This window comes from Halichoeres trimaculatus, unplaced genomic scaffold (genome assembly GCF_033239565.1).
Source record: "Halichoeres trimaculatus isolate MK-OKI-2021-1 unplaced genomic scaffold, fHalTri1.1 fHalTri1_scaffold_23, whole genome shotgun sequence".
NCBI lineage: Eukaryota > Metazoa > Chordata > Actinopteri > Labriformes > Labridae > Halichoeres > Halichoeres trimaculatus.
The window spans coordinates 12,303,265-12,428,596 of NW_027437201.1; the positions used below are offsets into that span (position 1 = coordinate 12,303,265).

General features: G+C 41.9%; 2 protein-coding genes across 3 annotated transcripts; one reads left to right on the top strand and one right to left on the bottom strand.

Annotated features, from left to right (window-relative positions):
- Positions 1-13,897: 13,897 nt before the first annotated feature.
- Positions 13,898-105,446, bottom strand: trrap (transformation/transcription domain-associated protein). Of its 2 annotated transcripts, XM_074662669.1 has the most exons (73): positions 105,380-105,446; positions 104,653-104,836; positions 104,216-104,265; positions 103,886-103,996; positions 103,461-103,565; positions 103,010-103,093; positions 102,614-102,670; positions 102,358-102,483; positions 100,575-100,652; positions 100,085-100,173; positions 99,421-99,517; positions 97,857-97,995; positions 97,432-97,510; positions 96,665-96,899; positions 96,245-96,581; positions 96,045-96,142; positions 95,763-95,957; positions 95,479-95,670; positions 95,230-95,395; positions 94,884-95,140; positions 94,544-94,744; positions 93,378-93,529; positions 91,360-91,559; positions 90,953-91,170; positions 90,470-90,667; positions 90,057-90,317; positions 89,676-89,837; positions 89,369-89,465; positions 88,960-89,081; positions 87,506-87,676; positions 86,252-86,320; positions 84,255-84,275; positions 83,624-83,743; positions 83,141-83,260; positions 82,878-83,042; positions 82,586-82,767; positions 82,287-82,485; positions 77,637-77,765; positions 76,538-76,804; positions 75,582-75,788; positions 71,682-71,840; positions 71,295-71,438; positions 70,502-70,612; positions 69,621-69,767; positions 67,288-67,501; positions 66,915-67,043; positions 65,957-66,106; positions 64,121-64,320; positions 62,271-62,392; positions 59,519-59,732; positions 59,161-59,340; positions 58,917-59,063; positions 58,507-58,626; positions 56,685-56,972; positions 56,355-56,492; positions 55,986-56,098; positions 55,279-55,414; positions 53,017-53,208; positions 49,127-49,322; positions 48,312-48,430; positions 47,238-47,384; positions 45,344-45,444; positions 42,342-42,543; positions 39,188-39,349; positions 33,258-33,348; positions 32,757-32,962; positions 31,732-31,993; positions 23,156-23,381; positions 22,815-23,032; positions 21,985-22,169; positions 20,544-20,747; positions 18,790-18,984; positions 13,898-14,422 (listed from the first exon to the last, which is right to left on the bottom strand). In XM_074662669.1, exons 2-73 carry the CDS (start codon positions 104,750-104,752, stop codon positions 14,138-14,140), a joined length of 11,559 nt encoding a protein of 3,852 aa, XP_074518770.1. In that variant the 5' UTR covers positions 104,753-104,836; positions 105,380-105,446; the 3' UTR covers positions 13,898-14,137. The 2 variants fall into 2 exon arrangements, with proteins under 2 accessions (XP_074518770.1, XP_074518771.1); XM_074662670.1 differs by lacking the exon at positions 84,255-84,275.
- Positions 105,447-115,144: 9,698 nt separating this feature from the next.
- On the top strand, positions 115,145-122,295 carry nptx2b (neuronal pentraxin IIb). Its single transcript, XM_074663321.1, has 5 exons — positions 115,145-115,832; positions 116,407-116,626; positions 118,319-118,563; positions 118,738-118,917; positions 120,968-122,295. The coding sequence occupies exons 1-5, from the start codon at positions 115,392-115,394 to the stop codon at positions 121,196-121,198; spliced, it is 1,317 nt and encodes a 438-aa protein (XP_074519422.1). The 5' UTR covers positions 115,145-115,391; the 3' UTR covers positions 121,199-122,295.
- Positions 122,296-125,332: the final 3,037 nt, after the last annotated feature.

The following is a 125,332-nucleotide window of genomic DNA, read 5'->3' on the forward strand; positions in this document are numbered from 1 at the left end:
CTGCAAATGCTGGCGTGAGGCGTATTGTCACCAGCTGTTCTTATTTTCTGCATTTTCTGCCTCACGCCCATCTCTTCCTCTGCCTCTCAGCGCGCTGCTTTGACAGCCAGAATTATACACCAGGTCAGGACTAATGAGTGGGTTTTGGAACATTTTTCTCATATTTACCAGGATGAACCTGCTGATCTTTCGCCTCCTCTCTTATTCGGTTAGCAGGATTCAACATGGCGCTTTATGAAACTCAAACTGCTACGGATTTAAAATTCTCTCTTTTGATTTCCAGGGGAATTAAAGTTTGGGAGGTTAGAAGTTAGATTAGGAAGAATCCTGAGGACTCATTTGACCTGAAAAACTCCATCTCTGAGTCCAGCGTGGGACCTTTGTTGACATTTCTTTGGTCTTAACTTATTTCAGCAACAATCAAGTAAAAGTTTAAACGGATCTGCTGCCTGCTGGTGAATAATAAATAGCATATTTGAGTTTTTCAGCCTGCGTTTGTACACTTTTCTGTCTTTCTGACCCACTTAGGAAGACCTACAAACCCTCTTTTCTCCTCTTCGATGAAAAACAAGATTGTCTCTTCCCTTCCTCTTGTGAAAGAGACTTTCATTGACTCCTCTAAATATGGGATATAACTGACCTAATATGGAAATCCTTTCAGCCGGGTGACAAAATGAAACTTGCGCTACAAGTCAACACCGAGCTAATGGAGGATGCGTCCTTCCACATCTCAGGCAGACGGAGAGATTTTTGCTTCCGCCGACAAATCTTCCCCGACCTTGTTCCAAACCCATTTGGGGTATGTGTGTGTGTGTGTGTGTGTGTGAGTGTAAATTCACCACGCTCCACTCTCAGAAGTCAAATTCACCCCGACTCCCTTGATAATTCCTTCCGATCCATTACCCAGCATGCTGATGTGTTGTGTTGTTTGTAGCTACCGTGCAGCTGCGTCGGCTGCAAAACATACAAACCAGAGACACCCCGAACAGACAAGGAGGAATTTATTCGGTAAACAGGTTTTTTTAAATTTGATTTCCTGTTGTGCGGCGGCGTACAGTTGCGGAAAACCGATATTGTGTTCATTAGTTTATGTGCATTAGCCCAGAGATCTAATGGTTTATGCATACGAGGCCAACAGCGGAGCGCTGGGATGATTTAGGATGATGCTCATTTTATGGAAATCAAAGCTAGAAATAAGAACACTTCTTGTATTGCACAGATGCTTCCCCTCCTCCTGGTATTCTCTTCCACATTTGTCTGTCAAGACCGCGCCGTTCCTTCCCTCCCTCGGCCTCTTTCCCCCTTCGATTTTTCACTTTCACCCTTCTTCCATCCCCTTCTCTTGTTGCTGTCAGAACACATTAGGATGTTGCTAATGAGTGACTTAAATTAGGATCCCCCACAGTCCTCTCCAGGTGTGGGTAATGAGGTGGGAAGACAAGAGATTGGGGCTCCTCCTCCATTCTTTTACTCGCTAAACAAGAAAGCGAGATCATTCAGTTTGCACGCAAAATAGTTCTGGAGTGAGGTTAGCCTTCACGGTGGGAGGATGACACTTTTCTACAGGAAACTAAAAACAACACAAGACTGACATGCTTCAATTCATGGCAAGTCTTATTTGTGATGCAGTGCCGTGGATTGATAAAACCCAGAAGTGAAATGCAGGAACGCAGGCAGGCTTAATGATATGGAAATTGAAGCCGTAAGTTCGTAAAATGCAGTCGTGAGCTCTCCTCTCAAGGCCATCAGTTAGATCTGCGCTCCGCCGGCTGATGGGCTGTGATCTGTTATCGTCCCTGTGGCCTGGCCTCTCACAGGCGGGCTAAATAGGTGGTCTCCCTCCACTGGAGGTGGAAATGAATCTGGCCTCAGATCCCTGCTCCTTTCTGCTCCCCCTAACACCCAGCTTGTCTCCCCCCGTCTACCTATCTAGGCCATCTCACTTTGTTTGACGTGACCAGTGTGAGCAGCAGTTATACCTGTGTGTGTTTCAGTGTGTGTGTGTTGGTAAGTGTGTGTGAGTTGAAGCCTCAACTTTCCTAAAGTACAGAAGGATCAATCGCAGCAAGATTTTATTTAAAAAGAATTACCTTCGATTCTTTCTCCGGCTGAGTTGAAGCTCAGAAGCAGCAGAGTCAGCTAAACACTCAGGGCCTCACACTTTTCCTGCTCTTCATCACTGTCCATCAAGACGCCACAGTTTTTTCAGCATCAGAGGCCTTGACAGAGTGACATAGTCAAAAATAATGGCCATCCACCTTGCATGAAAGTTCTGTAATCTGATTAGCATCCCGTTTCGCTGCCTCAGCATGTTTCTGGTCCAGGGGCTTTCACAGTTTGAGTTACAGAGCAGAGGCAGAGACACGGACCCAGACTTTCCATATATACATGTAATAAGGTTCACTGCTTGTCTTGTCTGTCTGCCGGGTTGTAAAGCTGTCACTGCAGACAGCAACACGGCTTCTGCTCTCAGCCTGTGCTATCTTTTATTAAACCTTTACAGGGGGGGAAGTTGTGTGAGGATAATAATGTTAAGGTAACTTGGTGGGTATCGCTCACAGAAACACAGGTGTGTGGCTGCAGGGAGGAAACAGTGGAGAGGCAAAATTAAAGTGCCATTCGATACAGAAAACAAACAGATTAATCTGTGAAGTTTAGTAAAGAACTTCTATTTCTCATTACTGCCTGCTTTACAAATATTTAAGTTTTTCAACTTTAAGCAGTTCGTATATGGATGACATCACTCAAACATTTGTTTGCATTAGCTAGTTAGCCCAGTAGCTCTTCAAGTAAGGGACACTTGATATTGTTGCCAGGGTCGTAACATGTCTTTCAATAACTAAATCATTTTTCAAAATCATTTAAATCACTTTTAACCTTAATTGGTACTTCCACCGGATGCCCTTCCTGACACAACTCTCCCCCATTCATCCTGGCATAAGACCGCCATGTGTGAAAACCCTGATTTGTGATCCCCTAGTGGGCGGTTTAAGTGTCTTGCTCAAAGATGATCAGTTTTCTGTTTGTCTTTTTTCCATGTGACACGTTAATTGACTGAGTAAGGTCGCCTTCAGGAAGTGCAGGAAGTGTTATAAACTGCAGTTTATCAAGTGTCCACTTGATGCTGGCTGCAAAAGCACCAAAAAACATACACACTCATTCAAAAAAGCCAGTCTTTACCACAAAAGTAAGCATCTGGTTATTTTAAACTCATAATTTAAGTTACTTTTTGATAATAAAAGGGCATTGCGGACTTGACTGACAGGTGAGCACCCTGTAGCTGTTCACGAAGAGGCTAAAGGCCTCAAGTTATTTTTCATTGTGGAATCTGCTGATGATGGGCTTCAAAACTCTGTATCTGAAACAAATGGGTGATGTCACAGAGACTACATTTGTTATTATCCAGTCCATGACTGCAGCAAGAATCAAAGCAACAAGTGCAAAAATGTAGGGTTACACCTAAAATACACCAGATACGTTCAGTCCAACAAGCTGCATGACTGACAGACAGCTAGAGTCATGAGACCAAGGAGTTCCCACGCCTCCTACTCCATTGATAAGTCTCTCTTTATTCATGTTGGGTTGTAAAACCTCAAATCTGTTGACTCCTAGTCTGGCTCCACTCATTATGTCTATTTATCATCATAGTCAAGATAAATATGAACTGATTTTGACACGGTCCGTTTTATTTTGAAAGTCACTGGGTGTTTTTAGGTAGTTTCCAGTCACAACTTCCTGTCCCAGTCGATCTTCCCTATGCTGACTTTATGTGTCACAGCTCCGCATCCGTCAAAAAGGGGTTGGCTGTGTATTACCTACAACATGACAGACCAGCCACGCAGACGTGGATCCAGTGTAAGTTGACTGATTGATTTGACTGAAACCTATTTGATCTTTTTGCTGTAACAGAACGGAGACATACTGCAGTGACAGAAAGTGTCTCAGTGTTTAGAAAGAAACTCACAGATGCAGACATCCTCTGAAACAACAGCTGTTGTTTTCTTGTTGGGCTTTTTGTTTTGTTTTCCTGTATGAGCTTTTAGATCTGATTATCAGTGCTGTACACAGCTGGGTTAGGGTTATGGCAGCAGCGTTCACCAGATATTTGGGGGGTTGCACGCTAAAGAGTTCAGGAAGTAGCCTGCCAACTCTGATTGCTACATTTCTGACTATAATACACATGGGGTAACTTTTGCAAAGCGCTGTGCCATGATGCTGTTATCTGTTCAGGAGGACTGGGAAAACACGAGCATAAAAATGAGCAGCTCTCCTGAGTATATTTTTGTGATCTCCACAATCAAAGCTGAGTTTGAAGATCTGCGCTGACAGAATAAATGTGACAAACTACAACGAGATCCATCACACGCTACAGGACGAGCTGTCTTTCCCAAGTCTCAGAGGAAGCTTATTGGACAGCTTGGACGAGCTCCAGCACGTTGTTGTGGTGCAGATTGGTCCCCAGCAGCACCTGGTGCTTTGTCTCCGTTTTAAACAGCTTCCGCCTCCATCGCTGGCTCCCTTCCTGACACAAAACTCCCCCGTGGAAAAGAAAGAAGTGAATTTGTGTCTGCCTTCCTCTCAGGTACATCCTTCATCCCCCTCCTTTACCTTCTCCTCCTCTACTCCCTCCTCTCCTGACTGCAATCCGCTGCCCACTCAAGCAGCTGTCAAGGTGAGGCGGTTTTACATGGTGAGGCTCCAATGCCCTTGTCCAATTTCACTTTGGAGTGAAGCTGGGCTGAACATGCCAATCCTGATATTACCAAACAAATTAAATCACGCGGTTGGGCGCAGAGGAGAAGGAGAGTGCTGAGGATGCTGGGATGGATGAGGGGAAAGGGAGGAGGAGGAGGAGGAAGAGGGGGGAACACTTGTCAACCCTGCAGAGCAGCTCCCTGCCTGCTCTGATCAGGACATCCGAGGAGGAGAAGCATTAATTGGCTCGGGATGGAGGGCAGCGCTGGTGGGAGACAGCTCTGCTGCTGCCGGCCATGTCGACGACAAAGCCATGATGGCGGGCAATTAAAGGCCTTATTAGAAATGAAGCAGCTGCGGGAGCTGCAGGTGGAGTAACAACCCCACCTGTCACACAGGAGGAAAAACCTCTCCTTGATTTCAGTGATTTAAGTCTGCGTTCCTCAAGGGTATTTATCATTTCATGGTTCTTTCTACCTTTACCTGTAACAAGGTTTATTTTGGAGATTGGTGACGAGATGCTGTTTCAAGATTGATGCTAAATATAAACAACTGACTGTATATAAAGATGGATGACACACCTCCTCAAGTTTAACAAGAGTGAAACTAAAATAACAGTTATGGGATGTCTAATACCACTTATTTTTATGGTTTTTATATTTTCTCTCATTGATTTATATGCCTAATTTTAGCACTGTTTAACCAATAAAAACAATTAAAATGTTATTGCTAATAAAAGTAAACATCCTGACATAAACAATTCAAGCACAGGAAATGATAGAAATTATATGTAAAATTGTTTGAAAAGCACATCTCTCAACATGCAGCACCTTCACTGCAGACATTTAACAGTTAGAGCCCAAATGTGTGGCTTCACTTTTGATGAGCTGTCATGTCGCCCATCTTTGTCGTTCAGTTCATCCTCATTCAGTCGTTGTATAAGTGTCTCTTTCTGAATCAAAGGCCAGCGTTTTCACCCACAGAGCAGCTACTGTGGCTAGATTTAAGTGATTCTATTAAATGAGGTGCTGGGGGAGAAAAACTTTTGTGTCACACTGGAGCAACTTTCTTTCCCTTTTGCCTAAAACTTCACAGTCACACAAGGAGAATTTCATTACCAGGCTGGCAGTTTCTCCACCGACACTGTTTTTGATTGAGGGAGCCGAACTTCCTGACTCAATCCTGCTGCTTTTTGTTTGGCACATCTAATAAGGAATGATTTAGACCTGGGACTCCAGGTGAATGCAGTTGTTGGTAGAGTCAGGATGGGAAAAACAAAATTCAAAGCCATCAGGCTGCATTTTAGATTAACTGGTGCATTTCTTTTTAAACCACAACACTTAATCAAAAGGGAACTACAGGATCAGTAACTAGAGGATCAGTGAGCTGAATTTCCTTCATGTAAAACTGATTCACTCGCTGACTTATTCCTGCTGGCAAATATGACATATTCACTTTAATATGTGTTCATTTCATCCATAAAGCTGTGAAACTTAATTCATCACAGAGGGGAGATAGCCGAATAATTTTGTCTGCTGAATCTGTTTGAAAAGCAATCTCTGAGTGGAGATTATCTTTATTATAACTCTGTTCAGAGCTATAAAAGCCAACATGAAAATATGGCAAGCTAATGTGGTCTTGACTCAGATATGAGATTCAGGAGGAAGACAGACTTCAGGAACTTAACTCTAGAAATGAAATCTGAAGGGGTGAGGGGGCCAAAAGGCAATATACTGCTGCTTTCATTTATCTCTATTATTCCTGGCAGCCATTACAAGTTTTATAATTGTATCACAATTGCATCCTGCATCCTCGCACGATAGTGAAATGAAACTTTCTGATGTTCTTCCATTAAGTTTTGTCCAGATATTCCTGATCCCAAGAGGATGATTCCTCCATTCTGTTTGCAAATCTGTCTTTTTATTTCTACATTCAGTATGAAAGAAAAACAACCAAAACCTGAACTTTGATGAGTTACTGCAACAATTGGCAACAACAGTCATGGTCCCCAGAGGATGAGTCATAACCTCTTTTCCTGAGCCTTTGCTGGATTAAAACAATCTGTTTGGATGCTCTGCAGTCGGTTGTCTCTCAGTTAGAAAAGTCAGGGGTTGGATTCCAGGTCCTGCTGACCACATGATGAACGTACTCTTGGGCAAGACACTAAATCCCTGTTTCCACCAAGCAATTCAGTTCAGTTAAGTTTATCGCTGTACAGAACACTTTTTATGGCGCTTCCACTGACTACTCTCAGGACAAATCCCCAAATAAGTGAGACAAATGGTCCCACTTTTTGGGACCCTTGTGTTGGGGGGCCAGGCATGACAATCCGACCCCAGAAGGGTAGAGCTAGAAGCACTGCAGTGTTGATTGCAGTTGATTGGTTGAAAGAGTTGACACTTATCGTGCTACAGTAGCACATTGCCTCTCTGAAACAAAGCTTGATTGAGCTTTGTGACAAAAAGCCACATGGAAATCACAAAGAAGACAAAATACTGGATGTCTTCCATCATTGCTCTGTGTTTACCATATCACATTTTTCTTCTTCCTTGGATGTATTAGCGGAGTACACTGTGTTGCACTGCTATGATGTCACGCTATTATGCATCTGAAGCGCTATTGGGATCTGGCTTACTCATAGCCTACCAAGAGGTGGCACAGTTGGTTGTGGAAACGCAGCCAGGACCAGACATTACCAATCCAACCCGTACTAAACGGAAACAGGGCTTATGCCCCAAACTGCCCCAAAGATGTCTGAATGGGATGAAGTAATACTTGTTAGTTTTGCAGAAGTGATGAACATGGTAAACAGCTATTAGCATGGTCTTGTTAACATGCTGTGGCATTGTTTAAGAAATCATCATGTTTCCCTGTTTCTATGGTTGTTGATTAAAAGGAAAGTCTTCGCATGCTGTGAAAACACAAGATACTAAATTTGCCTGTGTGAAGCTATTCAGGAAGTGTCAACATGAACTGAATGGCATTTCAAAGCAGCTGAGATGAAGTGGAAGTAACATAAACTGCAATTCCTTGAGTGTCCACATGAGGCTGGCTGCAGCAAAACAAGGAGCCACATACACACCCTTTCAAAAAATGCTTATCTTTGAGCAAAAAGAAACTTCTTTTTTCAACCCATGATATTGCAATATTTACAACAACTTCACTCATTTTTGCCTGTCAGGTCGTCTGAAATTTGGTTAACATTTCCAATATGGTGATCACTACAAATGGCTTCAAAACAGCACTACAGAAACTAATGGGTGATGTCACAGAGACTACCTCCATATATAAACTTGCCTTTTACAGTCTGTGGTACCAGCAGTTTCAGTTAAATATTGTTAATGCAGTAGTAGTAGTTCAAGCAAAACTGTCGAATTGGCTGAGGGAGTTAACAGAATAAACAAAAAGATGGGGGACACAGAGACTGTGACTGACTGCCTTGTCGATTCAAAACCAAACCCCTCTCTATTGGAAACTGACTCACTGGTTGGAGGTCCTCCTTGTTCTCTTCCAGCAGAAACATTGACCACAGGCAGCACATTTCCAGATCTGTAGCTCTGAATCAATGCGTGCAGCAGGAGGGCAGGGGGTTCACATCCAGCTCTACCGCACAGGAATTGATTTTTGGAGCGCTGTGATGTGCTAAATACGGTTTGACATCAGGAATCATGTGAACACCACTCAGCTGGCCACTCGTGTGGTTCAAACAACGGCTGATTAAAGCAGGAAATAAGCCCGAGTCTTAGTCAAGAGTAAAGACTGAAGAAGAAGTGATGTTGAAGTAAAACTTGGAGATACTCTAAAACTGCTATAAAATACATAATACTAGAACTAATGCTTTTCAACCCTTTCTGCAACATTAATATGTTTGCGACATGTTATTTAAGACTTGTTTAGAGTTTTGAGTGAGTCAAGCAATCATACTTTTGGTCATTTTGAGCCAAAGGGCTTAAATATAAGAGGATGTATTCATGAGTATGTGTCCCACGTTCAAAATCTGTCGTGTGAAATACCCCGAACCAGCACTTCATAAACACTTACAGTAATAAGCACTTCAGCACAACAATGCCAAGAGTGCTTCATAATTAATAACGCTTCACTGCTCCGCTCTCCAGTAAAAGCTGATGATGCCAACTGGTTTTTAACAGCTCCACTGAGGAAGAGTTTCACTGTCATCAATTCCCCTTCACTTCAACCATTTGATGACATCATCAGACCAGTATTAATGGAGCTACAAAGAGAGATGAGCTGCTCGTTCTGACTCCTAATCTTTTCTCTTTTTTCCTTTTTCTTACGTAGTTTCTTGCATTAGAAGCTGTCTTGTGTTACTGGCTGATTAGGGGTTTGTGTCAGAGATTATTGTGGCATTGTTGGATATCCAAATCCAAGTCTACAAATGGGCAGACAAAAGTGGCCCATAGTTCATTTGAGCCCCATCCCATGCAAGCTCATCCAAACTAATGCCTCAATCACGTCTGTGGATTTTTTAAAGAAATGTTTATTATATGTGTTTTCTAAAGAAGATTTCCAGGTTGAAGAGTTTGAAAACTCCGTTTCGATCTACTTTGGGAAACAGTTGTAGACTGTGTGCTCAGCTTAAAGTCAGGTCGCCACAAAACTGCTCCCCCTGGTGGCTGGCTGCAGTATAGCTAAAAAAATCTGGCTCCCCAGCCATTCCAGCTGGGCTGTGGTCAAACTTTAAAAAATAAATACAGCTTGTAGAAATGCTTCTCACATTCATATACTGTGGTGATGTGAAGATGTTATTGGGCTGTGTTCAGTTCAAGTCCTCTTTTTTCCAAAAATGTTCTTTTTCATCAGTTATTAGAAGTTAAAAACAGGGTTTTTACATCACTGGATCTTCAGTGAACAAAGCTCCTCTTGATTTTTGTTGCTATATATATTGACAGTACTTTACTCTTTACAGAAGATAGAGCTCCTCCGTGTAACAGGGAAAAGTTTTTCCCAGTTAAAAATAGTTTCCACTGTGAGCTGATTTTAATGACAAGCCACATTCATCATACAAAAGTATCAGTTTATATTTAAACCAGCATGTCAGTGGTTGACATATAGCGGCATCACTCTTGACAAGAAAAAAGTGACTTTGATTGCTCCCCATACTGCAGTGCTACAGCTTGAGCAATTAAAACCATAATGGCAGATTTTTTTTGACAACAAGCTAATGAGCTCAACCCCTCTGAGTAGAAATGTCATTAGAAGTCCTGATGGAACGCCTTCGCTGAGAAACAAAACAAACCCTCAGCTCCTCGATACGAGCTGTGCGGCTCCTCCAGATCCACTCACAATCGTTTTTTGATTAATACTGTTTGTTTACACAGAGATACCAAAAAACGTCTCCCTCTCACTGTGATACATGTCTGATACAATGTGATGTATAATTGGATGCTGGCTGCCAGAAATGGAAATGCGAGTTGACGGCATCCTGGTCTTGAATGATGAATTATGAGAAGAGAAACGAGGAGGATTATGCTGCTCCAGAGATGTTTTTTCTTCATCCATGTTTCTGTGATTCAGCTCAGTTATAAAGATCTGTGTGTGTCTCTTGTTAGTTCTCATTACTCTCTCTTGAGAAGTATGACAGATTTGTTGCCACATAAACCAAACAGACAGTTTCTGCAAAAGTCTTCCTCCTCCTCTCCCACCCTAAGCCTATCTTCCTCCTCCTCCTCCTCCTCCTTGGGGGATGAGGATCATTGGAGGGGGAAGATTTCATCATCGGGCTCTGCCAGGATCTATTCCTGCTTTGGTGTTTCCTCCTGAGATCTGTGCTCTGTGCCAGGGCTGATGATGATCCAGGCTCTACACCTTCCTCTCCCAGCGGAGCACATCAATCTCCTCCACTCTTCTCACACCAGCGGAGCGGGGAGGGAGGTGTCGGGGTGGGGTGGCGAAGACTGTGCCTCAACTTTACTCATAACAGGAAGGAAAGGAGAGAAGTTGTGGGATGGCTGCAGATGATACCTCTAAAGTGACAGAGTGTGCAGCAGTGGTGCTCACCGGGGGGTGGGGTTGCCAAATTGTTGAAAAAGTGCTCAAATGCCCTCTTGGGTGGAAAAAACACATTTAACTGCCCTCTTGGCTGGTTAAACATGATAAACGGACAAATTTTAAAAAATCTTTTTGCCCCTGCCCCTCAAAAAGTCCATTCACGCCACTGTTGCATCGAGACTAACCCAGGGTGGGAAATGGATATCGGTCTCAAAATAGTTTTCTACAAATCCAAAAATGATCATTCAAAAACACACACACAAAAACAGGCTTTTTCCTAGTTTCAGGTCATCTGAGGTATCAGAAGTGTTATAAATTGCTTTTGCAGCCGACTGTCTACAAGGGATCCACTGAGGTTTGATTTAGTGCAGAAAGAATAATCCTTGTTGAGAGCTAAAGAGGCAAAATGCAGCAGCCATAATGAAATCCTACGTCCAATTAGCCATCAAAGGTGAAAACTCTGCTTTAATTAATCTTTTTAACAGATATCTGCTTGTTAGTGCCCTGACAAATTAACCTTTAAACACCATTTGCATGGGATTAATACTACCTAGGGACCTCTAATTTGTGAATTACTCGCTGATGTGAGTGTCTGTTGTTGGGCATTCTGAGGGAAAACACTGACGTGCTGTAGAGATCCACTGTAGCACCTCTGGGAAATATCTCAAAAACTATTTAAGACTTTGAATATGGTCTAGATGTTCATGCTCCCCAGAGGAGTCATCAAACTATTTGGCAAATCAGCAAATCCTGAAGTGACTCTGAACCTGCTCTATAGCCATGCTGATTTGATCTCGTGGTTTTAACTGGTGGACCACTTAGGGCCTGTTTCCACTTACAGCATTTCTTGATCTGGCAGCACCAATGATTAAAATTTGAGATCGCTCTGGCTCTTACTGTTCCCAGCTCCCAGAAGTTGTCCCAGTGCACTGTCACTTCTGTCTGTAGAGACCATTAAGTCTGTTGTCATGGGCTCTGTCATTTTCTTACTTCATTTCGTTTTATTTTACGATATTTAAAAAAAAAAAAAAATTGGATAGAATGGATAGAAATTGTTTTCCTTGGAATGGGCGCTGCCTGACAGAATAGCAGTGGTTAATGGACACAGGCCCTTAAACACATTTTTTAAAACTCCTAACAAATCTTTCATTTAACTGATTTTCATTTTCATTATTGATTTAAATCCCCTAACCTGGAGCTTGTGATGGATTGAGGTCATGGTTGCTTCTTGATTGAACAATGCTGTCAGTGGAGACAGGCCCTTAGTGACTTTTTGGGTCAAATTCGAAGTTAAGTGAGTTTTTTTGTTGTTTCTTTTTGTGAATTCTTGTTGTGTAAAAAGGAACCAGTGTGAACTTAAATAAACTTTACACTTTCGTTCTTCCAAAATTAACGACCTTGATGAAATATCCACTCATTCAACTTCATAACTTTGTATTTTATATAAAAAACACATTTCTCATAAACTTTTGAGCACAAAATACCCATGACTTTTTTTTGTGAAGTTACTGACAAAAAGTTTTCAACCTTTTTTTTTCTGGGCATGGACGTTGTACACTTGACAATGACATAAATACAACGTTAGCATTTTTACTGCACACACACAACATTATCATTACTCACATTGGCTGTTTGCCTAATGAAGACTGATTTTTGAAGCGTTGCATTTTTTTGGTGCAATTAAGTTTTGGGAGTTTTAATCAAGTGTTTGGACTAGCGCCAGCTGATGAATGCTTTTAATGTGGTTTGTTAACATGCAGGAAGTTTAGTTAAGTTCTTTAAAGTTGTTAAAAGTTCAACAACTGTTTCAGATACACACCAATATGACTTCCCCTCCCCATCAACTTAAGTTCAGTGGAGTGCTCTTCCAAGCATTTAATTTAAAAGTGATGGAAAAAACATTTTTCCTTGCACCGTAAAACATCTAAGCATAACACAAACAGGAACTGAAATACACTTTAAAGCAGTAAAAAGATCCTGAGACTACGTGGTTAAAGCTGGAAACTATCAGCTTCTGCGAACCATAAAAGTAACTGATTTTCCTGAGAGGAAGAGAGATGTCAGAGTCTGTGTGTAAACATGTTGGGAGGCAGACTGTGTGAGAATCGCACGGAGAGGCAAACAGAGATATAACCTTTGTTTATGAGTGCAGGCGGGCTGCCTGACAGTGTGTGTAAGTCAAGCGAGGCTGCCCCACTCGCAGATCTACCGGCACGCATTAATCAAGCAGCAGGGAGGGGGAGAAACGCCCAGACACACCTCGCCAGGACTTTCAAACCAGAGGGAGGGAATGATCACAAGGTTATTGTACCGCCATGAGAAACACGGAGATCAGGGCTTTGATTCAACACTGCTGTGCCCTCTCTATAAACGGCGACTAACTGGGAGTGGGGGGGTGGGGGTGTGATGATGCTTTTCAACATTGGAGAACAGTTCACGTGGAGTCATTTCAGTGTGAGTTATTACTGTAATAATATCCAGGAGTGCGTGCTTCAGGGTGGTTATGAGTGTGACAGTGATGCAGGAGGTGTGAGGTGCAGATGGAGTTTGTTATTCTTGCTGTTTTACATCTGGAGGAAAAAAAGAACAAATAATCATGAGCACACCTGGAACTCATTTTTGTGATCCATTGGTGTTAAGAAAGAGTCATAAAAGAGCAAACACAGCTTCCGTATTATAAAAAGAGCATTTTATTAAAACAAAATGCTTATTTACAAAGAGGGAACAATAACATTTGTGCTGGAAAAACACTGTACCTTTACAAAAGGAGGAAGATACGATCCAACCAGTTCAGGAATGACAAATTTGCATCACAGTTTACATTTTATTACAGCATCTATCAGCGTGGTTTCACTTTGTCCCATGAATACAGGCCTGATGGAAGTACAAAGTCATGTAGAGTTAAATGGCTTTTTGAAAAGGCCTGACATGTTACTGCAGCTCAGGTAAAAAAAAAAAAAAATTAAAGGAAAGTTTGTTATTCACAGATCACAGGATTCCTCATTCAGCAGGCAGAGGAGAAAAAAATCAACATTTTTGAAGAGATAAACACCTAACTTAGAGAGGATTAATGGCTAAATAATCAACAGAAAAATTTGCCCTCTCACAAAAAATACATAGTGATTCAGACAGCTTCACAAATATTTTTCTGTACCTTTGTATCCTTGGGTGTCATGTCCCTGTTTAGTTAAAAAAATAAATACAAGTTCAAGGAGAGGTTGTGTTTTTATGAAAAGATCCTATCAGCCTGGATATTCACTACAAAAACATTACTGATAAACAACCACAGTGAGAGTCAGGGCCTTTGTTTCAGCTTCATTCCACTCGTCATACTAATTCAGTGTACTGTGATTCAAAAGAAGAAAAAAAATAAATAAGAGGAAAAAAAATCTCCTCCATCCTTGAATCTCTTCCTTTGCGTCGTCCTCTCCTCTCAGAGCCAGGGGTGCCACGCAGGGTCCATGCGGCACAGGTTGTCCAGGCTGTTAGCGGCAGCCACCAGCGTGTTCACTTTGCTCTCCCCACCCTCAAATTGAGCCAAGTTGTGAAGGCGGGTCATGATGGCTGTGACGGCCTTCTGCACCAGTGAGACCAGCTGCTGGGAGTCCATGTTCTCTGGTTGGCCGGCTGGAGACAGAGGCATCGACGTGTCCTCCTGGGTCTTCTTGTGCCAGGCGATGATCTCGTCACGGAGGACTGCTTTAAGGATGCCATCCACCTATTAGAGGCAGAGGAAAGAACGGTGTAGAGTTGAAAGATTGGAAGTTAAATATCAGAAGCAGATACATACAGGTTCAAACACAGCCCAGCTTGAACATAACTTTAACATAGGATGGGTTTAGGTTCAACTAATTCTAGCTGGTGCACTAACTGATCTCGCAAACCTTCACCTTTAACCTTACACCTAGCTCAGAGTAGGTGCAAAGTTATGTGTCGGCAACACTTACTCTGTGACGGATTAGGCCGATAATAAAAAAGTATGAGTAATGATCTTATCTTACTCAACCGGAGATGGTTAGCTTACATCTGCTCTATTTTTAAATACCATCACATTAGCTACAAAATGTTGTAGTTAATGATTTCACCACTCAGTGTCACCCTTGTAAGTCACACCATGGACCAATCATCACATCTCTTAAATACCTACCTAAGTTGCAGTTTGCTGATGCGTATGATGCAGTAAAAACAATCCATTGGCTTGTTTAAAAAGCAAAAGACGCGTGGAAGTCCTCCCCTCGTTAAGATAAAAGCTTTTCACTGATTGGCCGAATGGAATCAAAACATATTTTTTTTGACACTGACAGGGAAAGATTCACTACTTGTCTGGATGAACCTTGAGTCAGATGAAACTCCAGTGAGTAACTTTAAACTAGCGTTAACTTTGGCGCCCCCTCTGAACAGAGTGGTTAGTCTTTGTTAATCTTGCTCCATCTTGGTAAGAAAAAAAACTTTCTAAATAAAATGTTTTATTTTAACAGTCAATGAGTAGCTAATTGTGAATATTGGCTGTAACATAAATTACATATATATGTCTTTTTTTCACAGTTATGTATCATGAAGAGTCGTCTGTTTTAACATTTACATCTTTTCCTAATGGTTTGGCTTTTTATGCCTTTAATTGGAGGACAGGGCAGGAAACAGGGCGAACTGGGAGTGACACGGCCTGCACATGGGGGTACACAACCAAGACAACTAAACTGAGCCCGAGGAGCTTTAATATCTTTCAACAAACTTTCCTTATTGTTTTTATTTACTCCTTTATTTCTTGATTGCTTCAATCATCAAAATGTTTTGAACAACTTAAAAAGTTGCTGACAAACTGTGTGCAGGGTTTTGGATTCTTTGAAACAATTGTTTCCTTTTCCCACTCTGCAGACAGGAGTCAAACGATCTTTGAAATACAAATAAAAGGATGATATCTCTCTTCAGGTAACCAAATATGCAGGCTGCTTACTGAGCAAATAACTTCCACTGAAGAAGATCAAGAGTTTGTGACTGAAAGTGATTGAAAAAACTTGCAGTGAATCTTTTGATGGTCCGAGCTTTTCAAGCTTTCTTTTTACAGAGAGTTCTGGAGTAAACAAGTGACACAATAACGTCACATTTCACAAAACACTATTCCTTGCTGACTTAGAAGCAATTGTATCTGTTTAAGGTGCTGATTACGTGGTTTCATGCAAATCTTCTGGAGATTCTTTCCTACACTATGTCCTTAAAGTGTCCGTCACAGGAATGAAAGCATCAAAACAAAATCAAACATCTGTTTATATAAAGTCATCACCAATTACAAACATACACGTAAAACGGAGCCAATTAAGGCTGAGTCAGTCATCCTCAGGGAAATCTCTCCATGCTGTTAGCAGCTCATTATGGTGACACAGAGCTGAAATACAAAACCATGTGAACCCTGACGGGACCACAGCACCAGCAATCATCACCTCACTGGATACACACTGCCCCCCTTCTTGCCTTAAAGTGTTTTTATTATTGTTTTGTTTCTTGTGACCACACAGAGCCCCGGCCTCTGGCACTCGTCGGCCCTCTCTGGCTCACACGGTCGAGTGTTTTTGTTTATCCGTATCCGAAGCTCTCCTGCTGCCTCCACATCAGTCAGACTGTAAGTATGAGTCACAGTTATACATAGAGAGCACACGCCCGTCATTACAGGCCCTGCTGCAGATACACTGCGCAGCCCTCAGGCGGCTCCTGCCCTCACTGTTTTGTTTTTGTTTGGTTTTGCGTCTTAGCGGACTTCCTCTGCGGGTTTGTGTGACTTTAAGTGGTAAACAAACCATGAAGAATGTAGTTTTGGCTTAAATGTGACAAAAAAACACTGTTGGGTTTTATATACATGCATGACAGCTGCCTTTAACCCCAGGTTTAGTTCTCTGTCAGCCTGTCCAAGCCCTGTATCAAACATACATACACAGAGATGTATTTTGGAAAAATCTGATGTATGACAGGTTCATTGTGTTGTTCTTGGTCATGTTGTTTATTATTATGGCTTTAAATATTGGATTTTTAGTGGTATAATCTGAGTGGATTGTATATACAGATTTGTATGAGCGGAACCCAGAAAAAAGTAAGAGCTATCTTGCTAGAATCTAATTAGCATCCAAATAAACAAAACAACAACAACAAACAGAATGGTGTCACAAGATGAGTTATTTTAGCTCTGTTTTGGCCTCTACCAACTCCTGAGACACAAGCCTGCTCTCAGTGCAAAAGTTAACTGATTCTGTTTTGAATGGTTTGATGCTGCGCTGAGAGCTGCAAAAGGTTGTATTACAGTTATTTTTTTCTTTTTGCAGGAAGCTTCTTGCTAGGCGCCGCCCTGTTGGCTATGGCTGCCTTTTGCAGCAGCTCTCTCGTCTTTGTCCGTTTCTTGTGTTTTTTTCGTCTCTTTTTTCATAATCTTTGTATTTGGAGTGGATTGTTACTTTGTTTGGCTCATTTGTTGGTCATGGACGCCAAACTTTTTGTGGCTTCAGCGATATTTTGAATACTTTTTCTCCTGTGTTTGTCTGGAGGTCCTACATGTAACCATGGCCACATTGTTTACATGTGAACTCGGCTTTTAGCAGCCAATGGCATGTCAATGCTAACTGGTATAAGGCCTGATGTCTTCCCACAGGGTGAGGAGGAGAAGGTGAGGATGACGTGCTGGTTCTCAGGTGTGAGCTAAGAAGTGACAACATGGACCTGTCCTTCCACCCATCGTTATTGGGAACGTAAGATCTCTCAGCTGGACAAGCTAGCCGTGCTAACCCAGCAACAGAGGGAAGAGTAGAGGGCAGAGTAGCATCATGCTATTCACAGACATGGCTAACAGAGCTAACATCAGACACCAACGCCTCACTGGAAGTACTGTGAGCAGACAGGATCTAGGAGACAGAGATGGAGCATGACTGAAGAAGCTCAGTCCTGGACCCTGTGGAGGTGGAGGCTGGCTGAACTGGACAATGATGGACAAACTGTCACCATCTATTTTCTTATTGACCTTTTTGGACTTTCTATACACTTTCTTACTTTTTTTTTTCTTGATTGCTGCTGTGACTTCAATTTCGTTGTACTTGTTACAATGACAATGAAGTTATATTCTATTCTATTCTATTCTATTCTATTCTATTCTATTCTATTCTATTCTATGCTTCAATCAGGAAACCACAGAAGGTGCAAGAGTAGTGATTTTATTAATATGGATGCCACTTTCAATTCTGCTTATCGATGTGATTCTTTATCAGTTCCCCCAGTGAATTTTCTGTGTACAGAGTAAACTTTACAGGTTTTCTGTTTCAACAGCATTTTACTGGATCTGGCTATTTTAAGATAGTAAATAAATAACAATAAGTAAAAATCTTTGCACATGATGTAAGGTCTGGCTGTTACCTGGTAATCTAAAGAATCGACAAGGGAATCGTTAAGCATAAAGAGTAATGATGACATTTCTAATTGATTCCTAACAGAAACTGATTATCAATACCCATTCCATGCAAGAGTAAGCTTTAACAAAACAGTTTTAGGCCATAAAATAAGAACAAAGCTAAAAGATGTTGAAACATAGTGTACAGATAAAGGTAAACACAAGCTTCTTTCACTTTTATCCACTTCTTTCACGGTTATATGTGGACTCAAAGGTCTTACTGTTATATAAGACCTGGTCTGTTTTTAGGGGTCTCTCGGAGGAAAAAGTCTTTCTGCATGAACTCGGCTCAATGAAAGTTGACTCATTGCCTTGCCTGGAGTGAAGCCACCCACCTGTGCCAGTAACTTTTGTTGTCTTTTCTTACAGACTCAAATAGTACACACTAAAACAGAGGATTATGGTCTGCTCCAATGTGGGGCCTTCAGCCTGGTTCACATTTATTTTTGCGAATTGAGCGAAAAGTACAAAAACCCTTCATCTGAATTTAAAATGACAATAGAGCCTAGTTTGTTTTTAATCTCTTAGAATGATGGTTAAAATCATACACCTTAAATGTTATAAATGTAAGTTTGTGATCATTTTATGTGTTCAATCTCTACATTCTTCAGTAAGTGAATAATAAAGTCATGGTCATGGAAAAAAATCCAATGATAAGTTACCTTAAAGTTGGGCTGAGCAAAGCATCGTGCCACGGCAATCATGGAGGCCGTGAGCGGACCAGAGACACCGATGGTGGTCAGGAACTCTGAGATGTTTGGCGTCAGGCGGAAAGGAACCGGACGATTGGCATCCAGGTCGCCTGTGGCGTCGTTGATGTCAAAGCGGAAGTAGGAGACGTTCAGCTTTCCTGTGTCCTGAAAACAGAGAATGAAAGTAAACAAACATCAATCATTGAAAGTTTTAAACCAGGCATTTTAAAACACTTGCTCATAACTGCAATCAAAGGAAAATGATCTGTGATATTCTGTAATCTGCAATCCTCAGAAGCCCTGAGAGAAAAGTCTTCTTCAGAAAAGCTCAGGGAGCAACAAAACAAGCACACAGCAACAAAATGGCTGCAGTTATTGATCTGCGTGCCCCAGACACTGTAACACTTCAAACTATCAGCAGCAGAACATCTATAATCCTCAATTCACTCCCACTCCCCTCTCCCCGCTCGCTGACTTAAATATATACAGCCAAGTTTTCATCCATAAGCCTGCATTTATGTGCGAGAGGACTGCTACACGAGCAGCCATTCCAGGAAGATAAGCTCCCTTATATGAAAAGGTGAGTGGCTCTGACAGCTTTATAGCCGAGCATTTCATTCCAGCTCCAGTTCCCTCTCCTCCTCCTCTGTCTGCCTCTCTTCCTTCCTCCCGCTCTGTCTCCTTTAATTCCCCCAACTCTCTCTCTTTCCTCTCCCTCCTTCTGTCATTTGCTCCTGCAGGCCCCAGTGGAGGGCCTCGAGGCAGCGGGCTGAAACACCAGCAAACCCCCAGGAGGAGGAGATAAGCTCGCAGAGAGTTGGGCTGCGGGAGGAAAACTCAGAATGCGAAATCAGCGCAGTAATGGTCGGCGACGGCTTCATTTGTGGGGGACTGGTGTGAAGGAGGTGATGCAACGTTGGTGCCACATGTGGAGACTTTAGATTCTGAACCATGGCTGGAAAAGAAGTTATTTCTACAGCTGCCCCTCTACTCAAGCCAATACGGTAATATCAGAATATATATGATGGATGACATAAAGCATCAGAGATTTATTTATAGCAACCAAAGGGGAATCTAAGGTCTCATCCGGGGAGGGTGGGGTTCATAATGTTACAGATGTGATGTCCTGTCCTTGCACCCTCCCTCTCCCCCTGTGTGTGTGTTTGTGTGTGTGTGTGTGTGAGTGTACACTCTCCGTACCGTAATCCTCCTGTGTCTAATGGGATCTGCGGAGTGGAACAGGCAGAGAGGGGGCTTAATACCAGCGCTTAGCTGCCCAGAGGAACGCCTGTCAGCAAAGGCCGATTAGGATCAGAGGGGAGGGGTGGCCGACTGACACAATCATCTTTAATAATGACTTTGAGAAAAGCCTTCTGTGGACCCCGAGTGGCGGTAGCAGCTCTGGTGCGTGTGCACCAGGAGGCGGGGCCGGCACACACACAAACACGTCCTCTTCAAATTGAAACGTCTTTGATAGCTCTTGAGCGGAGCGACTGAATATAACGTTCTGTCAAAACATCCCCGGCTGACTGATAGGAGGAGCGTGAATGTCATGAGGGAGAACGGTAATTTATACGGCCAGACATGGAGAGGGTAATGGTGATCTCTTAATGCATCTATGAGAGTGTATATCTATTGAATTAGCCGCTGTCAAATGGATCCCACTCGCCCTTGACAGCAGTCTGACATGTCTGCGCTTGTGTGTATGTTTATGTGTGTCCCACCTGAGCGATCTGCAGCATCTCAGGGTTCAGCCGGTTGAGGTGGAGCATGAACTCGGCCAATCCAATGAGGGCCAGCTGGATGGTGAACATCTTCCTGAAGGTCCAGTAATCGGTGGCGTTGGGGAAGGTGTGGAGAGCCCACTCTTTCAGCATGCTGCGAGGAACCATGTTGCCCTGCACCTCCTTCAGGATGTCACGAAGGACCTGCAGGAAAAATGAGATAACAGTTGAGGTTTGTGTCTGGACTCAAAGTCAAGATGTAAAAAGATGACAGGAGAGAGGTTAATCCATCAAAAGGATCAACAAACACACAATGGACCCATTTTTTTTCAACACAACTTAGTGCAAAGTCAGTATCTGAGAGCAACCATGGTTGTTTGAAGTTGAACAATGGTGATTTAATTTTTTTCTATTCTCATTCTTGTGTGTTTTGACTGTAGCTGTGTTATTAAAAACGGTGAGGTCCCTAATTGTTCACTCCCCCAATCATTTAGCTTATAATCAGATCTTGTGCAATTTTATATGTGTGCACATAAATAAATAAATAAATAAATGAAGCAGCTCCCATCATATCAAAGTCTGGTACTTAAAGAACGAAAAAAACCTAAAGCCATGTTCACACATCTACAAAACTACTAAAAACCTTACGAGTTTTTTTGGAGCTGGTGGTGTGTCAGCTGAAATGTTCCCCCCAAACTTTGTTTTCCTGCCAGCTCTTTTGTAAAATTTCATTAAAGTTTGGGTTAGCTTGTGTGAGGACACACTTTTTTCAGGGGGGGAAACATCCTGAAATTTTCAGAAGTGCATGTGTGAATGGGGCTTAGAGGATCATTCATTTCTCATGACAACTTGATGAACATGTAACAATTTCTTTCATTAGCAATATCTACAAATCTCAAAACTTGGACCCCTTTTCTTTTGGATATTTTCAACTCAAGAATTGAGAATTTCATACACAATACTTCCTGTATTTCTTTTGCAGTATAAACCACTTTTCAGAAGGCAATAACCTGGGCTAAATATACAGTGGAAAATTTCAGCAACTTTAGTATTCAAAAGACAAAAAATTAAAACAACTTTTTTAAAGGAAGGCAACGAGGAGCACCCACTAACTAAAGGTCCACAACTAAACAAGTCTATATAAAGGTAAAAAAAAGTTAGGACCCCAAAAAAGTTTTTATTTTGAAAGTAAGTGCTCTATTTCCTGTATTGAAGGGGCAGATTTGGTCTCTGTCTTTAGTGCTAATGAAGCTACAGTTTTTGAAAAGCTCTGTGCTGAAGCATGTCTAACTCCAAGCTGTACTCCATTGACCTGACAACACATAACTTCTAGTTTAGTGCTGCTTTACCAGGATGCATAGAAAAGCAGAGCAGCAAAGAAAGTTGCACCATGCCCTGTATTTATCTTGCAGTCCGTCTGTTTCCATCAACGTCTCCGTACCTGGTGGCTGGCCTGTGTGCCTCTGGCCTGCACCGTGGCCAAACGGTCGTAATATCTGGAAATGGGGTTGTCATGTTCGATGCCCTTCTTGGCGCAGCGTTGTTTGTAAATTTCCACCAGCGACAGGGATGAAGGGTTATCCTCCACCAGTCGCATCTGGGGCGACACCGCCACCACTCGGGGCACTGTGGAGGCAGAGGGGAGGAGGAGGAAGAAAGAAGGAGAAGAGAGGGAAGAGGGAGAGAAAAAAAGTGGTAAACAACCAAGTAAAGAAAACACAAACTGTATAAACATCTGGCTGCACTTGCTCACAAACAGACCGCAGTGGGAACCACACATCTAAACCTACAACTAAAACTCTCCAGAGTCGGAAAACAGCTGCACTGAAGGCGTGCCATGTTTAAACACCGAACAGGGTCAGAGGAGGTGAAAGGCTGAGCGAGCAGTCATAACATTTACGTGAACTGGCACCTCAAAATCAAATCAATACCCGCCACTCCAGTTGAGAGGAAATGGGTTTGAAGGGATTGTTGAATTCCCCGTCCATATTTCCCCTTAACCAAACAAATCAAGTGCATAAATGGAGAGTGTGCAAACATCTGGGCGGTGGAAAACCGCAAGGGGACAACAGGGGGGGAAACGGCGCATGAAAGGGGTTTGAAATTGCGTCTGTGTGAAAGAGATTCAGAATAATCAAAAAAAGAAAAAAGCCAGGATTTTCTCCTCTTGAACTGAAACCACTACCGTCACGTTGTTAATGGTAATGGAAATTGTGTGTAAAATTTATTCCCTGGGGAAACTGGCAACAAAATTAGCAGATCCGTCCTCACCAGTGAAGAAGAGGTGTCTCTTTGTCGTCTCTTTCCTCTTCTCCAAGCACGGGTTGAGGAGGCGGAGAAGCTGCAGGACCCTCTCCTCCCTCCGAGACTCCGTCAGACAGGCGTCGTTCATCACCAGGTAAGGGTAGATCTTGCCGTTGTGGCCGCGAATGTAGAGCCGGCGTGCTGCTGTGTTGTGTTTCTGAACAATTTCCACTCTGGGCATAAACCTGGAGAGAAATGTAGAGAAACAAAGCTGAAGTAATGAAAATGTGAAGTAATTTGCCTCATTTTCGTCAATATTAAAACATTCTCTTTATTAGCCCCACAAATACTCAAACTGAATCTTTTACCTTGCAATCTTGATGTAATAGTGCGTTGGTTTGGGCATGAGGAACTCCCCTGGGATCTCCACCTCTGCCGTCTGTGCGGAGAAGTTGCTGAGGAAGCGGCACTTCTCCTCGATGAGGAAGAACTTGGGCAGCTGCTTGGTTTTGGCCTCCAGGATTTTGATCCACTTCTTGAGTTTGGAGATCAGATTGTGAAGCTTCATGGAGCCTGGCACGCTGAAGTCAAAGTCTAGTGCAGGTAATGAGAGTTATTGTTAGACTTGTTATCAATATTTGTTTTGCACAGCTGTGGTAAGTGCTTGGTTCCAGCTAGTCTCTAATTAGTCAGGATTTCATTGAAACAGTCTGAAAAGGGAAAAGTCTGGTTAATATTGCATTGGTGTGCTCATGGTCGGAGAAGCAAGGAAAAGAACGCCATCAACAGACGGCAAAATAAATATCTTTAGAGGAAAAAACCCTCCTCCTGCTCGTTAAATTACTTTTCACAGCCAAACTTTACAAGTAGAGTTATAAGTAGCCATTCAGTGGTTAGTGTGGAATATTGATCTTTTTTATCTTGATATTTTCAAAACCGTACAACATACTTTTTGCTTCCTTTAAAAACAAGAAGTAAAACTAATTTTTAATAACAAGGATCTAATAATCTGATGGATCCAAAAGTAGAGAAATGAGTCAAAAGTGGCCACATGAACTCCTCAGGTCTGCTCATAAAGTCCAAAAGAAAGAGTCTGACTGTGACATTCACCCCAGCAACATCGACTTTCTTTACAATGCCCTCCAGCAAGACACTAAACCCCAGTACTGTTCCAGTGGAGCAGGACTTTAACTAGGGACAGCTCCCAGGAGTGTTAGTGTGTGTGTGTGTGTGTGTGTGTGCGTGTGCCACCTTTAACCTCTCATGCAGCTGTATACTCCCTCACGTGTGCTGTAAATATGTTTCCTCAACACATAAAAAGCTCCAGTAAAGGTGCTTTTCAACCAGAGGTGCTAGAAACTTTTAGTTCCAGGGACTTCTTCTTAAGGAACTTTACTGTTCATGTGAACCACATTAGTCTGTTTCAACTGCAGCTCTAAGTTATGAGGGTTGTGTGATGTGCAGAGACAATAAAAGTAATTGCTTTACACCTCCAGACCAGGAGAAGGCAGTGAGAAAAAGCCGACAGACGTCATCATGTGAGACATCAGTAAGGCTGTTAACATGGAGACAATTTCTTCGGAGCCGTTTTTGATCATGCTTTACAACTATACAAATGAACTGCTGAGAAGAAATCCAGGAGAAAAGCTTAAAAGAAAACAAGTGGTAGTGAAAGAGCGCTTTCAAAACGCCTCTACTTCTTAAATGCTGGACATATTTTAGAAGCCATGGCAGAGATCAACTGGTGTTATGGTTGGAAGAGTTACCCCGTTAACTGACAACTTTGAGCCAGATTCATACCTTGCAAATAACTGTAGATCATTAATAGATATTCATCTTATGAGTATATTTTTATGAAAAACTAAAGTAGTGTGAAGTCTTACTTTTCAAACTGTAACACCGGTGGTAAAATCTTTAAAGCTATCTGGCTTAGACGACTAACTTTATTAAATGAAGTGAAATAAAGTGAGATGGTGGGTGAAATAAAGCACTGCTGGTATTTTACCAGTCAGAAATGTTCATAATGGCAGGCTCCGCCCCCAAAGTTCCTGGATCTTTCAAAAGTACTTCTACCTAAGCAAAGTTATTTCCAGATGGGTCAACCCTTGAATAAAAAATAAGACCCTGATTCAAACTACTCAGAGTTCCTTAAAGGTTTTTAGTTCCTGGGGAACGTTACTGCAGAGGAAAAGCACCTGAAGTTTGAAGCCACAAAGGGATTTAAGTCAAATATGATAAAAGGAAATAGAAGAGGAATAAATAGAATCAAAGAGGATTAACGTTTGAAGGGGTTTCGGTCAGATGACATTTAAATGCAAACTTTGAAAGCCCCCCTCAGCAACCACAGATGGTTCAGATTAATTAAAGTCAGATCCGGGTGTTTACTCTGCCGTTATTTACCCAGTAACATGAACTGAGAGCACCTTGTTCCTCAGAGCCATGGCTCAAAGGGAGAGCTTCGGCTCACATCTGGGAAAAGTCCATTCTAAATATTGTGTTGGCCACTCGGCTCCTGCAGCATGCTGCCTTGCTGGAGGGAACTTCACGGATAAGTTATTCACGGCGGGCCGGCAGCACAAGGAGAGCTGTTTGCTCTATCGACTTAAAACTCCCCGGTGGAGGCTGGGAGCTGATTAAATTAGAGCTACAGAAATTAGAGTCTTAAAGTATTAAATTCCTGTTTCAAGTCACAACTCATACTGCACAGAACACATCGTGATGAGCTGCGGCAATGACGGCAGGAAGAGGGGGAAGTGAGCCAGGCGAGGTTTTCCATTTTAGACTGAAGCCCCCAGGACAACCCCAATGCTAAAACACACACACAAACACACATACCTACCGCTCCTATTTCAGTACACCCTGTTTGAGCAGCCTGTTATAATGAATCCATGAAACTGCAAGGCCTTGCCATTTCAGACCCGTTCAATCTCTCCCAGAGTGAGACCTCCTAATACTTTAAATAAGCCCTTTAAAACAGCCAATGTTCTTTTTCGGAGTGGCCCCATTTCACCATCCAGCTGCCTGCAATTCACCTGCCTCGATAGCACAGGGAAAATTGAAACAGTCCCGAGGAATTGTGATGCGACAACAATTCAGCACCATAAAAGTGTATAATGCTTACAAATAGAAAAAGCAGGATGTTCTCAGCTCCTTCGAAGCCATACACTAATATAATTCCATCCTTACATCAGATATGAAACATTTAACCTGCTCATATCTTGATACAGAGGTGCATTTGGCATAGGCCTTTTGTTTTCTTCTTCTTGTAATAATACCTAAACAAATAGCTACAGCAATATACGAGCATGTGAAAACATAAGGAATGGACTGCCTCCTTTTAAATGACTTCTCTCTGAGATTTCTCCTTGTACTGAGCTCTGTTTTGGAGTGAGTGCAACACTTGCAAATCACATCGTTGTGACCGATATATCCACATTCAAGCAAATAATGAAAAACATGCACACATTTAAATCCATCAGTTAACCTTTAAAAGTGATACTTTTGCAACTTCTTCTTGACAAAAAGGAACCAGTGTTCTGTCATTTCCAAAAAAGAGCTATACATTTATCAAGTAGTGTTAAGCCTGTAAATGCTGTCTCACAGAAACGAAAGAGGAGCTCAGTGGTGAGTGCAAACCTGGCAGCAAGACCCGAAGATAGTTATTCTGAGTCCCCTGAACTCATCTCCGACCCTTGCTCTGTAAACTATCTCGGGGAAAAGGAGTGTGGCGTGGAGAGTAGCCAGACTGCTCCCTGACCTGTGTGTGGAAACTCAAGCAGGTACTCTCCTCTCGGCCTGGCCTGCCTGACAGACTGCAGCAGAGGATCTGCACTGCTGCACCAAATCATGGAGCCAGACTCTGAGGGTGGGCCACCTCTGGGTATAGAGCCATCATTTCCTCATGACCCAGTGTGGGATTGCACGGTGGTGTGCGGCGGCGTGCAGTCCACTTCACTCCATTGGACTGATTTGGTGAACTTTGGAGCACTGCGGAAGTCCTCACAGGAGGGTGTTCATGGGCTTGCTGTCAGTGAAAGTTCATATTTGAAGCTCAACTATCACAGGTGCTACGCCAAATTGCTATAAAGAATTATATTGAGTTACATTTAGCGGCGCTTAACGTCATTTTAGCATGACAAATGACTGTTCAATAAGCACAGAATTGAAAAGCCTCAAAACTTGTGCATGTTTTTCAGAAAGCTCTTCTGACAAAAGTCTCTGGAACGGATCCACTGCTAAAACAGTAACTCATGCAAATAGCAGTCGCCGTAATTGGATTTGAATGCCTCCCTGCTGCCAAATGTTATATGTGCACACATAAACCCATATTTTCCGGCCCACAAACCCTGTGAAAGCGAGTGAGCCACTAACGTGGTGTGGGGAATGGGAGCTTGGCTGCTCAGCAGCTCCGTAAACCCAGTTTGTTCCGCTCTGGAGGCCTTGTGTGGTTTCAGTCTCTGACGGCCCCGCTTCCGAGTCGCCATGGGGACAGCTGGGTAGCGATGGTCTGCAGGCACCCTGTGAGGCAGAAGCCCAGGTGCCGCCTGGCTGCGTGAGCACAGCTGGCACTGCAACATCTGGTAAGATTCATCAGCACACGCCCTGGGCCTCGCTTGCATTGTTTGTGTTGTTCAATCAGTCAGTGTGTGTGTCGTTCTCATGCCATCACACCTGCCTCGTGTTTCCTCTCAGGCTCTTTTCTGATTCATTTGCTAATTCTCTGCCTTCCATCTTTAACAGGCCTCCTTCTCTCCTCCTTTATGGTTCCTAGCCCTGGCCTAACCTTATAACTGCTTTGTTTCTCTCTAGGTCAGGTGATCAGTTTATCTCTGGTCTTTTCATTCACTGGCTGCCCCTGTCCTCCTCTAACCCAGGGCCAAACACATTAGCTCTATTGGCCGCTCTTAGGAGCAGTGAAGGGGAAAAGCAAAGGAGAGAGTGAAGAGCCAAGAGGGGGAGGTGACTGGGAAGGAGTTGTTCTCGAGAAACGTGATAAAAAGCAGAGACTGAGTCTTTTACCGCGAGAGTAATTCAGCAAACATGTATGTGCAGTCAGTTAGTGGGAGTAAAAACCAAGTCTGCAGCAGGCAGACGCTGTTTTAACTGGATCCAGCAAACTGTGGTTCACCTCCCTTATGCAATGAAGAAAAACAGACACGTGGCTCGCAAAAACAAGGGGAATGATTATGTTTCAGAAGAAAAAAATCTCAGAGGGGGCCTTGGCTGAATCAGGGCTGCACCTGTCCTGCTGGATTCAACTGCTTACCTTTAAATCCGAACACAGGCAAAAACGACCCAAGGCTTTGGGAAAACCTCAGAATCATGGCTGTGAAATGATTTCATCAAGAAGACAAAGCTGTTTTTAATCTTAAAGAGGGGGTATTGTGCTTTCCCATATTTTAAACATGGATATAAAGTAACAAAGCTGGATGTTCAAACTAAAAGTGTGCAAATTTCCAAACCTCTACATCTTCATATGTTGTAGAAACTCCTTAATCTGTGATCTGCTCGAAACAGTCCATTCTAAAAATAGAGATTTTTTTCGAGACCCTCATGAGACTTGCTGAAATAATGACATCATCACGTAAGGATCCCCTACTACTTCTTGACAAGTTGGAGGAGTGTGCTTAAAACAACAAAGTCCGCCCTTAAGTCTGCATCCAGAAAGCAGAGGGCTGGCCAATCAAAGGGAAGGTGGATTGCTGAGAGACAAGCCTTAAAGGGACAGTGGCTAAAATGAAGACTCCAAGACAGAGGCTGCAATAAGGGTTTTCAAAAGCACTAGTGTGGGAAAAATAAGGCTGTAAATCATGTAAAGCTACTACAATGGTACCAGAAGAAATATATGAAGCGATTAAAAAAAGCACGATACAACCCCCTCTTTAATATTTTTCTGACATTCAAGACATCATAGTCCAGAAGCCTTGTAACATTTCTTGAGGATTCCTGACTGTTCATTATATCCAGTCTGTGGATTGGTCAGTCTAATGAGAGCATGGCATTTAACACAATTCACTCTAATTAAACGAGGAAACCAGCATCAAGTGAATCACTGGATGTGTTGAAAAAGAACAAACACTGAAAACAGCTAAATGATTAAGGCAACTCTGTTTTAGTTGAATCATCTCGACATGTTAGATGGAGTTAACAAACACAGAGAAGCCTTGTTTATGTTTCTAATTATACGTCTAATGAGTGATTTTCCCCGTAATAAAAACCAAACTACCCTGTAATTGTTTTGACGATTCCACAATGAAGAAAGGGAATTAAGTGTTTCATCTGCCGGTCGCTGAAGTAGCAGCACGCTCTTCAATCCGCCTCACCCTGCAGTATTTATGAGCGATATTTCTCCACCTTCAGTACGGCCAGAACTGTGTAAACCATGCTCGACTCCTTGACAAAGAGAATAATACAGTGGGTGTAACCTCCATCTCAGACCACAATAATAAAAAAACACTCGGCTGGTGGCCGCTGGTACTCAGCTTAAGTGGGGAAACACTGCATTTACATTACAAAGCCAAACGGCCAAAGTTGCCATAATGGTGGGTGTGATTTCACTCTCACTCTAGTGGGTTTTAGTTTATTAAGCTGAGATGCATTCCAGGCTGATATAAACGACTGCCAAGAAATTTTATTATTTTATCAAATCTGCAGTGAAGACATGCTCTGCAACCTGTGACATTTTAACAGAATGAGGGTAAGTAAACCACATTTTGCAGGGCACATATGACCTAGCGGTCTCGGTTGCGACCCATGAGGTTCGCCTTTAAAGTGATACTCCGAGATGGAACAAGTTGGGTCCTATCACAAGGTTTAGGGCAGAAATTACCCCTACAGCAGTGATTTTGTGCAGCAGAAGCCCAGGGCGCTCACACCAAAGGCTTTCTCCCTGCTCGTCAGCTGGTTTCTTCTGCACTCAGAAGGGGCCATATTTTACTTGATCAAAAACACAAATATACGGACTCCCACCGAAAAAATCTGATATCGGTCTGCATTCACGCTTTATTTAGAGAATTATGAGCGTGTTACTTGCACACAAAAACACAGCTAAATAAGGCTCTAGTTCTCATCGTGTCGTAAAACGACTCTACCTCTGTTGCAGAGCCACAGCTGGCTACTAGGCTCTTGCTGCTTAGTGTATCAGTCCGCGTGCGTGGCATGCCAGATATAAACAAACGCAGGTAGTCTGCCAGGAGACACGATGAGAACAAGAGCCTTATTTAGCTGTGTTTTTGTGTGAAAGTAACGCGCTGAAAATTCTCTAAATAAAGCGTGAATGCAGACCGATATCAGACTTTTTCGGTGGGAGTCCGTATATTTGTGTTTTTGATCAAGTAAAATATGGCCCCGTCTGAGTGCAGAGGAAACCTGCAGAGGAGCAGGGAGGGGGTGTTCGGTGCGAGCGCTCTGGGCCTCTGCTGCACAAAAACACTGCTGTAGGGGTAATTTCTGGCCTAAACCTTGTGATAGGACCCAACTTGTTCCATCCTGGAGTATCACTTTAACCCGATGGCTGGGGTTCAAGTCCAGCCTGTGAACCCTGCTCTCACCCGATTTCCTACTCTATCCAATTAAAGACACGAAAAGCCCCCAAAAATGACTTAAAAGAAAAAATAAAAATAAAAACACATTTTATCGATGGAGAATTCTGTCTTATGTGGACTTTAACAAAATCTGTCTGATCGATCTCAGCTCCTCTGCTGTTTGGCTTCAACACCTATCAGAGCTTTGTGATGCTGAAAAGACAGACAAAAATACAGATGTTGCAGAATTTAGCCGTCAGAGTAAATTAGAATAGAAAAACTTAAATATTTGTGTTTATAAATGTTAATTTGTAATCAAACACTGAGATTTTCACTGTTCATTTACATCCTTTCTTTTGAAAGTCAGCTGCTGAACCTTATCTGCACTTCTATAGCAGATGCACCTCGGTGACCTCGTGGGATTACCAGAAGAGGAGGCGCTGAGGTGATCTATAGTTCAGACTTCGACTGCTGAATGCTTACACCTACAGATTCCTTCACACTTCGTATACAAGTTCTGTTTCAGCATATATGTAACTCGCCCTTAAAGGCGAGATGCCAGAACACGACACAGAATACTTTTTTAATTATGTTCCATATATTGAGGCATCTTAGCATTTTTTCTTTCTTTCTTCAGACTCTGAAAACTTTCAAAGAATTAAAACTGATCACTTTCAACAAAGTTCAGAGTTTTTCTTTCAGCTGAGGTAAGAGCCTTCAGAAGTCTTTTACTGTTTTTTCACCAAAGTTTGGGAAAGTTTTCAGGGCAGCAGTGATGCAACTAACTTCTGCATTGTCAAAATAAAGTGCAGACAATGTGCAGAGACGACAGACAAAAACTGACACACACACGTGTATTTCTGACATGTGACCCCTCAGTGAAATCCCGCCATGTGGTCAGAAGCTTAAACGACACTGCTGAACGCCAACACTGCAGCAGTGTGTGTTCTCACAGCACCAAAGTGTCCATGTGGATATAAAGTGAAAGGTGTAATGTATTCGTACAGAAGCCAGACTTTTTGTTTAGAATAGTGTAGACACACAGTGACACACATGCTGGCCTGTGCGCCAAAAGGTGGCTGATGTGTGATGTGGAGCTTTAGAGGGGGGAAGGTAGGAGGTGTTGCTGATTTTGCAATGTGGCCAGCTGTCTCACCTCGTCAAATATTCAAAAATAAGAAATGTTTTGAAAACATTTGCTTCACATTTCACCTCTCCTCCAACTCTGAGGTGTTATGTTGGAGTTACAAGGGCGAAACCAACCGTGCTAAATGTTAACATGGCTGACAGCCATGGAGCTAAAGTGAACAAACAGCTGAGCTAAAAAAGCAAACACAGGAACAACCACAAAATGAAAGGGCAATCTGTGGATTGGTTTTGTTTCTGTATGTGTGTGGGTGTGTTTTAAAAAGCAAACTAACCTGTTGTGAACTGTCCCTTCATCTTCTGGAAAACAGGGTCCTGCGCTGTGGCCTGGGCCCGCCGCGCCAGGGACTCGGAGGCAGCGCTGGAGAACATGGTGGAGACGTTGGACACGTTCTCTAAGCCGACCCCGAAGGTGCTCACAAGCTTCTTAACGAAGTTGAGTGTGTGTGGTGTAATCTTGGCATCAGAGACTGCACCGCTCTTCTCAAAGGCCACCGAGTAGCATTTTGCCAGGCCCTGCTGGAGCTGCCGCAAAACCTGAAAAAGAAGAGGTCAGAAGAAATCAATATGAAGATATTTTCACAAAACTCTCTTTACCCAGAGTCTTTTATTTTCAAATATGAGTTTAAATTCAGGACGGAAACACCATAAGCAGGCACAGGCACATGTCTTCTATAATGAAGGCTGAGCAATGCAACGTCATACAAAACCAAAGAACCAGAGCTTGTGGAAGGTGATGATGGCCTTGCTCGTGTCTGCACCTGTTTGCCCTGTGGAACAAAACATCAGGCCCTGCAGCTGCTCCAGAGTTCCCTGAACCATCACAGATAATCACACAGTTGCACACACACATCAACAAACTTCCAGCCCTAAATCCCTCGCCCCATCCTACACGCTGGCTGCACCCATCCATCACCTGTCCCGCTCTGCTGCCTCTGTCTCCCAGTGTTCTCTCCACCCACAGACTAGATACCGCGGGTGGACGCTGCCTAGCATGGCGAAAACAATTTGTAGCAGCAGAGTTTAGTTTGGACGATTGTGGAAGGCTTACGTCAGGATTTGACTCGAGGGGGGAAAACGCTGCTGGCTAAAAGAGGTGATTAAAGTCGAGATAGGTTTTGGAAACGCAGCAGCCAAGAATTAATAAAAAGGAGGGAACTAGAATCTTAAAGTCCAAACAAGTTTATGGAGTCATACTAGTTAAGTCAGATAATGACAATTTGTAATTATTTTCCTGACAGCTGATGAAAAAAAAAACACACTTGCTTCCCACACAAAGCAGAATCCTTCTTCCTCTCACCTCTTCGTGCCAGTTCTCCCTGAACCACACCATCTGGTCCACGATGCCCTCCAGAGAAGAGAGCAGGGTTGGGTGGAGTTCCCGCTGCATGTGCATGATCCGACTGCAGCGCCACATTGGGGCAGTGGCCCGGATAGGTCCCGGGTCAGAGGCACCTGAGTGAGGCTGGGCTCCGACGGGGGTGGGCTGCTGCTGTCCAGAAGCATCTGTGGGGAAAAGGGATATGATAAGAAGATAAGTGGAGGAGGAGGGATGAGAACAAGGAGAAGGTGAAATAGTTGGAGGTTAAGAGCAAAGAACATTTGATGGTATCTGAAGATAGAAATAAGTGTTGTAGAAGAAGTTTTTTAAAGCAAAGAAAGTCTTCCATGCTTTAAACACATTTTTTCCACCTCAATATATCTTTAGGTTTATCAAATCAGCATGGGAGAAGCAAGAAAGACTTTATTTCAAGTTCAAAGTATCGTAAAGAGGCAACACACTACAGCCATGTTTACCTACCACTTTTGTAACGCTCCCTCTGCTCGATCTTGAGCGTCAGGTAAAGGGTGCGGATCGGAAAGTAGACAGCCTGGGGGTACACTCGTCCCACCTAGCAGATAAAAGAGGGTCACAGATTACATTTCAAAGACTCTCCCTTAGGACAGCGAACCAGGGAGAGAGGGGTGAGGTAGGCAGAGGTGATGGAGGGAAAGTAGAGTAGAGAAAGTGTTTGTGTATGAGCGCCAGAAAGAGAGACAGATATCATACTGATAGAGCCAGAGAGCTCTGCTGTAACACAGGCAGGCAGCGTTTGAAGCTTTGAGTCAGGGGAGTTAGGGAAAGTTAAAAACACGTCATGGCTGAATTACAAAACTGAATGTGACTGATGATGAAATTGCCCTCAAGACTTTCAAGGAAAAGTCCCTGACAACATTAGAAAGCGTAATGCTTGAAGTCAGGACATAAAAGAAAGAAGTTTGAGAGACACAACACATTCACCTCCAACTTGATGGATGAAGAGCGGTTTTGATAAATAACACAACAGGTGCTTTAAGAGTTCACCTTGTGCGTTTTATTTATCCCTAAGTGGGCACATTTTACAAAGAAAGTAGAAAATTTGACTACCTATGTCAACATATTTAAGTTTCCTTAGTGGAAAACAAATCAAATATTTTCTTTTTTCATGCTTTTATTTACAATTCAACCCCTATTGTTGTTTGTATTTTTTACAATAACAGATGAAAACAGGGATTGTAAACAGTTAATGGTTTTGGCAACTCCCCATCAGTGTTTTGAGACACCCAGAAGACCTCAATCCAGACTTTGGAAACCACTGGTTCAAGATAAATTTGTGAATTCTAAAAATCAAACTAAATCTTACCACATAAAAATGCAGTGAAAATCTGAAACCTTCATTCAAAATCAGCCCTAATTTTTAATACACTGATGCCACAAGAGGCAACCTCATCCACAGTGAATATTTTTACACTCACACACACACAATCACACAATCACACACACTCTTCTTGTTTTGAAATAAATTTGGAAATGAACAAGCGACAATCTTGCAGAATGTAAAAAAAAAAAAAAACTGCAGTTCCCCAGTTGGCCACTTGGAGGTGGCCCTAAAGATGAATCCATCCTCATTAAGCTCCATGTTTAAATGTTAAAGTTAACCAGCAATGTTAGGCTAGTGGTGAAGTGGTTTCTGGTTCAATTCCCAGGCTGAGCAAGGGCCTTTCTATGTGGCGCACCTCTCCCTGTGCAGGTGCGAGTAGGTATGAGTGAGTGTATGAAGGTTACCTGACTGATAACGAAAGGAGGGGTGCTGGCACCAATTCATGACAACTGTACATAGGTAAAAAACTGTCCTCATATTTATACTGAGACCTAAAGTTAAAGGTCTGTTCATAATAGTTTTGGGTGCTGTAAATGAATTTGTGTGTTGCCAAACTGTCAGAATACTCCAAAACCTTATTTATTATCTTGTTGTCATATCCTGTAATCTAACATTTTTTTTTTTTTCTGCAGCTGATGTAATGAAGTGGATTTTCCATTGTATTTTCCTGACAAACGCTGCTGCCCCCTGCCTAAATTATGACCCTGCACAGCTGTAAAGGATTCCGTGTCTCATGGCTTCACTCCAGCTCCACATTCTGGTCAAAATAGTCTTTCCTGGCCTCATAAACGTTACAGTAGGCTATGAAAAAGTAGCTGTGCTGACTTGCTGTATTGAGTCTATAAAAATAAAGTATCCCTCTCTCCTTGTTGTTGTTGTCACAACTTCATCCCCTCTCTTGTCACCAAATGATATTCTGATACATGAGACAGGGACCCACTGTGACACACAGCACACAGATATTGAAAGGAATCACCCTTTGAATGAGCGAGGTACTCTCAGCTCAACACAGATGGATTTGTACGTGTGACATTTGGCTATCACTGTGACTGCACAAAGTGAGCACCTCGAGGTGTAGCACAACCTGTGACAGAGGATCTTTGATACCTACAGGGGCAAGAACAGAGATTTGCAATTCTTCAAAACTACAGGAAGAGCTAGAATGAGCCCTAACCAGAGGGAAATTCCTTTTCTTTAACATCCAGTGTGTAAAATTTACAAGGCTGGAGTAGATTGGTTTAATGCTGCCTTTTAATCTCCTTGCCAAGTAAGTAGGTAAAGCAATACGGCTGAGCAACTCTCTAAAGAAAAGTGAAATGTTATTAAAGCTGCAAACAATACTGACTTAAAGTACCAGGCTGTAAAACAAAATACAGATTTTTCCCTGAATCTCACGGAGGAACAGGGACTCCTGCCTGGCTTCGGGCCCACTGGATGTTGGTGGAGGACCAAACCACAGGGTTCTCTCAGGTCTCGGAGCAAGATTTCATAGGCGGCAATTACACAGCTACTTGATCCCTTTTAGAGCCTCCATACGCCTGCAGGAAGAAAGGTATACCTGCACATCTCAACAACCACACTGAGCTCAATATTTGACTGAAAGTGGGTCGAGGGTGGATGGTGCACAGGGGATATAAAGGAAAGAAAGAGAAGAAGCCTTTTCTCATACTGTAGCCCAAGGCTAAATGGATTTTGGCCCTCTTCGCCTCCCCTGACTCTACCCCTCATTCCTCTGAAATCCACCCCAGGTCTTCAGAAGAATTCTCAAACTGCACAAATCAAGATAATACCAAAACGAGCTCATGTTTAAAGCTGCCAAAAAAGCAAATAGATTGCCAGACGCTAAGCAGAGCAAACCGTACTTCTCCTTAACTGGACTACTAAAGAGCTGTTTCAGATCCCAGCAGGCTTCGATTGTCCAAGAAACTCAGCTCTGCCTAGTCCGTGTCCCCTCACAGCTCCACACGCTCATTCAGTCAGTCAGCTGTGGTTGAGCTCTAAAGGAAGCACCAAAGCCAGGAGCTCAGATTCGATTAACTAACAGAAAAAGAAGGAAAGCCTGGATACGAGATCAAAGAGGTGATTGAAAGCTGTTATTAAGCCGAACTACATCTTTCCACTTCCTCATTGGTGAGGTAATTTAGCCATGGAGAAATATTCAGCCAACACTAAAAGCCTCTAACTGCTTTGTGGCTACAGTAAAGCCTTCTGTGCAATACTTCAAGAACAAAAGTCTTATTGTCAGTGAAAAGCTTAACATAAGTCTCGGCCAAGTTGTCTCCTACAAGTTTACAGGACTCTGGAACCAAAAATCCAAATACGATGGGACACTGCGTAAAATATTGGTATGTCAGATCATTTAGATGTTGGTTTGAAGTCATTTGAACATGATGTTTCATGAAAATTCAAAAACTGAATCTGAAAACACTTAGTATCTAATGAAAACAGATGCTTTTTTTATCTGATACCAACACCTGAAGGAAACCCTCGAAACACCCAAAGGTTTTTTGCAACAGGTTTTTAACATGGCTGGGTACAACAAGGACAGTCTACAGAGGCAGAGTTACTTCCAACTTAAGTCAGTTAAGTTAAAATAGTTCAACAATTTCAGAATAAAATTAAAAAAAAAACAAATATTCCCAAAGTGGACGTTGCAATATGCCTTCCAAAAGTTCTTACTTGCATATTTCATCAGTTGTAGTAAGAATGCCAACAAAAAGAAATTTAAATAGATCTAAAATCACGCAAATAGAATATTTTTGATCTGTTTTCTACTTTTATGTATTGAAGACCCTGAAGGTAAGTCCAGGTAGTCACAAAGGTGGTCTAATTTTCTAAGAACTTTGTTCTTTTTTGGATTTTTTTTTGTGGAGGTTGTGGGCTGATAAGTTTGGGAAAACCAGATCTACATTTTTAAACATCTTTAAAGTTTCTGAGACTCTGGAGAAATTGCTGTGCAAAAGGGACAAAGCTGATAACCAGAACTTGTTTGCCATGATTGTTCATGAAAAACAGATATGACTCTGTGGTGGAAATCACCGCATTGGTCTGAAACTATTTGTAGAAACATCAAAATTTGACAGTCTTTTTGGAAAGCATGGATGCTGCAAAGAGGCCAAGGATTTCCTTGGTAGTTAAAAGCCAGCATCCCTGACAGTATGGGAACGCAAAGGAAAGAATAGGAAGCTCAAAAACTGTGTGGCGACCCATATATATCTGAAAATTCAACTGCAGATTAATGTAACAAAATGAAGGGACATTAACAAAAACTCATAAAGTTCTCTGTAAGTATTTGCACTCTCTTTACTTAATTGCACAAAATCCTGAATAGAAAATGAGGTGACTGCAATTTTTATGGATCTCCTCTCAAAAGCAGAGTAGACAGCTGCTTTTTAAGGGAAAGATCCACCACTGAGAAGTAAAGTTTGCAGACTGGAGTTAGGAGTAACGGGAAAAGGGAGTTCTAAGTGGCTTCTAACAGCAGCATTAAAGATGAAAGAGGAAGGAAGGCAGGGAGGAAGAGGAGGAACCACAGATCAGGCCGCTAATGGGAAGATAAGAAATGTCATATTTTGGTGAGGCTGAGGTGGGCCGAGGGAAAGAGGGTGAATGGTAGACAAGGAGGCAGCCAGCGAGGGAGGAAAGGAGGGAGCGCGTGCATGGGTGCGTGTGCGTGGCGAGGTGTTGAGATTCTCTGTTAACTTTTTGATTCATCTTCTCTTCTGCCCCCAGGCGCTCTTCTCCTCACCTTCATCAATATTTCAACATACGTTTTTTAAACATCCAGCCGCCGCAGAGAAACTCTAAATAATTCAGCTTCGCGGCAGAGACAAAGCCTTCCATGCATTGAAATGTGGTTTTCTCTTCACATAAAGAGGGGGATGAAGGAGAAGGTGTCAACCTTTTAGTCTTCAGTCATTACAAGCCGACAAAGCAGACCAAAGCGGGGGCTAAATCTCTGTGGTCATCCCCTGACTTCCATCCATAAACACTGGGAAGGCAGGCATTGTTTAAATGACTCAACTGTTCCCGAGAAGTTTAAATCTTTGAACCTTGTAAAAGCTGTGTCCTCTACACAGACTGAGGATATTAAAATATTATGGCGTGACATAAAAAACGGGATAAAAGCATGAAAAGAAATTATGCTTTCACTGCTCTATTCATTTATTTAACAGCTAACTCATATTAAAACAGTTTGCCAATGAGCTTTACAACTGAGCGTCAGTGTGATGAGTTCTTTTATCCACTTTCTAAAAAGTAAAGGATTCCCACAGTATGTATCACTTCATCACACACTATCCATTCATCTATTTTTTACAACAACCCACTTGTATTCTAAAATCTTTTGCCTTTTCATCCTCTTTACCCTTTTTCTTGTATCCCAGAACACCCCTGCTCTGCCAGGACGGCTGTTTGTTATAGCAGACTACTCTTTGAAGATCACCCACTTCAAATTGTGCGGAAATAATACTCCATTAAGCAAAGCAAATTAGTCCTCGGTTTAATTACGAGCTCTGTTCCCGCAGTGCGGATGCGCATGATATTAACTTTATATTAATTTCTTGAACAAATAATTTAAAAACCAATCCACCCGAGGACAGCGCGAACCCAATAAATCGCTGAAAAAGGGACAGTGGAGAAATCTGAATGCTTAATTTGGTAAACAGAACGCAGGAGAGAGGCCACTTTGGCATGAATGCGGTTAATTTATCTTGATTAGAAAGACGTGCATGAGCACTAATGCTAACGCAGCAGCCAGATGTGCTGCCCCGAGTGGCTGAAGGAAGCCAAGTGAGCAGGATAGAAATGATTGATGTCGGGAGCAGAGATCCGACGTGAAACTGAAGTAAGGAGAGTGAGAAAGCAACAAAAAGGTTGACTCAAAGTGGGGAGATTACTTGAAAAAGGTGTTTGACAGATGTTTTCTTTGATAAAAAAGTTAATTTCAGAGAGCAGGAGGATTTTGGCTTAAGCTCAATAGGGATCGAGATCTGTTTTGGGGATTGGATTTTGTAAAAAAAAAAAAAAAGAAAAAAGAAAAGGGCCTCACCTGGCTGATTAGGTTGAGCAGAGGTTTCCCTTCTGAACCAACCAGGCAGGTCAGGAGCTGCGGTATCCATGCCAACCACTGGATGGGCGGGACTCCAATGCAGTACTTGTCCACAGCGTCTGCCAGGGTGTTTTTGTCATCGAAGCTGAGAAGCCACAACACCTGAAGAGGGAACAACAAATAATTGTGAGAATGTGGAGGCGGAGAGGTGAAGACGGGTCAGTGAGAGACAACACATCAACAAAGTGAATCCAACAACTGTGAGACAGCACAGAGCAAAGAGGTAAGGTCTCTAACATTAATCAGACCATTCCTGCTGTGCATGCCAAGCAGCCTCTTGGCAATCCTTCCAATGATCAAAGCCGAGCCAGTGTGGAGATGATCCCTGATCCCCTGGTGTGCCTGTGTGTGCATCTACATTATGATGAAGACATTAACCCCACTCAGCCCCTTCAGGCTCCCCTTAGTGAGCCAACCAGGGTACACAGATTGTGTATAATTACTGGTAATGACTGGTCACCTCACTTCCCTGCATCAGGACTAAGCTGTGCCAACCCAGCTTGGCAGCACGATGTCAGAGGGGAGCAAGAGGAAAGAAGAAAAAAAAAACATCTAATTGGAATGTGAAGCAAGAAGCGGCCATTATTAGACCGTATAATGATGGCAGGGCCCGATGTTGGACAGAGGATGTGGTGAATCATATTTATCATCTCTACAGCCTGACACATAGAGGCAGATACTCTTTTTGCTATCAGGATGAGTCTAGTCGATGTGACTCATCTGTTTCCCTGGAGGCTGTTTCGTCATGTTTTCACATCTTGCAGCTTGGGTCATTAATATATAATAATAATGGTACAGAAGAACCCCATTTGTAACATGTTTAATGAAGCATCAACAAACCTACACTTAACCTAACTCATCCCCATTCCCACTGAGGACACCTGCGTGGGCCATCCTCGCATGTTTGCCAACCTTTTTTAATTTTCTTTATTCCACTTGAGATCGCCTTCTGTAAATGATTAACTCGTAGATGGTCTTTAATCGCTCTCCACCCCTGCAGCACCTGTTATGAATAGTCTCTTGCATGCTCTGAACAAACTCAGAGAGAAAACCATGTGTTTGCCTACGCTTTGTTATGATGCACTGACATCATACTAAATAACAGCTCTGAGTAGAGTTCTTGATTTATTAAAATGACTTTGAGTAAACCTAATATACATAAGGTAATGTGTGTCTATAGGTAAAGTGTTATTCTACAACAAATAGGTCCAAAGTCAGACATGAGGTCCATTTCATACAGCCCCCAGCTTTTACAATCAACCAACTTATTCTCTAAATTTAATCATGTTCTAAATTATGTATATGTTTACATTTTAGGGAGAAAAAAAATACGATATATCAGGATTTTTTGTTTGACATTATCAAAATCGTGTTTCTTTGTCTGGAAAATAGTTACCACTTTTCTCCAGCAGAGGGTGAAATGTTTCTCTCTGACTCACGGGATGTGCATTTTATGGGAAAATATGGCTACTGATAAAGTCTGTAGAAATGATCATCATCATTTAACTTTTTCACATGGTCTGATGTTAAAAAAGCAAATTAAAAATCGTAAATATTGAAGAATCGCAAATTAAATCAAATCAGCACCCCAAAAATCGTAATAGAATCAAATCCCGATAATAACATTTCATCTCAGTCCTACAAAGTATATCTAACTTCTCACACACTACATTTGGACTGGGCATAGGTTACTTAAGTAAAAAAAAAAAAAGTCCCATAAGAGGACATGAAGCTATCGTAAAATCTGCAGAACGGTGAAAAGGTGTTGCAGAAAATAGTTCAAATGCAGGATGGGAAATATTTTAAGCTAAAAATGTGGTTTTCAGAGAAAAAAAGTCTTAAATGCATCATAAAAAACATTCATGATAAGATCTTGATCCTCCCATTAAAATACCCTGACATAATTTCCCCATATCCACCCCTAAAGGACAACATTTTCTTTGAGAAAAAGCAGTTTGCTGATGTTTACGCAGAAAACTGACCACTTATTTGGGATCAAGAGTCAATTCATGGACAGGTGGGGTTTGATTTGCATTGATTGGAGCATGGATGGCCTGGTAATCTGGATCGCACTCCACGAGGTTCTCCCTTGCATTGCCTGGGTTTGAATCCAGCCTGTGGCCTCTTTCTGGCATGCCACTCCCTATTCTTGCCCTGTTTCCTGCTCTATCCACTGTCCTCTCCAACCCAATAAAGGCACAAAAGCCCCAAAAATTACATCTAAAAGTCTGAAATAATTGCATTAGTATCTTTGACAATACCTAGTGACCTTTTTCCCAGAAATCATGTAAAGAAATAGAGCATTCATGTGATACTTTCACAGTTAATAAATGTCAGTGAGAGCTGCTGTGCCTGAATCACTTTCACAAGTCAAATGTGGCCCTCTTAGAAAAAAGGTGTGGACACCCCTGAGCTTATTTTCTTATATTTTGTCACCATGTTTCAATCTCCCCAGTCTGGATATCTACATCAGTGGCAGAGCACTCAGCTGATTACCAGAGCATCATCGAGGTCTATCTGTGCTAACCTCTAAATGGGCTTGAGGAGCTGTATTCAATGTGTGAAACACGTTAAGACACTTGTTAGCAAAGCACCCGTCTCTTTCAGCTCCCTCACAGGCCCTACTCTGTGATAGCATTGGTGTGACTGTTAAAGAGAGGTCGGTCCGTGCAGAGGGTCGTGAGATTGCAGTATCAGGGGAGGCCATTAGTCTGTTAACCCTGGCGTGCCAGAGGATGGCCTTCACACCGTCATCGATCTGTCGTGGGAACCCATTCGCACTGTCTACCACTGGACTGTAATCGATCAAATTACTGCTCTCTGCTTGTAACTGTGGCAGACCGTGAGAGGGGAAGGAAAAAAATAACACCTTTCTTCTCATCAGGACGAATAATGAATGGTCTGGATAGGGTCAGGAAACGAGGGAATTAAAATTGACTCTGGTTTAAAAAGAGACGCGATTAAGACTTCACAAAAACAGGGCAGATGGAGAAGTTGTTTGTTCTATTCTCACTTACAAACCCTCACCAGAGATAAACAACGCTGCTTATAAGGTAGATGGATTAAAAAAATGCTCTGGAAGGTTCTTTATCACCTTAGCAAGGTATTTCCGTGACTTGCTCTCGTTCTGGTGGCGGCAGGCATGAAGGTAGCAAGTGATGGCGGAGACCCCCAAGTGCAGCTGTCGGTCTTTGACGAAGATGTTCTCCAGGTAGTCGCCCCACATAGCCCAGGCCTTTACCAGGACGTCGTGCATCTGCACGGCAGCTGAAAAGGCCTTGTTGGCCTCCTCTGACCTGGAACAAGACAGGGTTGGGGGGAAAGGTTGAAGAGCGTTTAGAGCACGAGGGTGACGCAAAGCTGTCAGGGGTGAGGGAGCAGAAGGAGGGTAGCAGAGATGAGTGAAAGGGAAGTCAGGAGGAAAGAGGAGATGCTAAATGGAAAAGGACACTGAGGAGAGGGGCTGGATTGAAAGGGATGGATGCAATACTCGTGTGGGGAGAGAAAGAAAAGAAGAGAGATGGAGTGCGCCAGAAACAGATTATGATGATCACATTCTGAATTATGTACTACACATCAATAAGCACCATATTTCATTTGCTGTAATCTTCAAGGCCCTTCCTCTCAGCACTACAGAGTAAGCGTTTAACCCAGAATGAATTAATGTCACCAAGGGTTCAGACGTTTTGCTGTGTTGGAATATGAGTTAAACCCAGCCCTATCATACTGCGCAGATCGATCCATTAAATACAGGGTGACATACGAGCTTAGCATCTTCCTATTTCATCAGAAGTGACAGGGCTGCAGCAAGGTAAAAACCTCCGGGTAATGGCTATATTTATCTGTACACAAATACTTTGACCGTGAAGAGCATTGCAACAGCTTAGAGAAATCTGCAGCCTGATAAAACTCAAGCACCCTTGGGATTTTTTATTTTTTTTTATCCTAGCTGTGCAATCTAGCAGTCACAGTGCGGGTATTCGATTTAGAAAGCTGTTAAATAGCAGGCAAAGAAATAGACAGGTGAAATCTGGCAGCGACCCCCACATTTTGACTGCGCCGTTTATGCTGACAGGGAAATATATTCTGAATCATCAGCTGTTTTCAGCATGCCAAGCGGCTTTCTTTGCACTCTTTGGCACGCGCTGTGAATAATTTTTTAACACACCTTTCAGTCTTTGATTAATAAATAAGATGCAAGCGGCACCCTGAGACGCACCTACCCTGCAGTCAAAACAAGGAGACAGGCCTGTCAATGAAAAAGCCTGACTGAGCCACAGCTTGCAAAACGGACCTCTTGCATTCTCGGAGAGCTTCCAAAACTGCTCTCCCACTTACTCACTGTGAAATGTCTCCCCAGCCAATCAATTAAAATGTGTTATTATAAAAGGCATTTTGGCATGTGATTAAGAAATGGGAGCTTGATTGCTATGGGAGTCAGAGCCGAAGACCCTCCAGTAATACTTAATGGGGTTGCCTCAGTCACTTTGCCAGAGTTAAAGTACATTAACAGTATCTACCACTCGGCTCAACAGGAGCACAGGCACCCAGCAGACTGTCAAATCTCTGACACCCTTTAATTGAATGATCCCAAAATCCTGTACACATGTAGCTGCACGTGCATGCACACACATAACGACTCCCTCAACCCCTAACCCCCACTCTCTAAATTCTCCCCCGGTGTATGGGGCAGACTAAATGATTGCAATAAACCCCTGCTGAGGTGGAGGCAAGTTTCTGCTGATCCTGGAGATTCCTGAAAATTGCCTCGAGTTAATTATTGAGCTGCATATACATTTAATAAGCCTCACGCAATTTGTCTTTCACCCCTCAGGACGCCATGTCATGTCAGAGATGACGGCGGAGGGGGAGGGCTAAGAGAGAGTGTGTCTGTGGGTATCAAGCAGAGCGTGGTGGTGGTGGTACGCTCCACAGGCAAACCCTGCAGCCAAAAATTCAACACAATTCAGAGGTACAAAAGTAATGATGTTGATTCAGATTCACATGGATGCAAAATAAAGAAGAGGTGAGCCAGCTGGAGGCGATAAGTGTAGATTAGATGCGACTGCTGAGTCCTGACAGGATACAACGCCCACACAGTCGGGGGACCACTTACACAGTTTGAGGACTTTGCAATAATGAACACACTGACAAAAAGGTGAGGGAAGCAAATCTTGAGTTGGAAACAAAGTGGCATTGAAACTTATTTACCCACTTTTTTAGGGGGGAAAATTTACTTTGTAGTTAACTTTTTACTATCCTTGACATTTCTGATGCTCATTTAAAGTCCTTTTCTCTGGGATCTGTGAGGCCGTAACAAAATCCTGAAAAACTTGAATGCCCACTTCAGTGTTGATATGTCAAAAATTGGCTGCTGGATCTTGCATTTTATAAAATTTGGAGACTTCATTTCATTGAATGTCACAAATTTAAACATAATTTTGATGAATTAAACATACACCCATCATTCAATGTTTGGTCTAACTTCAAAATGTTAAATCCCCAAACTAAACCCAGTACTTCAGGTGAGATTTACTTTTCTACCCACAGATCAAAATAATCCTGAAAAAGTCTAAGAGACAACAGGCACCTCTTTCATTTCTTGCTTTTCCCCCCTCAGATTTAAGATCAAACATTTTTCTTTCCACATCTGGTGTAATCCTTTTTGATTGGTATCATCCTATATATTTGTCTCTTGTAAACATTTCTCTGCTGCCCATGCTTTTGAAATTCAAAATATAAATTAGATTTTGTTCCAATTAAGAACAGTATCAAAGTTTAGTTTGCCGCCGTTTTTTAAGTTTAATTTTTTTTTATTTCAGTACAAGCGTTAATGACTTCTCTCTACTTATATGTTGAGTTCTCGGTGATTCCCAGTAGTTTCTTGCCCTTTAAAGAATGTTGCTAATTAGGAACAACTGGGGCTGGCTTTCGACTTTTTAGGACAAGGCATTGATGGCTTTCATAATACAAAGTTTAGAAGAGGGTTTTCAATCTACTCTTAGGCACAAATGTGAAGTAAAAAAGAGACAAACGGCCAGTCCAAAGTTGTGAAGACTGTAACAGACCAGACAGTTGATGCATTCGTGAACATACTTATTGATCTGAGCCAGGAACATCCCCTTCAGAGCGTAGAACTCAGCGGTCATCTCCTTGGTAAAGTATTTCAGGTTGGTTGACTCGATCACCTCCAAACCCTGAAAACAAAGAGAAGTTAGCACACAGGTTTAATTTCGCGCTAAAATGTGGCGAGAAGAAACTTCTCTGAGAAGAAACCCCGACATTGTGTTTGAGACGGCGCCGTAATCACAGGTGAAAAACAAACAACGTGTTCACTGTTCATTAAGAAGAAAGAAAAGAGGTGTTAGGGGAACTAAACTTCCATTATGGTGAGCCTCTGATTAGGTGTCCCCATGTGCTGCTGTGACAAACGATGTGCAGCGGCAGGGAAAGAGGGAGAGAGAGACAGAGCAGATGAGATAGAAGAGAGTGAGAAAGAGAGAGGAGTGTCTGCTGGCACTTTTAATGACTTGTGGTGAGCCCAACTGCTTCTATTAATCAGAGTACTCCATGGGCTTAAGAGCAAGCTCCAGTGTGATGCTCTCTTATAAGTCTCCTTGCTATTGCTTGTCACCCACAGCCACCCCAAACTCTTTTCGCTCTCTCTGCTTTTCCCAATCGAAGACGCGCTAACTACACCTGCAGCTACTGCAAACAGAAATCAAGCCGAGTACTTAAATCACACTGAGTGCATCGGATGTGTTGTTCTTCATTAGAGGCTGGCTTCAAATTAGAACATGCAGGACTGAGGTCAACCTCTCTCATTATGGTGCAGGTGTTACATGGAACTATGCATTTTTCATGCCTAATTGCACTCAATTAGATTCTACATTCTGAATTATGTTTACTATTTTGGGGTTGGATTTGGGGTATAAAATATTTCATGCCTTACTACCATGCATGTTAAAGCTCTATGCAGCTGCATAGAAGCAAGTGGGATTAGATCATGACAAACACACCTGTTAACAACATGGCATGTCTAATAAATTATTATTACCTCCCCCAAGGAGGTTATGTTTTTGGGAGAGTTTGTCTGTTTGTCTGTGAACAACATAACTCAAAAGGTAACAAACAGCTTTTAATGAAATTTTCAGGAAAGGTTGAAAATGGGATAAGGAAGAAGTGATTACATTTTGGAGGTGATCCGAATCACCATCTGGATCCAGGATATCTTGAAGGATTCTTTATCATTGTGAGATAGGGCTGTTTTCATCATATGTGCATATAACTCCACGATAAATGGTCGGATTGCTTTGCAAAACAATACAAGACAATGTCACCATAATTTCTGACAGATGTAAAAGTACAATCCAGATCCTGGCAATATTCTGTTTCTAAGATCCTGAATATGAAATATGTACTGAGTTGTCATAATTTTCAACACTGTCAGGAAACAAATTATCGTACAAACCTGCAACTGACACCAAATTGTAGCAGACAGTCTGCTGAAAGGGAGTATAACATTAAAGTAGGACTAGAGTGTTGTGTGACATTTACAACTTGCTAGGTGGAGGTCTGTGCTCTCTGAGTGCTTTTCTAGTTTATGGTTGAGTTCTATCAAAAGATCCACTTTTTAAAAATAAGCTCTGTGGAGCGCTAGGTTCGCCCTAGCACAGGTGGCCCAGGTTCAAATCCAACCTGTGGCCTCTTTCCCATATGTCACTCCCCACTCTTGCCCTGTTTCTTACTCTAATCACTGTCCTCCTCTATCCAATTAAGGGCACAAAAAGTCCAAAAAATTATTTAAAAAATAGATTTGTAAAATACGATGGGAAGAAGTAAGAAGAAATAAGAAAGAGATCAATAATGCTGGTATTTAACTTCTTTCAATGATCAGTATCACAGACATTCTTGTTGAAATAGATCTTCTGACCTTCAGTTCAACATACAAAATTGAATACGGAGTACACAACAGACTGTCACATCTTACCTGCATGCACTCATTCTTGCCCATAACACCAGCCAGCTGCAAATAACACTTGACTTGCTGTCTGATCTTCTGGAAGCAGTCAACGATGGGCACAGTGGGGATGGTGTGGATACGGCTGAGGATGTCCAGAGCCACGTTCACCAAACCCTGAGGGAGAAGACAATTGTGAGGTGTTGCTAAAAAACATTGAAAAGGTTAGAGAGGTATAAGAAACTGTTGCTTATTATGATTACGTTCTTCTAATTCAACAAGTCTCATAGGTAAAATTGTTCAACTGTACTTTTATCCAAAGGTGTTCCACAAGGATCAACTTTTGGTCCTGTTTTTTTCACAATTTAATACTACAACACTGTCATCTCTATGACAGACTGAAATGTCAATCCATATTGAGACAACACTATTCCGTACTGTTCTACTGACTACAAACCGCTCACTATTTTCATACCTCTTTAAAATGCACCTGTCAGTCATAAAACACTGTTTAATTCAACCAAAGTGAATGCTTTCCTCTTCATTGCCAGAAGATTTGACTGTAAGCAGACTTTCTGTGAAAGTCAGATTACTGGGATTTTATCTACAGATATATACAACTGCTTTAAACCTTAAACCTCCAGACTCAGTGCATCCATCTGCTTTTAGACTTAAAACTGGAGATCCCGAGGACAGTCATTGTTGCATTCAGAAACAGAGGCTTGATTCTGTTTATCCACTTGAAGACACCTAACTTGTTCTAACTGTCTTGCGCTTTGAGTCTCATAAACATATTTTGAAGTTGGAAAATTTGACTTGAGTTATTTCAAATAGACTCCATAGATTGACATTCTCATTTCTCTGGGACAATTCAAGTCAATTACCTCAAATCAATTCATCTCAGTGTGAAATTGTTTTTAGCAAATTTGTCTCTTTTTTAGTTTGTTTTGGTCTGCTTTCATTTCATCTTGAATTTATTGTAAATGAGGGAAACCTCGAGGATTTTGAAGCTCATATAAAGGTTGGTGGCTATGATGATGATGATGATGATGAAGAAAAATATTCATGAAGCCACATTTGAAAATGTACATGACCAAAAAGTACCTGTTTGCGTCCTATCTTGCCATACTGGATGATAGCAGAAGCCGAGGCATGCACACCCAACATGGCGTTGTTGTTGTTTGGATCGTGCTGCGTGTTTGTCTCGTACGCTGTCACTATGGCTGTAAACAGAGAAAACAAATGTGAGCATGTCTCTGCGTCTCAATCTGGAGTTCGATTTGAAGGAGTTTAAAAAAGAAGAGAGCTTAGAGGAGTATGAACACTGGGGATTGTGAAGCACTCAGAAAGCTCAGCTGTCATAATGCAGAGGAGGGCACCGGGGACACAGAACATATTGAACAGTAAATGGGCCATGGCGATGAATTTCATCAAGAAAATTCCATTTCACTTTAACATAAGTTTGAAAGCTGTCACGTATAAATGAAGTGGATTTTATTGGCGCGCTGCAGCAGAGAACCACCGCTATCATTATTTCGGCGCCTCACAGTCAGAGTTGGAGCTCAAGTTGCTTGAGACATCACATTTTGCAGTGGCTGCCTCACTGAATGGTTTCAAAGTCACCGCGGGAGAGAGCTGAGCACTGAGCAAGGTAAATATGTGTGTGTGTGTCAAGAGTGTGTGTGTGAGTTGTGTCCTGCAGAGAGAGAGCGAGTGCTTCAGCGAGCTGGCATTTGGAGATGTACAGAGACCCTGAGGGGGTTCTGCACATTGTGGCCTTTGAAAGAAGACCTGATCCTGGAAGTAGTGGAAACCCGAGCAGGAGCTGGAGTGTTCTGCATGAGAGCTGCACCCTGGAACACTCACAGAGAGAGTGTGTGTGTGTATGTATGTTTCAGTACACTTGGTGTGTGCCATACCTTGGTAATGGTGCTGGCGCCACATAAAGATGCTGCTCCAGTGAGACAGGTCGTCAGAAACAATTGGCAGTCGGTTCCTCCATGTTTTCACCACGGTCTTCATGTCATGGAGGCTGGTGTTGCGGCCCAGGTTGGCTGGCTGGAGTCCTGCATTAATTTGGGCTGCTTCTTGGAGCTCGATGATCTGCTGGGCAGCCTGGAGACAGAGCAGAAGACATCAATATCATGATCAACTAGAAAAGCACTGAGAGAACGCAGACCCCCACCAAGCATATTGTGATTGTCACCAACACTTCAGTCCTACTTTAATGTTATACTCCCTTTAAGCAGACTGTCTGCTACAATTTGGTGTTAGTTGCAGATTTGTACAATAATTTGTCACCTGACAGTGTTGAAAAATTATGATGACCCAGTACATATTTCATATTCCGAATCTTAGTATCCAGAATATTGCCAGGATCTGGATTGTACTTTTATATCTGTCAGAAATTATCCTGACCTTGTCACATATGGTGAAAACAGCCGTGTCTTACAATGATAAAGAATCCTGAATCGAGACGGTGATCCAAATCACCTCCAAAATTTAATCACTTCTTCATTTTCCTATTTTGAAGATTTCCTGAAAATTTCATGAAGATCCGTTTGTTACTTCTTGAGTTATGTTGTTCACCGACAAACAAACAGATAAACTCCCAAAAACATAACCTCCTTGGCGGAGGTAAATATTAAGTCTGTTGTTTCCATGTTAATGTTTAGATCAAATGCAAAACATTTGTGACTACGTGTACTTTCTTCTAAAATTAGTCCTTCAACAAATCAAAAGGTAAACTCCACTTCCCAGAGTTAAGTTTCTTGAACTTTGTGCTTTAGTAAACTTGACTACGTCGCCTTCAATCTGTCTCAAACTTGATTCTTCAAAGAACTCTACAAGATGGAAGATCTGAAGCCGCAGCCAAATGGCAAACAGTCCCACTTTAAATGGCTTGCTTTCTTGTTTACAGTCAACATTTTGTGTTTTCATGCTTGCTCTGCAGTCTGCTTCAAAGACTCGGTCCAGACAGCGAACCAGCTGCACTTAATCTCCTTAATATTCTGTCTACTAAATAGATCTCCACAAATGGACACGACGAGCCAAATTTTCTAGCTCAGTTTGCATCACAGACGTTGCCATCTGCAGTCAATCAGAGACTTTCTCTTTTTAAAGAAATCTCTTGTATACAATTTGTTTTCTTTTGGTGTTTTTGTTTGAGACTTCAGCTTTTAAGCCGAGCTTGTTTGTGGTTTGTTTGCTGACTGAGAGCCGTCAAAAAGACTTTCAATTCATCTTTTCCAGTGCAAAAACAGCCAATGGAAAGGAATGAAAAGAGTAAAGGAGGATGATCTGAAAGGGGTCATGATGGCATGTTAAGAGAGTGGAGGCAGAAAGCAGGAATCTGTTTGGATGATTTTCTTGTCTTCATACAAATCATGTTCAAGATATTCTTCTAATTCACAATCTGGTATCAGAAATGTTTGGCCATTACCAGAATTTAATGGTTTGCAGATCTTAGAACTCTATATTGATATGTTTGGGTTTTTAGTAGTTACCTGTCCAGACTTTCAGATTTCTTTTTACAACATTTTCTTCTGCAGCCAAATACATATTGGAGAATAAGGTTTTCTTTGTGTGATAGACAGTGTTGTAAAGGAGCATCTGAATGGGTTTTGTGTTTGTGTTTTGAGCTGGATAATGACTATAATCTTAACAATAGCCTGTGGTGTGTGATGCACCCCGATTTTCAAAACTTTTAGTGGTTTGAGTCACAATGCAGAACCAAGACAGATGCTGTAAAGAGGATGTGATGTATTGCTCAAAACTAGGAGAATGTAGTCATTAACTTTAGATTGTGTATATGTGAGATGAAAATATGATATGCAATGCTTGAATTAAAGAGGGGGTATTTTGCTTTTTTTCAAAGGCTTTATATAGTCCCTCTGGTGGCCTTAGAGTAACTTTACGTGATTTCTAGCTTCAATTTTTTTTTCTCAACACACAATGGTGTTTTAGAAAAACCTTCACTTTAGACTGCTCATCAAGACTGCTTTGTGTTAGCTACTCTCTTTAAGGCTCCCCACTCCACAAATTTAGAGCGGACCACTTTGAGCAGTTTACAGAAAGATTTGGCAATTTCTATATCATGAGAAAATTTGCCTGTTTGAAAATCTGCACAAGTTCAGTATGGACATCCAGCAATGTACTCCATGTTTAAAAGGTGAAAAAGCACAATACCCCCTCTTTAAACCTAACAGGCGACTACTGTGTTAATGTACAGAATGACTGTGTGAGGCAAAAGCATCAAAAATCAGAAACATAAGGGAAAAAACAAAAGTAGAGATGGGAAGAAAAAGAGGTCTGTAGCTGTGACAGTATTGACAGGTATGATGACAGAAGACTTACTGCCTCTGTCCTCCTCTAGGTCACTGGCTTAACACTAATTCTGAACAATCCCAGCGGCTGAGAGCTTTCACAAACCAGATGGATCAAAGTGACCAAACACATTTACCTCAAAGGACAGCTAGACCCCAGGAGCAGCTCTGAGGGAAAAAACAGAAGGCCTCAGAGCCAATTTTGGAGAATGTGGTTGAAAATTATGAGAAAAAAACTTGTTTATTTATCTATAATTAAGATGTCGTAGGAACCATATATTACTGTTTTTCATTCTTTAAAAAAAGCTGGGGGAAAAATCATTATCTCTTCCTATGTTACGAAGATATGATATGGAACGAAGAAAAAAGGAGATGGGGAAAAAGCGAGGGCTTCTATCTCATTCTGTGAAAAAGAAGCCTCATCGATTGGCCTAAAGCAGCTCTGTGAACACGTAATCAATCATTCCATTATAACTACTCATCAATCAATATTAATGCCAAGCCTCATGATCAATAGTGTGGGTGATAATCCATCGATCGGCAGTCACTGCTAAGAGCTGGGATTTGATGATAACTTGATTCAGATGGTATTTGAGTTGTGTGTGAGTGTGTGTTTGCAGAGTCTGGGCTCCTCATTCTCTGAGGCTCATGGAGTCGTGAATATGAGATATAGAGTTTGGAATGGAGATTTACAACAGGCCGCTTGGCTGGGCAGAGGAATAAATAGCTTGTTTTCCCTCGGCTAGGGTAAATAATTGGACTGCACATATGCAAGCACACGCACGTCCCAAAACACACACATACCCACACACTCACACGCTAACAAAGAACGTAGTCACCCAATGCAAATAGCCATTTTGAAAAGATAAATGTAGCGAATCAGGGCTGTGCTGAAGACTTAACCCCCCCTGCCCTAAAATCAAATCTCCCAAAACAAAATAAATTAGGCAATGCAATATTTTTCACAATTATCTGTTAATATCAGCTGATGGCCCATTTCTAACCTTCATTCAGGCCGTCCCATTCATCATGTAAATGTAATTCTGCTGCAGGTATTTAATCAAATGCTATCTGATGGCAGGGAAGTAATTACAGCCATTCTAAACTCTCTTTCTGTGCTCCTCTTCTCTCTATTTCTCCCTCCCTATTCTGTCCACCGTTTTCAATTCCACTACCTTCTTTTCTCCTCTTTTTTTCATCTTAGCCCCTTTCTATTGTGCTCTCTCGTGCTGAAATCAAAGAGGCTTAAAGGTTTTCTGATTTCTTTTTAATCATCGATCTCAATTTTACAAAATGGTCGTCATAGAGGGAGATAGAGGGGCCTTTATCAGCGATACTCAACGACACAATGTCTCAGGGCGACTGATGATCTCCAGACGTGAATCTCCTCAAGTGTCAGAACAATAAACCGTCATCCTTTCGCTCTCTTCCAGTTTTAGTCTTGTGAGCAGAAATAAAAATCTTAATGCATTTTGTGTACTGACCTGCAGAAGCGGCGTGTGCACGTGGGAGACGATGTGCGGCAGCCTCCTCCACTCGCGGATGGCCAGGCTGGAGGCCATCTCCACCAGCCGCTCGATGAAGTTGAGCTGCTGCTCCTCGGGGTGGCAGATGGCCAGGTAGCCGCGGTGCATGTTCACCTTCCAGGCCATCTCCTTCGGACAGCTCAGCTCCACCTGGACACGCGAACGGGAAATCAATTTGTGCGTCCAAACAAATATTTATAGCAGCTGCAGTATGCGGCTCAGTTGTTTTTTTTTCATATACTTGATGTTTTTAAAATCTGTCCTCCTCAGCCACACATCAAGATGATTCAGAAGAAGCCAGCTGTTGTTGGAAGCCAGTTTCCTTTTACATTCATCTTGAGAGCTTAAACGTGTTCAGATCTGTTTCTTTATGTTTCCTACCATCTGTTACCTCCAGAAAATCATGCCACTCTTTTTGCTGTGTTGTTGATTCTATAAACCAGTTTGCTTTTTTTAGAGATCTTAACAGGCAGGTCACATGTCACAACATTTAAATCTTCCACAAGTAAGCCTTACCAACAAAAAACAACACATTTTTACATCTCTGCTTGGTCTCTTTGTTGGTTAACATCTGCCTGACTCACTGACAGTCGGGAGCTTTTATCCGCAGCTAAAAACAGAGCACAAATAAATTGATGACATGTTGATGACGCGTTTTCCTTTTATCTCTCTGCTGAGAATCAGGCCACATTCACGTTAACACGACAAAAGATGTGTGAATAGAAAAAGTGCCGGGCCCCACAGTGAGTGGAGTGATTTGTTGTTTGTCCAAAAAACACAAGTGCAAAGAAGAGCTTTCACTGTGTGTGGTGATGTTTTCCTGTGTGTGTGATTTGTCAGTGTGATGTGAAGCAGAATAGCACACACTTCTCAAAGCATTGAGATTGTGGCAGTTTTAATTAAATGTAAACATCTAAAAGGAAATCGGCGTATGACACTCCCTCCTGCATAATTTAGCACTTCGACAAACGCACAACAATACTGTTTCCATTTCATTTTCTGAATGGCTTCAGGAGGGACTTTTGTACTAATGACTAATCATCTTGGCCAGCCTGACAAAGAGGCGTAAGGAGAGGAAAGGCCTTGCTATTGATTAAATTGCTGAGTGCATTAACACTAAACAAACAATAGCCCAGAGGGGGCTGCTGCATTGCATCTGTGGATTGCTGTTAAGTGTTTATGAACGAGTCAAAGAAACGCAGAATGAGAGGAGAGAAGGAAGAGGAGAAAGTGAAAGAGGGAGAAAGTGGAGGTGTGTGTTTGTGAGAGCTCCTCCAATGTTGGAGAAAATTACTGTGATCGGTCAAAGCACACCTATCAAGGGTGACACTTGATGAATATCCTGGAGACAGGGCCGCCCTTATCAACAGCCGGCTTTAATTGAAAGCGGGGGACATTTGGACTTCGCCTCAGAGGTGGTGAGCGGTGGGCAGGCAGGCGACCGGAAGCCTTGTGCCTTTTCGCCACCATAAAACAAATCATCCAGCAGCAGATGCCGGAGTAATTATTCACGCAGGCTGCTGTCGTAAATATTAGCCGCTGAAACTAGACCTGCATGGTGAGGGATAAGGAGATGGAGGTGGAATTGGTAGAAGAAGGCGGTGGTAAGAAGAGGGAGAAGAGGAAAGCCAGGTGGAGATGTGAGATGTAGAAAAAAAGGAATGGAACGCTGAAGGAGGAAGGGATAAAGAGGAGTTGGAGCTGCCATCCAGACAGTTTAATTAGGTGTCACCTTAGGACAGAGCGGCTCAATGGATTGGTTCCAAGTCTCCTTGAAAGAGCAAAGCAGGAGTATTTGTTATATGTCAGGTGCTATCACACGTTCACCACTTGTCCACACTTTGTTTTAGGAAACATGAGGCCAGTAAATTAACAAGCCAAACAGCTGAGCTGAATTTCCACAGCCGTGCCGTCGGGTTTCCTACTCCTTCATGAAGCCGTGGAGGAACTGGACTCTCCAAATATCAAGTTACTGAACTCAACACTGACACAAGGCCCAGGAATGAAATGAAAGTGTGGTTCGCCGAGTTCAAACCTGGAGGCTCCACTGAGTCTGTGATTGTGTTAGTGAGAACTCGCGCTCAGAGTTTCTCTCTTCTGTCAAACTGTTATTGAGTTTAGTGCAACCTTTGGGAGTAAAACGTGTGTGTGGATGTGTGTTTGTGCGTGTAGACATCCATAAATGGACGCATTCTTCCATGGTGAGTGTGCTCTGCTCACCTGTACCAGAGCCTCTTTCATGGCAGCCCAATTGGACACCCTCCAAGCACACTCGAGCATGAGATAAGGGTTTGAGTGGCCTTTGGATTGACCGTATTCTGTCAGCGGTTCCCACTGGTTCAATTCCTTGGAGCAGCTGGACATGAGGATGAGGAGATGAAAGTTTAGGTGACTTTACACTTCGGACATACTTGTTTACGTGTAGCAGGGTGGCTGGCTGAGCCTCTAGCTTTAAAAGATCACTTTTCTTTTAGTCTGATTTCTTTCAATCTGATTAAATCTAATTTAAAAGAGCTGTGCATCTTCTTTTGATTTTACAGATAATGCATGTTAGGACAATTTTTGAAGTTTTAGCAATCAACCTGATAACAATAATAGCTTTTTAATAGACACACTCACAACAGGGAGAGTCATTTTGTTTGGAAGAGACACACTGACTGTGGCGATTTAAAATTATGGAGTCATTTAAACTAGATTAACACAAAAAAGTAGAATCAACACATTTCCTATTGGTTAAGAAAACTGAGTTTAAGCCTGTAAAAAAAAAAGGCATGGACAGATGTATAAGGGAGCAATCAGACCTTTATGTTTCAAAAGTCTCTTCCCCATATTGTGAAATAACTGTGGCCTGAGAAGTTTGATAAATCATATGCAGAATGGTTATCACACTGTTAAAGAGACCCCCCTCTGGGATAACAGCATCTCACCGTATCCAGTGGTCCTCCCACAGCTGGTACTCTGGGAAGATGGCAGCAGACACATTGCTTCTCTCGTGCTCTTTTCGAGCCTTCTCCATCGCTTTTTCATAGCTTTCCTGGGCCTTCACAACACATGAAAGTTTTAAATCAGCTTCTTGGAGCTGGTAAATTTTTTAACAGTACAACAAGCCTGCGTTTTGTCTGTCTTCACCGATGTACTCTAGCAAAGTACTATACATCACAGTAACAAGCAATGAAATTGGAGAGACACACAAAATAAAACCCTCTACCATAGCTGTTAAGTCACATAACACTGTTGTAGTGATGGGATTTGTTTGCATAAAAAGGTGCCAAACATGGTGAGAAGAGTTTTCTCACCTGTTCGAAGAAGCCGTGCTGTTCGTAAGCAATGGCTGTGGCTGTCTCGGGGAACTTGCACCTCTTCTGCCACAGACCAGCCCACATGTCCTCCTCCTGGAGCAAAGAGTAGAGCTCCGCCAGGGAGTCCAGGATTTCCTACAAGGACACAGATCAAAAAGAAGATAATAGAAGTAAAATTAATTAAATTCAAGGGGATTCATTTTAATCTTAGTTTGCAGCTTCACCTCCACGTCTACTTGCTTATCTTAAATATGAGGCTGTAACACAAACATGAACATTTCCTCTTCATATTCTCACTGTTTCCTTTTCTTTTTTTCTCAACATTACCTGTTGAGGTGGTGTGATGCTCTCTTGTTCGTAGAACTCTGTACTCTGTTTAGGTTTGCTGTGCAGGCTCAGCCCCTTCTCAAAGGCCTGCTGCTCCAGCATGAGCGTTGAGCGCAGCCACAGGTTGTGCGTCTTCCCCAGGTACTTCAGCACGCAGGGCCGGATGGGAATAGGAGGCACACACTGGGACATGGCCTCCACGAAGCAGTTAAGAGCGCTGGGCTGGCAGTCCCTCTGGGCTTGGTGGCTGCCGCTGCACAGGAAGGGGCTCATTTCTCCTGAGAGCGCCTATGGAAGGAGGACAGAAAGAGCTTGCATCAAACAATTTTCACTTAAGCAGCAGTGAACTGATATGGCATATTGATAAAGGAGTTCTGTTGCATGTTTGTGAGGCAATATGATGCTTTTTTCCTGTAAAGCAGGGCTGCTAAACAGGAAAGGAGTGACAAAAGAAAGGAGTAAAATGACAGGAAAGGGACAAATGATAAATTGTTCGCAGCCTTTTAATGTGCTTTGTATTAAATTTACAAGATACATGGTTTCAAGTCATGGAGAGATTCTTTACTGTACTTTTTGCGCCCAGGACTTTCATCACTGTGATTATTTCACCCAATTCTCAGGAAATACATGGAGGGAGATTCCTCATTTATAAATGTCATTCATAAAAATGGTAAATAACACCGGCCTAAGACATGAACCTTGGGGTACTCCTTTTGAAATGTGGGAAAAAAAGCGATGTTTTCATTAAAACCTAATTTTTGGGTTGATGGAAGAGTAGCAGAGATTCGGCGTAAACTGCCACACTGTTTTTATCGTCTAATGTTGAAATAATGCTGTTAACAACCACAGAAGTGGCAGGAATTGTGCTGTGCTTGGGCCTGAAGCGAGACAGAGAGGTAAGGACTAAAACACTGAAACATACTTCAAATTAAGGGAATCAAAGCCATTCAACTCAACATTTTTTGGATGCCTGTAATAATTATTTAGCACTTCTGATCGAGGAAACAAAAAAACATTTGGAAAAAAGCCAAACACTGCTTTACATTAACTGGGCCACTTTGCAATCACAGCCTCTTCAAACCCTCAGAGTGGGCTTTGAGCATGACAGCGGGGTTAGCACTCTGATAATCATGACTGACACACACTCAGAAATAAATGATGCAGTAGTAATGAATATAATTTTCGCCACCCGTCGACAGCATGGAATAATTAATGCCTTGATGGTCATATAAATGAGGCCAGTGGTGGAGAAGGCAAATATGTGGACAAGTTAATCCTTTCCGAAGAAGAGTATAATTCTTCTCTTTCCCATTTAAAAATCAGGGATGTGATATAAACCTTGAGCAACAGCAATCAGTTATTTTTCAACAGATATTTTAAAAATCTGTTTAATGAGGGGATGAAGTGCAGACAGGAGTAAGCACTCCTGACATATTAGTAACGTCAAGCCTTCCACAAAACGAGCTTTGAAGCCGTTATTTCATTGACTGATATTTAAGTGCTCAATCATTTCAAATCAAGGCCTTTCAACAAGTCTGAAAATACTCTGCATGCATCTGGTTCATTAAACCCGTTACAGCTTTCCTCCCTCAGTGTTCTCGTTCCCATATTTAGCATAAATGAATCCATTCTCATTAAGTGGAAATGCGTATTTTCAGCAATGAGTGGAGCAGCCAGGGTCAGAGTCGCTGTCTGCTTGCTAACGTCTTTCATGAGATACAGAAATGGATACCTGGAGGGGAAGAGTGTGTTTGTGTGTTTTTCAAAGAGAGAAAAAAAGGGCAAATGTGCAAATAAGAAATGCAAGTGGTGTTCAACTCACATGCTGCTGCCTATCAGACAGGATCTTCCAGAGGCGAGGGAAAAGCTGCACCCAGGTCCTCTCAGCCAGTGGTGTGGCAATGTGACAAAGCTGGACCAGTGCGTTCAGGAGCGCGCCCGTCTAGATTGGAGCAGAGAATAGTGTCAGCTGCTGACTCAACGAGGCAGCGTCTCTTAATCCTTGTCTTCAGGGCTCAAGACTACTGCTGATTCACTATCCTACTGGGCGGTTAATTGTTTTCCACTGATATATCAGGTCAGAATCCCTTCCTGATGTTATAGCAAGAATAAAATCAGCGGGACACTTGATCATAGAGAACTTCTGTTCAAAAAGTCTGAAAACTTGAGCAGTGCATCTCTCTTACACCCGCTAGTTGCCTCAGGGTAGTTCTGAGAAGTTCTAAAACTTACCTTGACTTCCCGTAGTGAGTCAAGAAACTTGTCATGGCGGTTTGTGAGCATGTGCAGCTGGTTGCCTGTGTCTCTCTCAGACTGCTCCTTACTCTTGGGGATGGCAGTCTGGTCACCTGGAGCTAGCTCTATATCAATCTCTACATCCTGTAAGAGAAGTGTTTGGATGTTAGCATGTCTGACTCATTACAAACAAGGTATTGTTCTGGATTATTGTGATGCATTGTGTGTGTTCGTCTCCCACCTCCTCCTTGGTTTCACTGTTCTCCCTCTCACGCGGCTCCTGCTTGACATGCGTTGCCATAGCGAAGGCGGCTCGGTCATGGCTGTCGGCCAAGTTGATGACGTTGGTGATAGACGGCAGCATGGATCCCTGGCAGCTGGTGCTGATGATGGTGTTCCGTTCGCACACCGCCAGCAGCAGCTATCGCAGAGACACACAGAAAACACACACAAACAAAAGATCAGTGACAGTCGCTGACATGACAAGTGACAGGCATGACAAGGCGCTAACTGAGACAGAAAGAGACTTGTATGAGTCAACAATACGCTTTTTTCCCCCTGTCTAGAGGGTATAAAAGCCTGAGCTTGTGACTGTTTACCTCTATGCACTGTTTGATCCAGAAGTGGCTGCCCATGGCCTCCCAGTTCTGCGAGCAGCAGATGTAGAGAAGCCTCTCATAGACGCGCCGCTTCATGGAGGCGTCAAATACCTCGAAGAATTTTGCTCTGATCAGCGGTTGAGTGCATCGGAGCCCTGAGAGGAAGGCTGGTTCCAACTTGGATGTGATGTCACTTCCTGAAAGGCTCTCATCTCTGAAAAATGTGACAGGCCAGCATTACTTCAAATCCAATCAAAGCTTGAAGAAACTGAATGACAAGTATTATCCAAATAAATACAAGACAGCAGAAGGCATCAGTCACTTTCCTGGAATAACAGGAAGCATAATAAAATATGAAGAAGGAATCATCAGTTTTGGTTTCCAGCTATTTTTTGTGTTTTACTTTAACTCACTATGTTCCATATTAATCATATCATTAATTTACTCTTATCTTTTTCTTTTTTGTATTCATGTATTGTAAGCATTTATCCGTCACTGTTGTATATTAATTAATTAGCAAACAATTTTGATGGTGTATTTGTCAGGTTTGCTTACTAGCTTTCATAAACTTTGATTTCATGATTACCTGAACATTTATTTGATTATTAAAGTTAAAAATAGAATGTGGTTTATGAAAAATTGAGATAACTATTATTTATAGTAGTCAAAATCTAGTAAACATGCTATAATGACAAAAGCACAACATAAAATTACGATCAGAGAATCATAATAGATCTTTGCTTAAGAAACCATCAAACTTGTGATTTACTTCAACGGTCTGACTGGAAAAAGTGTCAAGCCATTATTGATTTTTGCATTGAAAACTCTGCATTCAAAGCCTTGTGTTAAAGCTACATTCAGTCATGAAACTTCAAACTAGCTTTTATTTCAGAGCAGTCAATCCCATCATCAGGGGTTGAGCAATCAGCTTCCTCATTTAGCCCCGTCTGCACTTAGACAGCTGAACCAAACAGGTGCCCCTTAAAAAAACATTTTTTATAAATATATTTTTGGCTCTTTATGCTTTTATTCAGAGAGAACAGGACAGTAGATAGGGCAGGAAACAGGGTGAGAGTGAGTGGCATGCAAGAGAGGTGCATCAGTTTGGATTCAAACCCATCAGGGACTAGCCTCATAGGATGCTTAACCTAACCGCTAGGCCATACTGGCACCGCATAAAGCAGTAATTTAACTCAGCAACAGATGGTTTCCACCTGAAAGAATTCAGGAATGCATAGTTCCTCAATTTACAATCACAAAGTTTAAAATGTCAGAGAAAAATCCTCGTTCCATACTTAAGTAAAAATCCTAAGAATACTATGACCTAGTAATTACAGTTAATATTAGTGGTAGACAATGTGATATGAATTGTGATGTCCCTACTGTCATAATAAATTGAGGATTTCCAATAAACACGGATAAAGTCTGAATTTAAGGCAATAAATAAGAGGAACCATTCAATTTCAATTAAATGAATTTACCTTTTTAAAAAGGACATGCTTCTACAGGTTCGATGCTGTCTGTTAAAACTGAAGCTAACAGTTAGCTCACAGTTAGCTAACCTCAGATTACTTTTTGCAAATTAAGTGCTAATAAAATTAAACTGCTTTGGGATTAGTTTTGGATTTAAGAAGGACATGCTGTGTTCCACTGTATGGGTACACGCTTGAATGCTATTTATAGCATTTCATGTTGCTGTCATGCCAGGTTGTTATAGTACTCAGGATTCAAGGATTCAGTTCATGGCCAAAGGGTCTGAAAAAAAAATACTGCAGACAGGTTGAAGTGAAAACAAAACAAAGGTTATCTCTGTAACAGCACTCCAACGAGAGGTGCTAGCACATTTAAACAGCAGTGTCATTTAACACTGAAGGTCACTGAAGTGTGAGGAGATGGCAGTTAACACTGAATATTAGGTGAAATTAAGTGTCTCTCATGCAGAGAGAGTCAAGCATTAGACACTCCAATAACAATAATACTCATCTCTTCATCACACTGCTGCAGCGAGCAAGCGTCACGGCTATGATTCACACAACAGTGGAGAGGGAAGGTGGGATAGGAGGCTTCCACAGCTGCATTTTGTCCCTATTTACATTATTCTCCTAATCAAACATTGTTTAGGCACAGCTGCTTTATCATTTCATTCTCATTACTCGCTGTCCATCAAGGCTTTACTGCTCGTTTTAAACCTCCTGGCAGATGGGGCGGTGGGATACAGGCTACATTTGGCTGATTAAATGTGTATGTGTGGGAGACAGGAAGACAAAGAGAGGCTCGGGTTGATGGATAGCAGGCAGTGAGACAGTCTCTCCCCTCTGGCCCTTGCCTGCTGTGTGTCCTGTCATGGGTCCTGACACGACTGTAGGCCTGTGGAAAAGCCTGATGCTTTATCTGTCTCCATCACAACCTGCTGTCTCAACGACCCTTTTTGAACAATCCTTATTCTTCCTTTCATTCCATTTCAGTTGGATTTAATCAAATATTTCCACCCTGACCTCAAATAAACTGATTATTTCAACACCCTTCTATCTAGAATCATCTATTTTTTTTACTCTTCCCTCCAATGATTAGTGCTCTCTCTTCAAACCCCATCCTCTTCATCACTAATTTTCCATCACTCCTTGACCCAACCTCCCGTGACTTTCCCCACCTCAAATCTGCGACCTTCATCCACCCCCGTTAAGATGGATGCAAGGGCGGCAAGGCAGTGGCGGAACGGCCATTTGGCCATGTGATAAATGGCAGTAATTACCTGTAGACGTAATTAACGAGGTCCAAGAACTGGGCGTTTAACTCAAGTTCATCAGGGAAGCGTTTCTCTATGTAGGTCATCATCTTAACCAGCAGGATGGATTTCTCACGGAGGTTCGGCATCTGAACAGAGGAGGATAAGAGACATCAGAAAATAAATGACAGATTTTTAAAAACTATTTTTTCCCCATACTCTAAAGCTCAAAAGGGAATAGCCTAAAGATAGCCTCTCGGGTGTTATGCTAATGTTAGCCCCTCTGAGAAGATGAAATGTGCTTTGCTTTTTGTTTATGTAAAGGTGTCACTCTTTAAAGAAATGTTTGCTGATTCAGATTTCTCATTATTCAAAATAAAAACAAAGCAATGACTCACCGAATCACACATCTCTACCTGTTAATAGATGTTTTCTTTGAAGTCGTATTTGTTACAATTTCTCATTAACTTGTTACTGTTAACTTCTAAATCTGGACAGTTCAGGTTTTGAGTATTTTTCTGCTTTGCTCACGACCAGATCCAGCGCCTCCGGTCATCAAGGTAGAGGTCTTTTAGCCGTACCCAGAATTAGATCAAAGTCCACTGAGGGGGCTTTTAGTAGTTCAGGTCTCTCCCTCTGTCTGGAACAAGCTGCTTGTTGACCTGAGGTCCATCAAACTGGCTCTGCTTCTAAAATTAACTTCAAAACCTGTCTATTCTCCTGAGGATACATATGGTTACTCTGTGTGTGTGTGTGTGTGTGCTCACTTGTGTGAGCAGATTTTCTAGGTTTGTATTACATTTCTTGATGCTGATTGCCTCGTCTGATGTTGTGTGCATGTTTCATTGATTTGATATCCATGCCTTATTCATGATTGCTGAAGTAATTCTTAAGTCTTGTTTTTCCACAGTTTTATCTCGAGTTAAATACACATTAAGCTGATCCACAGTGTTATGTGCTTTAGAAATAAAATTACAAACTGCTGTTATTTCAGAAAAGATGACACGCATACTATTCACAATGCTGACACTATGATTGCTACACTTTTTTCAGGTTGTATATTCCAGAGAACAGGCAGCTTCATAAATCTTTTATTTGTGTTTCTTTTGTTAAAGATTTTTTTCTGCAACACAGCTATATACTACTATTTTGATTGCGTTTATGCTTTTATTTTGAAAGGATGCCTCTTTTTTTCCACTAGGTTGAATAGTTTGAGTCAAATGAAAACAGCATCAAGCCAATCAACAGTTAAGTGATGATGTGTTAGCACCTAAAAGGGTCCAGCTGTTACTTTTCTGCTATCTCCCACCTCTCTTTGAAAATAACAAGATTTTAGGGATTTGTTGTGATGTTTAACATTAAATTAATAATTTTAAAAACAAATCATGGTACTATTTTCTCATCTTAAAACTGTTTGATTCTTTTCACCAAACTGTTAACTCATTGCTCTTAATTAACAAAAAATGTCAACAATAATAAATAAACAACTTGAGAAGCATTAGAGCCAGTTACCAGTCAAACAGGTGCAGCACTGAGAGATTCAGAACTACAGAGAAACAGACTTCTGCAACAAATGCATACTGGAAGAATTTTTTACAGAAACCAAAAACTATTTGATTAAACATCAGATAACCAGTAGTGATAACTGCATAGTGTTTTGCTTGAAATGCCCACCCATCATTTATAGCAGCAGATTGTTAAGTGAGTCCATCATCCATGAGCGGGAACCACCTGTCACCTGCTCTGTTGTCTAGAATTAGCATCAATGCTTATTCTTTTATCTCACCCCATCACATTTATTGTCTTATGAGGTATTGTTACATTCCTATACTTTAAAATCTGACTTTATGAACTCCATTCCTGGGCTTCCTTCTTACCTGATTGGCCGCCATGGGGGAGTTGTTCTTCACCCACTCCTCGACAATTTTTACGACGGCGCGGAGGATTTTGGGATCAGGAGACTTCTCAATAAGCGAAGTTAAGATGACCTGGATGAAGTTCTTTCTCATCTCCATGCTCATGACAGAGAGTCGAGTCTTCACCAGGTCGAGGCTCAGCATCACCAGCTCACTGGTCACTAAGGGAGCAGAGACGTTAACAGTCAAGAGCAGAAAAGTTATTTCCCATGTTTTGTGTAATTTAGCCCACAAAAAAACAGCTTGACTACACCATTAACAACATCGGTTATAGAACATATTTATTTTTTATTTTTGTTTTCTAAATCCAACATTGTGACATCACCCAATTGGTATTTTGTACCTGAGCGCTTCATGGTGGCAGCAGCAAATCTCGGACTTCACATTTTAAGTGCAACAACTACTCCAGCAAAGCTTATTAGATTAGTGAGACATAAAAAATCTTTAGGCTAAGGCCTCACTGGTCAGATAGTCATTGCTTTCAGTGACAATAACAGTGCCTACTGGACGGTAAATGTGTGCGTTTCCCGATACAGTCATTAGGAACCCATTTAAAGCACTGATAGCATCTTCTAGCCATTACCTCCCATCTGAGAAGCAGCAGCAGGAATTATGTGCTGCCTCACTTCTGCAGCTCTGGTCAAGCCTTGCTGAGAGAATGGAGTGAACAGGAGCCTTTTTTCTAACAGTCACGAGAGAGCTAAAAACACAAGGAACTCTTCAACTCCTGAACTTCTCTTCTTAACATTTACTTTAAAGTGAAGTCGTTAACTGATATATGAAACGGCACTTTGTGACCATCTGTTTCTGTTTGCTTCTTCCAGAGAGGAACTCAGACAATAAAAGGTGGGAAGTGGAGCTGAGGAACATCCCCACACTATCTGTGCCGAGGATCTTCCCGAACGACAACAGCCTCTCAGAACACAGCTGCAGCCATTGATAGAAAACTTCTGATACGCTCTTTGTGTGGAGCCAGGTAGTGCTGAGATACACGGGAAATCTGAGCTCTGACTGAGTCTGAGGAAGGTCGCCGTGTGAGTGCATTTGGTACAACTGACCTCACACACAGACAAGCCCTTGTTAGATCAGGGGCTGGGGAAAGTACGCACGCAAGGCTTCCTGATAATGTGAGTCAGCTGTAACTTCAGCTTGGAGGATAAGTCAAAATGAAAGTCTGGGGCACAGTCGAGGGGGATCTCTCAGCTCTGATGGTGACTCAAGAACTGAAAATCATGATAGTTGGGCCTGCAAAAGACTGCACAGCTCTTGTGATCTTAAATTTCTACAAGTCAACAACTGAGAGCTGAATGAAAGCAGATTTTTAAATTTCTACACCTTTTAGACCACCTGGTCTAAAAAACAAAGCAGCACAACATCTTCAAAATGCTGAAATAATGAGGTCATCACATATGGATCTCCTAACTGGTTCATGACTGGTCTCAAACACCAAAGTCCGGAAGGCTGGCCAATCATAGGGAAGGAGGATTGTGGAACAGGGAGCCTTAAAGAGACAGCAACTATAACAAAGTGTTTCAGACAGTGGCTGAAAAAGTGTTTCCTACAACACCAATCTGAGAAAAATAGGGATTTTCTTAAGCTGTAAATCACGTAAAATTACAACAGGAGAACCAAAAAGTTGATATACAGCCTTTAAAAAAAATCCCAAACCCCCTCTTTAAGATCGTTACCCCTCTTTAACTTGTTTTTATTTAAATGCCCTACCCCAAACCGGCCTGCATAATCATGCTATTTCTGATTCACACTCATCCTCTCATTTATTCCCACTCATCCATGTACCTGTGCTTGTTTCGGTCACCCCAGGGTTGGCCTGCTGGGGGCTCAGGTGTTCCCGCACCATCTTCTGCAGAGACCGCATGAACACCGAGATGAGGCGGTCAATGTAGCTGGCGTTGTAACTGCACGCTGATTTCAAGATCATAAGCGTTCCTGGAGGAGCAATGAAGGAGAAAGTCTGATGATGAAGTTAGGAAAGAAATGTGAAAACAAGTGATCTGACAGGGGTATCTCAGTCTGTGGGCAGAAACAGACACACCTGGCCTCTTTCCCCTTTCTTTTATGGTGAATATCATAAAGCTGAGTGTCACCGAGGCAGGGATATGTGAGACTAATGTCCCTCTCTGTTTCTGCTCTCTGAAGAGGAGACAAATGTTAAAATACCACCCCCGTCATGTCAGTGCTACCTCTCTGCAACAGAAGGATATCAAAAGCCTTTTATTGACCACAACTGCCATTTTGGGAAAATCGTATCAGATAGCGCTACCTTTAGACAGCTCTCCAATAACCATTTGTCACCTTGAGGGCCCTTTATCTGAAGAGCTGCTATATATTTCAAATGAAGGGGGTAAAAAATCAAATGGCTATCTCCTTGGAATGAATGTACGTTTTTTCAATAAATACCATCTGACATTTGGCAGGATAACAGTAATGTTCACACAGGGAGGGTGGCCCTAACGCTGCAATTCTTCCCGAGACAACCTTTCCCAAACCGCTGGACTGTGGCCCCAGTTTAAACAGACCAGATGTTAGGCCGAGCAGCAGGGCCCATCGGCTTGCATTTTAACGACCCACTTACTGGAATAATTGCTAAGAGTGACTGAGTTAGCTTGGTTTTTGTAGGGAAATGAGAGAGTGTGACAAATATATATATTTTTTATGTATGGGGTTTATGAGCAATAAAGTGAGGGTGACGGAGCACGAGAGAGCAGAATGGAAAAAGGAGAGCTGAAGGTCTTACCAAAGAGCTGTGTGGGGTTAGTGTTGCTTGTGGCTTTTTCGTAGTTGGTGAGTCCTTCATAGATGACTTTGCCCACAGCAGCATAAAGACACTCCAACTCCTCGTACTTGGATGCCACTGATGATGTGCCTACAGATAGACAGACAGAAAGAGAGTGTTTGCTTCAAACAAAGAACAGCTGGGGATCTACATCAGCGCCTTGCTTTGGCACACTGAATAAAAAAAAGCTATCTTAAAAATGTGAGAAAGAACAAACAATCACAAACATTTTGGCAGTGAGGAATGATTTCCTCGGCAAGAACATGCAGCTCTTTTTTTTTTCTTTTTCATTCTTGAGGTAATGAGTTTGGCTAATCCAACCGTGAGATCTTACTAGGCTCAGTGGGGAAGATGCTCATGAGGCGTGAGAGCAGAGAGTGGACAGCCCGCAGCACTTTGGTGTTACCGCAGGTCATGCATGCAGCGATGCCCCGCTGTAGGGGTTTAAAGTGGGCCAGGATGGCTGGGGACTGCAGGACTTGGAGGAGGAAGCAGAGGATCTCCAGGCCGGTGCAGATGTTGGAGATGTTGGCTTGTGCTGGTTGTTCCTGAGAAACATGATGCAAAGAGAGAGGTTGGTGGAATGAAAGAAATAAATGATAAAAAAAGAAATAAAGGTGTTTGATATTGTGAAAAAATCTGAAAAAACTGGCCATAACTATGTCTATTTTTTTTTTAACCTTATTTCTCCAAGTGTGAAACTACAATATGACATACAGCAAGATTGTCTACTCACAAAAACAACAACAAAAAAAAATCAATATTTTATATTCACAATTAAACCTCATAACAAGGTCCACCAGCTTTTCTTGTACTCCCCACTTTCCACAGTTTAGCCCCAGTTGCAATTATGCCTTTTGATGAATGTAGCATCATCTAAAATGAATATCTGCAGGCCTTTCTGCTAATTTATAAGTATTGAAATTCAAAGCTGGGCAAAAAACAAATGTACAGAACTAAATCCTTGGCAGATGCATTAATCATTGAACTTTTTTCCCCACATAAACTCAAGACAACTGAGAAATCAATATTCCACACACAGAGGTATTTCTCGCACAAAAGATCCAAGGCAATGTGATTGCTGCTAAACTAAAGATCAATGGCTAACATCGGGTCCCTAATTTTGTCTAAATTGCAATCAAGGTTTACAAGACGGTAGGGGCAAGAGGATAATCTGGGACAGATCCATGGCGCTAATCTTGGCTAATGAACAAGGGACTTCTGTGATAAGGCTGCGGCAAGATATTAGGGTGCTATTGATTTGGCACTGTATTAACAGACTGGGATCTTGTATCTGGAGCCTTGTAGATACGGTATTTGCGTGTATGTGAGGGTGAGTGTGTGCCTGCGTCCCCTGCTGCTCCTCATGTGCCCTCATATGCCACTCCCTCTGACTCTTAATCACTGCCATGCCACTACAATGAGATGATAAAAGGTAATCGGATTTGGAGCATTGTTCATTAGTCTGAGTAAGATGGCTGGGCAGGTAGAGCATTGTCCCAAGGGGGCTGGGATTTGTGTTGGCGCATCTGCATAAGACCTAAAGGAAACCTTGTTTATCACACTGTTCCCATGGGGTCTGGAAAGGCTGATTGGTTGTGCGAGTGTGTATGCGTGGGCAAAGGGAAGCAAAAGGCGCGCCCAATTGCAGCGATCCCCAGAAGGGAAAAAAGGGAAGTACGTGACAATCGCAGCACACGGTGATAACCTTGTCTGAAGCGCGACTGAATCGGAACCGGAGAGATGACGAGAGAAGGAGAGGGGCGACAGATAAAGAGAGGGACACAGAAGAGAGGCTGCGATAAGAGGCTGGAAAGAAAAGAAGAGATGAGAGGAGGAAGTGGTGGCAAGACACAGGGAGAAAGGCGAGGACAGATTCACAGAGGCACAGTGGAGAGATAGAGAAGGCAAGGGTGGGGAGTTTAGGATGAAGAGGGAGCAAGAAGGCACAGGCCAACCCGGATAGAGTCCTGTTATCTCGCCACTGTCATTATTTTGTCATTATGGTCGTGGCGCCTCACTTCATGTATTTACTGATAAGAAACAAAGGACTCAGAGACGTTAAAGCAAACACTAAGACAGAGCTTAAGCAGGGATGTGGAAACTTCTGCAGGCTCTGAGCGAACTGGGAAAAAAACTAATAATTTTTCTTTATCGTTGGCTGCATTTTATAATTTTATTCACATTTGTTTGCCTAAAAATACTGTTGATGACAAACACCCCTGTGCACTGAATATGTCGTCAAATAGCCTGGAGTTTTATGTAGCAGAATGACAGTGTATAGCAAAGCAATCTCAAACCCATTAGCTATCCAATGACAGGTGGAAATACCTCTAAGAGTTACCGCCAGTGGCCAGCATTTTACATCAAGTTAAGAAAAAACTTGTTGTGAAATTTGCCTCTGATTCACCAGATGTGTCTACAAGGTGAATGCCAGCATTTTTTTGTGCATAACATCTCTTCAAGTTGCTCCTACTTATCTGTTTTAAGTTAGTCTCAGTTTCACTGTAACTAGGAAAACAAGGAGGCTTCAAGCAGCAGATTTCCGATGCTAAAATCCAGATCCCCGCCAAGAGATTCAACACTTTCTGTAGAACCTGTTTGCAGATATTAAGGTGCACTGTTCCAGATTTGTCCTGCAAACACACATACAGTATGTTCTCTCACCACTGTCATTAGCAGCTTGTCAAACCACTGAAGCTTCAGCTCAGCACGAGGCCACATCTCAGGCCTGAGGGCAGACTTCATCAGGCTGACGCAGCGACGGGACAGCATCTCCCCTGGAGACCCGGCCACATTGGTGCTGTCATTCACCTGCAAAAAGACAGGAGGGAGGTCGGTACATAATCACAGCAGACAACAAGCAGTACATATATGTTGCACTGACACATAGAAAAGAGACGGTTCAAAGAGTTATTCTGCCAAAGCTCCCGAGAGAATCCATTTGAGCTTCAGGTGTGATGTCTATTGGTTAATGCTGATCACTGAGGTCAGTGAACTGATACAATTTTTCTACAGGGATCACTTCTGCGTCATAATCCGCTGTTGTCAAGAGGAATAAAAAGAAAAGATTTTTGTTCTGTGAGCAGTGAGTGATCCCAGGAGGTTAAATTCAACAGAGACGCTTGGATGAGCAGTGAGAATGAAGCCTGGCATGAAAAAGAAGTTTGGGAAAGTCAAGGTGAGCTAAATCCCGACAGTCTATTTCAGGCTTGTAACCAAGGTCATCATTGCCACTCGAGCGAGGGACAGCTGTATGCGGAGGACACGCCGACAGGACTGTGTGTGTGTGACAGCCACCAGGCATGTCCTACCTTCACCTCTGAGGGGGTGAGGATACTTGTGTGCTACCTGGCAGGCGCCATGGATGGCAGAACTGTGTTCAGGGTGTGTTTGCTAGAGATTGAGGGCTGTGCTTGTGCTTATGTTTGTGTGTATGTGTGGGGTTATTTTTTTTTTGTGTGTGTGTGTGTGTGTGTGTGTGTGTGTGTGTGTGTGTGTGTGTGTGTGTGTGTATGTGTGTGTGAAAGTTACAGTAGAGGTGTTACCTGGCATGCAATCCTGATGAGGAAGTTGACCACTGTGTCCGTATGCTGTTTCTCAACCGGCTTGGTGAGCATGGTCTCTGTGCCTGGCATGGACTGGCTGCGACCAAACACCTAAAAAACACACAAAGAGAAATAATTTAATGAACAGAGTTCAAAACTTGAAGTTTCTATACTGTTTAAGAACTCCATCTGATTTCATAACTCTGTGAGAGTAGCTCCAAACATCCTTTAAGTGTGGCTAAATGCAGAGCTGCAGAGACATGTGACTGATCCAGTTCACAGTATCACAAGGGGGCCCAGCAAAACCTGGAGGCCTGTGATAACAAGCAAATGCAATTAACAACTAAATCTTTATAATGTAAATAAGTTCTCAAGTTAAGTTTCTGTATGCATCAGAGATTGATCACTGTATAATCCAGACACTTTGATTTTGAACAGGCACCCCTGGAAACAAAAACAGCTCATCCAGCTTCGTAAATGAAAAACAACAGAGCACAGTGGGACTCGAGATGAAGCAGATGTGCAGCTGCAATTCCTTTGTAAGAAAAATGGATTAAGGCAACAACAACCGTGCTGTTTTCTCCTGTCGGCAGTTTTTGTCTCAGACAGATTTAAAAATGACTGTTTGATCAAAGTATCCTTCAAACTGTTCTGCAACTGTTCAGATAAGTGAACACAACAACCAGCCAGAACTTTGAAAGAGAGAAGAGGGGAGTATAGTTATTAAATCCTGAGCTAATGAACGCCTAATTCCTGGCTTAATATTCAAGTGGAAACTTTCAGTGATGCTCACCGTGGAAGCAGCTCCAGTAGCTGTGCGAAACCTTTTCACGTCTTGTCCAGCAGCAGCAGCAGCGGCTTCCAGGGACAGTCCTCTTTTCACAGCACCCGCACTCGTTCCCTCACCGCCAGCACCTACGTCAGTCTCAGACTCCGGCTGCGGAAGGAAAAACATGAGGTGAGAGGAGGATGGAATGATTCATATTGTTCACAGAAAATCAAAAAGTCAAGTAATTACAAGAAAGACTCCAAAACTATTTCAAACCTGAGGATAAAAGTGTCTTCTTTTGAAATGCAAAGTATCACCAGTTGCAATTCATCAATTCAAGACCTTCAAAATAAAATATTTCTATAGGACATAATCCAATAAAAGAGTGTTCATAGCTCTCTCTGAGCCCACCTGCTGGTCTTTGATCCTTTGTAACTCCCATTTGATGACCACCTCGGCCAGGTCCACAGCTAGTTTCCTTTGCTCTATGGTCACGCTGGGAGTAAAGCCCAGGCGCTGCATAGCACTAATCATGTGCTGCACGAGGTGATGGCGCACTGGGTAGTACACCTAGGAAGACAAAGAAACTAGTTAGGGTACGAGCAGATAATAAAGTGATGCACAAAGTGTTAAGTTGACTTTGCAGTAATTTTGGTTTGCAGACATCAGCATGACACATGGGGAAGATTAGCCAGAAAGGTTGCAAACTAGGAGCTTGTTTTTTGTGTGCATTTTTTAACCATCTACTTAATGTTTACTGACCAGCTATCTTTTCCCTGACAGATCTCCAACTAAGATGTCTGCATAAAGTTGGGATCAGCCCATTTTGTGAACATAACGAACAGCTAGGAACACTGTTTGGTACTTTTTACAGTTTGCCTCAATTTCCAATATATCATTCTGTTGTGTTTCTCTTGAAGAAGCATCCTTAAACATGTTGACAATATATTAAAAAGGGGGTATTGTGTTTTTTTATGCTTTTTATGGCCCCTTAGTAATTAAAAATGATTTCCACATGGAGAAAAAAATACAAATTTTTCTCATGCTGATGTTTTAGAAACCCTTATTTCTGCATCTTTGAAATTCTTCAATATAGCTGCTGTCTTTTTGTGGCTCCACGAACCCCCTTCCCTCTGATTGGACCAGCCTTCTGAAGGCCTGTGGGGGCCCAGCTAAGGGCAGACATTGGTGTATTAGGCCCACACCTGTTAAGATGATCCTTATGCAATCACCTCATCATTTTAGCAAGCAGGAAGATCTTGTGACAATCTAATATTATTTTTTTAGACTGGACCCCTTTAAGCAGTTTACAGACAGATTTGGGGATTTGGAGATTTCTCTGATGGATGAATATGTAGCAGTTTGAAAATCTGCGCACGATTAGCATGGACATCAGCATTATCACTTTAAATCTATGTTTAAAAAAATGAGGAGGCATAATACCCCCTCTTTAATACGAAAACAGACATCATTATGGATCACTTATCCTTCTTTTTGCCTCACAGCTACCTCTTTAATGTAGAATTTTGTCCAGTTTTGAGTTTGGCAAGATGACTGGATGTGTTGCAGGGACATGGGGTTAACAAGAAGACAAGCTGGAGACAGTTTGTATGACTTTCTGTGTTTGCGATGTCAAGATAAGCTATCACCTTGCACGAAGCATCATTATCATAAATGCTGATCAAAATCAAACGCGCATCTTATTTTTGCTCTTGATTTTAGAATGATACCACATGTAAAGATAAACACAAGTGCTCAATCACTCTGAGACCGGGTGTCAGAGGACGCCAACTCTGAAGTCGTATTCCCACTTACTCTCAAGGACATGATGACACACACTTAGCCCTGAGAGTTCACACTCTCCAGCGTCACACTCGAGAGTCACTTAGCCTCGCTCCGAACTGAGCTGGGACTCTCGAGCACACAGACGCGTGCTGACAAAAGAGCGAGAGATGAGATGTCTATCTGAGGGCTGTTGCCTGTGTCAAAGAATATTAAAGCTTCTCACTTTGAGGGTAATTATAGGCGATAGAGCGGGGCTTCACAGCCCCTTAATGACAGAGCTGCTAAGCCCTGTCCATCACGTGTGCACACAGACAAACACGCACGCAATCTCTCTATTTCTTTATCAAACACACACATACACATGCGCAAACACATACACACACACTAAGTCTCTCATCTGTCTGTCATTATCTTCTCCCCAGTGTAATTATGCTGATGTGATTACATTAGATTAGTCATCTGGCCCAGTGAGAGCAGCCTGTCAGTGAGATAGAGAGGAGAGCTGAGGAAAATGTCACTCTTCTGCTTAAAGACCGTCGCTTTCTGACCGGCCAGGCAGAGAACATCAGCTGAAGAAGCGAGAGGGCACAAAGTCTCTGGGAAGTTTTCGGGAGGATAACCAACATAAAGGCCAATGATCCTTCACTGGTGCGGACTTGTGGGGAGATTGGGCGCTCTTTGACTCTGCTGATAGTCGCTGAGATGGCATTAAGGCGATTACAGGCAGCAAGCAGTAACCATTAGCTCCGGTGCCCAGTGATGAATGAGAACGTTTTTTTTTTTTTTACAACATGAAGCAACTGAGCACAACAGTCCTGCCTTGGATACTGTGAGAGGAAATTCAAGATAAGTGAAAAAAAAAACAGTCCTAGATGCCTCTTCACTCGCATAAAGACTGATTGAGAGGCGTCATGTAATTCAGGGCACTCATATAATCAGTAAAAATAGCTTCTCTGCTGTTTTTCCCTCCATGTGGTTCCCTGCAGTTACCAAAGTCACACTGAGCTGAAAGCTGGTATGAGTGACAAATGGCTGTGGATGTAAACAGGAGTGTTGGTTTAACATTAAATATTAAAATCTGAAATGCTAAAGTGCTGAAGTCAGCAATCTTAAAAAAAAAAAAAAACAGCTACTGCCTGACAGCAACACGTCCTCTGACACCTTGACAACCACGACTCAGAGTAAAGTCTCTGTTGTCTAACAGCCCTGTCGGTAACTTGACTGTGTCTTCTTGTTCATTCAGCTTCCCTTCTCGGATAGCTCAGTTTTCTGCACTTGATGCCCTTCCTGGCACAACCCTCCCTCATAACCCCCTTGGGGTCAGGAATTTGGGGGTTTAGTGTCTTCAGGAAGTTCTGCACATGACTGCAAGAGCTGGGATTGGTGTCTATCAACGTTCATTCAATTACAACCATCTACTGCGTCTATAGAAGTCAATCATATTTTTCAGCAGGGAAAGGCGGGGTCTGGTAGAGCTTGTCAATGATTATCAAGCTCATAACCCCTGTGGGTGAGAGCGGTGCGCTCTTTGGATGAGAGCTCTGCATAGATATGGGGAAAAGTCAGATGACAGAGGCCTGTGGAGGACGTTGCAAATAAGAAAAGTTCAGGCCACTCAAAAACTGAGAATATGTTGCCAAATTTCAGGAGGAAGAGTGTCGCGATTGTGAGGAAAACATTGGAGATCATGTAGGGGATCAAAGTATAGAGCACCCGGGATGAGAATGATCCAAAGAAGTTTGTTTTCTCTTTTTTGATCAAAAACAGGAAAAGAGACATGAAAGAGGAGAGTCTACTTTTCTAAGCTAGTTTTTGTGTTTGCATAGTCATAGCACACAATATTCTGTGGGTCCTGAAAGATTGTTCAAGATGACCAGAAAATGGCTGGCATCCAATAAGTTATGGATGCTCTGATACCTTTAGGTGTAATGGTAAACACTTCTTTGTTAAATGGAGGTCTGATCAATCATTTGTAGTGCATCAACTAAATTTGTCACCCAGGTTGAAATTTTCCACCTAAGCTGTTAGCTTTGCTTGTGTGAAGGTTTCTGCCTCAACGTGACACATATGCTAATAGTGAAATCAGTCACACTGACTTTATTGCTTGGGTCTGAGTTTTTTGATATTAGTTTGTGGCCTCATCTGCAGCTGTTGTTAGCTGAGCTGAGATTTTTTTTTGGTTGTCTGGTCTTATTAGTCAAAACAGAAGCTGAGCCAACAACAATCTCTGTGGATATTACACTCAGTATTGACTCCCCCTTCACCAAAACAAAACTATCCCTTTAACAAAGGGCATCTTAGTGTATTCCAAATGAGAACAAACACTGAAAAAATGCTAATTACCGCTGTGGTTCCAGACAAATCCAATGTGATAACAGGACATATGAGACAGGCATCTCATTTGTTTCAACTATTCCCTAAACCCCACTCAGCCTTTATGAAAACACTGGAGATCAATAAATTCAGCAGAGGCTGACAGGAAGAGCAGCACTTAACTCTGTGCGTATTTATCTGTTCTCTGCTCACCCTGAAGTGCTGCACAATCAGATGTAGAATGTGGACCAGCTGTGGCACGGTGTGGCCCTCTTCCACGATGATTTTGCGTGTCCAGTGGGTCAACATCTGGTGGCCGTCCTCCATGCGAGCGGGCACGGCTGGGGTCAGGATGGCCATGGCCTGTCGAACAATGGCTCGGGCCTCCATGGTGTGAGCTTTGAGGAGGCTGTGGAAGACCTGTAGAGGAAAGAAGACATATATTTTCACTCTTCCAGTATCAAGTATGCCTTTTCTTATGTTCAAGGCTGGGATTTGTGACTTTGTGTGTTGGCAGCTGCTGTCTTCTCTCTTTGCTTAACCTATCTATATATAAATTCACATGTTGAATTGGAAATAAAAGAAATCTGGGTGGAACCAACTTGCCAAAACACCCATCACCTTAAAACTTGACAAGGATTAATGTTAACATTACATCTCTTGGTTTGCATGATGTAAACATTTGATTGTAATCCAGCCAGCACCCTGTAATCCCATTAAATCGACTTGTTTGGTCTGTTTGAGCATCACATCACGATGTCAGCGAAGAGAAAATAACAGGACATGAGTGCTGTTATGCTGCCAAGATTGCCCAGCAAAAGAAGCAGAAAAACACTTCTCCATTGATTAAAAAAAGAAAGCTAAGAGGAAGCAGCCAAATTAAAACTCCTGCCAAGGAAAGATGGTAAAAGGTGACTCCCAAAGTGGCAGAAAGAGGCGAATTGATGATTGTGTGGAGTGTTATATGCGAAAGCGTCAGAGTGGAGCATCGATCGGGAAAACAGAATCCCTCAAGTTGAGAAATTTTTATCACGCTGAGTTGCAGGGCAGCTTTAAAGACGGACCTGGAAACAGACATCTTTGACCCTACTTATGAGATATTACAGGGTAAGAGCTGTGCTTATCCATCTTTTATTAATTTAGTTTTAACTGTCTTTGCTCAGTCTCACCTGCAGGACAATCTTCTTATGAATGGCGAACTTTGCGATGATGTGTGCCAGCAGCAGGTGGCCGCTGTATTTACAGGCGGGGTCCACGCAGGCTTTGGGCAGCAGGCACGGCCAGGCGAAGGTCATGAGGCGCCGCAGCTTGCTGTTGCGTGACTTGTTGTTGTCGTGGATGTGGTGCGGCGCGTGCTCCACCAGCAGGGTGGAGAACTGCAGCAGGCAGATTCGCAGGGAGTCCAGAAGGTCAGCCTGCTTCTCCGGGTCCAGAACCTTTGAGGTGAAAAGTAGAGGGGAGATGTCAAGGAGGGTGAAGTTTTGCCAACAACACAGATTGGGGAGCATATATTTGCAGAATTTTGGTGGCTTCACTACTTTTCCAGAAGGCAAGGATGATTATCTTTACTTTAAAGTGTAAATAAAAGAAGGCAAATATCATTTGTGCTGTTCGGGCCAAAATCTGAGTTTTCTCCCATTGCAGCGACACTGCACCACAACAGCAACACACTTTCTCACATATTTAATATATTTTACAGACAAAACAGCACCCCATATAAAACAACCATCAAAATGTGAATCCCCTGGAGAGGCAGAGATAGCAGGAGAGCAAACAGACACAGAGCGAGGTGAGTGAGGAAGCAGGTTTTAACCAGACTGGAAAGGCAGCCATTAGCAGCCATTAGGAGCGGTGTTAGCCGGTGATGAGATCTGCCCCCCGCACAAACAAACACGCTGACCTTTAGCTTGGTCACACCGTGACATTTACACCGGGAATTATAGCCGGGCCCGGTGAATGAAAGGTGATGGGAGAGGGACAGACTCGCAGGAGTGAGTGAGACGACACAGAGACAGGATGAAAGAGAAAATGAAAAGAATGAAATGATCAAGACACTAGAGAAGGAGAATGAGAGTAAGTGGGATGTAGCCGGTGATGACTCAGAGGATGGAGATGTGCTGGACTGATACTGTGCTGCGAGAGGAAATGCACAAGGTAATGAAATCAGAGAGATGAATGGAGAGACAAAGTGAGTGAGGAGGGAGGATTGAACAGGCTGAATGAGGAGAGAGATGTTAAAGAGGAGGGGAAAGGAAGTGCATGCGATACCTTTGTGATGAAGACACTGGTGATGCTTTCAGGGTTGTCTCCCTCAGGGTTGGGCGGTCCGAGCAGCTGCTCCCCTTCTCCCTTCTCGAAGCTGTACAGGAAGGCTGGATTCAGGATGTGCTGCAGAACCTTCAAAACAGGAAGAAAGACACTTTGAACTATTCAACAATGTGAAAAAAATCTCTTCTGTGTGAAAAATAAAGCAACCTTGTCTCCTTCGGAGTTTTCAGAGAGTACGAGTAAGCTTTCAATGATACTCCACTAACAATGAAGGAGAAACTAATCAGTGAAATCACACGCTGTGATACGCACACTCTCAGCCCTCATTGGCATAATAATAATAATCGACTCTTAATCAGAGAGACACTGGTCCTTCTTTCAGGCTGAAAATAACAGGGGATCCAACTTTGATTTATTAGAGACAAAAGAGTGGGAGGAAAAAAAAAAGAGACTTGAGGCGAAGCAATCTCAAATGTCCAAAACAGCAGAAAAAAAAAACAGTTTAACTTTAAAGACTCAAGAAAAGAAACCATTTTGTACTATTGAGGCACTTCTTTGAAAATGATCATGTTCTTTTAATTCATCAAGAAGCAATGAGAGCACAAAAACTATATTTATCACTAACACATTGAAACTTGCAAAAATTGCCTCCATTGGGAAAAGACACAAAGGCTTGATTAGTTGTTAAAAAACAGGAAAGAAAACACAACAAAGCTAACGACTGCATTTATTAAAGTAGCTGCTATCAGTTAATGAACTCCCCCATTCAATCCATCATCAGGGACGAAGAGGCATCGCTCAGCGAAGAACAAGCAGCGGCAACATATGTTCAGACTCCTCTGTTAGCACATTACTCACATGGGGCTTTGCAAATCGCACATGCATAGCTGGAAGTCTTGCAGAAACACACATGCAGCATAAATGAAGACATAGAGAAAACGCATGGAGCACCAGTCTTTTCCTCAGAGTCATCTGTTCCAATTAGTTCTGAGCCTCGGTTACATCAATCACTGTATGATCTCAGGGTAATGCCACAGTGATGCTCTCCTGCAGGATGTGCGAGTTAGTTGTGAGCCCACGTTTTTTCAATGAAATGTTTCTGCATGCACAATGTGCAAATATGTTATCTGTTGAATTTCAAAGCAGCTGCTGAAAGTGTTCGAGGCTTATTCGAGGCTTAGAGTGAGATGGTCCTGGCTTAGGAAGTTTCTCGAAGAGTAAAACAAATGGATGCATTCTTGTTCACACCACCCATCAGATTCTTTCATGCTCACTACACTAAACTTTTGGGAAGAGGCAAACAGTGGGAGTTAAAGTGGGCCTTCCTTTAACCTCAAAGCGAACACCTCTCAGTTAAATCAACATGTTCCTGATTATGCAAAACTCACAACCACCACATCTTCAAAACTACCGAGTTCAAAAATGAGCTAAATTGTCTTATTCAAAACACTTAAAAACACTTTTATTAGGTCATAATAGCTAACTACCTGGTACAGGTGCTCCAGTTCTTTCTTCTTTCCATGATTTTACTCTCTGCTTCTATTACTAAGCTTGTCATATTTCTATCTGTCCATTTTTTCTGGCTTTGCTTCCTTCAGGCGTGAAGTCGTAAAGAGTTCTGGACTGTTTTTCCACATCTGAATCGCAAATTTTTAACTTTTAAGCATCCACTTAAGGCTGGTTTTGGAAGTACCAGAGACCACATGCACACGCACCAAAAAAGGCATTTTCACAGGAGGAATAAACATATGTTTACAGCCTGGTACAAAAAAATGTCTTCCATCTGAATGGCAAATTTCTCTTACAGTTCAAACTGCACCAGGGGTGAATTTTTTTCTAATTCAGCAGTTTAGAAGATATGAAGAACAAGAGTTTGCCTAATCAAAGGACCAGCTCAGGTGATTGACAGGCCGGCACCCTATACCTGTTAGTGTGGGGCAGGGATTTCAAGCTCGTGCCATGGAGGGCCAAGAGGCTGCAGGTTTTCTTTCCAACCAAAAATTCCACGAGCTGATTCCACTGATTAACTCACCTTCAAGCAGAGAGCAGGGACTAATCAGTGAAACCAGCTGGTGAAGTTTTTGGTTGTAAAGAAAACCTGCAGCCTCTTGGCCCTCCATGGCACGAGTTTGACATCCCTGGTGTGGGGGCTCAAAGCCCACCTCATTTCCTCATTTCATATGGCCTCTGTCGATGAAATGCCTCAAAACTCAGTTTTATAAACAGATGAGTGATGTCACGGAGACTCTGTCCATTTTTTTTTCAAATTTTATGCAGCTAAACCGCCAGGGGTTTCTGTAAAACGCTGGATATGTAAAACACACAGGGATACAGAAGAGGCAAAAACTGCTCGGAAAAAGAGCTGGTGCAAAACTGCAGAGGCTTTGGGACAGCATATATAAGCCACATCTTCACTCTCAGCAACTTCCAGACTCCAGTATCCCCTCCCAGATTGAGATCAACTGACATCAGTGCTTTTGTACACAACTTTTCTGCACTACTTTATTTGATTTTGGATTTATTCCTTATTTGTTTTTTCTTTCAACTTACTACTCTGATATTACTTTAAAGTGTATAAAGGCAACTGTAAAGAAACTGATTTCCCCCACGAGGGAAAGGTTAAAAACTCCTGACTCTAATATCAACAGAGCCAGGTGAACTTTCATACAACTTTATCCAAGTATAAATTCATTTTTTAATCTACAAACAATTATAGGATACTAAAAACACAACTCTAAAGGTGTGCTGCCCTGGTAGCGACGCATCATGTAGAAAGAATCTGACGTTCTGCAAAAGCCTGCAGTACCACATTGCTGTCAGGCTTTAACAAAGGCTCAGGATGTGGAACAGATGTGCTGTGCTTTATTAATTCTGCACACTTGTTTGTTTGAAATGTTGCCCATGAATAGTCAAATTCTTTTAAACAATAAAAGCAGCAGAAATGCGCTGCCTTTGAGTTCTGTTTGGCTAAAAAAAAAGGAAAAATCCAGGAGCGGCACGAGGTCAGCCTGTGCCATCAGAGATGATTCATTGCTGCTGCTTCTGTCCCACAGTGTTACTATCCTCCTCTCTCCTGCTCACTCCTCCGGAGTCTCATTGAGAGATATTCTCCTGTAGCCCTGCGATGCTACACACACATAAGCACACACACACACACACACAGTGGTATTACGCTTCCAGTGAAATTGCTAAAGGCAATTATTTAAATGTCAGCGGAGGTACCACCCACACTAACGACTAGTACACCAATCAACACAAGCATATTCCCACAGACACACAGCTTCTCTCTGTCTGTTTGTCCGTCTGTCTCTCCACCTCACATCTGCTGCGCGCCAGAGAAGGACAATTAAGGGAAAAACAACAACATGAGCAAACTTCATGTTAGGGGGTGGCATGATGCAGCTTTGCAAACTTGGAAACAATTCTGATCAGTAAAAAATCTGCAGCAGAATTTAAGCCTACAGCTATGAAAAGCTAGCTCTATTTTGTCTTTTTTAAAACTTTGCTGTGTGACAAACAGAACAGAACAGGACTGATTTCACCTGCTTCTGTCCTAAAAATTGAAAGTTTGTCTCACCCCAGATTTCCCCGCTTGTCTGCTGTATGTTCTCAAACACAGCCGTTAAGCTATGTGCTAGCGTGTGCCAGGGCACGCCTTCCCCACTGACCCGTTTGTACTTAACGGCAGAGCAGCTGCTCCGCCGTGCCGTGCTGCGTGCCTGTTACAGCTGTGCAATGTGTGTGCTTGTGTGTGTGTTTAAGCATCAGGGCATGAATGTGGGAGAGTGGGCTTAATTAAAAAGCAGCCAGAACGATTGTAATGCTCGCAGCAGCAGGTCAGGTAGCGAGGACAGAGGCAGCCATGTGTGATCCTCTGAGGGTCTCGAGTCAGACAAAATGACCTTCCTGCTTCTGTCAGAGAACTTCTGCTGCACATCACGACAACTGCAGAAGTCACTCAGTTCATGTCCCTTTAGATAGGGAGTAGAATTTTGCAGCATGATTCTTCAAGCATCACTCAGCTGAAGACTCTTCTTAAAAGCATTTTGATATCTTTAAAATTCTGTCAGAAGTTGAAAAGTTAATTCTACATTTCCAACAAAAACTTTAAAAAATTAGAAAAGCACCCAGAGAGCACAGACCTCCACCAAGCATATTGTGATTGTCACCAACACTTTAGTCCTACTTGAATGTTATACTCCCTTTCAGCAGACTGTCTGCTACAATTTGGTGTTAGTTGCAGGTTTGTACAATTATTTCTTGCCTGACGGTGTTAAAGATTATGATGACCCAGTACATATTTCATATTCTGGATCTTAGTATCCAGAATATTGCCAGGATCTGGATCGTACTTTTACATCTGTCAGAAGTTATGGTGACCTTGTCTTGTATTGTTTTGCAAAGCAATCCGACCATTTATCCTGGATTTATATACACACATGGTGAAAACGTCCCCATCTCACAATGATAAAGAATCCTTTAAAAAAATGTTATGTTGTTCAAAGGCAAACTCTCCCAAAAACATAACCTCCTTGGCGGAGATAATTAAATTCCACTTTTGAAAACCAATCAATGAGTAATGTATGAATTCCACTTCCCCATGGCATGAACTCAAACATGTCATGTCCTGCTAAGTGCCCGTGTACGTACCTTCGCTTTAAGCTCATCATTGAAGTGTGGGTCGTTGAATTCGACAAAGCGGAAGAAAAGCGACCGTTTCTGAGCGATGGAGTAGTTCCTGGGAATTTCCTCCTCCATGTACTCCTTCAAGAAAGTCATATTGCATAAAAAGCGACCGGTGAAGGCTCGCAGAAGCTGGAAGAGCAGCTCAATCTCTGAGTAGTTTCGCCTGTTTAAGATAAAAAAGTTGATGAGTGTAAGGAAGCAAAGTTGCATATGGAACAAGACTGAAAGGCACCCCCTAATGCGGTTTGAATAGAGATACATACTTGCAGTAGCTGAGCAGGCAGAAGGCCAGCAGTTTGGGCTCCTTCCAGTTAGTGGCAGCCATGTTGTCTTTGCGGTGTCTCTCCTGGAAGGCCTCGCTGACCCACACTCGCCTCAGCTGGCTGACCAGGGAGTGCTGCCCTGCCAGCCAGCCTTCATCATTCTTCACGATGATGCTGATAATCTGGATGAGAGAAGATGCAGCAGTAAAAACGGTTACAGCTGGAAGTGTTCAGGATGATCTGAGCTGAGAAGGTGTGACAGAGAGTAAGAATGAAACTATGTTTGATTTACCTTGATGGCCTGGAACTGTAGGTCCAGTCTGGCTGTGGTGGTTGAGGGGGATCCAGGTCGGACTGTTGCTGCAGTGCCAGCAGGAACCAGCAGAGGGACGAATCGGTTTGGATTAGAGGCCAGGACGTCTCTGAGTGGCTTGGCATCTTTGTGTTTTAGGAAACTCTGTACATAAAACACACAGATTAACTCAGCTTTCTACAGATGCATTTTAATTCCTTTTCAGGCTCAAACACATCAAAAAAGAGCTTCCAGTGTCTGACCATGAACATGCGGCTCCACTGAGGGTCATTCAGCGTCGCCTCCATCATGAACAGCTCCACCGTCTGAGACGGGTGACGCGTCAAGAACTTGATCAAAGGCTCCCTGAACGGACTGCCAGCCTGATGCAGGGATGATGGAAAGAGAAACAGCAAAGGCAGAAACAGAAAGATGGGCATTAATTCAAATCTTTCATTGTTAAGATCTTTGAAGACTAAATTGCGGGGTTTATATGCGATTAATTTATACACTAAGAAAGATCAAACAGGATTAGAAATCTTATCCCAGGGTGTTAAATTAACTTTAGGGAGATTATCAAGAGAGTTTATAAAAAGGGTTCAAAGTAATGTTCATGACTCTTTCTGAAGCTGGAATATCATTTAAAGTACAACAGTGATCTTTGTTGAAGCAGTTTTGTGATCTTTCCATCACATCAGCAAGAAAAACAACAGAGCGCTGCCTAAAGAGGTGAGTACGAGTCTTACCTCTATGAGCATGGCCCTCTCTGTCTTCATGACCACCTCCAGCAGAGGTTTGACCAGAGTCTGAGGTGCAGCCGGGATGAGGTGGAAAAGATTAATGATGGCAGAGCAGATCTTCATCTCCTGGAGAAAGAGTCAGAGAGGAAAAGAGAGCAAAAAAAAGACAGGGCGTGAATGTATTTCAGAGACAGATGATGGAGACAAGACATGGACATCATTCCTGACAGACAGTCTGGATGGACAGCCACTGTGGAAAGACGAGGATGAATCTTAGTAGAGGGCTGAAAATGCAATTAGTAACTTATCCTTAAGTTAAATCCCAGGGATCTTGGGTAACATTCGCACGGGGTACAAACAAATGAAAGTTAAAGCCTTGAATTATTTGGATCTGAAGAGATGTAAAGGTAAGAGAGACAGGGCTGGATTGCACGATTCTAAAACAGACAAATATGAAGTAAGAGAAATACTGAGATGACACTTTCTGAAGACAACCACAGACACAGACACAGGGCAACTCAACCAGCACTACTACAACGACATCAGTTTAATTCACCAGCACAACATTGGATCGGCTAAGCTTCAATCACTGACAGAGAGTCACCAACAGAGGGCGCAACATCAGATCACATCTCACCTCGACGCCCTCCAATGCAGGCTGTGCCGGAACGGAGGAGGGGGGGAGACAATGATCAGAGTCAGCAGAGCAGTTTGTGTGCTTTTTGTTGTGTGTGTGTGAGTGTGTGTTGTCTGTCTTTGTTCCATATGGAGGGTGAGCAGATCAGACAGGGTGATAATGAAATGGAACGACAGCAGCAACCTTTGCAGGTGACCCAGTGAACACCTTCTCTCAGCACGAAGGGGATAACAGAGCAGGAGCCGCACACAAGTGGAGGGACACAGACCGTGTGGCATTTGGAGGGAAAACACTTAGACAGAAATCAGGTGGAGGGTACATGAACCAATATTTTTTTAACCCTTCCCAAAATTATCTATTTTCTAGCTCAGAATTGATAAAATGCTGGATGGCGTGCCTCTAAATCCTCCAGTTGTACAAAAGTAAAGTCAAAATAAACAAAGGAGGAGATGTCAGAGGAGACATAATGCTGTAAATACAGGAAGTACTAAGCCACTCTGTGGACCAATCACAGGACTTACAGTCTTCCTTGTTCTCTTTAAGACTTCTGGCAGAACCAATAATGAAAGCTACACTTCCACCAATCATCTTGGCAGCAAGTTCCAACCCGTCACCCTTTTTTACAGGGCCCTAGGCACCAATTTGGCGTTCTTGATTTCTGATCGCTTGCTCCTGATTTCCTGATCCTCGATTACCATTTAACAATTCACAGACAACTGTCAAGGAATGAGAACGTAGTCATCCTAAAGTTGGGATTACTTTTATGTGGAACTGTCAGAATCCTTTTAATAAAATAAAGTAGTCAGGGTGAGTTTTTTTTCTCATTTTGTTGCCTAATTACTTTTTGAGAAGCGTTGCACCAAGTTTTAGGGTCTGTTGAGCATCCCCTTTCTGATCCTCCTGCATACAAAAATTTCTAGTACTCAGCGTTGCAGGAGCTTTGTCATTTGTAAATTAAGCAATCAATCATGTCATTACACACTTATATTACAGCATGAATTCCCTAATTGAGACCAAATTTCCCAGAAAAATATCTAAGTTTAGCCCACATCCCATCTGGTAACAAGGAGCTTGAAATGGCCAAGGACTATAGCTGGAAACTAGCCATAAAGGCTAAAGCTGCCTTTTTTACTGTATTGTAAATTTAAGGGGACTGTCCATGAAACAATAAACTAATAAACTAAACTAGAGGGTGCTCGAAATATTTCCTCTTCACTCTTTGGGAGCTGTCATATCCGCGTCTTCACTCTCCTCAGCCCTACGTTGTCCCTCTCCCTTTCACTTTGTCTCTATCATGTCTGGCTAACTGACCCCCTGACCCGCTCACTGTCACCACCACCCTTGCTGTCAGCCCTCCACAAAGACCACGAGCTGGATGGAGAGGAAAGACAAAGGGCCAATTTGCATCTAATTAAGCACACCAATTTGAGATACAGCAGAATGAGACCGCACAAAGAGAAGGGAGGAAAAAATGTGCATTATTTCTATGTAGGGGAGGCACTGCCCCCCCTTTCTCCTCCTCCCTTTCTCCCTCTCACCTTTTCTCTGCCTTTACAAGGTTATCTGTCGGGGAGATAATGAGGAGACGCAGCTCAGGGCCCACCACCGCCTGCCTGGCGCCTAATTAATCATTGATTGTAATATGGCCACTCACAACTCATCAGGGAGGAGGCTACATTGAGGAGGTGTTGGCTACATGTGACTGTGGCTTTTTGTGTGTTTAAGGGGCAATTTCCCTGCCCCTTCAGAGAGCGCTGTGGGGCTCAGCGGGACAGATGGAGTGAGCAATAAAAGGTGCCAGCAGACAGCTGTATTGACCTGCTACCACAGGCTGTAGCTGACTACTGTATCATATTCAAATAAGGTTACGCCAAGAGTGGATTTAAGAAAAAAAAAGACATCTTAACATTCTGAGGGATGAAAGTTACACATTTATATTGGATTTAATATAGCAAGAGAAGTGTGTGAAGAGAAGCGTGTGATCTGTGTGTACTTACACTGCCATCACTACGCTGTCCCCCCTTGTGTGTTATTACAACGACCTCCATCCACTTCCTCAGGTGTTGCTGAGAGAAACAGAGAGAAAGAGGGTGGCTTGAGACTTGATGAAAGTCACATTTGTGTGTGAGATCAATGTGAAGAAATGGCACAAACAAGACAGAATGTAACAGGCATTTTTGGGACACATATTAAAGTGTTATATAACAGAGTGCGTGTACTAACAGCTACCTCGTGTTGATCCCATAGGACCTGCTGGCTTCAATACTCAAACCCAAAATAATGCATCCAAATACGTTCAAGTATTCAAATATAAAAAACAGATTTTCTTTTTATGTTACCCACACACTTTCATGATGACATGACTCATGACATGTCAACAGAAGTGTGGGGATCAGATCTTGACAACAAGCAATTTTGTCAGTTTTTTACTGTAGTTAAGAAACCAGCTATATCAACTGTATCGAGCAGTTACAACCAAATTGAACCACTATTGACTAATTCAGGAAAAGAACTGGTCATTGATACCAGATGCAATAATTATTTGAATGTAAAAGAGTCAATAAATGTTTAGATTTGTCTCTATTAGTATCATTTAATTGTTTCTCAAATCTTATCAATTTCACTGGCCTTTTTTAACCCATCACTTTCTTCTCTGAACTTTTGTAATGAGTGAATGTCTTAAAATATGGTAACAATTGAAAGAGTAAAGATGTAAAGATGTAAAAGAGTTTAATATTTACAGTAAATCTACAGTCCAGTCTTTTAAAATATATTGGCTCTTGCAGGATCCTTTGGGGACAATTCAATTTATATTGCGATTCTTCGTTATGTAAGATTTTTGCAATTCTTTTTTTAACTTACTTTAACACCAGACCATGTGAAGAAGTTTTATGATAATGTCTACAGACTATATCAGGAGCCATATTTTCCCATAAAATGCACATCACGTGAGTCAGAGAGAAACGTTTCACCCTCTGCAGGAGAAAAGTGGAAACTTTTTTCCAATTCAGTTTATAAACAAAGTCTGAAATGAAGAATTTAAGTTTGAAAAAAAACAAAGAATCCTGATTCTGATATTGTCAAACAAAACATCCTGATACATCGATTTTTGGATTTTTTCTCCTACCCCTATTATCGTGGGTCAAGAATCATGTATCAAATCGCATCGTATTGTGTCATATTGTATCAACGATCACCCAGTGATTCCCATCCCTTGCACCAACACCGCTACCCTTGAAAGTTTCTCTCACCATCATCTGATCGCAGAATTTGTCGTTGAAGGAGTTGGGGAAAAGACGTGTCACAGAAGTCAGGCGGTTCACCACGTTAAGCGTTAAGCTACGGTAGTCTCCCAGCATCATCAGTAGGGGGCGCATATGGGTGTGGATCTGGTCCACTTCAATGGTTGCACCTTCAAGGAACTGAAAAAAATGAGGGAAACATCAAGTATTGTTTAAAGAAATTATATAAGTGTTAATAATATCCTTTTGTAATAACAATTCATATTCATCCTGCTAATGTCTTTTAAATTATTGAGGTGTGACACGGTTTAAGAAGTCTGTACTCAGCTCTGTTAAATCATCATAAAAACATCTGCTCCTCTGACCTGCAAAAGCTGCACTTTGACCACTTAAGTTATGGGTTTTGTGGCCTGAGGGTTAAGTACCTAAAAATATCAGCATCCGTCCCTGCCTTGTGTCTTCATCAAGATCGTAAGGCCACTCAAATGAGGGCAGGACGAGCCATAAACAAGCACACATGCCAACACCACACACTGATGACGCACGACCCTCACACAGAAAGGAGGGAATGATGCATGGCAGCCACATTCATTTTCCTCCCAGAGCTGAGAACAAACACTCTATCCTGTATCGATCGGGCCGTGGCAACGCTCATTAGTGCTAGCAGGCCAGAGATGAAAGAATGGAGAGAGAGCAGGGAATGGCTTTAGGGGAAAAAAAATATCACAAGATAGCGAGAGGGAATGACAGTGGTGAGGAAAGAAAATGAAGGACACGGGGCTGGAGGGAAAAAGGGGACAAAGGGGGAGATGGATGGATTTTGAGATGGCATAGATTCTCTGATGAATAGAGGAGGAAGGATCAGGGAGAGTGTGACAAAAAGGAAGGAGGTCCGTACAAAGATAACCAGGAGAGGAAATGATTTGAGGGAGAGTTAATGAAATGACTTCTAAGTCAAATGTCATGAGTGATAAAGATCAAAAGCTAAAGGAAAAACAAGATAATCACAAACTCAGCTTCACAGAGGTAAAACAAGAGACAGGGTACATGATACAAGCAGGTAAACACAGAGAGGGAAGCATCAGGGGAAATTTCAAAGGGGAAGAAAATGTGTTTTCAGAAGGATTAGAAGGGTGCCAACAAATTCACAACTCTGATCTCTGGTTTCATAGCTTAAGGGCATGGTCTTTAATCCAGATTTAGAAAGGTCATGTCTGTAGGGCAAGGTTTTTTCTCAATGAGGAATTCAGTTAGAGTGAGAAATAACAGCAAAAACTTTGAATGGCTTCCAAATCAATTCTTAAAGTAAGCAGAAGCTTGGTTTAAAATGCAAAGAAAAGGAGCAGGTGGTCGATCCATTTGAAGAATTATAGTTCAAGCCAGCTGCGGTGTAGTGGGTTTTCAAACACATCTATTTGACCATTTTTAAAGCAGCTGATAGCAAAGAGACCTGTTGCACTGACCTTCCTCATACACGCCTCGCCTGCTTCCTGCAGCTCATTGTTGGTGGAGTTGAGGGCTTTGAACAGCGCAGCAATGATCTTCTCTCTGGACTGCGGAAGGTAATTGCAGGCTGCCAGCGCATCTGAGCAGAAGAAAGAACATCAGATACATTCAGCACTTCTTTTCTGACAGAAAACAATGAATGAAATCAATGAAATTACCCAAACATCACAAATCTGATCGTCTAGTCGTGTTTCAAATGGAACAAAATATGGTATAAGGAACATTCAGAACAGTTTGTGCTTCAGTGACAGAGGGTAGAACATGACATAAGAAAAGTTCTTGCAATGAGGACACGTGTACTACTGCAAAAGCAGAATCAATACAATAATCAACACCAATGTATGCAGCTCAGGAGGCCCTACTCACTGAGAGCAGCGATGCGGAGAGGAACCAGAGAGGGAAGGCTTTTGTAGCAAGGCAGCTTCATCAGAGCAGCATCCTCGGCCTCACACAGGTTCAGGAGCTAAACATGTCAAAGAAAGAAACAGTGTGACATCAAAGATCTGATGGATGGCTTTTGAAGGTTGATAACAGGAATGTTCCCTCTTTTTTTTACAAGATCAGACACACTAACTTTAAGAAGGGTATTTAGTTTATTGGCATGGTTTAAACATGTTTCCATTTAGCTTATGAAAAAATGTTTAAAATTGAGTGCCTTTTTCTTCTCGCCTACCTCTGTGTAAAAGACTTTGTGTTCCATGACGTTGAGGTCCATCGTGAAGAGGCGGGGCTGCAGGGTGGTGCAGAAGGTGTTGCCCTCCATCAGGCCGATCTGGGCATTAGCAGGCTGGTGACGGAGAAGATGTTTCTTTGGTGGAACCATGTCTTGCAGCACCTGAAAAGAATACGTTTTTTTCATACACTTCAGAATAAAATCAATGCGCATTACTGAAGTTTACTGAAATTGAGAGGCTCTTAAATAGAAAATCTAGACCAAACGTGATCAGAAACACTGGTTTATTGTAGATAACACTGGATTTAAGTTTAAAGACTGCTGCATTTTCTCTTGTATAGTAGTTTCCTAAAGTTTCAGACTTTTGCTCCTTTGCCTTACCTCTTTGTGTGGCTCCATGATGACAGTCACACTCTTGCCAGTGACCTGGGCGAGCACCTGCAGGGAGTGCATGGCCTGCTTCCTGACGGTTGAGTTCGGGGAGGTGACCTCTCGGACCAGGTCGTGCGTGACCATGTGGAAAGACTTGTCCTGTGCGGCCAGCAGCTCCTCTGTCTTTTCTTCATCTTTCAGTGGAGTCGCACAGCGCACGAGCAGCTGCTCCAGGGTCGTCTTCGCCATGGCTACTGCTCCATTCGACACCTTTGGCGAAAAAAGGATCAACACAGAGTTACAAGTTGTTGCGTTTCACTTGCTGCAAGCTTTGTGAAACCTCATGCAAGCACTGACGCTTGTTCTCCTTTTGCCTTTTTCCTTTTGAAATTAGTTTTTCTTGATTAAAAGCGTCGTCTCACCTCTCCTGTGAGGTCCATCATGACAAAGAGTAGGGCTTTGAGAAATGTGAGCTGGTTCTGCAGCACCCAGATCAGAGGCAGTCTCTCCATTAGGAACTTGATGGACACTACACCACCAAGCTTGGCATACCAGGCCTGCTCGTAACAGCAGGCACACAGACGTTCCACAATATAAGAGAACAAGGGCAGCTGGCACGCCTGAAAATGTAGACAAGAGGCTGGAATGATTAAATGACTCAAATTAAAGCTATAAATCACAGATGAAAACATAAATCAAACACATGGGAAATGAATTCAAAAAGCTAAACTGATTAAAAATGTGTATCTATTTCACGCTTTCATATGTAAATGCAAGTAATAACTTTGTCAGAATACTTGGCACATGCAGTGTGAATCCATTTTCTTTGTCATATTTATGGCTAGCACCAGCTAGCACAATTAGCACAATCTGCACAGTTCAACACCCCCCGCCCAGCAGCTCACCCTCTCCTTGGAGCCCAGGATGATGCTCGCCACATCAAAAATGACAGCAAGGGCCACCTCCCCAATCTTGCACAGCTCCTTCTCCTCATAGGCCATGCAGATGGCGATGGCATCGATCAGAACCAGCGGGTCCATGCCCTTTGAGCCGTTTTCCTCGCTGTGGAACATGGATGTGCTCGGCTGGCTGCCCAGCTGGTAGCAGGGAAGGAGGAAGGGACCTGGGATCGAAGAGGATTAAAGTTTAGGAAAGTGTGAGTTATGTGACGCAACTTTCTGTTTTCTTTATATTAATATACTTAAAAAAAACAAAAACAAATCAAACCCAGATTCTTGAAAGATTTGTCCAAAACGTCAAAACAGAAAGCTAATATGTGCTAAAGTGAGTACAAAGAGCTCCAGTCTCTTACCACACTGCTGGGCCACAGCAACCATGGTGTAATGGCGAATCAGGCTGGCTACAAAAGGCAGCGCGCTGGGCCTCAGGTCTTTAATCACAGCAGACATGAAGGCCCCGGTCAGGGCCTGTTCAAATGTTCGGCGTGCGGGCGTGTCCTGAGCCTTGTAGCGATGAGAGATGATGACATTGGGGATCCACTTCTCAGTAAAGCTGATGATAAAGAGAGAATCATACAATGGATTATTCAACAATTATGTATTAACCAGGCGAAGATCCAAGCATGTTTGCAGTAGCTGCAAATGCTGACCCCAGACCTGTAACTCTTCCTCTCTTTGTCCTTACATCCCCCTCTCCTCTCTCCTCCTCCTGCCTTTATATTTCCTCTGCCTCCCTCTTCCTCCCCTGTTGGTATTTTTGTTATTTACTGCAGCTGAGGGCAGCAGGGCCGTGGTGTGATTGAGCAGCTGTTTTCTCCATGCTTGAGCTTGTGTTTTATAATGCCACACGCCAGGGGCAGAGCTGATGGATCGCTTCATTTCATTATTGCCATTTAAAAGAGTACTCTTTCAAGGAGGAGACGGAGGATGAGAAAGGAGAGGAAGAAGTGGAGAGAGGTTTAGGGGGCTCAGGGGAAAGGAGAAAAGGGAGTGAGGAGGAAATGGAGGGGCAGTGTAAGATCAGTTGCCCTCCACTCATTCAGGCACCTGCCACTCCAGCACAGCTCCGTTTACCCCACTTGGCACTTCATGATTTGCCCTGTGTGTCTGAAAGGCTGTATTTACAGAGAGCGAATGCTGAGACAAACAGAGATGGTGTGGAGAAGATAAGAGCAGGTGAAGAGGGGGGAAAAGGAAGACTGAGGACAAAAACATCTGACAGGGTGCGGGCGTTCCTTGATCACAAGTGACGCACTTCATTATCCTGCAGACGTGTGCACATAGACACATCTCTGTGCATGAGTGTGTGCGTCAGCGCGTAATGACGGGAGGGTGTAAGGGCCATTCTGCAGTGTAAACAGACAGAGGAAAGTCAATTAGCCCTTGGCCCGTGGATCAATGATGGTAATGTGACTAACCCCCACAACAACAGGCCCCCTCCCGTTCAGTATGTCTCTTCATGTATGCATCTTGAACTCAGTACAGGAGGCTGTGACGGTGTAATTAGCAACTCTTGCTCCCGAGACAGATTTGATGAGATGTGAGTGATGCAGAGGGGGAGGAAGAGGAGAGATGGAGGTGCATGGAGGGTAGAGTAGATTTCTTGCATCATGTAAATATGTCAGGGTCTAGTTAAGCCTGGTAAAGGTTGAAGATGAGGATGACTGGTTAGCTTAGGTGCTGAGAACTCTCCAGCTGGCCATGATGTCAGGGGCATCTTTAGCCATGACAGGTTGTGTTTTTTCAGGATGAAGATGCCGCTTTCCACTAGCACATGGGTGTCTTGTTACAGCAAAGAAATGTTGAAAACAGATTTCTTTGCATGGTTTGATTTAAATTTAACTTCTATTTTACTTATATTTTTACATTTATTAATGAAACATACCAATGAAACAGTTTTTAATTTGAAAGGCCTATCAGGTGCTGGCATAGCTTAGCAGTCTAGGTTGCACACCCCATGAGGCTAGTTCCTTAAGTGGGTAGGTGGTCCTGGTTGGAATCCAACCAGCAGCACCTTTCCAATATGTCATCTCCCACTCTAATCTTAATCTACCCAATATCCTGTCCTATCTGAATAAGGGCAAAACAAGCCAAAAAAAATAACCTTAAAGGTAGAGTCTGGAGGAATTTTCTAAAAAAAAAGCTACGGTCAGAGGCAGTGGGTGTGCGCTGCTGCTGGCACTGAGCCAAGGAGAAGCCCAGTTTAAATGTTGTTGTTTACTTAAAAGTATAAAATCCTGCAGACCATTAAGTCTGTAAAGTTTAAGAAAGTAACTTTTGGAAGCACCTGACATTTGATGGTACCAATGGTGGTCAAAAGATTCAGTTTCAGACTCCTTGTCCAGGAAAAGGACCCAGGGTGAGGACTTACTTGGGGTGAGACAGAAGCTGGTAGAGAGCGTGCTTGTTATCGTCCAAACTGGTCATGGCCACCAGGAAACACTTGATGACCTCCCAGGCTTGTCGTCTGTAGTACGGCTCTGTGTTGGCACTCTTCAGACAGTCCAGAGCTGTCTCTATCGCCTGGAAGAGTGGGGACAAACCAGACAACATCTTAACTCTCTGTTTCATTATCTGAAGGACTCCTGTGCCGAAAACTGCTGATCGCCCTGCATTATCGGTACGGGATTTAAAGTGCAAGTATGACTCCATATGTGATTAATGTGGGGGAAGTAAAACAGGGCACCATCTGGCTGAGCAAAGGTCATTATGATTTTAACATTACGGGCTGACAAGTAACAGCAGCGAGGCATTTAAAAAGGAGGGAAATGAACTAATTAATGCCACTCAGTGGAGAGGAGAGACAATGAGGAGGAGGAGGAGGAAGAGAAGGATGACAGAAGAAATAAATGTGGACAGTGAATGTATTAGGATGTTTTTGTCGTGACAGAAACAGAACAAGTGCTTCATTAGTAGAATGTGGCTATAAGAAATATCAGAGAGCTTGAAATTTTTAAGACCAAACAAATGTTCAAAAAATAGGATCCAATAGGTGTGACTATATGTGAAATACAGCTGCATAGTGAGTCTGAAAGAGTACATGTGAGAGTCTGTGTGTGTGTGTGTTTGTGTGTTTCAGACACGCAGACGGATAGCCAGAAAGAAGAAGGAGCAGCCATTAGTGAGAGTAAATAATGCCGTCATGGTGGCCCGCACTAGATTGATGATTACTGACTGGGGATCAGGAGGAGAAACAGGAGATGAATTTAATTACCTGGAGGACACACACACATCTCCCCTCTAACTTGCTCTCCCTTACACACAAATCCCTGACAAGGATATATGGCTCTGAGTTTGGAACAATAATGAGGAATATCAAGCTCTTCTACGTTTACTTCTTTCTGTCTAAAACTGAAACACAAAGGGAGGAGAGGAGTCTTTGGGAGAGTTTCAAGAAAAGAAAAACAAAGTGAAGAAAAGTAAAAACTTTTCCGCCCCAGAGAAGGTGAAGGAATCTTTCCACAAGTAATCAGAATCAGAATCAGAAATGCTTTTTAAATTTCTGAGGGGAAATCATACTTGGCGGCGTGGTCTTACCTTCTCCATAGGAAGCTGAATTGACGCCTTGCAGTCAGTGAATTCAGCTTTGATACTTGGTCCCTGGACCTCAGTCACGATGTAATGCAGCCTCTGAGACTCCTTTAGCATCTTTCTGTTGCTGCCACCGAACTTCCCCAACACTCGGTAGGCGACGTGAGAGATGCTCTCAGCAGGGTTACGCAGGGTTCTCCACAAGGCCTGCAGGACAGAAAGACAAGGGGATCAGAAGCTTAGATGAAAGAATAGAAAGTTGCAACAGTAAATGAAGCTAAATACAATTCTGGAAAGCTAGTGACAAGAATTCAAAGGGATTTTTAGGCAGAATTTAGTCACTCACCTGCATGAGCTCAGCCCTGACTGGCTGAATGTGGTCGTACAGGAAGTCAGGCTGCAGGTTGTCCACACACAGCTCCAGGGTGCGAAGGCCCTGACTGACAAGAGTCTGAGAGCCGTTGAGGGCAGACACCAGAGGGTCCATGAGCATGGGCAGGTAGGGCAGCAAGGAGCTCAGACGCACAGGGACTGTCAAACACAACTCCACGAATAGATCCTTCATGTGCTGCTTGTGCAGGCCGCTCTGCAGCATATTCAGACCTGGAAGGATTTGAAGTTAGATACAATGGTAGCCATGTGACAGAAGGTCTAGTTCGATCAAATATAAGTTTGACATTGTGACGCTTTACCTTGCAGGAGGTTTGGCAGAAGTGGCAAGAACTCCTGGTAGAGCAGGTCATGACTGCCTCCACCAATGGAGCGGAAGAGAGCGCGCAGAAGCAGGAAGTAGTTGTAAGGCTCCTTGGCTGATTGCGCCAGCTCCATAGAGCTGTTCACGATCTTGTGGAGGTGAGGCTGAACAGACAGGGGGCGGTCATGTTAATACAGAGCAGCTGAAGAGAAAGGCGCCTCTCAGATCACACGAAAACAATCCTTACCTTCAGCATCTGCTCATTCTCTGCAGCAAACAGTGACACTGAGCCAAAGACGAGCTTAAACAGCTTGAGGTAAAGGTTTGAGAGCTCAACGTTCGAGCCCATCTCCGGCAGTCTCTCCAGGAGGTACTCAACAAGGATGGTGGCAAACAGGGCGGATGTAGACAAGTTGGCCAGGAAAGAATTTGCCACAATCTGGAAGAGAGCAGGAAAGAAAAATTAAATTCTCACACAACTGAGGAATTGAAATGTAACAAAATAAATCAACTAAAAACATTATTCTGTACTTGAAGTGCGTAGTTTTTGGAGATTCGTTCCACCATGTACGGAACGGTCGTCTGAAAAATCTCTTTGAATGTGAGCGGGTTCATCATGGTGAAGACTCCAGCAAAGTGCTCAAGAACTTCTTTCTCTTCCTTCATGCGCACAGTCTGACAGTTTGCCACTCTGATGTACGTCTGCTGGTTATTGGCAACCTGAACCTGGTCAGAGGAGACATCAGAGTTTAACTCCATTTGTATACCATCAGAGACAAACACTGATTTTAACGTTAAGAGCTTCTCCTGTACCTGGTAGATGTCCAAAGCCTGCATGGCGTATTTAACCAGTTTGATGTAGATTTGTGTCTCCTTTGGTTGAAGCTGCTTGTTGGGAATAAACTGAGCCTCTGGAAAGGATTGAAAAGAAAGTACAACAAATTAAGTAAATAAGACAGGTATCTTAACGTTGGATCACCATGCTTTTTGAAGCTGTATCTGTGACCTCTCACCTCCTGGAGCCTTGCATGACGTAATCCCCCATGTGATCGTCTTCACCCCACACACCAGAGTCTTCACCAAGCTCCGGCAGTCCGACACCTGAAACGTTTGCTTGTCTTCTTTCTCCCCAGCTCGGTCGAAAGCTGTCGCCGGGGTTGGAGGCGCTACAGGAACAGGAGTGGGAGGAGCAGGAGGGGGAAGAGCAGGGGTGGTGGAAGGAGTGGGTGTGGCTGGGACTCCCGGTAACGCCACAGGCTCGACCACGCCCATCTCCGACTGGGGTTTGCACTTTTTGAAGATGGAGACAAGTTGGTAGCGCGCGATGGTGTGGAACTTCAGCACAAAGACCTGATTTAGAGAAAAGTGGAAGAAATTAATAATTCATCAAATCCTAAAAGTCTGAATGAGTCTCTCACTGGTCAGAGCTGTACCTCCAGCATTCTCATCAGGATGTCTCGCCCGTTGCCGTTCTCTTGCTCCGACTTTGAGCGGATGCAATCAACCAGGTTGAGCAGCAGCTTGCAGGACATGGTCTGGATGTTGCTCGGGAGAGACTCGTCATCGATGTTCTTGGCGAAGAGCTGCACCGCTAAGGACAAATCTGTGAGGGGCAAGTTCTGACGGACGTGGTGCACCAGGTCTGCTAGCGTGCTGTAGGCCAGGGGTCTGGAAAGACAGAGAGCTGTTACTATGACATCACACTTTATGTATTTGAACTTCAGTTTCTTAAAAAGAAGAATTCAGAGAAAGGAAGTCTGACAGGTGGAAATAAACGGCTGTGATGTAAGGGAGAGAAAGAGGAAGGCGTCGAGGTAATGAGTGACACCGATAGTCCTGTCTCCTGTCACACAACTGCCTTGTTTTCTATGTGCTGCTAATATGAAATGACAACCACTTTGTAGAGGGGGCGTGTGATTTTGGCTTGTGAAGAGGGTCAACAAGGTTTAAAATTGACCAGAGGGAGGATGTGCTGTGCTGTGCTGGCAGCTTGCCCTCTGGTGATGCGGGTAAACATGACATCTTGACAGTGTGATCTGTGCTGGGAGTCAGCTGCCACCGAGACTTTCTGCAGCTCAGAGAATTACCTGATTAATCTGAGAGGACACTTATCGTGCACCTGGCTGTGCAATCAAAATGGGGGAGAAAAAAATGAAGATAGAGGGAGAAAGACTTAGAGGAAGAGGATGCAAAAACTCACCTGAGAGTCTCCCGTGCTGTGTATCCAGAACCAATCAGGATGGATTCATCAAAGAGTTTGTCCATACAAGGAATAAACTCTGAAACATAAGAAGACATGCTCAAATGAGACAAACCGCAGAGATGTGACTTGTGGCTGTTCACATTAGAGCTCCGTTTCCACCAAGCGATTCAGTTTGGTTCGTTTTGGCATGGCAAGAATTTTACAGCATTTCCACTGACTAATCCTGGGACAGACACCCAAATACCCGAGACGAACTGTCCCACTTTTTGGGACCCTTCCGTAAGGGCCAGACTAAAGCGATCCAATTTCAGAAGATGGAGCTACAACACTGCAGTCTGCTGACTGGTTGAAAGAATCGTCAGTTATCGTGCTGCTTGGTGGAAATGGGGCTTATGCTACCACACGTGATGAAGTGTACATACGGCTTCGTAGGTCAGTGGTGAGGATGTGCTTGGCTGCGATGAGCAGCTCCTTGCGGAGGTGAGCGGTCTCCGAGGGGCAGTTGGTCAGCAGCTGCAGCATTCCCTTCACCATCTGCTGAGAGTATTTTCCAACCAGGTCCTAAAATAACACACACACAAAGGGTATGATTAAGAGCATAAATTATTCAAATTACCTTTTAATTCCACATTAGAAAGGGGTGTAGTTATATAAAAAACCTGCCAATAAATGATGGGCATCTATTCAGTGTTTCTTTCCAATTAATTTGCAGCAGCAGGGTGCCTGTAACTGCACAAAAACAGTTAACTAAACACTCTCTAATGGAATTCTTCTGAGTTTAATGCTATTTTAATGGTATTATCAACATTTTTGATGCTTGGAAGCAGAGTTTTTATTGTGTCTTCCAATGATAATGACACAGTTAAAGTAGCAGGAGATACCTCCACAGAGACAGAGTAGTATTCATGCTATTCATTTTCATACAGAGTGAAAAACAAAGTTTATATTTTCTGAAAGTCAGGATTTAATTTACTGTTGCTTCATCTTTTAACTCCCTGGTCTCTGTGGTTTTTGTAGCAATGAGAACAGAAAGCTGGTCTCTGTCAATCACACAACACCTGCAGGGAAGAAGTGGATCCAGAAAACATATCTCAATGCTTAGTGACATCAAGTGTCAAGATCATCCTTCAACCTTTGATAGAAGAGCTGAACAGACTGGACTTTTTGTCCATATACACTGCAAACATTAAAATCTATGCAAGTGTTTAGTTTGAGACTGAACATAAGCCACTTTCACCTGACAAGTCCAAAAAAAGGTCTAATCTGAAGATAGGCGGAGACAAAAATGACATTTAATTGTTTAAGAAAATCCGCCAATGGGTAAGAAAACATGATTCTTATACCTTAGTGAGCATGCTTTTCGGACCCCATTTGTTGTTTTGATTAAGCATTTGGTGCACAATTGTCTTTAAATATCTTTAAATATGCACATTTTTCTAGATGTACCAGGTTATGGTGCCTTCTATTAAGCTTAACTATCATTTTTAGTGATAAATAGGCTTAATATCAGCCACTTTCTTTGAACAAGTACAGAAAAGTGTCTCTTTTTAAAATATTAAAAGACAAAACTGAAGCTTGAATCTGCAAACAGGGTGAGAAAAATTGACTTTAGTTTAGTTTCTTGTGTTAAAACATTACTCAAGCAACTTTTTATTGTTAATATCTTGAAACAAGACATTTTCTCAACTCTGTGTGTTGTCTGTGGCTCAAATTGAGTCTAATAATACAACAAATAAGACATAACCACTTGGTGTGCTACTCAGATGATGCTAACTGCTGTCCCTTGAACACACGGTCTTCAGTGATTGCAAAATTCAATGCATGTAACATGTTTTTAATTATATCTAAGTACTGATGTTGTTTGTGTTTCAGCAAAGTGGCACTCAGAAAAAATTAAATGATGTAAGTGAATGATGAAATAGGTGAGGATAACTTTGTTCATTAGTGAGGAAGCTGATGACACCGACAGCCATCAGACGGCCGTACCTGGTAGATTCGGATGATGTAAGCCAGAAATGACAGAGTCTTGATCTGAGCGGCGATGAAGTCTGCATACAGCTCCTTGTTATACAGCTTGTGTTGTCTGCAGAAGAAACAGCACAATTACCATACAGAAGCCATTTAGTGCTATCAAAGACATTAATGCTGTTGTACACCTGCACTGGCTGGCAATTAACACAGGTTGAAATAGCGCAGCTAAATGTAGGCTCAGTTCTACATGGGTGACTTGTTTCTGTTTTCTCTTTGTGCGTCACAGCTGTTACGGACTGTCAGAAAGAAACATTTTTCTTTACCTGCCAGAGGCTGCTGAGGTATTTTGTCTAAATTAACTCTGCTCCATTTCCTTCCTGTTGGAAATGCTTAAGAAAAGCATCCTCCTACCCTGAGGTTTCACCTCCTGCGAAGCCAATTTCTCCAATTTTAACTTCCCCAAATGGATCTTAACTCGAGCTTTGGCAGGCAAAGCGCCTGACAAAACCATCAACAAACTTTAGTGCCAGCGAGGAAGGGGGAGAAATCAATTCTCTAAAACATGCCCAAACTCGTTTTGAAGGCTGTTATAAGTGAAAATGAAATTTGTTCAGGGAACACTCAAAGTCCTGTCAGATCAGGGAACATACATGTGAGCAGACACACGCACACATCTCACCTGGCTTGAGGAGACACCTGGAGCATGATGGTGTTCATAATGAGCGGCACAAACTCCGACACCACGTTGTGAATGTTCAGCTTGTAGAGCTGTGGGGGACAGAATAAACACAACCAAAGTTAATGGAAATCATCATTTCTGTTTAAAAAAAACTCAGCTGAAGTGATTAATTTTTTTAAACTATATTAAATATAGATTCATGGGGAAAATAGGCTCAAACTTTCACAAATCTAATTATCCCATTGCAGAGTTAAGTTTGAAATATATGCCAGCTTGGTTCTCTCTCCTACACGGAAAGTAGATTTGGTTTTTCACAATCATTACGGCTATTTCTCTCGCATTTAAATTGCATTTTATACAGCAAAAAAAATAGAAAACACTATTTGCAATAGTTTATTTCACTTAATCCTGTCTGCTGTAATTGAGCCACATTGTCAAAGATGACTGAGTGATGAGTATATTTAGACAAGCTCAGGATGATGTCACTAACCTGATACATCAGCACCACGATGATTGGCAGCTCCGCCAGCACCTTCAGAGACAAGGAGCCCCGTGGGATGATGGTGTGCTGGAAGCAGGGGAAAAAAAAAAGATTGAAGCATAATGAGGATGATGGGAAGAAATGAATGATGCAAATGTTGGACAGCTGCCATACCCACGCGAGCACGGTTAAAACTAAATCATATAGAGAGAAAAGACTCATGCCAAGCCCATGTGCCCTGATACTTAATTGCCTTTCCCATTTACCTGTGCTCATATTGCTCCAGGCCCCTCTTGAAATTGCGTTCATAATAAAACACGTGCATGGCTTTGTGAATGTAGCTATCACGACCGAACAGACATTTGCCGATTTTCACTAAGACTTCTGAAGCTCTGGAAAGTTTTTGTTTAACAAACTCTGAATATTCCCATTTTTTTATGTTTCCAGGAACCTCTGCATCACATTAACTTCAACATTTGTGCCGCCATTTTCAGAATGACTAACGATGAAGTGTGGCACTGATTATATGTTGTGACTACATTATACACCTATGCTTGTTACCTATACATATACCTATGCAAAGCCAAGGAAGCATACAGAGCACTTACACCAGTCCAGTAAAACAAACTTTGAGAGTATCTTGGTGTGTCTTGATTGCCTTATGTACGTGCCCTAGTGGGGGTAAAATTAAAAATGAGGTAAAATTTTATATCAAACCAGGGGTGGCCAACCTGTGGCTCACGAGCCGCATGTGGCTCTTTGCCTTTGGGTGTGTGGCTCTTTGATCCATTCATAAAAATATATATAAAGCTATGAGTAGCGATGTGCTGATCAATCTAAATATTGATATACTGATGCCAATGTTAGGCTCGGTATTGATCAATGTTTGGGTGTAGTTGATACTTAAGTTTCAGTTTCTCTTCTCTAGTCCGAATTTTAAACACACTAACAAACACAGTAAATCCCGTTTTGAAAATTGGAAATGTTTTGATTTTCATTTTATGTCATTTCGTTTATACGTGAGAGGAAGTGTGTTTCTAAGACCCCGTGTGTGACGTGGCTCTTTCTAGTACCACAGTCCTTTTTGTGGCTCTTGGTCTCTGACTGGTTGGCCAGCCCTGTATTAAACCATGCAAACAGAAAACGTCTGTTTCCTACATTTTCTGGCTCCACAAGATGAAAGACCAAGCCAGGACAATGATGGGATCAGTGGTGGCATATTAATTTAGAAAACACAGCAATATGTGCACTTAAGCCATCTAATTTTCTATCAGTCGGCTAAATTAAGTATCCAAGGCCAGTTTTTGTTCATTTTTTGATTGGCCTGTCGGGGTATTCCCACAGCAGGGGGTCGCCCGCCTCCCTTGCAGAGGTCATAAGCCAAAAAGTTTGGGTACACCCGCTCTAAACAATGAGTGTCTGTCCGCCAGACCATAAGATTTTCAGGTTGTTATTTTCTATTGAACAAATCTAAGACATGTTTATCTTCCCCTCCACCTGTATGTTGGTTTTGTTAGATTAGTTTGAAACAAAAAATCGAAACAAAGCCAAAGAACAATCCCAGCGAATGTGTTTGAAGGTGCAGCAAAACTTTTAGTTTGAAAATGCTTCAGGACAGCGTTATGTAATCCTCTTTGTCTTTTCTACACAAAGCTAAGTGAAAGAAGGATTTTTCTTGTGGCCTCATCTACTCAAGCAGCAACATGGCACACTACTGCCATCCTGTGGTTAAACCTGTAGTATTCAGATAACAACAGTGAAGATGTAGAAACTATGGCGTCTCTTTGCTTACTGTTCTCGTCTCACTGTCGTCCCTCTCTGGCGCAGTCTTAACCAACACTGATGTGATCATCCCGACCATTTCTGGGGAGGGAACCGTGTTCTCTGCGATCACCTGTGGGTTCTCAAAGTACCGCGCCTAGTAGAGCAAAAAAAGAGACACAAACTTAACACAACACCAACCACAGACACAGAAGGACTTCAGGTTAAAAATGCTACAAGTAAAACCATCTGAAAGCAAAGTCAGCTGTTGGAAAAGATATACTTACTACAACTTTTGGAAGGTCTTTGTAGATCTGCTTCACAAAATCCAGGAAGTGATGAATCTGAGAAAAGGATAAATAGATAAAGCTTTATCCTCTCTATGAAGTGTTATAAACAATGTGCTGCTCATGTAATCTCAGGTCTCTACTAACAAACAGTGGTTTATGATGACTTTTATTATGAGGTGAATAAATGGATCAGTTCCAACATTCATCATATCTTTTGCATCAAGGACCATGCATCATATAAATAAATGTGCTACACTGTAAAAGGCTGCTGCATTAGTTTGCCTCGTTCAGGAGAGGAAAAGTTCTATATCCGAGAAAAGCTCCATCCATCTTAAATTTTTTTTAATCTTCACAACAAAACATTGCCCCGCACAACAAAACTGAGGGTCTCACCTCCTGAGAGATTGGAGGCCGAAACTGTTTGTGCAGCTCAATAATGATGCGAAGGCATATCAGGACGTTCTCCTCACTTTCAATCTGTGAAGAAAAAAAAACAGAAGGAAGAAAAATGTAAAAATGACTTTAAAATAGCTCCTGCGAGTTTCACATGACCATTTAACAATCAGTTGTATTTGTTCATAATAAAAAGGAGTTAAAAACAAGGAAAACCACAATCATCTGAATTCACCCACAACCACAGTGATTGTATCACAGCATGGTTGATACATCCTATTTTTTGTAGTTGCAAAAACGAAAAAAGCTGTAATTTTCTAACATAGATTTTTTGAATATTGTGCCAAAACTTTAAATCATTAACATACTAGTAATAAAAACACATTTTGAATCAAAGATAGCAAATGTTTTAAGTGTTGTACAGTTGGAAATGGTGTAGCTGGCGTCTTACCTCCAGGAAGCGGAACATGACAGACAGGATGTTCTTGGTGTGTGGGCGAAGGTGTTCGTTTGTTGGAATACGGTGGATGATTTCCAACACCAGCTTCCTCAGTTGCTGAAAGAGCAGATTATATTTAAAAGAAAGGATTCAGCTTGGGAGTACAAAGTGCACAAGATATGCTTGGAATAGTCAGCATTAGATCTGTATTAGCAGATGAGAACATAAAAAGTCAATAACTAGCAATTGACAACATGAAAACTGCAACCTTGTGCAACATGTCTTGTGAATTTTATGGCAAACATTAGACATTGTAACCGTACATTACAAAAAATCAGTTACCAAAGTTGAGTATTATTTGAGGACAGATTCAAATTGGTAGAGTAGAGTTTAAAAAAAAAAGAAAAGAGCCATGCATTTTGTTTTTCACAACATACCTGGGTAGGTTTTTCCTGAAGGAACTGCACCTCTCCATCCTGAAGAAAGGTGAGGAAGCGAGGGATGATGTGTTCCAGAAAAGTGGAGTACTGAGGCGAGGAGGTCACATTCTAGAGGGGACAAGTTCAACAAACATTAGCCCTGTATTAACTTAGTATAATATGTTGTCAAGTTCCAGTATGATGCATATTTTTGGATTGCCTCAATATATTTTATATTTTTCCAAGTTGTACTGCTCTGAAGTACAGATACTTTTTAGACTCTATAATAACTTCATTCATCAGTGGCCAAGAGATCAATCACGTACTGATAACAGTCATCAAACTTACCTCAAAGTTCTCGCTGACCTCCTGCATCATCTTAAGCTTTGTTTCATCAGCTGGAAGTTGAAACACATTGTAGCCATTAATCAAAACAGCTAATGAATCACTTCCACTTTTCATGGAAAATTTCCATGTGCTCAACAGGGATTCTCAGATCTTATCAGTTTTACTTTCAGCGTCCAGTTTGTTCAAAAGGCACATCCTGACACACTCTCACACAGACATGCACTCTCCCAGACACACGTACCTTTGACTGGACTAAAGGGTATCGCTCTCATCACATCGCCCATTGTAAGCACAGGTGCTTAATTCATATCTAAATAAAACTAACTAACATGTTTACAGGAATGCAATATGTAAACTATACTTGCTACATTTTCTGAATTAGACACCTGGCAAAACCAAATCATTGTAAGAAACAAAGTTGAGCTTTATAATCTTACGTGTGTTGGCATCTGTGAGTGCCGCCACAAACTGCAGGTACTTCTTCATGAGTGTGGTTTGGTCAACCACAGTAGGGCTTGGTGCAGGCACGAAAGCCATGGTGGCGGCTGAGAAGGACTCGGCTGCTGTGGGGAAAGGAGGCAGACAGCAGTCTGCACGGCGCTCAGTGGGAAACCATTTTCACTGCAGAAATAAAGGTAAGGAAATACGAGGTTTAAAGTTATGAAGGTATTCCCTTGGATACTAATGAGGAAAGGGACCTTTATATTTGGGAAATCAAGTGTTTTGCAAAGAAACCGGTACCTGATACATGCCTTCTAACTGGCGCATAGTGATGACATCATGAGCTCCGTCAGATAGCATTATTTTGTTCTCCCCACTCGTCTTTGTGAATTAAATAAAGACTCTATATCATTGCAATTTGATTTATTATCGTGTTAAATATCTTAAATGTATATCATTTCGTTAAATAATGGATCAAGATGTCTAAAACTAAATCATTTTGCAGAATATGGCTGCAACAGCAGGCTAATGCGTTAGCTTTCCCAAAGAAAGAAAACGGTTGAGCATCCCCAACGCTTCTCCGTGAGAGAGAAAACAAAACGAGGCTACATAATCAGAGTACATTTATTCCTATAGGAACTTGATACATAACTATTTGTAGGCACTTCAAACACTCGACATTTCTGTAAAATAAACATGAAATGGAGAACCATTTACACTCACCGATTACCTCGCGCAGGAAACGGTTCCTCTCTGTCGGCCGCGCTCGCGCTGCTTCTGCTCAGCTCTGGCTACCAGCAAAGATGATTAGTATTCCTCCGCGTGCAGTGTGACGAGTATTCACTTTTAATGCACGGATACATCATTATGATACGTGATCGACATCCTTACATAGATATATTTATACAGTCAAAGTTTAATTACAAGAAAATTGATTATATAGTCAAATTGAACCATTGTAGTCCAAGCGGAAGGATACTCATTGAAACGGGTAGATGTAAGACCATCGCTTTTGATGGTCTTCGGTTTCTCAGGGTCAGTTGTTGGGGAAAAAAATTGCGTGTAATTGCGCACAGTCCTGGCGGTACTTCATGTACAGACTTTCAGGTTGTAGACTGTATGTTTTCCTTTTTGATTTTAACAGTTATTTCCCATATTCAACACCACGAAAGTTACAGATTAAAACATCAAGAGTTTAACAGAGTTAAAATAAAAACTCTGAACACATTGGCAGTAATCAAAGAAATATGAAACAGCCAAATTAAGACACTAGAATCCAAATTACATTCGAATATATTACTAAATGAAAAAATAACTATTGCTCCAATTAAATCACCAAATTTAGAACTATGATAGCCTCCAATATTTTTATATGTTACAAAATAAGAATATGAATATCTATTGCAAACTAGAAAAGCAATTTCTGAAGAAATTGCGCTGTGAATGCAGAATGCTGAAGCAGCTTGCACTGAACTGCTAATGCAGAATGCTGAACATGAATGACTGAAGATATGTCTGAAAATGGCTGAATGAAGTCTTAAATAACTCACGCTGAAATGCTAAAGCAGAACGCTGAACATGAATGACTGAAGATGTGTCTGAAAATGGTTGAATGAAGTCATGCAAGGCTTGCACTGAAATGCTAATGCAGAACGCTGAACATGAATGACTGAAGATTTGTCTTAAAATGGTTGAATGAAGTCTTGAAAAGCTTGTGCTCAACTGCTGATGTAGAATGCTGAACATGAATGACTGAGGATATGTCTGAAAATTGTTTTAAAAACTCCTGTAAAAGCTTAGAAAATAAGGAGCTGACTCAGGGAAATGGAAGTCAAATGCTGTTAAAGTGTGATACTTTCTGCCCTGTGTGTTTGTGTGTGTGTGTGTGTGTGTGTGTGTGTGTGTGTGTGTGTGTGTGTGTGTGTGTGTGTGTGTGTGTGTGTGTGTGTGTGTGTGTGTGTTGTGTGTGTGTGTGTGTGTGTGTGTGTGTGTGTGTTCAATCATGTAAACCTGTCTGCTGACCTTTGAAGGGTCATTGTGAAGAACCTATGAATGCTAGGAAACATTTGAAACCAACTGAATGAAGCCAAAAGGTAGCTTAATATTTTAAAGTTTGAATGGAGTTTGTAGCTGAATGTATGACTAAATGAGGAGAGTTTGAAGCAGGCTGAAAAAATGTCCTGAAAGGAGAAAATTTTGAAAATTCCTCATTCATCTCTATGAGACCAAAAAACGCACAAATTCTGAAATATCTCGAAAAGTATTTGTGAAAAGTTTCTGAAGAGTCATAGCCCCCTTGTCCCAACTGAAACACACGTTTTGAAGTTTGAACGGTGAAAATCGGTTGAAGTTTGCCTGAGTTTTAGCGGTCCAAAAAAGCGGGCGGAAGAATGAAGAAGAAGAAGAAGAAGAAGAAGAAGAAGAAGAAGAAGAAGAAGAAGAACTAGAAAAGCAATTTCTGAAGAAATTGCGCTGTGAATGCAGAATGCTGAAGCAGCTTGCGCTGAACTGCTAATGCAGAATGCTGAACATGGATGACTGAAGATATGTCTGAAAATTGCTGAATGAAGTCTTAAATAACTCATGCTGAAATGCTACAGCAGAAGCTAAACATGAATGACTGAAGATGTGTCTGAAAATGGTTGAATGAAGTCATGCAAGGCTTGCACTGAAATGCTAATGCAGAGCGCTGAACATGAATGACTGAAGATTTGTCTTAAAATGGTTGAATGAAGTCTTGAAAAGCTTGTGCTCAACTGCTGATGTAGAATGCTGAACATGAATGACTGAGGATATGTCTGAAAATTGTTTTAAGAAGTCCTGTAAAAGCTTGCGCTCAACTGCTAATGCAGAATGCTGAATTAGCCTGCCATGAACTCTTGGATGAGAGGAAATAAATGGACAATAAATGGAATGGATGAAGGAATTTAAAGTTGAAATGGTTGCGTCTATTCAAAAATTAAAGGAATAAATCAAATTTTAAAGAACATTGATGGAAATAATGACCTGACTGAGGGTAAATGTAAGTCGGCTTTCTTAAACCCTGTTAAAATGTAATCCTGTGTGTCCTGTGTGTGAGTTTTTTAACCATGTAAGCCTGTAGGCTGAGGCCCATCTGAAGCCAGATGTTGCCATGGTGATCATTGTTCACCAACTGCCATCAGAGAGCTGGTGGAGTCTGTTTATTCCCAACACATTCCCTTTGAAATCAGGGTGTAAAGGTGCTTGCAATTCTGACAAAAAGAATGAACATGAAGCATGAATCAGTGTAATCTAAAATTGGATTTAAAAGTTTGAATGGCTGAATCAATTCAGAAATTAAAGGAAGGAATTTAAATTTAAAGAAAAAAATCTAGGAAAATAAGGAGCTGACTCAGGGAAATGGAAGTCAAATGCTGTTAAAGTGTGATACTTTCTGCCCTGTGTGTGTGTGTGTGTGTGTGTGTGTGTGTGTGTGTGTGTGTGTGTGTGTGTGTGTGTGTGTGTGTGTTCAATCATGTAAACCTGTCTGCTGAGGCTTATCTGAAGCCAGATTTTGCATTGGTGATCAATGATAAATTAACACACACATGCTTGTCATTGTTCCTGAATGTTTTGATGAGTTACTATAAACAGCTGCATGAGATCAAAGGTTACCACGGTGACCAGCTCGTCAAGGGCAGCAGGTGCAGGTGCACAACTTTGCCCTTGTTACTGTAATCTTCTGAAGATTTTGTGGCAAAGCAAGAGTCCGAATCTCCTGTCACCTTGCCAAAACCGTGAGGGCTAGAATAAAAATGAACACACCGTAGGAATCCTGAGACCCAGAGGAAGCTGTCCGTCTAAATTTCATGCATGAAGGTCAAGAAACGAACCCACGAGAGCGATAGATAGATGAGGGAAATTTTACTGATCTCTGAGAAAACCCCTCAGGAATTAACATGGAGGTATATGGGGATTTTTTTGAACTTCTCATGACAGTTGGCCATTTTGTGAAAAAGTGCTCCATCCTTTTGCTTTAAAAACTACTTTGTCAGAAGCAGGACAAGCCTCTCTCCATTTTGATATATAATGTGCCTATGTGGAGTGAAAGTTGTGACCAAAAGAGCAGTTTACCCAGAAATTTTTCAGGTTTGGTTTCACCCTCCCCCTGCTCTGAGCCAAAACATTCCGTCCAATACACACCAATGTTAAAACGGCTCGAAGAGCTGAAATGCATCATGACCTTTGAAGGGTCATTGTGAAGAAACTATGAATGCTAGGAAACATTTGAAACCAACTGAATGAAGCCAAAAGGTAGCTTAATATTTTAAAGTTTGAATGGAGTTTGTAGCTGAATGTATGACTGAATGAGGAGCGTTTGAAGCAGGCTGAAAAAATGTCCTGAAAGGAGAAAATTTTGAAAATTCCTCATTCATCTCTATGAGACCAAAAAACGCACAAATTCTGAAATATCTCGAAAAGTATTTGTGAAAAGTGTCTGAAGAGTCATAGCCCCCTTGTCCCAACTGAAACACACGTTTTGAAGTTTGAACGGTGAAAATCGGTTGAAGTTTGCCTGAGTTTTAGCGGTCCAAAAAAGCGGGCGGAAGAATGAAGAAGAAGAAGAAGAAGAAGAAGAAGAAGAAGAATAAATTTTTTTGTCACAGAAGAACATATACTGTGAATGCATTGCTGCACTCACAGCAATAAATTTTTTTGTCACAGAAGAACATATACTGTGAATGCATTGCTGCATTCACAGCAACAAACAGAGCAGCATCTTGGTCCAAGTTTGGAAAAGCTGTGTCAGTTTTAGTTTTAAGATCTCTCAATATTGATATTTCTAACACAGCTAACAAAAAAAACCTAAAATGAAATAAAAAGAAAGAAAGAAACTATTGACATTTAGACGGCAGTACACTCTTAAATGTGTTGCACATTTTTAGATCTGTTGCACATTTTTATCAAAATAGGGGTCCTAGCTTTGTTGCATTTTCTTCTCCTTTTTTCTTCTTCTACTTTTGTTTGCTTGTTTTTGTTTTATTTTTATTTATTTTCGACAGTTGGCCAAAACCAGCTGAAAGGTGAATTACCTCCACTTATTTGTATTTTCCTAAAATCTGCCAAAATAAGAACTGTACATGAGCGGAGATTAAGTAACGGCAAGAAAAGGAGAAATGACAACAACAAAAAAGACAGGCAACACATTGGTTTTTATATTACAAAAGAAAAGCTATGATGCATTCAGAGGTGACACCAATCACAGAAAGATAATAATTTAGTCTCTTTACAAAGATCGAGTCTCAGAGCTTTGACATAAACTCCTACTTCCTCAAATCTCATGGGATGATCTCCACCTGGATTTAGAGCAAAGATAATTGTAACCATTTTGTAGATCTTTGTTGTATTTATCAATCTTTTCAACTGAAAGCCGTTTTCTTGAGGCAAGTAATACCTTTAAAATTTTTGTCAACAGCTTGTGCATCAGGAGAGTGTTAAGCAAAATATAGATTGAAATCATACACAGGGTGTCGAAATAGACATTTTACCTTAACTTTTCAGCAACTGTTCGTCATTTCCATTATTTTCTTTTCTTAGATTGCACTGCTTATTTTTACCACAAGATGTCATCCTACTGAAGGAAAAGGCAGGCTTGTAAAAAAATAGAGGTTTGAATTGATCCATGCTTAAAATAAAAGAAATAGAAACAGAGAGACTGATTTTTTTTTTTTTTTTTTTTTTTTTTTGGATTGGCCCATGTGAGGCAACATTGCTCCTTTGAGCAAAATAGGTTTAGAAAACTGGAATGAAGCATTTCAAGGATGGAAGACTGTTTTTAAAGTCAAAAGAACTCCCAAGTTTATCCTCATTTAAATCTTTGGCAAACAATTGGGAGATTTTATGTCTAAATAAATTGTTATTTGGTCATTGTTGGAAGATGTTTCAAAACATGGGGATAGAGAAAAAGCTTTAGTGCCTAAACTAGTTTTCATGGTTTCAACACCACACTGTTTTTATCTTCTAATCATTTTGAGGATGCTCCTAAAACACAAAATAGTTTCTATATTAAATTATGGTCACACATAGGTCTATGATTCATAATCAAGGCTGGAGATTTTGTTTCATACTGGTGTTCCAATAGTTCTGGAAATAATGAAGTCTGGTTGAAAGACGCTCATTATTTATCCTGGCTGATCCATCCAGCCTGTGTGCTCGCTCTGCTAATGGATTTTAATTCACAACTCTCTCCTCCACTGCCTCCTCTTCCATGCAGTGAACCCAGTGGTAAAGAGAGTGCCAAATGGGATCCTCCTTTGACTGAAAGTCGTATATAATGCAAGAGCTAATTTGACACATGGTGTGACATTTTCATTCTCTTTCTGCTGCTCTCTTCTCTAAGTAATAATGATCTGCTAAAAGATGTTTGTCTCAGGCTTATTGGGCTGTCGGGTTCGTTTCATTAGAGTTTTTTCTTTTACTCTGTCGGGGGCTTTATCCTGTGAGGGGAAAGTGGATGACACACTGGTTCTCCGGCTTTGCTGAACCTCTCATCTGTCCATTAGATTTCTGTTTTTCCAGTGTACCGCTGCTGCTGTCGATGCCCTCATGATGAAGTCGAACAACCCTGGCTTTATTTCTCATATAGAAAGAAGTGCACTCCGTGTGAAACAGGCTCTGAATCATCAACAATACCCAGAAAAATCCATTCATGCATCCAAAACCTCTGATCACATCCACTCTTTCTTACCCTTAGGTCTGTAAAAGGAGCAGGCATGTTTTCTCTGAGCCAGCATGTTTCATTTGCTGTCTTCATTTCAAAAGAGTTTTCAAAGTGAAGTGTTTTTTTTTTCCATTTCCTTCTGAAGTTAACGCTGAAGAGTAATCCAGCTGTAACCAGGAAAAGGTGTGATAGTGGACTCTGTGGGAGGTAGACTCTGGCATAGATGACGATCATTGATTCACACAGGCCATGGAAAACTACAACTCGATGTGCTTCCTGTTTAAACTCAAAGTGTTAATGATTTCTGACCAACTGCTGCCACTTCCTGCTGACTTTATTTTTCTATCTTTCTTTCTTCCTTTCTTTCTTTCTTTCTTTCTTTCTTTCTTTCTTTCTTTCTTTCTTTCTTTCTTTCTTTCTTTCTTTCTTTCTTTCTGCTGCCACATCCTCCAGCATTTTCTTTCTTCTTCTGTCTTTCAGCCTTTCTTTTTTTCTCTCCTGGTTTTTTCTTGTATTACTTTCTCCTTCCTTTCTTCCTTCCTTCCTTCCTTCCTATAGCTTTTCTTTTCTGAATCTTTCCATCTTTCATTTTTTTTTTTTTTTTTTTTTTTTTTGTAGCCGCATCCTGCAGCATTTTCTTTCCATCTGTCTTTCACACTTCTTACTTCCTGGTTCCTTTTTGTTTTCCTTTCTCCTTACTCTTCTCATTTTTTTGGTCTTCTATTCTTTCCTTCTTAATTTTTTCATGTTTTGCATTCCATCTTTCTTTTTTAGATTAATTCTTTTCTTTTCTTTTTATAATTTTATTGGTTTATTTGACAGGGACAATACGTACCACATTGCCACAATGGTCTTTCCCCTCTATCTATCTTTTTCTTTCTGTCCCCATTTCTATCGTCTTTCTTTTTTCACTTCTTTTCCTTCCCATTTCTTGTACTTTCAAACATAACATAGAATAGAAAATAGAATAGAAATAGAAAATACTTTATTTATCCCCGAGGGGAAATTCAGGAGTCACCGCAGCATTTAAGAAAACAAAAGTAAGAAAGAGTATAGAAAGTGCAAAAAGGTCCATAAGAAATTAGATGACGACATCCCGTCCACCACTCCAACATACAATCTTTTATATTTATTTATATTCATGCTCTGTACTGAAGACCGTTACACCAAGTTTAAATTAAACCAATGATGCTAATGTTTATTTCATAACTGGTTTTAACTGTTCAGTCAAAGTAACATACAGTTAAAAAGCTGGATTCATTTCTGTTTTGGACCCAATACCTGAACCAAGTCAATGAATCCAAGCAGGAGGTTTCCACTGTCTCCACATTGTCCCTGAGTGACTGCGTGATTCAGGTGATGGTTGGACGTCATGTTCAAAGCACAGTGGTATGTCTTCCAGTCTGCGCTCCAGGTTTTATTGACCTTTCACAGGCAGGCAGGCAGCAAGCGCTAATTGTTTACCACCTCCCCCTGCTTCTGCACTGCCTGCTCCACTGGAGAGACTGACCTACATTTATAATGATGCTGATGGCTGGTTAGAAACTTGTTACTTAAACCGGCGATAAAAACCTCAGCATGTTGGTCTAATTTCTTAACGTGTATAAAAAAGTGATTGAATCTAGCACTTCAGGCGGCAGTCTGAGATCAAACCAACAGACCTGTAATTGACTCATAATTTCCTTGACAAAGGCATAAAAAGTGTGGTCTGGTGTCACACGCCAAGCAGACTGGATTCTGTGTTCCTGATAGGCTTAAATCCCCCCTGCAGCTAGAGTACTGTGGAGGTTGATTTTCTTTCTCTGTGTCACCTCAGAAATGAAGTTTTCACTGTGAGGAGAGTCTGACCAATTTGAAACACACTTTGAAGCCGTTGTATTTGGACTCTGGTCTAATGTACTTCATGTGTCTTCAGGCAGGCTTCTCTTATGTTCAGCTGGATGACAATCAGATGGAGTATGGTGGCCCGCTGAATGACTGATCCAGAGTCATTGTGCAGCTTGTTGTTGTAGTGTTTCCAACCAGGAAGAGTTTCTGACACCAAACTTTTTTCATCTTCACCTGTGCTGCTAACTCTTCCATTTTAACCACATCTCACTCTTTGAGTCCATTCTTCCACCAGAGAAAGTTGCTCTTGCATGCAACAAATAGTTACTATCACTCTTTTTATCTGCACCAATGCTTTGAGGAAAAACAATTTATTCATACAATGGATTTTATTGGTTTACATCCAAGAATATAACATTGTGAACTCAAGGGAAAGCATCATGTAAAATTGCTGTTTTCTGATTTCAACTACAAACAGAATTTCTGCAATCTTGGGCTAAATCTTCGCAAGCTTGGCTCAGAAAATGTGTCTATTTTGTGTGTGTAATATCCAATAATGCCAAAACCTCCCAAATATCAAAAACAGAGCCTCCTGTCAACTCAGCTCCCATTTCTCTTTAATGTAGAAAGTAACTTCTGAATTCACCTTCATGTACAACTTGTAGAAGTTTGATCTGTGTTGTTTTCTTTTTGCAAAATTTTTTAAAGTTATATTTTTGAGCATCATGGGACACAGAGAGAAGTTTTGTGGATGGTTAAGAACGCTGCTATGTGGACTGTACCAATGTGCCTCTGCACATGGAACGGGCCCAAACCACCACAGGCCCAAAAATTAACACTTTTACATAAGAAGAGGCCCATTACAAAGTTTTTTAAGGCCTTTCTCATTTTTTCCAACATCCTGTAGATTTGCTGTAATTGTGCAAAAAGATTTCAAATGATCTTTTTCCATCAGCTGGTTACTTGTAACCGAGACAGATCTGCTCAACAGTCTGAATGTGTAACACTTAGAGAAACATCTGAATACTGACACCTGAACATTTGTTGGTTATTTTAGGTCATTGAAAAGCATCAATGTTAATTCCAGTCAGTTTTATTCCCAGATTAGAAACCCCTTATTTAGATGTTAAAGAATTGTTATAAAACAGTATGTTAACTATTTTCGCTGCATTGATTTCTTGGTTTTAACAAGCCATGTGTTCATTGGAGTGAATAAGAATAAAGACAGGTCCAGTACACATTCTAATTAATCCATGAGATTTAAAAGTGTCTTCATAATCCTACTAAGCCATAGTCTTCATAGAAAAGTGTTCCTGAAGTATACACATCAGATAATTAGTTTTTGACCTCCTGTACACCTTCACCAAGGGTGGCACCAAACATCATGTCAACAGTTTGGGTTTTAATGGCCATTCTGGGCCAACTGGCCCAAAGCTCCGTGACCATCTGCCCAGTCAATCCGCACAGAAGCTCAGATGGCTCATTTTTGTTCCAATAGTTTTGTTCATATTTTTATTTTACCTCTTTGTTTTGCCTCATACCCACCTTGAATTAAGTCACATGAATGCAACAGGAAAAAGCACAATGTCTTAACCTGCTGGTCTTTTCTAGAGCAGGGCTCTAAATATTTAGCTTTTAACTTTCACCTTGTTTTAGATAAACCTAACCAAGAAATCTTTACTCAGCTTTGACGTTTTAAAAGTGAGGGCACCAAAAAGTGCATCAAAAACTGTTTACACACTTGTCCAATCCCTGCAGCACCGGCATCAGATTAAACACTTCTAGAATCCTAACTACTCAGTGTCTTCATCACTTAATTAACTTCCCAGGCAAATAAATAAACAAACAGATATATGACCCAGGTAGGCGGTGACGTCAGCCTACTACAACCAATCCGGGAGCTTCCACAAACACCTTTTTTGGTAATCCTCTTTTCTAAGAGGAGCTGTCCGATCAGCACCACACAGTGCGCTCTGTCGGTACAGGAATAGTCCCTCTCACACAAGCCACATTAACTGGGCTTACAGCCTCCACTGATCGGATTTTCTGCTCAGAATTTCCTTAAATTACTCCATTAGGGATGAGGCTCATTTTTTAAAATTACACAAACGTAATGTTTGGTTAAGCTGGAGTATTTTGGGAACACTTTTACGCACCAAACTCAAGAGTGGATTTCTGTTTTACTGCATTTTTACTCCACTTTGGCTTGCTTCAAACTCTGCAGGTATGTTCTCGTTTTTATATGGATTGATATGCTTTTGTGCGCTGGCCTGCTGTCAACAAGCAAACGGACAGCCGGACGATGGAAAGAGGTATATATGCCGGGCAGTTCCCATCACCGGCGATGCAAGTTGTCCAGTGACACTCCTGCCCGAGCTCAACACCGGGGGCCAGGAAGAGGAACTTAGAAACACCGTCATGCAGCTTCGGGAGACAATTTTACAACAAAAAGAAAACATCTCCAAACAGCAAGGCACCATCAACGAGCTTACGACCAAGCTTTCCCTTTGCGCGTCCGCCACCGACGACAGGAGGTACGACAAGGCGAGTTCCTGGGGCAAAGACAAACAAAACACAATGGGGGATGTTCCTAGAGATCCAAATGACACCATTGATAGTCTTCGGAAAACTATGCAAGGGCTCAAGGACCGGCTGGAGAACTTGGAGGTGAGTCAAGAACAATTGCGCATAGCGTAGCCCACGCATTGTGCCGTATCACGCGTAAAAGCCGGGTTTGGTTTTGTATACGGATTTAAAGGCTTACTTTCCGCTGATGATCCAAAGCAGACATTGGCAGCAGACAATCACTTCTAAGAATAAGAGTAAGTTTAGTGAAGATCAAGCAAGATTCCCGCTCTGATTAGCCTCATATCCCCCATTAAGTAGAAAGAACAGATCGGGCAGCGCTAGAAAAATGTGCCAAACAGCATAAAAACGTCCCCATGAAGTGTTAAAATGTCTGTTTGCTGAATGTTTGTGTCTGTTCACTTTTAGCCACGGATTATACCTGTGATTTATTGTTGGCTGTGGCACGCGAGGCACAAGCTGGGGCTTGTTTGGCGCTCGATGCAATTAAATTAACTTGACACGTTAAGAGGACCCAGTTCAGCATTTTCCATGCTGACGATCATGCAGGGCAGTCAAACAGGAGATGTGGTGATGTAAAGGGTTATGTCCAGCTCTCAGGAGCTTCATCTATGTGCACTTCCTGCTTAATTTTGTCCCCTCATTTCTCCCTTAGCAACAGCAGATGAGGGCCAATGTATCCGGCGCCTCGTTTCCCAGCGAGCTCCGCGACCTGCTGCAGCGTCGGCTTGGCCAGCTGGAGAAACAGCTCCTGAAGAAGGTCAATAACCTGGAGGAGCAGAAAAGCATGTTGTCCAACGCCACAGCCGCCTACAGGCTGAAGACGGAGAGCACGCTGAATGCACTGGTGGAGAGGATCAGTGAGCTGGAGAAAGGTATGTGTTCCCTGAAAAACATTAAAAACAACACCACTGTCAGAAAAGTAGAGAAATGTTTGAGGTTCTATCCAAAATAGCCATTAAACCAGTGATAAACAGAAGACCAATACATAAAACATTTTTTGTTTTTTTGATCCATTTCAGTCACAAGATTTTAGTTTAAGATGTTTAAATTGCATGTGGCAGTCTTGGGATGAGAAGAAACATTCAAAATAAACTAATTGTTTGCAGGTAAACATACAAAAATAAAAAGATAAACAAATAAAATAAAGTATGACTAACATTAGCAGAGCTAGCACCACCAGCCTTCAGCCTTCTCTGTAGGATAATGCTCATGTGCAGGATGGCTTCCATGTAGAGCAGTAACACATTTTATGTGGCTGTAAATAGGAGTCACTGGCCTCGAATCTGGGTTTAGTTGCCATGCTGTAGCTAAGATATGACATATGATTGTTATTTTGGGCCAACGATAATGAAAAAATATTCAAACTAGTTTTAATTTTTTTTTAAATAGTAAGGACCATCCTTGACTTTACATGTTGTAATAGTGTTTATATTAACATTATTGGTCAACAAGAGAGCTCTGTGCAGTTGTGGCAAGGCAATTTTCCATTTCACAAGCAAATACGTGGAGCAGAAGCAGACTTGTTTCTAGACAGGCATCTGTCATTACAACAAAAATACAAACAAGGGGGGTGACAGAACAAGAAACAGAGAGTTTTACACGTAGCCTCAAAAATGACAGTTAAGAAAAACAGCAGCAATATCAACAACATTGGTAGAAATATGACTGATGGCCTATAAGTGATACAAAATAATGATAATGCCGGCATGATATAAAAAATAAAAGTTATAGTATAGGTTGTCCTATAATTGATCAGCTCAGCATGTCCAAAATCAAAAACTGAGTCAATGGCAGCATGATGAAAAACTGGCAAGCGAGAAGCTGTCATATCGGTAAGGTCTTTTCACAAAAGAAAATAGGGCGTCTGGTTTTCTCATACCCTGATGATTCCAATGATGTGGGACCTAAAAACTGAAAGCCCTGCCATCCATACTGCTTCTAGAGCTTGTGGGTACCTTTTGTCGACCATATTTTAAAGGCACATTGCTCAGCAGGGTTACTAAGGCACTACAAGCTCTTTCATACTGCAGGAACATTAGGATCTTGTACTGGGGAAATGAAGGAGTTCAGATCTTACAGAGAGCCTGTGCAGAGAGGCTAATTGAGAAGAATATGATCTTTTTTCCCTCTCTTGTTATTGTGAGTACATGTGCTGCCCCATTTCAGATCAGCCTGAGAGTCTTAAAAGATCTATGAGGACGGTCTGACAGTCTGAAGATGTAATAACCCAGCCTGAAATGAAAGAGTGCATGCACAAGTTTGTCTTAGTTTTGAGACAGGATGTGTCTGTTTCGTAACATTACTTTAGTAACAATGCTAATGGAAAGGATGTAGGGGAAGTGCTCAGGGGAATAAAGGAGTTGAGAGGGTCTGATGAATCAGAGGTTACAGATATGCAGATGCATTACATAAAAGAGGCCTTTGTTGAGGCTGTTTTCAGCCAGGATCATTTACGTATTGGACTCATTGCTCAGCTTGTTCCTTGCTTTTATTCCCAGGCAGCCATGACTAAGTGTAAGAACACACCTCAGGCACATCTAACCCTCTTTCCTATCTCATTACAGGGGGAGGAGACTACAAGTCTCCAGAGCAGTTTAAACTCTCCCTCCCCCAGCGGACCAATTACCTGTATGGACGCATCACCAAGACCCTGCCAGAGATGTACGCCTTCACACTCTGCATGTGGATCAAGTCCAGTGCCAGTCCAGGCATTGGGACTCCTTTCTCCTATGGAGTTCCCGGACAGGCAAATGAGATTGTGCTAATCGAATGGGGAAACAACCCAATAGAGCTGCTGATTAATGACAAGGTGAGTAATTTCTGGTGGATGTAATCTATTAAAGCTGGATGCTTGATCTCCCAAATGTCATTGTTGGCTTTGACTAAATCCAAGCCTGCCTAATGAAAACTTTGCCCTTTGTTAATCATCCCATTCTGTCTTTTGTGAGAAATCTCAACTGAGCACCTTTTACTCTGACCACAGGTTGCTCAGTTGCCTTTGGATGTACGTGACGGTCGATGGCATCACATCTGCATGTCCTGGACTACCCGCGACGGCCAATGGGACGCTTACCAAGATGGAGAAAGGTTGGGGAGTGGTGACAACCTGGCGGCCTGGCACCCCATCAAACCAGGAGGGGTCATCATCCTCGGACAGGAGCAGGTAAGGACGACTCACTCCTGTCTCTGTTTGGTTGATGTAGTCATCACTGTATCACCTGAGTCATGATCAAAGTAGCCAGCCGCCTACCTGCGATTACATCAGCAGTGACTTGTCTCTCATAGTAAGTGACGGTGTTGACAGTGAGGGATGCTAACAACGTGTGAAGAGCAGCATGTTCACATTTTCAAAAGCAGAACACTTCAAAGTGCAATGTCAAGTAGCTCTGCTAATAAGGTGTGTTATTTATGGAGCCCCTTCATAAACAGCTGATTTCAACAAGACAGTAAACCAGACAAGACAGAGTCAGTCTGTCATATCGTGACAAATCAATTCAGGAAATCAACAATTAGTTAATATTGAAAATTTTAATTTAATCTTGTGGGGTCTGAAGGTCACCCTGAAGCTTTTGGAGTTGCATGGGATTGGGGTGTCTCTTTGATGAAAGTAGATAACGCTGGTGATGTCCTGTTCTCCAAAAGTTGGTCGAAGTATTCAGGAATTGAGATATATGAGTTTATATTCGTCTGGATGTGGTCAAGTTTGGAAACAAAGGAAATTCATGGTTCCCAGATGCTGAACCCTAATGATGGTAATATTCTTGAATAATTAAATCCAGTATTTTTACAGCAGTAAGGTCAAAGTTTATCAAACTTGGTCCAGGAATTCATGTTCTTCTTCAGGTAAAATGTGTAAAATGTGTCTTTCATGATCACTGGATCAGCTGTTTCGTTTTGGTAACACTACAGTTTATTCAGCTTGTTGGTTTATTATTAACAAATAAACAACATTTCCCAATCTTCTCTCAACTTTAGCTGTGCCTTAATTTTAGTTCAGTTCAGATCAATTAAATTTATTTTATTGTATTCAATTCAGGTTGGTTGATTGAATTCAGTAGAGTTCAGTTAAAATATTCCAATTCAGTTCAACTCTGTTGTTCACACTTCTCCACTCAGTTACTTCAATTCGCATAAATCAATTTTGATTCAATTAAGTTCAGTTAGTTTCATCTGAGTTTGATTTAATTCAAATCTACTTAATTGATTTCAGAACAATCCAGTTTGATTCAATTCAATTTAACACCGATCAACTGGATTCAGTTTAGTCATACTCTGTTTAGTTGAATTCATTTCCCAGGTGGATGGGAAACATTTTTGTGAAGCATCAACACACAAAACTATGGAATGTTCAGATTGTTTAAGATATGAAATTGCACCAGAAGCACCTAATTACCTTATTCTTTATATGTTTCATGAAAATATAAAATGACATATTATGTTATTGTTTCTTTTCTGTCAAAGTTGGATTTTCTCAATGGTTATCATCTGTTTGAAATTAAAAACATCCCAAAGTTTCAACACAAAAATGTCAGTAATTATACGTTTTTTTGTTGATGTTAGTATGGTGTCATTAGCAAACAGCATGAATATTCTTAACGAGCTATCATGACTGCAAATCAATCAGTCAGGCTGCTCCTGGCCTACAAATCTGAGCAAATGTTCAGCATACCTAACTGCTGGCCTGCATTCCAAACGTGTGGGCAGGGATTATGCGGCGGAAATCATGTTTTACAAACGTTCAGCACGGATCTGTGACCTGTGACACATCCCTGTTTCCTTAGATTAGGGCGGTTGTAAAAGAGGTTCATCTGAAGGTGGCAAAGTATTCAAGTAGATGAGTTTCAGTTATATGTGACATTTACATCATACGACATGTTGATGGGAGTAAAAGTGTGTCACTCATCACATACTGCGAAGTTTGAGACCTTAGTTCACACATATTTTGTGTAACTTGTGAATTATTGATACGTTACCGTGGCCTCTTTAGTTTTGCTTCTACAACTTTTTGTCAGAACAGATATATAAACATAGCACTGGGACATATGCTGCATCGAAGGGACTGAGGCATTAATGTAGATTAAAGCTGTGAGTTTAATGACTGTGATCCCTCCATACGCCCACAGGCCTGCTCAGGATGATAATCACCTTTGATTGTATTCTTGTTTTTTGACGCCACTCAAATTTCCTCCCTTCTCTTTTTATGGCCCTAACAGGACGTGGTGGGTGGGCGCTTTGATGCCGGTCAGGCCTTCGTGGGCGAGCTGAGTCAGGTGAACATTTGGGACCGGGTTCTGAAGCCAGTGGAGATCCAGTCTATGGCTAACTGCAGCTCCTATTTCCCTGGGAATGTGATCTCCTGGTTACCGAGCAATGTTGAAGTGTTTGGAAGGGGAGCGTTCAAGCGGCCCTTGGAGATGTGTCAGGAGCGGCTTCCCAACGCTTAAAACTTGCTCATCTGCCTCTCTTTAGATTAGCTCTTTCCATCCATCAGCAATTTTTTTTATTGTTATTATTTTCAGGGAAGAAGTTTGAGGAACTGATGTGTTACATGCTGTGTCAAATGTTCATCTTTTAGGCTAAATCCAGCAGCCACCATCCGTCCAGCATCGTTTGTTTCTTCACTGTGATTATGAACTTAATCTCACAAACAGCTTTTGTAGAAGGTTCCAGGGAGGGTTCCTCTGCTAAAAAGGCTCATGCACCTCCATTCCCACACACTTCCCCCCTCCACATCTCCTCCCTCCTCCACGTTCAAGCAAGCTTAAATTAACACTCACCTCGAGCTTTGAGGTAATGAAAATCCACTTTAGCCCCGCACAGACACACGCATGCACTGCTACTACTACAAATACACTGACTCGCCGGCAGTTTTTCCGCTGACATGTGAGGCGGTGTTGCGTGCTGTGTGGGAGTGAGAGGCTGGGGAGATTAAAGGACTTGCGAATGTTATGTCTATTCCTTAACAAGGGAGTGGGCTAAGTGCAAACATCACTTAAACCCCTGATCCAGACAGTTATTGTAAAGCAGAGTATTACTGGAAAAGTTCAGCCTAGCACTTTATCTGTGATGTAGTGCTGGTTTTGTGCGATAGGCTAATGGTAGTTTGAACTTGCAGCTTATGTATGAGTTAACTGAAACTTTTACCTCGTTCAGAAAGCTTTATTCTTTGGCATGTGTAACCAATACCAGTGATACTAGTAAGACTATCACAGTGCTTTTTAAACTTGCCTTGTTGCCATTTGAACCCTGTTGAAATGGTGAATCATGCTGAAAATATATTCATAGCTTTAATGTTGTGAAATATTTTTACTTGTGATTTGTGATATTTGTTGAAGTGGGTAAATGTAACAGATTAGGCCTAGATCTAAACACACAAATATATATTTTCAGTGTTGTATGTTACCCATTTGTGTATGTTGTTATGATATATTTTGTATTTTTTGTGTCTTTGTTCAGAAGGTTCTTAGATTTTTTTAAATGTTATCATTTTTGTGTCAAAGGCATGGCCTGAAATGTCTTGTGGCCTTTTGATGAAGACTAAAGTGCCATTATTTTTTTCTAAGTGTTGTAAAGTTATTTTCTGCCAATAAATGAAAATGTAAAAAAAAAACTGCTGCTGATAAATGAAGAATATGTGATCTTTTATTATCTGTTCAGTGACTCAGTGGTCTGTGTGAAATCTGCCCAGTTAACTGTATCCATCAAGCTGCTGAGGTGACATGGGTGGTTAAGTACAAAGAGCTGAGCGGGATCTTTAGCCTCAGATGGCTTGGGTCAACAGGTGTCCTCGGTGGTATTAGGAACGCTTAACAGATGAGAGGCTGAAAGGTCAGCGTGGCATCACATACACACTCCCTCTGACAGAGTGGCCCCTTAAAACCGCAAACTGCTCCGAAACATCTCGCCTGTGCTGAGAACTACAAGGTTTTCTAAAGGCCATGGAGCCAAAGGTTCATTAGATGCCAGATAAATTAAACTTTAGGGTTGTCTGAAACTTTTGTGTGAAAACATGCTGCAACTCTTCACATTCTTGTTAATATAAGGGGGGAAAACTGACTCATGGGTTGCAGGTTTTCAAACTGCTACATATTCAGTAGAAATTACTAAATCTGTCCATAAGCTGCTCAAAACAGTCTGTTAAAAACAGCACAAGATCTTCACTGGACTTAAAATGATGTAATTGAATAAGGATCTCCTTACTGGTTGATGAAATGTCGGGTAGGGCCTAAAACACCAAGGTTTGCCCCGCCCCCTACAGGTCTACAGGGCTGGCCAATCAGAGGGAGGGGTTTTTTTGGAACAGGGAGCCTTAAAGAGACGGCATCTGAAATGTAGCATTTCAGATAGAGGCTGATAAAAAAAATTAGTGAGAAAAATAGAGTTGCTGTTTGATCCATTAATTATGTCAAGCTACAACAGAGGTACCAGAGACAGTAAGAATCCCCCCCAAAAAGCACAATGCCCCTCTTTAAAGTGTTTATTTAAACACAAACACTATGTAGCCAAAACAATGACTATAATGTTATTGAAAATAAACATTGGCATTGAAAAACCCATTCTGAAATTGAAAAAAGAAAAAATCATTAGTATTGAAAAATGTGTAAAATAGAAAAAGATATAATTGCATTAAAACAGTTAAAAACATAGACATGAAACTTTTTATATCATTTTATTTTATACATTTTTGCATTATGATTTTTTTTTATTCAAATAATATTTTATATGTTAAATGTATACAAATGAAATAATATAAAACATTTCAGTCATTTTTTCAGTGTCAGGATATGTTTTTCAATGCCAAAATTTATTTTAATTACCAAACATTAAAGCCATGGTTTTGACTCCATAGAATATTTGGTACCTAACAGTAGAGCAGCAGTATTATCAGTCTGTGGGGGGTTGATATAGAATCTAGTGGGTTGACAGTTCAAGTTCTTGGTGTGGACCCAAGAATGGAAATTTTGCTTGTTTTTTTGAGCAGCAAGTTGCTTCCTGGGCACTGCCAAGTTGTTCTTGGGCACCACAACTGCTTGAGGTGCTCATTTGTATGCAGTTCTGTTCCTCTGAGTTCTCTCGACTGGTGCATCTTTAGAGGATCCTGCTGCATACCTATGTGTATTTCTGGCCTGTGCTGTATTCAACAGCATAGGGTCAAGTTCAAGTTTTCTTTATGCTTATGGAGTCCAGTCCAGGGCATATTTTATGACAACACATCCCTGCTCTGTGTATCATGATATCCAACCAAAGTGGACCTATGCAGACCCATGATCAACACCAAGAGACCATGGAAGTAATGTAAAACTGGGTTGTGTGGGTAGCTTCCATGGTGATAGACTGACAGGGTCAGATGAAAAGAACTAAATAAATTGAAAATTTTGAGCAGCAGTGCCAGTGAGTTGGTGGATAGAGTGGAGGAAAGCAGGATACCTTTTTTTCATTGAGGTGAGAAAAGAAAAAAAGAAACTGAAGAGGACAAACCTATAATCCTCTATTGATTAATATTTATTACGCCCTCTGCCTAGGCGCTTTCAAACAAATTATGGACAAAGATGGACAAAGAGAGCACTGTGAAGCGTATCACACATAGCTGTTAAGACAAAAAAAATTACATCAGCCTGCTTTAAAACATCATAAAACAACACAACAGTTGCTGATAGATTCCAAAATCCTGAATCATGCAGCAGGTTTCATAGAGGGGACACTGATTTCTTTGCAGTTGGTCGAGAACAAAATAGGAATACAAGCAGACAGAAAAATGGAGTTAGAAGAAAGATAACTAGAGCTTTTTATGGCGTTAACATCAGCTTTATGTTCTTCACAGCGTTATTTGTCACATCAGCTGGTCGTATACTAAAAAAATCAGTTTAAAGCACTGTTTTCAGAGCTTGATCAGCAGTCCCCCAAAAGCCAGTCACTGCTGTCCCAAGGACTTTGGACATGATTTAATATTTTGAGGTTACCACAGATTATTTTACCAAGGTTCATTGAACTGTGATTGTTCTGCTCATCCTTGTTTCTGGCCATGCTGCAACCCTGTAAAAACCCCAGCATGTTTAAACTTCACATTCTTAAGGCCAGGGAGCTGAAACCTGTTGGAATTTAATGAATAACAATTACTCTGACCCCCTCACTCCTTTTTTTCCTTCTTTCTTCCTTCTTTTCTCACCTTTTTTAGATGTTTTTTTTTATGTCTGCACAATCTCTCTCTTTCTCTGTCTCTCTACTGAATTCTTTTCCTTCATTTCTTTATTGTCTTCTTTCATTTTTTCTTTCTCTTTATTTCTTTCCCTTCGTCTTTTCTCATGTTCTTTTGCATCAATCGTAGAGGACCCAATTGCAGATGAATTAAAGAATTAATTAAACCAAAACCAAAACCTAAAATCTAAAAATACCTTCTATGAACAAAGCCTTGGGAACAAACAATACAGGAACGCAGAGGAACAAGGACAAGTAATGAACACAGGTGTGCCACGAGACAGGTAAATCTAATCAGTGAAATCAAAGGGAGAGAAACACAAGGGCAGAAGGTCATAGAACAAAAACATAAAAGATAAGAAAAAATTCAAAGATGTAGATAC

Excerpts from the sequence above, each read along its gene's own strand:
- trrap (XM_074662669.1), bottom strand. The coding sequence starts at position 104,752 with ATGGCTTTCGTGCCTGCACCAAGCCCTACTGTGGTTGACCAAACCACA. Across the intron at positions 96,900-97,431 it reads ACAGCACGGGAGACTCTCAG|ACCCCTGGCCTACAGCACGC; the intron begins GTGAGTTTTTGC and ends CTGTCTTTCCAG. Across the intron at positions 59,064-59,160 it reads ACAGTGAAACCAAGGAGGAG|GATGTAGAGATTGATATAGA; the intron begins GTGGGAGACGAA and ends CTTCTCTTACAG.
- nptx2b (XM_074663321.1), top strand. The coding sequence starts at position 115,392 with ATGTTCTCGTTTTTATATGGATTGATATGCTTTTGTGCGCTGGCCTGC. Across the intron at positions 116,627-118,318 it reads GATCAGTGAGCTGGAGAAAG|GGGGAGGAGACTACAAGTCT; the intron begins GTATGTGTTCCC and ends ATCTCATTACAG. Across the intron at positions 118,918-120,967 it reads TCATCCTCGGACAGGAGCAG|GACGTGGTGGGTGGGCGCTT; the intron begins GTAAGGACGACT and ends TGGCCCTAACAG.